This window comes from Rhea americana, unplaced genomic scaffold (assembly GCF_003343005.1).
Source record: "Rhea americana isolate MKP2758 unplaced genomic scaffold, rheAme1 scaffold_35, whole genome shotgun sequence".
In the NCBI taxonomy this organism is placed as follows: domain Eukaryota; kingdom Metazoa; phylum Chordata; class Aves; order Rheiformes; family Rheidae; genus Rhea; species Rhea americana.
Window position 1 is genome coordinate 1,005,336 of NW_028186479.1, and position 144,179 is coordinate 1,149,514.

The window sequence follows — 144,179 nt, forward strand, 5'->3', positions numbered from 1 at the left end:
TCCCCTTAGTGATTTAATCATTCATCTGGTTTGCTGTATAACCAAGACTTTAGATGGTTAATGTTATAGTTATGTGACTCTTTCCAATAATGGACTTATTTCAACATTTACCCAATCTACATCTTTAGGCCTGGTTTCTTAGGTTTAACATCAACTCTGGTAAGTGAAGGAGAATCAATACAACAGAAGAAACTAAAGCCTCACAGTTCTTTCAGTGTTCATTAAAGTAGCCAAAATACACAGAATAAGAGGGATTCAGCTCACACAAGGTACTTACTTACATTTCCAAAAGGTTTTTGAAAGGTGCCTCATTATAAGCACCTTAATGAAACTAAGCTGTCCTAGAAAAAAACGTAAGGTCTTCTCTTGGAGGCTTCCTACTGTAGGATAGAAAACACAAGGTAAGAATACATGGTCAGTTTTCAGAAAAGACAGGACTTTATGCCTAGAATCCCCAAGAGGTCCATCACCGYGGTCAAAAAGTACCTGGAAAAGGAGGTAAATTATAATACTGGCATTAGCCAGGGATTTTTGAGACAGCACAGAAGTTAGAAATCTATCCCAAAGAATCTGCTATGGCAGTCAGGTTTCAGAAGGAGAGAAGAGACAAAAACAAAGTTGAGTTATATTAGGAGGAAAATAACTCCTTGGGAAACCGACATTTGTATTTAAGAAGATATGGCTGCCACAGCAGGAGACAGGAGAAATCAGRAGGAGGAAATCTCTGTCTGTCTCAGGTTCGGTTTTGTCTGAGAATAACCATGGAGAAAGATGTAGATACCAGCAGGAGCATTCACAAGAATTAGACCTGTAAACCACAGGGTTTCTGATTTGAACCCTGTGATTCTKAGGGATTTTTTAGCATATTTTTAGCTCCTGATTTCTGTTTCTTCACCTAACTGTCTAGCCTTGGTTTGGGTTGAAGACTACCTTTTGCTTTTTCAGTAGTCAACCCCTCTGGCTGGGTTCTAGAGGACCTGAGTTAGCCTTTTTGTCTCTTGGCTGCTAGTCAAAGACTGTTTCCTGATTCTTGTATCTTCTCCATCAGCAAATGAGTTAGAATAGAGAAGCAAGGGAAGACCCTTGGAACGGCAGATGTGGAACAACCACCAGCCCAGCAGCTGCAAGAACATCTTATGATCTTTTTGACTGAGGAGTTGTGTGTACTTCTGTGAAAAGGATGATTTTAAGGAGGAATTAAAGACTGTGATGAAGAAGTATGGGGAGGGTTGCCACTGGGGTAGAAAGGTAGAAGTAGATTCTCTGAAAACAAGGAGGARAGTTAGAAGGTACAAAGTCAGATAAATTTAAAGGAACTGTTATATTGGTAGGGAGCTGAGGAATTAAAGGAATTGTGAAGACAATCTGATGAAATTTGCATAACTGCATATTTAAATATATTAAAATTGCTGTGCTTCTGCTGAACTCATCTGCATAATATGGATGGACAACTTAATTCAGGAAAAATTTTTAAAACAAACTGAGGTGTGTTAGATACAATAATTTCCACTAGTAAAAATAGTGCCTGGAAGACTCACCTCTGATGTTTCTTTGATGTTTAAAGCTCTCCAGTAAGATATATTTAGTCTCTCTGCCCTTATGTTGCCATGCAATACTATATTAATTTCCATGCAGTTTTTCTTAGAAGCTGCTGTCAACTTATTTGGTTTGATGGCCATGTTTTCCATTCCTGGTCATGATTAGAAAGATTCTTGAATTTGAAAAATCTGCCCTTACCAATGTTAGCTTTTTCCAATCAGGCAATATTGATTTTCTGTTTTAGAGGGCATGAACGAAAATAAAAATTTTACATAGTATAGCTTGATAAATGGCTTCATGTGCATTCTAACAGAAAACAGGATAAAGATGCTTCTGTTCAGAAGTATCTCAGTTCCCACCGAGGCTCTTCTCTCCATCTCGCTCTGCCTTTTTTTAAGTGACAAGCAATCATTAACCCATTGTGAAGGCATAACATCAAGCAAGAATTCATACATTGATAACTGAAGAAAAATAATTTAGAGGCAGGCTAGAGAGCTAGCTCCATCCRAATCCACCACTTTTGCCAAGGTTTACTTTTGAAAAGGTTTGAAAAGGTTTRCTAACACTTCCAAGAGCAATAAAGAGAAAGCAAAAGCCAAAAACAAAGAGCAAATCTGCRCTGAGAGGAAGGGCAGGAAGAACTGCTGTGGTACCTGTTACATGGCAATGGGAACACAAAGCAGGCAAACAGTAGTCTAATTGGCAACTAGATGTCTAATTACTACCACATTATCAGCAAGGTAGAATGCAAAGGCGAGCCAATTTTGAGCCAAAAGGCCCTGGCTAGCTTCTTAGTGTAAAATAAATTCACAAAACTGGTTAAAAATTGTCATTGTTAAACAGAAGGGAAAGTTCTTTGGGCATGCTGAAGTCCAYCAATGGCACACAACTTGAAACAGCCCTGTCTTATATTCCTCAASGTTGGAAGACTTGGTCTGTGAGAAAGCCCTACAGAGCTGCTGGACCCTCTTGTAAGAGAGCTGAGCATCCAGCTACTTCTGGTAAAAAATGATGGCAAGGTCACTACAACAGACAGTGTTAGAGAGCAAAAGAGAAAAAATGTAGAATAGAAGGGGAGAAATAGAGTGGGATGCTACCAAGAGCCATTGTAGAAAGGAAGAAAAGACGTTATGTTACCACAGCCTGGATTCAGACATATAAACAGCAAATTACTAGTGTATGAATCACCTAGAAGGTAATTCAAGAATTTTAGCCATATGCTGAGAAAACTAAAACCTAAAGTCATATTAGTTCCTGGTTTTGAGATCTCTTAGGAGTTTTGGACTGTTACCAGGGCTGGAAATAAGAAAGCATTTCATACAAGAGTGGGGGAAAAGATTGGGGAAGTTTAGATTCATTCACTTAACAGAAATCTCAAAGCAGTCAAAATATCAGAAAGCCTAAGAAAGGATAAAGTTTAAAACAAAAACACAAACGACTGTCCCTTGTGATTCCCAGCCAGTCAGGCTCCAGCTGAGAAGATCACTTTCTTTTTCAGACAACATTGAGTTCAAAGTTGGTACCTAGGTGGTTGATTGAGCCAATATAGTTTTAGGTTAGAGCCTGAAAACAGAGGAGCAGAGCAACTAACCAGTTCTCTTGATTCTCTGCAAGGCCCTGTGCAGGGCAGGAATCCCTCCATCTGCTCATGTAAATAATGAGTTCTATATCCAAGCCAGTCAATAAACCACATTTTACAAACATTACCACCACTTCGCTTTTATTTCTATCCAGTGTGCCTGTAGTAATTGTCCTTCTGAATGTGTGTTAAATACTTAATTCAACTAGACAGAGGCTGCATAAATGCATGCTGCAAAAGAAGTGTGTTAGAGGACTTCTACATCTTTGCATAAGGTTATGGCAGATGTCTGACTGCAAGAACACAGTTTCTTTAATGTTCAAATTATACTCTCTTAATGCTGCTTATCCTCAGTGCACTGGCTGTAATTTATAAGCTAGAAAGCTAAACATCCAGTTTTTGCATGTTACTATAGGTATTACTGCTCTATTAATATCTAGAAATAAAAAAAAGATCTGAAATACCCTGAAATAAATAAAACTTATTTTCAACACATTTTTCATGAAATATTTCAGGTTAATGGATATGAAATTAAAAGTCTGACTGTCAAAAAGCAAATGACACTGTTTTGGAATCAAAAAGGAAAATAAAGATCTAAATGTGTTTAGAAAACATTGTTCCATTTGCATCTGAGGGACAGAAACAAATTTAAAAGTATTTGTAGAAAGCCAAGACTTTTAAAAAGACATTGTTTCCAGTTCTGCTTTGACAAAAATATTGCCAGTATTAGCAAGAAAAAATAAAATCCAAAACAATTGGAAAGTTAACATTTGTATCCTGAACTTACATTTCTAGATCGAACCCATGACCCTGGCATTATTAGCACCACACTCTAACCAACTGAGCGAAACCTAACCCCGAATCATAGAATTTGTAAGGTTGGAAGGGACCTCTGGAGATCACCTAGTCCAACCCTCAAACGAGTGGAGATGGCATAAATAATATTTCATACCCTACCGAGTGCTAATAAAACTTAGTGATGTCCCAAAATTCAGTCAATAAAACAAAGGACATTTTAGTGAGTATGACTGCCAATAGATTTTTGARTTCATCTCACGGCACTTTGGAACACCTACAGGTTTCTCAATAATTGCGAACAAAGTAAGTATATGTGAATTAGTAACATATCTACAATAGGTAAAAAGTGAACAAATAAACTACATCCCAAACGTTTAAGAAGAAGAATTACACAGAAAAGTGTTCATTRCACAGCCGAGAAATAACCGATCTGAAATAAATGACGGTGTAAGGAACTTGGAGGGGCAAAGTACAGCAAAATGAAGAAGGAMAGGTGAGTCTGTGAGGAGGTCTACAGTGATTGTGAATCTCCAAGATGAGAGATTAAAACTACGTGGACATGCATCATATTTTACCTGCCTACTTCCTGGAACATGTGAAATACAGAGGTTCCCTGAACAGTAAGAGAGAATACTTGACATGAATTGTCTGACCTCTGAGCCCAAGCATACAYAGGGACAGAGATTGTTCAGCTAACATACAATGCATCAATACCGAGAATCAGGGAGTGCTGTGCACCCGTGGATGAAGACAACACGCCTGCGCCCGGTGTACGTAGTATGACACTTTATGGAGAGCACATTTCTGCAGGATTGCCAGATTTGAATGTTCCCAAATGCCCCTAAAGCCATCACTGAAATTCTAAAAATTGCACAAATATTGAGCTGCAAAAGCAGTACAAATGGGAGCAGTACAAATACAGAAGATGTTCTGTACTTACGACAGCATTTCAGTGTCAACATTGAAAATATTGTCAGTAGTATGCAGATATGGCTACCTTGCCATACTTCCTGTGGCACATGAAAAAGTTAGCAAGGACAAAAGGCATTCTTCCAACTGCAATACCACTTTAGCAGCTACAGTCAGTCTCCTTCTCACACCCTCTGAAATATCCCTCTATTTGTAGATTATTTTTAGCTTCATTAAAATATATTATCACTAGTAAAAGACCATATTGGGCCACAATTCTTGATTTTACCTTTTGCAGATTTTTTCTCACAATCCTAACATCCTTTGCAAAAAGGTTTTTTTTAAGAATATACCAAGCTAAAGAATACAAGACAGATTTAACGAACTTTGTAAGCAAGTTCAAATTAWATGGCACATTCCATGACTCATCTAAAGTTTGTTGTTTCAATGGGGCATTGTACTACTTCCCCTTTGACAGTGAATAACTATGAAAGTAAGTCATGGAGTATCTAGTCAGTATCCACTAAAAATTATTACGCAGGTACAGGGTTATGCATTTAGCATTTTCACAATAAAAAAACAAATGCCATAATATCAGCCTGCAGGGCTGGCCCATATTCCTTCACGACTATTGTATATAGGGTGCTTTGTGATTGTAACTGGAAATATTGACATCCACAGCAGTGATTAAAAAAATGATTTTTGCAGACCAGTTATAAGCTTCTGGGTTTTGCAGATCAGCTACAAGCTCATAAAGGAAATTCCATGCCCCCTCATCTGCCACCCCAGTTTTTGTCCTATTTTTCTTATGTTGCTAATGTTGCTACTAGGCCATATGTGCAATCAGCTGTCCCAATGCCAGCCAGGCATGATGGCAAAATACAGCTTTATAGCATTACATTTCTGCTTCTGTGTTTTATTTTTGAAAGAATTTTGATTAACTGTGGCATGAGTAACAGGATTTGAAAGTGAATCAAGCTCTTAGAAACTAAATTTTGTCTCGTCTTCAGGAACACATGGAAAAGCTTCCTTTTCAAACAAGTAAATAGTTACAAGAATATTCTTAGAAGTAAGGTCTCTATTTTGGAGAAGAAAGAGGATGTAATTGTTGAAATACAAAGAATCAAGAGACATTGATCCTGTGGCTTGGAGCAAAATAAGTCCACAAAATTGCAGAAATTCTCAAGAACCGGGTGTTCTTGCCCATGATGTGGGATGTTTCACTCAACGATGTCTGTCATCAAAATCCTGGTCCGTGAGTAAATGAGCTAGACTAGAGCTAGTTCCTCTGTCTCTTTATATAGCCTCTACATCTGTAAAATGAGGATCTTAAGCTTTTCGTTATTTGGATGCTAAGAAGTTTAGTTCATTAGCATTCACAAAGCAGTTTAGACGGAAAGCTGTATAGGAAAGTAAATTACTATTATGCTCTTCCATATGTTACAAAAAGAAAGTTATCTTACCGCATCTTAGCAAAACTGATATTGTTAGGTTCTCTAATGTAATAATGAAAGTTTAAAATATTTATAATGATTCTACTCTTCTTCCCTGCTCCTCCATTTACTTCATCCCAGTTACACACAGTAATTATCTTCACCTCCCTCTACAACTGAATGAAATAAAATTTCCCTAAATACAAAAGAATAATATTAAACACTCAACAAATCCAAAAGCTTTCTATAAACATAAAAATGAATCAAAGCTACAGGATGTTAGTCCCTACCATTAAGGATATTTAAGCCTTAATATTTTACTTGGTAATGAAGCAAACATGTAGAATAATTACTGTCAAGCAATTAACACATTTTAGTGAAGATAAAATGTATCATTTGGTTTAGGAAAAAAAGCTGCATCTGTTAGAGTGATGATTATAGGAATTCAGTCCAAAATTCACTGCGTTTTCCCATACAGATTATGATGAAATATGTTTTAGGACATCCTTTAATATTTTTTAGAAGTTTATTTGAATGTAATGCATTGGGCTCATGTCTTTGAAGCAGTGAAGAGTGAACATTTGCTGTGTGCAGTCTTGATAAATAGGAACAAGAACACAAAGGGCAAACAAGCAGATACCCTGAAAGGGCAGTAACTCCTCTTCTTTAAACAAATGATTCAGCTTGTAGCCAAGGATGTTTGACTGAAGAACTAGGAATATCCCCCAGTTCTTTCTGAGATGTACAAAAGAACAGTGCAGCTAGAGAAAAACACATAACATCAAAGAACAAAACCTTGGAAAATACCCTAAGGAAAAGTATCTCTCTTCCACATATAAATATGCTACCTTCTCCTCATGAGCTGACAAAAACAAAGCAGAAATACATGAAGCAATAGAAACAGAAGTTGAATGATAATGGAAATAAAAGCTTAGATTAACAATAGATTTAAAATCGCAGGTAAAGCTTGGATACTGCAATGGTTGGGCATAGCTTGGATTTAGAGAGTATCCTTTTTCCACTATGCATCTAAGAAAAATGTTTTGATAAGAAATTGCACACGCTTTCCAGACATCCTGCAAAAGGTCTCAGTTTATTTTCAAAATGCCTTTATAGTATCAGTTTCAGCAAAGTGAGACCCCTCTCAGAATATTCACTGGGATATTCTCAGTGTGCTGTGTGTTTGGCCACCACTCTAGCTCTGTACTGCAGCCATYGCTGAGTGCAAAGTCACAAGGTTCAGAAAATGCCCAAAGACAACTAATGCATTTTCATTCTTGGAAAGAATAATAACGTATTTTAAGGAATGCCTTCCTTAAAGTAAATACCTAATGAGTATGGGAACTCCSAAGTATCAACAAAAAAACCTGCAGAGTGGTAGCCTGTTGAGGTGTTCAAACTGTTTCACAATGTACAGTGACTTCATTATGTATTTTGGATTATTATTGTTGTGTTTTGCATTTACTGGACCCTTTCAATTGCTGTCTAATAATTCTGCTCTGACAGTTAAACTCATTTCACCTGGTGAAATCTGATACAAGTGAGTTTCCTATTGGAAAAGAAATCGTACCCACTGATTTCCATGAGCACATCTCCCAGCAGGAAATTCTTTCTGGGAACAGGGCTGTGAGGAGTATGTTCATTGTTGATTACCTTGTTCAGGAACACAGTATTTTTCATTGTCCATTACTCCTGCAGGTCAGGAACACCTATTTCTGTCCATTCCATAATTATTTTTCAGTAAGAGATACTGCTATTAGCACATCATCATTTAACAATGAACTCTCAGGTAAAGCTCTTTCTGAAAAACAGTGGGCAGGTTACTCAARGTAAAGCTCTAATAGACTGCCAGGCTTCTTCATTTATATTGAGAGGGTATTCAAATTGTATGTAAAGGAGCACACGAAATATCTGTCTCACAGAAGGGAAGATGACAAATAGGTCAACATTAATTTAAACCCAAGTGAAGATCTTTAAAAATAGCTGTCTGTAGTTACTGGAGTGCTACACCTCCCTCATTTATTTAATGCTTACTCTCTGCAATATAAATGTAATTACAGAAACGATCCATTCAGCACAGCATAATTTAAGACTAACAGATTGTCTTGTAGAGCTTTACAAAAGTCTCTAGGGTTTATTGGGCTGCTGGTGCTGGCTCCTACAGGTCTTCATAAGAAGACTGTTCATACCAACACTGCTAACAGSTGAAAAATTGGCCAGCTCTATTTCTGCTTGGCACAGTGCTACCTCCAGTTTATTTTCATTGGCTGGATTTGGACCACAAATGAATCACAACAGATACTAAATAAACAACCCTTCAGGCATATGCTGTGTCATTGGCTGTGGGCCAGAGCATCAGACCAACCGTACACTGTGACACATTGTACCAGCATTCATCATCTTTTATAACTCCCRTATTGTGTCATGACCCGCTCTGAGAAAAGGTAAAAAATTAATCACCATGATCAAGTTAAAGAAATATAAACCTTCAATTTCAGATATTGCTAATTAGATCAAATTAACAAAAAATTCTAAATAAATAAATACAATGCATTATTTCAATGACTGTATAAAGAGAGGATTGAATTTATAGAACATATGACAACAATACTGTTGAAGAAACTCAGTTAGGAAGGTACTCTATGGGACAACTCCATCCCTGTGTTGCCTGAGGACTAGTTAGAAGAGACAAAAGAAATGTAAGTAGGCTGCACAGGACAAATCATCTTACATACTACTCTCCAATAATATATCCTTACAGCTGACATGATCTTTTCAGCAGTAATGTCAATAGTCAAACTATTTCTCATGGGGCCCCACTGTCAGGGAACCAAATACAGATAGCYGGAACCCAGCTGTTTAAGGGCACATTTTGCCCAGTTCATGAAGCCAYTCTTCTCTTCCTATCTGCCAGCACTGCAGCTTAGGCTGCACCAAATGCACAGGCAGCAACTCCTAAATATTCAGACCACATCTTTGGAAAAAGGCTCATATTCTGTCCTGTACAATGGAGCTACTGGTTGGATCTTTGCATGATCCAACCATGCTTTTATATAGATAGCAATAATAAGTGTTTATTCTATGCAGAATGAAATATTTATGACTAAAACGATACAGTATAGAGAGGCCTAGTTTGATAGCAGAGGCCTTAAGAAGTGGAGACACAGAATGCAGCACAGAAGAACACAGGCTTGGGACACAGGCATGACACTGGAGATGGCATAGCTATAAACAACTCACCCATGACCAAAGAAATGCACACCTGGAGCTGGTCAAAACTGTTTTTCAGGGTAACAAAGAGAAGATGTAGTGTCTAACACATGTAAAAGGCACTGTACATAGTAAATCCAGATGCAATGAGGAGCTGCAGACCAATGAGTAAAAAGCAAAGGTATGAAAGCATGTTAGCAAATGTGTAAAAATGACACCAAGTGGATCCTAGAGCAAGGAAGAAATCACCATCATTATGAACAACATATTCCTCGTGAGGAGGGACTCCAGATGATGACAATTCACCATAAAACCCCCACCCACACACAAATGAAACCACTGCCCTTAAGACCCTCAAGAGCAGTAAAAGTGTGAGCAAAATCCCAAGAAAAGGGGTAGAAGCTAAAATGTATAACAATTTAAACTGCATTACTATTCTTTCTTTTTTCTGTAATAATTAAATCTACCCTAATGATGATGATTCTTAAGAGTGTTAAGAATTAAGTTACACTAACAAAAAAGTCTTGCCTTTGGTGTATATACAGATAGAAAGAGAGAGAGAGAGAGATGTGTACTTCCTCTTTGCTATAAATAAGATCTTGAGTGTAACAGAGTACCAACCTCATTGCTAAGGCTAATTCCCAACACTTCATACTTGCTTACATTACACGAATGGAGATGGAGGCAGAGGAAACACAATACTGTGGCTGTAAGTCTAAATTTCGAGCAAATCTGAATGAGATCATTTATAGCTTAAGTCASGGATTATGGTTGGTGAAATTAGAAATTTGGTAGTGCTGCTTGGAGAATAAGGAAAGAAAGAAGTTAGGTCAAAATATGATAGTGGAAAATTAGTTAATTGTGGAAACAAACACTTAATATATGTAATACTCTAGTTTGTTAGGAAATTTGTGGATTCAAATGTCAAGTATTTTAAAATGAGTACTTTCCTTGTTTTGATTCTCACCATTTTCTGTCGAGAACAGTTGAACAGAGAGGATTTGTATGATTTAGTGTCCTGCAAGTCAAGAGAAAAAAATGAATTGGAAGACCTTTCTTTTGCAAATGCTTTTGCCTATCTAGACAGATTGAATGATGAAACCTTCAGTTCAGACGTTTTTAAATTCAAGTCAATGGCCTATTCATACAGTCAAAATCAAACATTTTCAGGCAGTTTCCTCTTTCTACCTCTCCTAAAATGCAGTCACTCAAAATTGCCAGTTCTTTCTGAAACCAGGCTAGAATTTCCTACAAATTACATAAAAGCTAAAATGTGTATATTATTCTATTTGAGGAAGTCAATGCTAAAAGCTTTCTTGTTTTTAGCAAGGAACGTTCCTGGCCTTTCTACTTTAATTAACATAATTTCATAAGATTATGAACTATTCATCAGTGGTCTCAATATGAAATATCAAGAATAATGAGGCAGTAATTCTGTCAAATAACTTGTCTGAAAGTTGGAATGACTGTAAGAAATACAGTCTTTAAGTATATCACTCTGTGCCTGTAAACAGGAACTCTCATACAGAATAAGACTGATGGTTTGATCTATGTTCAATATTCAATTATTCAGGCATGTGACAGGGACTGGGAAATGATTCCAACAGCAAAAGACAGGTAAATCAGGCTACAGAATATACAGAAAGAACTTGTAATTAGATGACTGCAGAAGGTCAGTGCAACTAGGAATAATAGAAAATACAATATCACAGGATCTCAGTTACTTTATTGCAGCCAAGCAAACTGAAGGAAAGGTCTTATTAAGCCATAGCTTGGATTAACATACCAGTAATTGAAAGTTTTTGATATGGTATTTTTGTGTATATTACAGCAAAGTTTACAAACACACAAGAAAAAACAATACTCATTTTGAAGGATACCAGTTATGCACTAGACCRGAGCTCAGCATATGCATGTCCTGTTCTGAAGTTTGCTGCAGATTTGCTGAATGATATTGGGCAAATTATTTTTGCTTTCTGTTTCCTTAAATAGACTGTATCTATATTGTCCATATAAACAATAAATTATTCATGGCAGGACTAGCTCTTTCTATTTTTTATACAGTGTCASATGCCATGGGCTTTGGTCTCAGTGGAAGGCATCTATGTATGATTGCCACAAGATTAGTAACAGCTTAGATAATGACACTTCTATGAAAGTTAATTGCCCCACATTTTGTATTTTCAATCTAAAAACAGAAGCCATAGTATTACAGATGCATGGGTTAGAATTTCATGGCATGTATCTAACATGTGCTATTTTAAACACCGATAAGTTATTTAGGTGATATGTGTTTGCAAAACTTYCCAAAGTACTTGCAGCTCATTCCAGTCAGTATTACATCACAAATACAATCTACTACAGAAGTTCTCTAGAGTAAAATATAGTTTAAATCTAGCGATACACACTACTATTTCTTTATTACAAAATGATGCCCAAAGGATATTTGCAAATTCCTATTCATAAGAAATAGTGTAAGAGAATAGATATTGTTGTAGCAGGATTTCACTTGCAAGCCAAAATACACTAACAGTCAGCATTCTTCATATTTGTCCTCACTAAATCATTTATATATTCCCATAGGAAAATCCCCTTTAAAAGAAAACCCTAGCTTTCCAGTTTGCAAGCAATCAATGATTGGTTTCAACACTGTTTAGAGCAACAAAATATATGTACATACTTAGTATTGTTGACTCCTGATGCCATTAGTAGCATGTCTCATAATCTCACAGGGACACCTGGGACAAAGCATACAAATAGCTTGCTGTTTTAAGGCAGGCATTTCCCTCATCATCATACTGACCTGACCAAAGTGTTGCTTTTAAAACCAGTAATAGCACAAGGTAAATGTCCTCTTTTAAGTGCTCTCTGACTGTAAATTAATGCTCCAAAAAGTAAAGAACAAGTGAAAAACATCTCAGCTCTTTTCTGCAGCACTGAGCAAGCCAGTTTGGTTGTAACCCCATAGGAGAAAAAAAATTCCTACGGAACTCCTGAAAAGAAGCAGAAAAGGCTACTGATTCCCTCCTTCGATTTGCCTCGACAGACACAGCTGCACATGCCACCAATCCACCTCCCATCTTCTGTTTATCAGARAGAAGTCTGCTCGCTCTCCTTTGCTGGCCACCAGAGGCAGCCAGTATTCCACCTTTCACATGCACAAAAAGCAGCACTAAATTTGCTTCAAAATTAACAACACTGCAAATATATTAGATAAAAACAGTAAGAATCATTAATTACAATCTATTTCTTAACAAAAATAATACCATCAAATACGAACGAATGCTTTACTATCAGACAAATCCRGACTAAACAATGTTACTTCAAAATATACTTGTAATATATATAATATATATATTTGTAATAAGATCCAAGGCATTTCTAAGGCATTCATTACAGTCTGAAATTTAAAATTGTATGACATTTCTACCAAAAGATATTAAAATGGGTTTCTTTCAGTGATCATTTTACACTATTTTGAATGTAAAATGATTATAAAAATGCATATTCAACTTAAGTCAGGCCAGCATATCAAGATTTAACTTAAATGAAGTCTTTCTGAATAAACAATCAATACAATCAGTGCTACTGGCAGCCATATGTAGTGTGGATTTACTTTACAAGTCATCAGATTTAACCATGCTACATTCCCTTTCTCCACTCTAGAAAAGCCAAACTAAGACATTTAAGACATTTAACTGGAATAGGAGTTAATTTTTAGTGATTACATTACAGGAAATGTATCAGCTACAGTACACAATATTAGTGTGGAAACCATAACCAACACCATCTGCTGGTGGTAGCTTTAGAATCACATGTCTTGGTCAAGCAGGAAGTCTGACATTAATTTTATGTCAAAATATGACAGGGTTTGCTTTGGCTTTCAAAATATACGTACAAAACCAGGTAAAATTATACACTCCTGGTTTTCCACTCTCCAGTAATTATGGATACTTCTATTTGAAGTCTAGAAGGATGTTATGGACACTGCTATTTTAAGCCTAGAACGATGCTGTGGCTATTTTTAGTTTTGCCAGGTATGAAATAACTTTTTGAAGTTGCCCAGGGAAACTGCATTGATTTTYATTTTAGTCCAGTTGCAGCATGTACAGCCTTTAAATATGTCTTTAAAGTAGATGTCATCTGGGAGTCACTGGCTAAAATTACACCTAAAAATGTAATTCAAAATTTGAGCCTATGTTCATTCAGTCTGATTACGGTTTTCTCTCTTGATATCTGAAGGAGACGGCCACCTAACACTTACCAGTGATGGTCACCACATGCCATGGCTGCAACCTTACTACTACTTCAATTATTCCCTGCTTTCTTCTTTCCCAGTACCTGCTGCCATTCTCCTTAAGGATTAGTATTAACCATGGCAGCAGGTATAGAGAAAGAAGAAAGCAATGGATAATTGAAGGCTATGTAGTAGTGGTAATTAGTAGTGAAAAGTCATGTTACTGTGGAAAAACATTATTTTTTCTCCTATGTGTTAACATTCAACAAGGACTGCATATGCTGTTTTCCTCCTTTAGGACACCTGAATTTCTCTCTTCACCATAGAATATACTATGAACCAACTTCACMTTTTTCATCTGATTTTTAAAGCAGTCCTTAATGGGCTTTTGCTGTAACATTGTAGAGAATGCATAGATACTGCCTGATGACTTTCTACACTACATAGAAGAAAAGAGTTGGGTTTTTTTGTTTGGTGTTTTTTTTTTTTTTTTTTTTTTTTGTCTGTTTGTAGTCTGTCCTCAAGATTTTTATCTTTTTTACTGTCTCTTGGGCCATTTTTCACTGCTTCATGATTCTGTATGCTGAAGTCACACATTACATATGAAATAATATTCTTGGACTGTTAGGAAATTAATGCTAGTTAGCTATTCATATGTTACAAACAAACCACTGCAAAAACACACCCCTAGCCTATGAAGAGTACACAGTATAACTCTCTATCAAATTTCTTACGAATAATCTTACGATGACCACAGCATTAACAATTTTCAACAGAGTTAGCAGGGCTATGTCACCAAGTGCAGTCTAGTTATTTTCAACAGTTAGGACTGCCACAGTACCAACTGTAGAGAAACTGTAGAGAAAAGCCTTCGTAAGTATTCTGTACTGAACTGTACACAAAAAGCAGCTTCTCTGCTACCACACTGAGATGTTTTTATCTCCATTTAATCTACAGCAAATAAATATTGAAATTTTCAATTGTAGTGCTTTTAAGTACTACAGTTTCAATTAGCAGCAAAGCACGTATTTAATTTACTCTCTGTTAAACAGTAAATGAGTGTGTATATAAAATGTATACACATGTACATGACACATTTTATATACACATATCTATACAATGTGTGCCTAAAGATAGACTTATAATATACAGACATTCTGAAATAGCTGTTAAAAAAGCTATTTTTAAAATAACAGTSCTGTCAGAAGCTGTGCCAGTTGCAAATTCTGACTATTAATATGTCATATCAGCAGTAGAGAAACTACTTCTAAATATTAAAATCATGCTGATGATGTTTAATCTGTTTCTAATTCTGGTTTAGTGAACCAACATAAATTTGCAGTCCAGTGATATTACAAAGCTCTTTTTCTTCCGATAAATGGGACATAAATGGATATAAAAAAGGCTGTAGGCTTTAAAATATAGTTACAGAAAACCTGACTATGAAATAACTCTTAAAAAAAATACTTTATAAAAATAGAAGATGTGTACTGCTGGGAACTGTTTTCCACCTAATGTACTAAGCTGGAAGCATCTTTCCAAATGTTCCTTGTAAAGTGCTTATGCCTTAAACAAATCTATGCTAACAGTATCATTCTGAAAATATCACACATCAGGTCTCTTGAAGCTGTCCCACATTGGAATTGCTTCTGGATGCTACTGATGAGAAAAGTTTGTCCCTGTGGTAATCAGACAGCATCTGCTGAAGTACAGGAAGTTTGACTTCATTGGGAACAGTTCTGAACAGTTTGTTCATAATTACAAGTTCTTCTCTTTTGTTGGATAGTTCTTTGTTCCCCTTCATAGTAGAGAAACCTAAAAAAAAAAAAAAAAAGTAGTTAGCATTTGTTGGAACTAAAAACCTTCACTAATCACAGTCAGCAGGTCTAGGATCAACTTTTGTGCTATTAGCAGAAAAGCAACCATGCCATCAATATGACGTCCAAGCCAAGCAACCCCAAATATCTATCCAAAGAAGTGTTTCAGTTCAGAGTTTAGAACAGAGTTTGATGCCAAAATCTCTGGGTGAAATTCTATCATTTATGCTATATGCAGGGAATTAGTTTGCCTAATGATCCTCTGACTCAAAATTTATGGACTTGTCTGCACAGCACACAAACAGAATTAGAGCAGCAAAGGTCTCTCACAGCTAATCAATGAGGCCTGAATGCAACATAAAACATTCGTGGGCCAGATTTAACTTACGTTGCTGATGTAACATCTCCAGGGACTTCAGCACAATGGAAAACTAGTTGAAAGGAAGTCTCTAACATCACTTCTTTCTCCTTTGCTAACCCTTCTTTAGATGGCTAGAAAGCTAAAGAGCACAGAAAGTGATCAAGCTGCTTCTATCAGCTTTAAATGTGTGAAGACTACCCCATTAATTATGTTGTATTATWTTATAATTATCTGACAAAAATATGAAGTAAAGACTTCTCATAACGGCTGTGAGAAAGTAAAACAAGTGTTTATTTTTTGTCTCAAAACACCATTACTCTCTATTGCAAGAGTAAGACCTCTTCAAACCTTTTCTCCCTGACATAAATATACACGTATAACACAGATATCCAGAACCTAAGCCCTATCAAACATTTCTCTATATACAAAATACCTTGAGAAGCAGAGCATTATGTTGATTACTGAAGTTTTGAAAGACATGGAAATATTTCAGTAATGAGCAAAGAAAAAGTATCTTACAGTTTTACACACACACATCAACGCATGTATACAGAAATTATTACTAAAGTTGTAAAGCCAAGTATGCATAAGAAAAAGAAGCCAGACCAAAGGCTATCAGTAAACTTTCACTCAGTCCCCTATATGGATAACATAATTCCTGTACCTGTGGGAAAAATAGAATGCARTCACACAAAAATATTTATCACGATACCTAATAGAAGAGTATTTCCTATGTCCTGAATCACAACTTCTGCAAAATAGTTAAAAAATATTTAATATAGAGCTTTGTGCTTGTTATTTCCTATTTTTTACACCATAAGCTAACTCCTCTTCAGAAATTCCATTATGTGACATCACCCACTCAGGTCATCTGCAAGGTTGAAACCATTAGTTGCACTGCACAGACTCTGCCATTTTGATTAATAACTAGCTTCTAGCAGTTATGGTAGCAATCTGTGAGGACCAGCACSAGAGGATGATGAGATACACACTTTGTGGAAAATATAGGGAAGAATATCACACACTCGAGTGCTCCAGCTGTCAGAGGCCCCCCTTCTGTCTGTCCTTTTGGAGCTTGTCTCTTGTTCTACATGCCTATGTCCCAGTCTACAATCTGTCCCACCTGCAACTCAACTTCTTCACCTGGTCAGTCCTAGACAGCTTTTCCTTCTTTCTCCCCATACCAATCTCCCTTCTAGTATTTCCACATTCCTTTTCCTGCTGTTTGGCTCTATATTAGATGCATCTCCTGATCACTTTCTATTTTCTAGCATACCAGTTGCTACTCACAATTTGTTTGCCCAGACCTTACTTTAAGATGATCAGATAGCCTTCCTGTTCTARTATCTAGACTTGACTTCACAATTTGTCTATGTTTTGTCAAGACAAAGTATATTTAAACTTTGATTTTTTAAAAAGATTACAACTTGGTTATATTGGCACAAATTTCTAAGTATGGTAAGAGTCATAAATATAACATAAATATGTTTAATTTCTAAGAATGGTAAAAGTCATATCTATGACAAAAGAGGTACTTCCTTGGTCAAATTTGAAATCCTTGCTCTAAAGAATAGCTTAACAAAGAAAATGTCACCAAATTTTTTTAAGGGCATGTAACATAGGGCACAGCTTCATATTTTTAATAAGCTTCATTCAGGGCTGTAAAGGCTAAAATCTTTCAGCTCCTTCAGTAGCAAAAATTTCTAGAGCTACAGGAACTTGTGGAAAAGGATTGTGGTGTTTTAGAGAAAAAAAACTCCAGTAAGACAAATAGCCATTCCTTATTTTTACATAATTTTCAGATTAACGGTCTTAAGTAAAAGGTTTTAGATTAAATTTCAAAACTGGTGCTGATATTTTGATAAAGTCTAAGAATTACCTTATCTTTATGGAGTGCCATGTCAGACCCATGCAGATTATTTGTAAACAGTTCTGCTGGGAGAAAGGCAGTCTTCATGGAAAAGTGACACAACTGTATTTTGAGGGACATGGTGTCAGTTGTTAGCACTACACTGACATCCTAGAATAGCTCTCCTTGTATCTTGTATCTGCTATATTGAAAACAGCTACATGTGTAACAGTGTGAAACTCCTCCTCTAGCTACAGTCATCAAGGGTATCTTGAGACAGTTTCGGAGAATTTATCTTGATTTTTGAACACTAAGGCCAATCATGTCTTCCATCTGTTAGAAAACTTTCAGATTGTCTTTCATTTAGTCTAAGAAGAAAATCAGCCCCTAAAACTTCTTTCAGTAACATGTTGCTATGAGAACTATCTCTTTCCTCTTAATAGAACTGCCTTAGCTAAACAAAACCAAAAAAAAGCCTCAAACAATAAAAGATTCTCTTCGCAGCAGCTCAGTGTGTCTAGTTCACAGAAGTCATGTAAGGCAGAGTTCTGCTAGCACAAGAATGATTCCAGACTACAGTGAGCTTTGTGAACCACCTCGAGTAGGAATGTGCCTTCCTGTTTGATGTTATTTGACAGACTTCATCTATGCTCTATAAAAAGAAATCTGCCAAGCTGACATGTCATGGACACACAGAAGTCATTCTTGAAGTGAAACTTTTCCTAAACTGGTAGTCAGACCCACTTTAGAACTGGAAGAGCAAGCCAACCTTATCTCAGTCAAACAAATCTGTGATGACAGACGCTTACGCTCAGAGATGGGAACTTCATATAAGAATGTCTGAGAGCTCAGAGCATGTGATCTCTACAAGGGATCAAAGTCATCTGCCTAGTGTTGAAAATAGTCATTTCCACAGTCCAAATGCTCACAGATAGTTTCATAAACATGCACTACTTCTACAGACAATAAGGACTTAMGTCATCTGCACTGTCAAGAGACTATTTGATTTTGTGTATTTATCCCTGAACTGTATCAATGATTCAGGATCCACCAGGCATCCAAAATTTTGTAGCAGGCCAGATACCCCTTCATCTTCTCAATATAAGGACTGAAATGCACCTTTTCACCTACTGCATTTYTAAAGAGGATCTTCAGCAAACTGAGTAATGAGGACTATCAGCGATAGCCCTACCACAGAATCAGTTTATTTTGGTGCTTGCACCAAATGGGTCCCCAGATCACACTGCTCAACATAATCTCATAAATTACAGGTAGGTCTGCATATAAGTCATTTACACCCAGCAGTATGGATGCTAGCCAAATCTAATAATCTGAATGCTGAATAACTCTAGAGAAACAAATAGCTTCTGCTGCAGTTCCTATCATTCAGATTGACAGAAAACAACCTGAAATAAAAATCTTTAATTAGACTGACTTACTAACCACAGAGGAAAAAGTATTTTGTTTTGGTATCATACATCAGAAAAAARGAAAATCCTCTTTCTGTGTTGTTGGACTATTGGCCTAAGGTGACCGGAGCATYCCTGCAACTCTCTAAAGATTCAGTTAGCAGTAATTTTTTCACACTTGACCATCAATTTTTCACATGCACAAGTGCTAATTCTCTAGCATCTAAGACATATATTTCCTCTAGCTTGAGGATGAAGATCTGAGAATGAAGTCTCAAAGCCTCAAACAGTCAAAATCCAAAATCTKTTATCACTCCTGAGCTATATTATCCTTTTCTATATGTCATTATTTCTCTAGAGCTCCACTATAGCATTAACAGTAATGGTACACCCRTCTTCTCTTTTGGATGTCGCTACTACTGATGTGGCTCTAACAACTCCTTGGTAAAATTTATGTCTCTAGCAATCATGAAAAGGTGCAATGTATCTACCACTATATTCAGTGGCAAATTATATCCAGTAAATATCTTTAATCCATCCCTTGGCCACATGTTTCTTTGTCATTGGAATACTCTATATTCATCAATGTGACAGGGGTTAGTCACTGTCTTATCACAGGAGTGAGATGAAATTGCAGCCAGTATCGATTGTTACTCCATGTTTTCCTGTTCCTCCTTTTTCTAATAATTTCTGTAGAATCTGTGATTTGTGAAATATAGGCCTATACTGCCTCTTAGTGGAAGGACAAAAGACGTGGTAAATGCTGGTTTGTGAGAAWAGGACTGCCTATATACAACTGAACCATCAGAACTGCAGCCATAGATGAAGAGAAAAAGGGACTGCTGAGCTTTGTCAGCCTTTTATATTTCTTTGGGGAAAGATATAAACCAATAGATTTCTGGTATGATTCTAGTAAATGTACTGGCCAAAATAATCTTCTTTTGTGTATGAGAGACATGAGAAGTGAGAATCAACATGAACAAACGCTTAGAAGAAATAATCAATTAATTTAAAACACAAGACAACATTAACAGGTAGTGCTGGCAGAACAGAATAACATGTAGCAGAGTTTCTTAAATCATCAAGACATCAAAAAAAGACTCAAAAAATGCACTTAAGATTTCAGTAGCACTGGAGCTGTGTACTTTCACCTACAGGTTAGTTTGGTACATAAAAAAGTTAGCTAACCTAGATAAAAATCCAAATATTTTAATCATATAGTACAATTAAATAGGTAAATTAATGTTGAAGATAATAATGAATAGATAAAATAGTAAGATAAATAGATAAAATAGTAAGAATTTGCAGATAAAAAAAGTAATATGTTTGTTTATATTTTTGAATGATGCACCAGTGGATCATTAGCCCCAACACAAATAAACACTGCCTCAAATAGTCAAAATTCAGAATCTGCTCTGCTATCATTCCTGAGCTATACTATCCTCTTAACATCTTGAGCAATACTTTGATTAGCTAATAATGTGTAACTATCATGAGCACCAGAGTTGACAGTTCTCCTCTTTGTGAAAGAGCTCTTTGTAACTACATGAATGTTTCTCTAATGCTAAAATTCCAATAAAAAARGAAAAGAAGCATTGAACAAAGCTGTGAAAAATACAATAAATGACAACATATTAATTTATGCATTTGATTATGAACACTATTTCTTTTTATTCTTATTTTCACTACTACTGTTCTATGTTCTACAAAACTTGAAACATTTCTCCCATAAACAGATCTCAGGTCACACATGCAATAAAGATTGTCCTTTATGCAGTCAATGTGCTACAGCAGTCAAGTGAACACAACTATTGTCTCTAACCATTGCTATTTTTGTTTAATTGTAACAAATCTTTTTATATAATTGAGTTGCTGCTTGGATTAAGTCTCTTAATGTAATTAATTAAAACAGATTTTTGCATCAATTTGGTATTACTTGTCTACCTCAATATAAAGATGATGATGAGAGTTTGAAATTAGTATTCATTGTGCTCTTCATAAATCGTCTCACAAAAAAAACCCTCCTGTCTCTTGTATGGTATAATATTAAATCAGGATAGGGAAAAAAGGAAAAAAATGGCATGATGGGTGTGAACAATTTTGAAATATTCAGKTTTTTTTTTAATGTGTTTACTAAATGTCTGCATAAATAAGTAATACAATCAGAGCACTGAGTAATTTCAGGGGATTAGTGACAAATGGGCACAAGTTGATTATTCAAGATAAAGCCGAGGGTCATTATCCTCAGCTGGTCATTAATCCCCATGAAATGACTGGTATTGAGATAGTAATTACTATTATAATGAAAATGAAAAAAGAAGCATGACATTTTTCTTATGAAGCTGTCTCTCAGCTTYTAAAGAATTAATGTTTCTCTCGTCACCCAACCAAGTTGCTTGAATCATTTTTAACCCTTTATACAGTGTTCTCATCTTATTACAATTTTCATGCTATCTCCCCACTTAAGATTTGGTGTTCTGTCATAAATACCTGGAATTTTGGACACATGCGCGCACACAAATGTCCCATGTTTTCACATAGGAATCCACAGGAATCCTTTGTTCAAAAACAGAATTCATCTTGTAGCTTTACAACATAAGGAACTAATACCATCAAGTCACACTGTTCAGAAACCATAAAGAAAATGGCCCTAAAACAAGGAAACAGCTTTAAAAACTATGCAACTTTACAAATAAATTTTGCAGTGCTCTGGTGTGTCTTCTGAAGTCTTCTGAGTCTTTGGATTTCACTTTTTCRCACCTCTAGCGGAAGAGCTAGAAACTTGTTAATGGCATGAGGGAAGGCAATTTGTTTTCCCACTAGAAATACTATTATTTTTGTTTCCATTTTGAGAACCTGACACAAGCTGCCTCCTTCCAGCTTCCCATTCTAGAAACTGAAGACCTCGACCCACACTAAAAGTAGTTTAAATCAGCTAAGAAAGTTAAAAATAGGAGTGCTGCTCTGCTACGTCTTCCTAACACAAATAAGATACATATATTTATTACTCCTACACTTTTTTTCCCCAAAGCTTTCTCTGCAAACACTTTTCTAAGAAAGGGATCCCAGCAAAACTACAGGATCTACTGAGTTTCTCCTGGAAAACTAGCAGCTACTTCTGAAATGGTTCACTGTGTATAACACAGAAGAAGTGGATTAAAGTTCATAATAGCTTTAGGTAAAAATGGCTAATAGGATTAACAATCTGCAGGCCACAAACCAACTTCTCTTTGGTAAAATAAAGCCAAATAATAGTGGACACTGATAAGTGGCTTGGACTGCAGCTTGGGAGAGTCATTTGTCCCTCTAGCTTGCTTAAGCTGTTTGGAGAGTTTGAGACAAAGCCTAATGATGCATGTCTGCCAGCCAAATGAATCATTTGATACTGGACAGCTATCAAAATTGAACTGTTCAGTTGTTCGGACAGAATGTGAGAAACAAAAAAAAAATACCTACGTTCTGAAAGCTCTGAATAGCATTGAGCAGAGAATACTTTAGAAGACATGGTAAGTCTTCTGGAAATACAGAAGGATGTTTTTGACAGCCAAGGCCAGTATGGCATGTCAAAACATTTTATGAAAYAGAGAAAAAATGTCTGGAAAAGGAGTAATACAATAGTGACAGGGGAACCAAATTTAATCATGTATCATGTCAGATAATAGGCTGACATGTGAACAGGTGACAGATCAACAACCGGGTTGCTGTATGACTATTCTTTATGTGCCAACTAACGTCAGGACATACTAGAGTGACATACATGCACTGGAGTGGGTCAAAGCCTCTAACAACAGCTGCTACATGCATATTAACAATTGTAAGACAGAAATAGAAAAAAAAATGAAAATTTAGGCAACAGGCTTTGAAAGAGATTTTATTCCATTCCTTTCACCATCTCTAGAGTCAGTTTTGGCTTTACTACAAGTCCCATGAATGAAACACAAATCAGCACTGCCTATGGATAATACTATCAGCACTGCTAAGGAATCAGCATGACTCAGGAGAGTCACAATTTGACTTCCAGTTTGTCTGTGCTTCTGGGAAAATTAATTATATTGYACAGTACACCCACCAATGTGAAGAATGATGTTGAAGATTGCCTGATTTTCTTTAGCTTTTATATATGTGTGGAAATGTATTGACCCAGCTTATTTTTTTCYTCTAGTTTCTTCCTGCAGCATAAACAAAGCACAGAGAAGAAATATCTTATACTACAGTACCCACCTCTGTGGTCATGAAGAATGGTGTCTTGTATCTCCTCTAAAATGAAATTTCCAAAAACATTAAAAGAATCTTTAAGATTCTAAAGAACAACTGCATTCTAGGGAATTCCAGCACAGCAGAAAAATAAGTAGTCATAAACAAGTACAGTCATTAGAAAAAATAGAATATTAATTATTTTAGCGCTGTTTAGTCTCCTGTGCATTCATGTCCCACTCCTGTTACATGTTGAAAGTACTAGCATATTTTACTGTAGTCTTTAAGCACTCTATACATTTCCATTAATAGATATCTTATTTTCATACTAGCGTGTGTAAAAGACTCATGCCCACATTCAGCAAACATCTGCTCAGTTAGAGTTAATCGCAAAAAGATGCTTTTTGCTGGTCTGTATGGGAGTTAAATGCCTCTACAAATCCAACACATTTATACACTTATACTAAGGCCTGCTAGATACTGATGTTAAAAGTGAGAGCTTTTCTTCATAATTTTATCACAAGTGGTGCACTATTTAATATTTTTCCTACAGCTCCCAATCTTGGGAGCATGTGATTAAGATAAAAATTTAAACTATTTGAGAATACTTAGAAACAAAATTGTTAAGACTTTATGGCTGCAAAAGTGATCTCTAAACAAGTGTTTCCTAAAGTTTTAAAGAAAAAAATATATATTTTTTATTTTACTCAAGGAGTGCTGAATGATATTTTTTCAATACTTGCTGCTGCAGTTGAAATAAACTTGTAAGCTAGAATTCYAATTTAATAAGAAGCTTAAGAAAATATTCAGACTAAAAATTGAAACTTCTCACATGACAATCAAAAGTGCCATGCAAAAGAGGTGTATTGAGTTTGCAGAGATGATAGATAACCAGAAAATATCACAGAAGCATCACAAGCTAAGGATTCTTAAAACTTTTTAACATTGGGATTTGGGTTTTTTGTTTCAGAAGAACTAACTGCAGTCTCCCAGTCCTTAATACATTGATTACTGTCAAGGGGAAGAACAGACTTGGTGGAAGTAGCAAACATTTTTGCACTAAAGTAAAACTGTGACGATAAATAACAGACTAGCAGGTAAAAAAAAATGACAAATGCTAAGCTTACATTTTGGCCTATATACTATTTTTTTATATTCAATTTCTTGGATTCCTCAAAGGTTTTCTGTGGAAGAGATTTACCATCTCATCCCAAGGACAAGGCATCTGTCTGGTTTGAAACACTTAAAATTTTTTTTCCTTTTCCCTTTTGTGTTAGCAACCATTTTTTCTGCCTTTTGTGTTGTATTCAAACATTTTACTAAATACATCAGCTTAATCCTTTCAGCCCTGTAACAGCAGAGCATTATAATGTATTTCTATCAAAATGAGTGGGATCACCTTTTGTTCAACTGTGGTCTTATATAGAAAAAATTTGAGGAGATTGCTGCCAAACTTGTCTTACTCTTGCTATATCAGTGAGGAAAGCATGTGGCCAAAACAGCTTAGATTAAATGTGTCCCAAATCAATTTCTTCCAGTCCATGCACCCATGCATTACAATAAAACGTGTATTACACTAAGTTTAAAGTGAAACTGAAATTACTTAAACAGAAAAGTTATGCTTTTTTWTAGCACATCATAATTTAATTGTTCCTTTTTAAATTGAACACTCAGGCTCACCTGTTAGAAGAAAAATTGTAATAACCAGTTTCTTCCAAAACCTCTTCAATTAGAGTCTATAAGTTAAAAGAAATTCACTTCAGTAAAATTACCTTGAGTAACAAAGTAAGATTATCTCTTAAAATACATAAAAATCTTACCTGCAACTGTTCATATGTCATCCCTTCTGCTGTGTCAAAAGTGCCAATAATACCTTAAAGGAAAAGGTAAGTAACATTACACTACTGATTTTTGAGTTTATGCACTCTAATCAGTTTCCTAGTAATTCCACTGCAAACATACTTACAACAGAGATATTTCTTTAATAAGAACATAGTTTTGATTAGCAGCAGTTTTTGATTAGCAGCAGTTTATTGCACTGACCACAATGACCCTTTGTAAAGGTGGTCTTATATRAAGGGTCTTATGCCATGACGTGAATATTTGAGGCATAGGATGTTATATTATGAAAGAGTCAAAACTGATGGAACAGTATTGATTTTTTGAAATATTTAATGAATATGAACATAATAATGCATCACTTTGCTATACTTCTCCACTCACTACTTGTAGTGGAAAGGGCACACAGACAGCAACAAATTGTGAAAACAAAAGCATTCTTTGCTTGTTAACAGATCCAAAACTTACAGTAACTGAGTATTGATCAATTTGCATAGTTGTCTCAGGAAACAAAATAAAGTTCACATTTAAAGTGATTATTAGGGACTCATTCCTTACTAAAATGTCATCCTTGACAGCTGGTATTAATTTCTGTTTTCACAATAAGCTGTGGAAATGATACACCAGTTTCAACCCAAAGCCAGCAAAGTTTTTCACCCTTCTTTCAGTAACCACTGTTTTTAATCTTTCTATGTCCTCTGGCTCATGAATTAGAATGGAAATGACAAAATGCAAGTCAAACATTTCCTTAGGTCYCCTCAATATTCTCTTGCCTTTTTTGCACAAAGAGGCATATTATGGAACAAGTCTTCAACTTAGGAATTGTTGTTCCCCATCTTGGATGCTGCCAGTACTAGTAGGTTTCACTAAAGATGGAGCTCATGATTTKTTACTATACGTATCGCTAGTCTGAAGTATATTCAATTCCATTCATTTTTTAAAAGTATACATACACACATTTCACCAAATAGATTGTGGTGTAGCATATACATTTTGCTTTACAGCTCCCCCTCATGTTTCTGCGCTTAATCTAGATACATAATTAAATCATCCCAGTATAACTAGATTCTAAACATGACAGAAGAACAACATACAGTTTAAATACAGTTTATCTTAAAAATATGTGAAAGGATGGGCAAATCCTAAGCAGGACATTTTCAGTCACAAGCACTCCTATTGATTTTTGTAAGAACTATGTGTTATTTGCATCCTTGAAATTTCTTCGTAAGTCAAAAATATATTGTTTTAAATTAGCAGAATATTCCACCAGTGGTAAACTGCACACCTGACCAGGGAAATAAATAAATAAATAAAAATAACACACAACCTACTGATACTGAAAATCAGTATAGTTAACATAATTTCACTATCTTTAAAACAAGTCCTTAGGGCAGGAATTCCTTCCACTTCAGTACTATGCCCTTACTAGAAAAATATATGCCACTACAAAGGTTTTGTTGCTTTCTTTACCTTTTCTGTCATCATGAACCAATATATTTCTACTTGAAGAGAGAGGTAACACAGGGCAATCGGCTGTGAAGAAGTTGGGCTCAATCAGTTCAGGAGAACCTTGGAGCAGCTGTGGCAGGGAAAAAGGAAAAAAAAAGAGGACTTCTGAAATCCCCACTCTTTGCCAAAAGCTCGAACATCTGTAAGAAGTCTACAGTTTACTATGTTTCCCATCACAATCGGAGGTCAAAGGAGATTTCAGTACATTTTAGATTAAAGAAAAAGTGGTGAACACAATTGTTAGTGTTGCTCCTTCTCTCCAGAGATATTTACTGAGCAAGCTGCCAGCCTGCACTTGGTATAAAGCACAGAGTTCTTTGATCTATTTAAATAAAATGTCATAAGCTATACATTTGTGTGAAGGTAAACAGGGAAGTCTGTTCCCTCCAATCTAGGAGAGAAATAGTCAATGACTTTGGTTTTCAAAACTAGGTCTCAAGTGAAATTGTTAGTCCATATTCAAGTGGTCTAATTTCTTAGCGGGATCCTAGCACTGCTGAAAGCTGAAAGTCTATTCAGCAACTTGGTTACCTGAACAGCTACTTGGTCACTTGATGCTAAACTTTTTAACATCTAGTTTTGAAAATATTCACTGCTACAACTTCGAAATGAAAATATTTTGTAGGTAAGAAAGAAATTCCAGTTACGCATTTCTGCAACATGTTAACACTTTTCATTCAAGGACTTTTGAAGTTGCAGAAGCAGAAGATTATCTGTTGGAATTCCTTTACCCTGCTATTAACCCATGGAAGGATCTTTTTGTCTATTATTCAAATTTAATGTTCTAATTCTATACAGTTAAGAAAAAAATGAAYTTTTTAATCTTCTAAGTGAAAATTGCACAAGCTATTAATGACATTTTCTGGAAGATAATTCCAACGTTAACTTTTTCTCTATTTACGTTCTTCCTATTAGCTCTAAAATATATTCCTATTAGCCAACATAGTTATGATGATGATTTTGGTAAGAATCTGAAAGTGTGCTTAGGTGGAAATACTTACCTGACTCTCACTGACTTAAATTCTGTATCATTTATTTACTGATTTTACGTAATTCCCTATCGTTCTGACATTGCCTTTTTTGTTGCTATTTTTAAATAATTTCTATTAATGATTTCTTTCAAGAAATGCCCAGAACTGCATTCAGCATTTCAAACATCTTCAATTTACTACCAATTACTTTTTAAATGGAGTATTTCTTCTCTTTTCTTCAATCTTAAGTCTGACAGACTTGGAGTTAACACAGTTTTGGAGTTGATAACATTTATAAAGTCATAAATAAATAGGTTCCTTTATTTCTGGGCATTTGTAATATTAGGCTAATTCTTTCATAAGCATTTCTTTTACCTTATTTTGGGGCATCTTCTTCTGGAAACATCCATATCAGTAAACAAATAGAAAACATTTCCTTAGACGTAATGTTATAATTGAAATACAGGAATTGTTTAATGTAAATCCCAGCTTGATTTAYAGACAGCAATTTGGCATGAAACTGATGCCTCAGAGGGAGATTATTAATCTTTAAATATCTTTCAAAGGTACTACCTACATCAACACCAAATAGTCACCTTCCACATTCGTGTCTCAGATAAGCTATTCCATAGCAAGCTATGACTTAGAAGATTCTACATTTCAATGCAAGTTTGGCTAGGCACCAGAGGGACTTGAATTTCCATCTCTTATATCCCAAGTGAATGTTAAAAAACGATCTTCGTTATCAAATTTTGGGTACACTAGTATAGCTAATAACTGCTTTGTCATCAATTCAAAAGTGAATCTAAGCTTCAGCCTCCCACAGTACTCAGATGCTGAGGATGTCATTTTCACATCTTCTGCAGAGTACAGTCCTCTCAGGAGATTTTGAAGAAGGAATATTTAGAAATTCTAATACTAGTCATGAAGAGCTTTTTCTGTGTTGGAAAGTGTCCAACATGTCACTGGAAAAGAGGCATGCATGGTTCTTTAGTCTTGCAATTCTTGCAAATGTGCATTATTTTTAAAGTGATAACATTAAATTGTTGTTGACATGCTATTCAACAATTGGACAAGATAGTCTGCACTCAAAACACTCTGTTCAGCTTAGGTGCTTTCACARTTTGAATACGAAGACATTCCAAATCACAAGAAATATCGGCAAGCTAATTATAAATTAAGAAGAGTTTACATAAATTAGGAAGAGCTTACATAATTTCTATCGGCCTTAACCACAGAAATCAGCCTTTATCACAGAAAGTTACATTTTCCTTCCTCTTTTCTTTCTCTAACTCTGATGAGATGGATTTTGTTTTGCATGTTAGCAGCTAGTTGGGCCTTTCCATTTACAACGTATGTTCTAATGAAAGATGCACTTGAAACAAATCAGTATCAACTGCTTACCTAAGAAGCCTCCATATTTTCCAAATAAATAATTGTCAGAGTATATGCTAAATAGTTGCTTTAAAATTTGGAAGCTTACACTTGTATTTGTGACATTACTATTGATAGGTTAATTCAAATAGAAGAGAGAAAGTTTGCTATTGATAACAACATTGGTGTACTGCACCTTTTTCATTTCTGATTTCAGGTTACAAGGATTGCTGTGCTGACTGAAGAGAGACTTCTTGAATCTCTCGATGACTCTCCTTTTCAAGTTGCATTGCAAGGCTGGAGGAAGCTATATGAGACAGAGAAATTGATGTTATCACTGTGCTGTTACATCTCCTATAACAATCATCTGATCAGCAGTACCATTACTGAAAAAAGTAGTTATACTGCAAAAAATACACATTGATGTTCAATAGYGCAGTGATAAATAACAGTACAAAATCTGTTTTAATGGCATATTATAATAATGCTTGTTAGTTTAACCATTCTGTTACGATTGGCACACCTTATACTTTAGTCCCTCTAGCCATGAAGGTAAAGGTAATTATATTGAGCCTAATATAAGTAAAACTAGATTTGCCTCCCTGACCAAAGTAATCAAGTGCTAATATTTGGGATATTTTTCTAGGGATGAAGCCCAGGAGAAAACAGTAGATCCTGCACAGAAAGTTAGTATACATTTCATGTTTGCTACTTTGAGTTTCTCCAGATGAAATTAATGGAACTACAAGAGCCCAAGCCCTTCACCAATGCATGTAGAAATTAATGTGAATCTTCCTCACGATTTCAGTGAGCTTTCTGAGGACTTCATGTGTATCTTAATGTAACATAGACCAGCTCTTTTAGCAGAAGTTTCCTATGGGAGGTAATCTACATTTTACTTGTTTATAGACCATATAACAAATCTGATTTTGTATATTTTTTCTTCTGTATTTGGGGTTAAAAATACACCTCTCTCTAGTGCACTTAAAAGAAAAAAAGCACATAGTCCACTTCATTGGGTTTTTAAAAACTGTCTACAGGCAGTTCAAAARAGATCTTTGCTGTTTGATATTTTTTAAATCATTTTTATTCTCCAACACTAAAAGTAAGGCTTCCGCTTTTGGTCACTGCAGACATACTGATATTCAGATCTGTCATCATTCCAGTTTGATGATCATTCTATSGTACCTATTACCATTTGGAACAGAGTCTCCTCCTCTATTTCTGTACAGTTGCTTACATCAGTGATTTCCTATAATTTAGAAAACACTTTATAACCACTTCACTGATGTGAATTCACAAAGTGCCACTCCATTGAGCTCAGGAAGCTTTTTGACTGTACAAGAAAGGTTTGGCCATTACTGACTCATATTCAAAACACGGTTGCAGTACACACTGCAGAGAATTTTTCCTTCTGGAAAGAACTACTGTACTTAGACAGCTATGAATTTGGAATAGCAGTACTAGCCTCACAGGAACTGCTCCTGATTTGCCATGGCAAACCTGAGATCAAGATTAAATTATAACCATGAAACACATCAGCARAAAGCTGGTTGCGTACAGCTTTTTGTTACAGATAGGTATTACTGTCTCTTCATGTAGATGCCTTACATACATGTTGCAAGCAAATGTTGAACATTCTTGATCTGTAAGTGCATAAAAAAATTATACCGTAGGAAAAGCTTGCCAGGTAGTCTGTAGACTGTGCCACAGCAATGAACTATGTATGTGGTATTGACAGAGAAGGAATGTAGAAGGAATACTCCAGGATACAGAGGTGGCAAAGGAGAAGGCCCCTGCATGAGAAACTCAGTTGCCTTCAGCACTAGTGTTCAATTTTAGCTTTTGTTTTAATAAAATCAGATGTCAGATCAGTAAAAAAAAAAWAAAAATAAAAAAGTGATGCCAAAGATTTACATAATGCTTTTTAAAAAGCTCTTCTTGCATTATATTCCACAGATCAGGCGGCCTCTTGTTTCCGTGGCAACTGGGTTGGAAAGGCTGCTGGCAGCCAAGAACTGACAGTCAAGAATTCTCTCTTGAAAACTTCAGTTTAGAGTCATCAGCTAAAGTACATAACTGAGAGTTTTAGAAAACAGCTCTGTATTTTAAAAGAATTTTCTACCTTGGGTTTGTAAGAATATAAACAAGTGCCAGAGAAGCATAGAGCACACAGTGGACAAGTACAGGTACAGATGCCAGCTCCTCTGCCTTCCTTTTCTGAAACCAACCTACACAGAAAGTATCCTAGTTGTTACTACTGGCTGAATAGTCAATTTAGGGTAAGTCCTTGAGTTGCTGATAGGTCCTGGGTTTTCCGGTGTCTGTGCTAGGACAGCCGGCTCTAATAAGGGCCCACCTGGGAAAACTGTCTTCACTCTAAGGTGTAAGCTTACTAACAAACAACTTGGACACGAAATAAAAACCTGCTTCATTTCTGTCAGCAGGTCCTCGAACCACTCTGGCAATAAAGTCAGTCAATTCCAGTTATTTTAAATAATGATTTTTTTTCTTTGTCCCTGGTAATTTATTTCCTGTATTACCTGTTTTGGCAAGTCTGACAGCTTCAAAATAACCTACACAAGACATGGCAGATATACAGAAGTTCAGTTGTGCTAATCTATTTTAAAAGACATGATACAAATGGGCCAATCCAAAAGCCCCTGTGGTGATAAAYAGCACTTGCCAAGCACATATTTTTCATTTTGGAAGGTAAGAAGATGTTTCTTTAAAAAATAGCAGATTTTGGCAGTAGCGATGTCAGCCATCTTCCTGGGGAGTAAAAAGTCTTCCGTTACATTTTCAGTTGAGAGTTCAATGCAGATCGATACCAGTTCTATTTTTGCTTTGGAATCAGTATGAAATAACTTTAATTATCTCTCATTGTGAAACATTTTAACTTAATTTATAAATTAGTCTTAACTTTGAAAAACACTTGTACTGAAAGTTCAAAATATTTAAACTAACATACTCAGGATTTGAACTACTGCACTAGAAATCCTAAGAAATTACTACTATTTACTATTAATAGAAAATATTACTTAGAAAATATACAGAAATTACTATTATAGAGGAAAGCATTTTATTAGTTTTCCACATAATACATCTTTTAAAATATTCATACTACTGGCATGACAGAATGTTGTAAAAATAAGTTATTGTACAATCCATTTTTCTGGGGTAAGCAAAAGGATTTTTTCATATGAATTTTTTTCATATTATTGCCATCTTCCACACACTAATATTCAAGGTTAGTCTTTATTTAAATGATGTATTTTTAAAACATCCTGCCATCTGCAAAAATGTCAAGTTCTGTTGTTTTTAAAGAACAGTTACTAAATTAGCAGCGCTTTGCAGTACCATCATTTTGACAGCAGCAAATAACGAAGAGAGAATGTCAGAAGCAACAGTAATGCATACTTGAGTGATGAAGATAATTTTGTGGAGTTGAATAAGAATCTGCTGAACGGGGTCACTGATCTGACGCACCTTCCTTTGTGATACAGCAATTCTTGCCGATGCTGCAGATGACAATACTAAAAACAGGAGAGCTCATTTTGCCTGTATATATTAGTAGTATGCACTGTTTACAAACTGTAGATGAATAATATATTGAATTTTAATGCATGACTTGCTTTCCAATATTTTGGGGAACAAAAAAAGAATAACCTGAAATCTTAAAAGATTAGATAATGTAATTAATACGTTTCAAATGAGAACACCTTTCCTGAGTCATGTACACTAAGTTTCTCTATCAGAGAGAGAAGACCAACTAATGTTTCTTGCTAATCATAAATTTTCCAAAGTTATTCATAGGTAAAACTAAAGATACTAAAGACATGATAGAAAAATAAAGATATGATGAACAGAATTTAAACTGAACATTTTTTTCCACATACATATACATATACATTGTATTGTACATGTACAATACATTTTAAATATTTTATGTTATGAAGTAAATCATCTTTTTACCTTTAGGAATTACAATATAATGTCTTATGTGGACAATCTGGAAAACCTTTTTATCAAAACATATTTTCACTTGCCTTATAATAGCACATGTTACTTTATCATAACTATTTTTTTTTCCTAGCATCTAGCAACAGCATATTTTGAGAGAAAGTTCATGATTTTTTTGCATGGGAAAATTTGTGGTTTCTGCTCTTTGTCAGAAATTCTTCCCTACCAGAGATCATTCTATCTAAAGGATGAAATGTATTATGGAAAGTAAGCAAAGACTTGTTACAACCATTCTCAAGATCTAAATGAAATCACCATAAGTTCATTTAAGAATTTTTAAAGCTTAAAATGAAAGAACGTCAACACTAAGCAAGAGTACTGCTGTGGAAAGGGTGCACACACTCTTCTGTATGTTCTTATCCTCCAAAAAGGAAAGAATATGGGCAACTGCTCTTTATTACAGACTGTATATTGCTTTCACTTGTAAACTCCATAAAAGCAGTACTGTGTTGACCTGTGAATATAAAGGGACAGCTGGTTTTAAAAACTTTTAAATGCAAAGCTAGTTAGATCATGATAGAAAAATGCATGGGATTAAGCAATCCACAAATATGAATATTACGTAYGCATTATATATAATTAAAGTTTTATGTATCTCATGGAATATAAATTTGATCTGTTTCAGGAAAGGGGAAAGACTTGACAAATATAGAAATTAAATATTTTGTTGAGTTTGAAAAGTATTCTGGCTCTCAAAAAAATCTCCAGGCACAGGAATTTTGTAAGCATTATCATTCTATGTAGACTTGTACACTAGACAGCTCAGAAGAGAACGCATTCATTGAATAAGATAAGATCAAGAGGTTGGAGAACTGACAGTAAGAAAATTAAAATGCTTTCAGAAAATAATGTTTCTGTGGGTCACTTCTAATTTTTGTTCTAAAACAGATATTCAAAATAGGTTTTTTTTACTTTTTTAAACAATAGATTTGAAAATTTCCTTTAGCTGTAGTTTAACACCACACACAATAAGTATGCATACATAACTACATACACAGATCACGTCTAAGCTTACATTCTAATGCTTAACTATATAATTGTGTATATAGAAGTGACCTTTGCTAAAAAGCATCAATCATACACTTATCACAATGACACTATATTTTGTGCTACAAACTCTAAAGCAAAAAACAGAGTCAGTTTGGAACTAAAACAAAATTTTTTTAATTTCACTTCATGAAAATTGGTAAGTGTAAATCTAAATCTGTTCCTYTAAAGCTACACTATTATCCTCTGCTTAGGAAATCCATGTGTAGAATGTATAATTTTCATTGATGAAAGTACTGCAAAGGAAGTCATGAATGAATAAAAGTTACATCTTTCAGTAAAATAAATTTAATACCACAAGTTTTACATCTTTTCATGTACTGCTTTGTGTAAAAATCAGATAAAGAAAATACAGTTAAATGAAAATATTTAGTTCTTAGGATGAAGAACTGACAATCAATGTTGAAAKCATAAGTATATTTCCTCCATGGAACTACTCTCTAGGACTTGCCATAGACATCCATTAAATCAGTTATGATCTTGGTCAACAAGACATTTACAAGTCATATGTACTGTTAGTCTCAGAGACTAAATATAAACTTATTAGCAGATTACCACTGCAAAACAGTTAGTGTATCACTAAAGAACACTGGTTAACAAAATTATTTTTCCAAGTTGAGCATTAGGCCTGGAAGCTAAACAAAGAGCTTAGGTCCATGTATTGAACTTCAGATAGCAGTTCTGTATCTCTCTTAAATCCAGTTATCTCAAAACTATGTTTCAGAGGCTAATTTAGATCCATATTCTAAAATTTCCTCCTACAGTAACAACCTGAAGATCATAGAGTCTTATGTGCACAATCACATGCACCCATCCACCTAATTTTTTTTTTTAAGTGATCTGCTAACAACAATGAAAATTCCACTTGGAGGGAGAGTAAATCCAAACTGCAAAACTAATTAGCCTCCAACTGAGCTATTATTATTTTGTCCCATTGAATTTCCCCATTGACTTCCTTAGCAAGAGGTGGAAGACAGAACTTTACAAAGTTGTACTCTGTATCTTGTTAGATAATACCATGATTTTCAGATTGCGAAGAACTACAGCTGGAAGGCTATGAGATTGCTACCCAGTCCTTGACGAATCCTCTGTTTTCTTAATGTGGGCCTCACACATGGGTGGAGGCACTCTCAAGAGCAAATCAAGATGTTGCAAAGCTGAAGAAATAAGAGAGGAGTATATGCAACAGGAAAATAATGTTTAAAAATCTGGAACTAGCTATGTTTATTTTCAGTTAAAGTTAGATTGTTGTAACCACAAAATTACCTGGTCGCAGTCTTGATCTCAGGCCTCCAAAATAATCTCTAGTAAAGCAAAGAAAAAAAAAGTAGCAGTCATTTTAATTGTAGTTTGGCTTCAAAGACTACAGAAGAAGTAAATGTTCCTTAACTCCTTCTCATGTTTCCTCTGAAGCAAGTCTGTCCAAACTCATTACTTTCTGACTGTGCAGTCAGCATCTGCTGTGGCACAGCTCCCATCAATATTTTAAAGGGATTTAAATAAATAAATAAATATATAAACCAACAYATATGAGAAAGCATGTAGTAAGTACTTGTGGTCATCACAACAGGGAGAAGAAAGTCCTAGCTCTAAGGTGAAGAACAGCAGAAACATGTAAGAACAAACTGCACTCGACCATTATTAAGTGCAGACACATTTTCAGTCAGGTACAAACAACGTGGCTAGAAAAATGCAAACATTTTTGGATGAAAAGAATTCTTAAGTTCAAAAGGGATTTTGTAAGCCATCTAAAGACTGCTGACTCTACATATCCAAAATAGCCTGACTTTTACTTAAAAATAAAAGTAAACTTTATTCCTTTCCTTTCTGAATTTTTAGCCTAGAACTGCAAAAAACAGTAGACAGTCTTTTGGTATTTAAAACTCTTATTAATCTACTAGATTACACATTATTTTTCACTGGAACATGTTTAAGTGCATTTCAATTAACCCATTTTATAGAAAGAATAAAGAACAAAGCAATTATTGTCTAGTGGACAAAAATAGGAGAAATAATACAGCAGTAAAACAAAAATAATTATAATAATTAATATTACTATATCACCAGCACAGCAATACCTACACAGCAAAAATATAGGCCTAGATGTTTCAGTATTCTATACTCAACAAAAATAGTGCCCCAACTTGCAGATTTCACTAGCTGAGATAAGCAACAATAAATGGGTACAGACAGGTGAGGAACTGAAAGAACCAGTATGGCTCAATATTATCTCCTGATGTATGGTAGCACCAGCAGTCCTAGCATCTCAACAATTTTTATATATTTTTGAGGCAGTAAGGAAAATAGCAGTTTCAGGAGGGTTATGAAGAAGGATAAGGAGTTAGTTCTGCTGGTGGTTGTGTGAGGGGCAGGGATGTGCTGGCTTCAACTCCTAAGCATTAGGAGGCTGCCATTCAGGMCTATGGCTGGAAAGTGACAGACTGGATAGTGATAAGCCAAGAAGAATTCTGAAAGTAAAATAAAAAATTGTGTTTTAAAGGGCCAGAAAAAGCACAACCAGTAGAAGGGTGCACACAGAAAATAGCAGGTTTGAAGGTAGGTTGCAGAAATGTTCCTTGCAGCAATGTTCTAAATGGGCATTTCAGGAACTAGGATGCATTTATCAAAGCCAGACAAGAAGATGCATACATGATAGCCCTATGAACCTGAGTAAGAGTTTTAACTGTGCATATCGATAGGAAAGGCTATATCCTAGAGATGTCTGCCAGAAAAATTCTGCCACAGTTAGACATATCCTGGATGCAAGGTCTTAAATGTCCAAGTAAAAGCAGATGCTCAGATCTCAAGGTATCTGTCAGGGTAGGTATTATCTTCCACAATGATCAAAACAGGAGACAATGGGTAGGACTTCAGGTACAGGAAATTATGATTTTTGTTTCAGTTGTGTAGAACTCAACTGTACAGTCACTCAGMCATAAGGATATCTTGGAGAGAAAAGTCAAAATTTAATATAGACAGAAGACAACACATCTGGACTACAGAACTAAATTCCTTATTTATCAAAGGTAAATAAGTAGATGAATTTGTACATGTGAAAATAAGAAAAAAAAAAGAATTAGTAATACATACAACATCCAGAGGAAATTAGAAGGACAGATAAACTACTATCCTTCAAAAAGGTGCTTAAGAATAGTTTCTTAAGAAGGAGAATCAGAAAAGGACAAGTGAAAAGACCCTATGATTTCAAGAAGATGAAAATAAACCAAAGGCAAAGTGCATGTGAAGAAAATAAAACACTATCACTTGGAAGAGTTCATTTAAAAGTTTAGTAAGAGTTGTTTCAGATATATTCCTTGAGTAAAAGCTGAATCAAAACAGTGGCTGTGGAGATACAGGGAAATGAGTCAAGGCAGTTAATATAAATACTTTCCTAACTAAGTTACAGGTGAGAGGGAGGAAAAGTCTAATCTGAAGCCAGATGGTACCCAGGGCAATTTTTGTTTTTCACAYGGGAAAGAAAATCAGGAATGAAGATCTAAAGAGAAGAGAGAGTCTATGAATAAGAGTGAGGCCAAAGACAGAAAAAATAATGGGTGGTAAAGAATATGTTAGACACACATCTGAATTCATGACAGAAGAAAAAGGAAAGTACTTTAGAAAATGAGGATCATGATGTCATATTTTATTATGTTTTGTTGTCTTTTCAGAAGAGATGAGCAGGACTTCAGAGTTCCTAAAATAGATATCTATGTTTATGTAGCAGGTCTAGAGCAGCTCAAACAGATAAGATACTATTCTACACTATCAAATATACAAACCTATTTTCCTATGCGAATATAACTGTTTAAAAATGCAAAAATAGAATTAGCYTACTGACTTATGTCAGTTTAATCTTATGTAACAGGGCTCACTTTTAAAACTGTATCAGTTTGACATCCATCCTTAAATTATACATACAAAGCTTCTGCATGAAGACACTCTCAAAGAATATCCTCAAGCAGACTGATTGACAAAGGCTGGGACAAAATGAAGTTTAAAGAGAAGTAAGGATATTCCACAACTGCTTTATGCTAGCAGTCTTGCAACTGTTCCATCCACAGGAATTGACCATAATGATGGTCATTTACAAAATCTATATTAAAATCACAAATCATACATACCTAATCTGAGGCTGTCTTTCAGAAGCACTGAAACTTGGTTTAATTAATTGGCCTGAAACAAAGGTACAAATGTTATAAATCTCTACATAAAAAATATGATATACATACATTCTAGTAATCTCATTTCCCARACATGAAGTCAAAATAACTTTTAAAAAGCCGTAGTAAATAAAAAGTTCTAAATGTGAGCACTCTGAAAGCACATTTGAAAGTAGAGTTGCTCTCTGATGTGTTGGAGATTTGCTTGCATCTTAACTGAAGTCTCAATCATGCATGGAGTTTTATTACATACTTTCGGAATTTCACAGAAACTAACACAATACACTGACCTTATGCCCACAGAAGATGCATCTGGATTAGTATTGAAATAACTACCTCAGTTACTGCTAGAAATGTAACCAGAACAACATTCTCAGCTAGATAAGAAGTCCACACAGAGGACTTTTGCTGCGTGATCTAAACCCTGTTGTCTCACAGCTTTAGGGTCATCATTCAAATTAGCTAGTTATTTAAACTGCTACATATTTAATACCTCCTTCTTAAATAATCTCACTGATTTTAAGACCTAGAAGACAGGTGTATGACCAATTCTTAGTCACACATCCAATCAGCAATAAAACTGAACCTAGGCATTTATGACATTTATCGCATAGCGCCACAAAATGTGAAGAAGGAGTGGTAAAAATGTGAAGAAGTGTCATAAAACATTCCTGTAAAACCATTCTTTCRCCAGTAATTCTTCCTTGTATATGAGACTACCATCTCCTACAAAAGGTATCATACTTTGTGCAATAAGGAATAAATGGATGCTTAAATCAAAAGATATTTCACATAATTGAAGGTCTGAGTAGTAAAACCAGGAAATTCTCCAACAGTTTTCCTATACAACCAATACTTTTTGATACAATACCCAACATCTCTGTCTACATGAAGTGTTTTTCCACCCCAGTAACATCATAAGCATTATCATAAAACAAGACCAGATGCATCTAGTGACTGAAAAACTAGTGAGGAAAAAATGATTATATGCCAGACTTACCCTAATTCTCCCACTGTTGGTATAGTTAAAATAGTTACATTAGTCCTAGAGCAACAGTGGAGGAATTTCAGAGACAACTGAGCCTTCAGAAATGAATATATTTTGGAGAAGGTTAAATCTTTTCTTTGTGTTCAGATATACTTCTAATTGTGCACTGAAATATTGTGCCTATATTTTTTCTACTTTTAAGATATTTTCTGACTTGARTGAAAGAATCCTGAAGAAAGGTGGCATCAACCACATCAGTCACTTAGAAAACTAAAGGAAATGATGTATCTTTTATTTAAGTCAAATCTTTCTGGAAAAAAGAGAGAAAGGAGGAAAAGGAGGGAAAGAGAGAATGAAAGGAAGAGCAAGGGAAAGAGTGGGGGAAAGAGAGAAAGACAGCATGTGAGAGGGAGACTGTGTGAGAGGGAGAGAACAAAGAAATAATGCTTCTCTATTTTATTCTTTGCTAACGTTCTGCTTGGCAAAAAGAAACTTAAGCTCTGTACCCAAAAAGAAGGCTGGATCTTTGATTTATGGACTAACAAACAAGCCAGTTTCTTGTACAAGTAGATACTTCAAAAAACTTTAACATCAAGCTATAGAAGATGTCCACTGTCTATAAAGGAAAAAAAAAAAAAAAAAAAAAAAACTTTTGTATAGAAAAATTATGACTGACTTATCCAAGTGACTTTATCCATACTTGATCCGCTTAGGATGCAGACGCAGTAATACAAATACAGAAGTAGAAGCTCTGGCTGAACCTGAATCATGTTACTTGGGATAAGAACTTCGAGTTACAACCTCAGACACACTGTTATAACAAAGAATACAAAGAATATAATCTGTTTAGGGAATATATAGGAGAAAAAAATCTGTAACCAAAAGCGCTTGGCTAGAGAGAGCTAAGTACAAACAGGGCTGTCTGCTAGAATTTTAAAAACAGCTACTCCCTTTCAAGTATGTATGTACATACTAAATTGGATTGGAAAAACTATAACCTTGGCTGTTTCAAACAAATGGTCTCTCCAGCAGGAAAGGGCTCATATCCAAATTTTCTTGATCTGTTAGAAGATGACTCACCACATTTGACTTGCAAATCTGCTTGCTTATGAGTRTATTTACAACTGCATAATATTTCACACCAGAGTCTGTCTCACCAGTCACTGTATACAGCAGAGATGTAATAAGGGTTATTTTCTGACTCATATGCCAAAATTAGGAAAATACTTATTARTTCTAAAAAAACAGAAATCATGATGCAGAGCTTCACTAAACAATGGCCGACACCCTTTGGTTCCCCTTTTATAGCTTATTATTATGTTAGAGACCCACTGAACAATACAACTGAGACAGGAATCTCTTTATATTAGACACTGTGAAAACACTTCGTAATAATTTCTTTGATAACTAAGCATGAGGATGCTCAGACATTTAAAAATCATTGTAGCAAACAACATGTGTATACACACACACACACAACACTAATGACATTAGTTATAATCATTAGTCTTTATTCTAATCRTACAAAGCCAGACAGACAATAAGAAAGAATACACTGCACAGGTGAGTTAACTAACATTCAGTCATGGAGCATACAGTGTCTCCTGATGGATGTTAACTCCCAGTGTGTTATCTGGACTACATTTCCTTTCACTAYGGTTACTTCCTTTGACATAGATGCGAAGAGCAAAGCAACTTATGTTTCCTACAAATGTCTTGCTAGAGGCAATTTCTCATTTTAAAATAATCTTAAGGAAAATGAAGCATGAGTGATCCACATCTTTTTGGTTGTGTGCCCAACCCTCTTGGAGGGTAAGAGACCAATGCTAAAGCTTTTGATGACCCTCCCTACTCTGAATACCTGTATGAAGACTCTTTAAGGACATTAAAAAAAAAGGTCAAATGAGGCATCAGAAAATTATCTATGCTTGCTACTTTGGTCTTTAATAGCTGATGTAATCATCAACTGATGTAAGCTGATGTAAATAAATTTTAGAGCTTTAACTTCACAACATGCATTGACATCAGTGCAAATYACAGAAATCCATTTTAATACACATCAGTATTTTTCTCTTGCAGGCATCTAATCTTCTGCCTATCTATGTTCACACCATGTAATTTCGAGAAAAGAGCTTATAACATGAAGAACTTGGGAAGATGGATAGTTTTGCTTTGGCTTTTACTCCAGTGGTATCTAAAAAACCTCTGAAAGCCTTCTCAAGTTTAATCAAACTGATAGGAAAATTGAATAAAGATTTGATACTAACAGAAATTTTAAATCAATGTCTCTGAGTGAAATGGAAGCCACGGTAGTGGGATTTTTTTTTTTTTTTTTTTGAATTATAGCTCAAAGATCATGACAGAAGAAAGGTCAAATTGCCTTTATTTATATGAAAGACATCTAGTAAACTGCCCTTAAAATCACTGTAAACTAGAATGGACAACACCAACCATGTTAATAAAGCTGGTTTGCAGAGCAAACAGAATTCAGTTCTTTGCTCATTAGCAATGACCATATATACAGCAACAGAAAATGCAATAAATATAGTTTAAGCTTAAGTGAGGCATCATAAGGAAAGCCAGATCTTAGTAGACTGTATTCTAGCTGATCTCTTTAACAATCAAAGCCTAGTTTCAGAAAATAGAGATCCAGAAGGATGCTGCCACAATCACCTTCTGGCTGCATTAAACTCAAAGTCTCAAGAAAAATCTGGATTTTAGACAAAGGCAGTCTGCAAAGCAAACAAAAAATAYTAAAATCTCTAAAATTCTCCACAGGCAGTTCATTGTGCAAATAATGGGCTTCTTGAGGCAATAATCATATTCARCATGTTCAAGCATTCCTCTAACAATCTGAAGAACCATATATAGCAGAGACAAGAAGCTCTTWCCCTTACTACCTAAGTCTTTCTTACAGCAGCAGTATCTTTCTCAGATCATCAAATCCATCATCAGAATACTGACTGAAAGGTGCTAGCACATAACTTGCAAGATAAAAGGTGGCTGTCTGTAATTAAATGCAAATTTTGAATGAAACTACTCACTCCAGACAGCAAGTAATACATTATCTCATAGTACAGCAAGTGACCTCACAGTAGGTAATCTCCACAGCACAGGAGCTAACTTGTCATGTTGATGCCATGAAGGAATACTTGCTGTTAAACATCTTCCTTTTTCCTTTATTATTTGCTGTCCCCAATTCTGACTCCGAAGCTTAAGGGACAATAAAATTAAGTCCTGCATATGACAGSTCAAAATCCATTTGTTCCACCTTCATCCTCTGTATACCATTCATTAAGCTTTTGATAGTACACATGTATTAGAATGGTTCATGTACCTTGCATTTAAAGCTTTAAAYGTAGGCACTGTACAAAAATACAAATTTATTTTTGTACAAGTATTAACTGAAGCAGTTACATCTAGTCRAGAGGTTGTTAATTAATATCAGTGAGATATCACATGCAGAATCTTGCTCCTGTAGGATTAAGAAAGTCTAGGCTATTTAATATTTTAAGTAAGATAATTTCAAGTAGCATGAACAACTATTCTAGAATTACATAATCCTGCATTTGGCAGTCCTCAGAGTTGTTGAAAGAGTTGTACTTGAAGAACTATATTGGCTAGACTAAGAATCATACTTCTTTTCTTAAAATAGAATTAAAAAGCAYAGGGTATTTAAAATTATTAAAAATATTATGACAATCAGTGGACTATAATGAAGCTAACCGCTACTACACTGTCACATACCTGCATACCACGTTCTGTGCCATTGAACAACAAAGCGTATCACATCTTTTTTTACAAAATACCACCYAAGCTTTAAATATAATATTTTTCTACACTCATAGATCATATTTTCTCTGGARGTGATGTTGTGATAGTAGCATGAATAGACAAGCCCTTTTAAGACCCTGATCAATACACTCATAATTGAAACTCAAATTTTCATGTTAGCTGTTTCCAAAACAATGAGATGAAAGCTGGTCWTATTTTCCCCTGTTATGCTGACATACTCAACAAAACCACAGCTGCTACTTCTTACAGTGTTAGTCATTATTAGCAATGAATGGAGTATAATCCAAGCAATACTCAAGAACCCCTGAACTCATAGTATTTTTTTTATGTTCTCTTTTCTTTTTCCCTGAAGAGAAGAAAAAACAGTTAACATTAATCACAGGTTATACRGAGCACTAACTTCAGCATTACGTAGTAACTATGTGTGATCTATRCATGTATGACAGCACAATTATTTTTTTGGAAAAGCAACATTGTAGTATCTATATAYCAACTAAACAATATGCTGGGAGGAAAATGTGCAACCACTTATGGAAATGCTGATTAAAATTCATGGGATTAATAGGAACTGATTAGATCTTTCTAGTTACAGCATTTTATTAAATCAGTGGAAATCTGGAAATAAAATATTTAACTATTAGCAAAAGATGATTTTTGTTGAGGTCCAAATATTAACAAAGAAAAATGAACAAGGAGGAGATCATTACCAAGAATGCTTTTAGGGTGGAAAATTATTATCCACGTAAATATTTTAATTGTCTCTGTACAATGCTGAACCAGCCCAAAAGAATTTGATTTCTTGAGGAAATGTAATGTTGTATTCTTTAATATAAATACCAAAGTAGAACAGTTCCTCTGTGGGGTGCTGTTCCACAAAGGGCTCTTTCTATATAACCTCCTCCCTGCATCAGACTGTGCTTCATTGTATTCTGAAGCCTTCTCCTCCCACTCTCTCAGCACTTCTCAAGAAAAGTTTGGTAATAATTCAGGGCTGGCTAGTCACAGGTCCTTTGGCCTTCATAATGGTAAGCTATCCATTTACAATTAGTATATGATATTAATGGACTATAAGGAGAAATATTGAATCATTTATTTGCCCTGCACTAATGCCTWGACAGTTCAATCAAAAACAGTCATRCTTCCTCGGCAGCTGGGCCAAAATCTGAAGTAAAGGCAGCTAGCAAACAGCAATACAAACAGATAAAACAGCTATTCTACGTTTTTGGAAGCTTGGGATCTTGTAACGCTAGAATTTGTTGACCTTCAGGCAGCTACATTCCCTTCACCTTTTAAAAGGACCACATGCTTTAGAAAGCATTCACAAATCGTTTGTCAGAACTTCATGGGATGAATAAAAGTCTCAGATTTTGCTTAGCTGTAATATCGGTCTTTTTCTAACACAGAAAGCCCTTAGATTCTCTTCTAATCTAATCAAAAACCCATCCAATTTAACAGACAGATTGCAGCATATCACATTTCAACAAGTAGCTCACAGTGGTTACAGGTATTTCACACCTCTTTGCAATTTTCAGATCTAGAATGTAATCCAAAAAAAACCCAAAATCTATCACTGAACACAGCTGATGCCTTCCTAACTAATTATCATAAATAACTAAAGGCAGATTGAATGCTGCATTTTGTCATACATGCCCTTCCTAATCCAAATCTAATCATTAGGCACTCCTGTTTCATTAAACTCATCTGCACAGCTAAATTTTGCCTCTCCTCAGTTTTTTCATTACACTCTCTTACACAGACCTCCATTTATTCATATGTACAGCACCACTACTCCTGAGACAAAAGTTTTCGCACCGTCCTCTTCCTGTCTCTTCTTAATATCAGTTACCTTATTCCACAAATCCAAAAACATCTTTTTTGTCAAGTTTTCCAGTAACATTCAGGTTGCTCTAGTCCTTGCTTCAAAATACAGGGAAAAGATAAACAAAGAAAATGTGATAAAAAATGCACTATACTGGAAGACTGGTACCATCAAGACACAGTTATTTTAGTTTCCTTTTACTTAGGACCCACAATATATGATAAACTTGCAATTAATCATAATGTATCCTAGTATTTTAGAATAAACAGCTCCTTTATTGTTAAAAATCACTGAACTTCACTTTTAAGGAAACTTACCAAAAGTAGACTCTTTCAAAGGACTTGAACTGGAGTTGCTTGAGTTGTTTGATATATACAGCTCATCATCTAATTCAGAAAACATATCTACACACAAAAATCAAAGCAAAGAAGTTTTTAATCCACTTCTGAGCAGCATAAGAGTACTCATTATGCTTCTTTTGCTAGTGACTACCTTTCTCAGAGTTGCCTAAAGTGTTGTTGTCCTCTGTCAGGACTTCTTCATATGTTCTGTCCTCATCTTTTCCACACACAGATTGACAACTTTCAGCTGGGAGGTCAGTGTTTTCTGAATATCCATGTTTGCAACTAGCTGTTCCACTGCTACTGCTATGAAGACTCAAATTTTCATACTGTTCCTGATGACAAAGAACAAACAGAAAATGTAATCTTTCCATATGCTCTGTTCTTATCCAGCACTCATTAGATAACCTGAAAATTAAAGATTCATTTGTGTATAYACACACACACACATACAGAAATCGACTTTTAGTTCCCAAATAACTATTAGTCATAAACTATGCGGTCTCAGGTCCAGCCACTCATTCTAAATTTAGAGTAAAAACTTTCTGACTCTATCTAAACAAATTATTTCTAGCTTTTACGTAAAAACTTCTTTGTTCTTGATCATCTTTTTCATAATATATACTGAAAATGAAAAAAAAAATAGAACAAATGCCAGACCACACAGCAGTAGTGAACAGCACAAAAATTAAAGACTGGACAAAAACATAATTAAGAGCGACAAGAGTTCTGGACTCCTGTGTTCTTTGTGTTCAAAGTCTACACAACAATCACTATATTAGTAAAATATATGATGTGATGCCAGAGAGATTCTCTGAGGTCGAACTGGCCAAATGCTGACTGGCATTACCAAAACGCAGCTAAGAAAATCAAAACATGGAATATAAATTATTTGGCTGTCTCAAGTGTCTCATTTAAGTGCTGAATCTTGTCTTTAGCAAGCGGCTCTCTAACAAGCATAAAATTCTGCCTCTCTTGCTACTGTTGTTTATAGCTTTTCTAGAAAGAATAAAGATCCCTGATCCTTGTTATGCCTCTATTCTAATGTAACATATTTTGAAGGCAGACTGGTTTTATGATCTCTTAATATATTGTTCCAAAGCGTTTCATATTATTGCTGTTGCATGTAAATAAATCCATTCTGTTTTACTTTATCTTGTCAAAGTAAAGTGTGATAAAAGTGAACAGGAGATAAATTGGACAAATATATCAGATTAATGTTAAAGTAATTTCCAAGGATAACACATTCCAAAATACACAKCCATTTCCATATCCATAGAGACACTTCTTTCAGATAGGCAGAAAGACATATCCTTTGAATAAATACGTTAAACAGTGAAATATGAAAAACATTGCAAACATTTAAACACGAGTTAGACGAATATAACTGATTCATTTAAATTGGGCTCATAGTTGATTCTAAAGTCCAGTACTTTACAAATCTTTTTGGAGGCTTCTTCAGTTGGTCTGACTTATTTCCACATTGTCATAAACAGCCAGTGCCTCAGTTTCCCCAGGGGTAAGACTGTTCACCACCTCTGTTAGAACAAACTCTGCCTTCTAGTGTAAACAAACACAGCTCTATAAGAAATCTAAGACAAAAAAGTCCATGTGCAAAAAACTTCTCATTAAGAGCCAGTTAAACTTTTTTCCCAGGATTCATCCTTCTTTATGGCTGAGTAAATGCATCTGTAGAAACACAGAAATCTGTGTTCCAATCGAAAAGAAAAACCTCTAAGAGCTGAGATGCTTTATCCATATCCTACCTATACACTKTCTCTGTCTCTGTCTTCACTGGTCACCATTATCACTGTAAAATCAGATGTACTTTATTTTTAGATAGGTGAAATCTGTACTGTAAATTGATCTTTTCCATTTCCATCAAGAATCTAATCTTACAAATCAAATCTCGCACTGTTAGAAAATAAAAAGTAGATTCAATTAAAATACAGATACTGATCTTGTGTTTAGATCTGTTTTGCCATATTTCAGTCCAAAGGAATTAATTTTCCTCCAAGAAATACAGAGCTCTATAACGGCATTTGGAAACAGTGTTTAATTAATCTTCTTTATTAGCGACAAGTAATTACAGTATTATACCAGTTAACTGAATTTCTTTTCCCAGAAAATAAATCACAGAATCACACACAGAATCACAGAATGRTTGAGGTTGGAAGGGACCTCTGGAGATCATCTAGTCCAATCTCCCTGCTCAAACAGGGTCAACCTAGAGCACGTTGCACTGGATCACAACCAGACAGATTTTGAGTATCTCCAGAGAAGGAGACTCCACAACCTCTCCGAGCAACCTGCTCCAGTGCTCTGTCACTCTCACAGTAAAGAAGTTCTTCCTTATATTCAAGTGGAACTTGTTGTGTTTCAGTTTGTGCTCATTGCCTTTTGTCCTGTCGCTTGGCACCACCGAAAAGAATCTGGCCCCATCCTCTTGACACTTTCCCTTAAGGTAATTATAGAAAGTGATAAGATCTCCTCTCAGCCTTCTCTCCTCCAGGCTAAGCAGGCCCAGCTCTCACAGCCTTTCCTCACAGGGCAGATGCTCCAGTTCTCTAATCATCTTCATATCCCTAAATTGTAAGTACTTCCACTACTAATAAAGTATTTGGGGAAAAAAAAAATAGAAGATAGCAATGAGTAACAGCTAACATGGATTTGAGAGGAACAAAACATACTAAACCAACTTATTTCCTTCTGTAACACGGTAATAGTTTTTGTGCACTAGGAACAAGTGAATATCATATATATTGGTGTTAGTAATTAGTGATTTTTGAGACTGTTTCCCATGACATCTTATAAGAAAACTTGGGAAAAAGACAATAAAATCATGATACAGTTGGCTGTACAATGGACTGTAAAAATTGCACTCAACTTGATATCTATTTCAAGCCTTTGTTAAACTAAAAATAGGTAGTGAGCACAGTTCTGAAGGATACCTTCTTACCTTGGTTCAAAACTGTTCAATGAATTCCAATGATAATTTACTTAACAGAATAGATGGACTAAGTAARAAGTGCAGCAAAGGGGGCAGGAGACCTGCATGGGTGAGCAAGGAGCTCTTGGTCAAATTCAGACAGAAGAGGAAAATACACAGAATGTGGAAAAGGGGACAGCCTATTTCGGATAATTATAGGAATGYAGTCAGARTATGTAGAGATGCTGCGAGGAAGGCTAAGGCCCAGTTGGAATTGAGTCTGGCAACGGATGTCAAGGACAACAGGAAGGGCTTCTTCAAATACATCAGTTGCAAGAGGAGGACTGGGGAAAATGTGGGCCCACTACTGAATGGGGCGGGGGCCCTGGTGACAAGGGATACAGAGAAGGCAGAATTACTGAATGCCTTCTTTGCTTCAGTCTTCACTGCTAAGGGCAGCCCTCGTGAATCCCAGAGCCTGGAGACAAAGGAGAAAACCTGGAGAAGGGAAGACTTTCCTTTGGTTGAGGAGGATACAGATTAGAGACCTTCTGGGCAGGCTAGACATCCACAAATCCATGGGCCCGGATRGGATGCACCCACAGGTACTGAGGGAGCTGGCGGATGTTGTGGCCAGGCCGCTCTCCATCATCTTTGAAAGGTCCTGGAGAACTGGAGAGGTGCCTGAGGACTGGAAGAAAGCCAGTGTCACTCGTGTCTTCAAAAAGGGCAAGAAGGAGGACCCAGGCAACTATAGGCCGGTCAGCCTCACCTCCATCCCTGGAAAGCTGATGGAACAGCTCATTCTGGAAGTCATCTCCAGACATATGGAGGAAAAGAAAGTGATCAGGAGTAGCCAGCATGGATTCACCAAGGGGAAATCCTGCTTAACCAATCTGATAGCCTTCTAGGATGGAATGACTGGCTGGGTAGATGAGGGGAGAGCACCAGACGTTGTGTGTCTTGACTTCAGCAAGGTCTCCCATGGCATCCTCCTAGATAAGCTCAGGAAGTGTGGGTTAGATGAGTGGACAGTGAGGTGGATTGAGAACTGGCTGAAAGGCAGAGCTCAGAGGGTCGTCATCAGTGGCATGGAGTCTAGTTGGAGGCCTGTAGCTAATGGCGTATCCCAGGGCTCAGTACTGGGTCCCATGCTATTCAGCTTCTTCATCAGCGACCTGGATGAGGGGATGGAGTGCCTCCTCAGCAAGTTTGCTGATRATACCAAGCTGGGAGGAGTGGCTGATACACCTGAGGGCTGTGCTGCCATTCAGAGAGACCTGGACAGGCTGGAGAGCTGGGTGGAGATGAACCTCCTGAGGTTCAACGAGGTCAAGTGCAGAGTCCTGCACCTAGGAAAAAATAACCCTAGGCACCAGTACAAGCTGGGGGCTGACCTGCTGGGGAGCAGCTCTGCAGAGAAGGACCTGGGAGTGCTGGTGGATGACAAGYTGACCATGAGCCAGCAATGTGCCCTTGTGGCCAAGAAGGCCAATGGTCTCCTTGGGTGCATCAGGAAGACTGTTGCCAGCAGGTCGAGGGAGGTGATCCTGCCCCTCTACTCAGCCCTGGGGAGGCCTCATCTCGAGTACTGTGTCCAGTTCTGGGCTCCCCACTACAAGAGAGACATGGAGCTAGTGGAGASAGTCCAGCGTAGGGCTACAAAGATGATTAGAGGGCTGGAGCACCTGCCCTGTGAGGAACGGCTGCGAAAGCTGGGCCTCTTCAGCCTGGGGAGGAGAAGACTGAGGGGAAGATCTTATCAATGTGTAAAAGTATCTGAAGGGAGGGTGCCAAGGGGATGGGGACAAACTCTTTTCAGTTGTCCTGTGTGACAGGACAAGAGACAACGGGCAGAAATTGAACCACAGGAAGTTCCGCCTGAACGTGAGGGGGAATTTCTTCCCTGTGGGAGTGACAGAGCACTGGCACAGGTTGCCCAGAGAGTTTGTGGAGTCTCCTTCTCTGGAGATATTCAAGGCCTGCCTGGATRCAACCCTGTCTAMCATGSTCTAGGTGACCCTGCTGAGCAGGTGGGTTGGACTAGATGATCTCCAGAGGTCCCTTCCAACCTTACCGATGATACCTTATGATTCTATGACTGCTTACTGAATTTGTATATACTGAGACACATGCAAATTGTATATCATATTGCAGTATATGTATCATATACAAAGTTGTGTAAATACAAGTGGTAATTGATTTAGAAAATTGCTATGACAGACTGGAGAAACTGAAAAAAAAAGATGAAGTTTAGCAAGGGAAAAATGTGAATTCCCCTATGAGCAGGGAGGAACAACTGAAGAAATGTGCAGCTCTACAGGAAAAGATATGGGTGGGGGGGGTTGGTGGATCAGAAACAGAACACGGCTTAATGAGACCATGCTGTTATGAAAAGGCCAACACCATACTGGGATATGTGAAAAGGAGAATCATATTTAAGAGCAGTGAAATCCTTCCACTCTGTAGCAACAAGGTTTTTAGTTGGAGTAACTGAGTTCAGTTTTGGACACTACACCTTCAAACAAGAGATAAACCAACTGAAAAGAGACAAGAGGATAGAAATGAGAATAAGCAGAAATCTAAAAGCAAGACTGATGGAATTGGATTATTCAATCCAAAGGAAAAAATGATAGAGGGGACATATAACAAATAAGAGGAAAGAAATAACTGTTATATATTTCCACTGTAGAAAGGACAAAAAGTAACAATTAGTTAACACTTTAGTCACTTGCAGTTAGTCACTGCAACAAGTGAAATTTAAGTTAGTCTTTAAAACCACTCAACAGTAAGGGCTCAACTATTATATTTTTCTGGGATCCTGCAGATGGAAATATGTGTTCTTACTCTGTAGCAGCCTTGTACATGCTCAGTAAATCCAGTATTTTAGGGACATGCTCGACTTAGCACTCTTGATGCAATTGCACAATACTTGTATACAAAGAGTAAATCTGCTACCTTGTAGTGTTGTGTACACCACRTGCACATTCATATGTCTATCTGATATCTCCTGGAAACATCTCATCCATAACATGGCTGTGTCAGGCATACAAAGCTAGACCAACACTTTCTGAAAGCATCAGACGAACTGCAGCTGTAGTATATCACACAGTGCATATGTGCTATGGATATGCCCAGGATTTTAACTTCTCTTCTGATAGTGGTTTAGGTCTGCTCAGAGTTTTCCCCAAAATATTTTTGAATGGAAAAAAAGAGGTCATTCAGACATGTGATAGCTGAAAGTGAAGACAATTTTGCATTTCTGCTGATTTCAAATCGTTCCCTAACTYGGGATAATCTGCCTGGGTATAACAGAGACTTTCTATCACTTGAAATTTTTAAGAATGTGGTCAAATATCTCGCAGGAGTGAGTAGCTATAAAGCTTAGGGATGGACTAGTTAACTTCCGACATCCTTCCTGCCTTATTTGCTGTAATTGTATTAAACTATTCTGATACACTAACAAACTGAAGCAGAGTTAAACAAATAAACGGGTTTGTCCTCAAAAGTTGTTCGTACATTCTCACAGGTAGTAACTTAGCTGTGATGACTAATTTTCTACATTCAGCAATTCTTAAGAAACTAAACCTACAAAATATTTATTGCATAATAATTACTCTCTAAATATTCTACTATGTAACTGAAAAAAATACTGTAAATCTATAAATGTTATTTTATTTTTATCACATCAGCAATAACTTCCAGCATTTAAACTTTAATTCCAATACTTTCTACTTAAATGTCAAAATGGAAAGATATCAGAACAAAATCAATGGATTGAATGGCGGAAAAAAAGAACAACTGGTGCGATGCTAAGCTTTCACGACATTCCTCTRTTCTCATACTCTTTTCAAAACAAATGGGAGTTGTTTGCAGCCGTGCACAGGTAGGCAGTATCACAAAAAGAAATTATTAAAAATAAAAAAGAATTGTATATTCTAACTTAAAATAAAGATTGGACTATATTGTTGTAATATTAATAATGTATTGCATTTTAAGTGATTTAGAAGTGAACATATAGTTCACTTCAATCACTAAAAACAGTAGTTGCTGCATTCATACATAGTTTTTTTTAAGAAAATAGATTTTATGTATTGATTGGCTGAATTGAACAAATATATATCTAAACACAAAGAAAAAAGAAACTAAAATGGACACTACATTAATCTAATTTTTGTGTATGTTTCTGAATTAACAAGAAAAATAAATAGATCATTCCAAACTGAGTTGTTAACTAAGCATTACCTTTGTAATGCAAGTGGTGATTGTGGGGTCAAATTGCCAATACCACAGAAGATTTGGGTACAGAAGAAAATGACTTGGTGAACACAATTAAATCATTCTGTACTCCTTTGCCCTTCAGATAGGTGTAAGCCTGTTCTGTTTTTCTTTTTTGTTTTTTTCCCCCTTCTATAAATTAGAAGAAAGTGATGGCTGCTTTTAATGACAAGAGTTGCCAGTAGCCTGCAGGGTGGATACAAAAGTGGAAATTCTTAGATCATCTGCTTTAATCCTTACCCCTTTGACTACACATCCTGCGATGAATATAAATAAAAGAGTAGGAGGAGAATCATGGTCTGTGCTTACAGGTATTCCTACAAAATTTAACCCAATTATTTGCATTAAGATCTTTGCAATGGTAGGCACATTCAAACAAGACGCAGTACATCTCAGAATTTTAAATACACTGTTCATGTTTCTAAATCAATCCTGAGAAGACATAATACAATTCATTCTTAGTTATCTACASATTAATTATTATTATTATTATTCATACCATGGACAGAAGCGAAAGAACTGCATGAACCATTTCAAGCCTGGCCAGGCTCTTCACTTTAGATACAGTCCTGTATGAAGATTGCTATACTGCTTCTATCATCATTTTCAGTCAATAAATAGACCAGCTGCTTCTGCAAGGGATGCAGCCACGCTTCTCAGTGTAGGCTCTAATGAAGTTAGCTGCAAGTAGAACAGTCAGGGTCTCCTAGCAGTAGGGTCCACCTGAATTGCAACACCTTGATACCTGCMGATCTAGCCCAAGTTTGGGAGAGCCAGTGTTGAGGTGCAGCTAAAAATCMTGTCTAAAAGCAAGATGACTCCTCTTGGCTGCATATGTTATGCCCTCTAGCACTCTAGGTTAGTGGAGGGCTTATCCATTGAGGTGTAAAAACAGGAAAACGCAGAGCAACCTTATGCATGCCAAAGCTAATAACCATTCTTGTGCCTTTGAACATTAGCACAAAGCACTCAGCTCAACTAATGGTAATCTATATAGACCAGCTTAAGCCAAGCACTGCCTATGAGTTCTGACACGCAGTTAATACTGACAAACACTGGATGTGGAGCCACCCAACTAAATTGTGTTATACTGTTCAATAGTTTACCTACTGTTCCATTACTTAAGCATCTTAGTCTTCTATTACTCAGCATAATAGGGAGCTGGATTTAAATATAAAATACGAATTCAGATGATATTATTAATATAAAAAAATGAAAATAAACATAACTTCCAAAAGAATAGAATACTACAAAATCCTGCTATATAGAGAGAATGTGATACAACATGTGCCAAATGCACAAATCAAACTTTAGAAGTAGAGATATAGAGCTACTCTCAGAGATTACTCTAAAACTGGGCAAATATGATAGACTATTTATATGATCAGAATGGCAGGAGGTACAAAGGGTTCAGATTTTGTTATATATTTTTATATATAGACTGTGACTATAAAGTTCACTGTTTTCTGTCCCACATTCAAAGCATGTGGCTAATCTCACTATTCATCATACTGTATTGTTTTAGAGGGCAACTGAACGTTTTAAAGAAAAACATACTTTGCACTACAAACTTGTTTTTGATATATTGACATTTTAAGTTTACAAATCTGACATCTAGAAAAAGCTTTTCCTATTTATATGCCAAGGAGTATGTGAACATACTTGCTTCTATAGGGCTTCTAAGCATTATCCCTAAGGTGAAAAGACTTCAGCATGTATGCAGTAAGTGAATCAATGATGGCTTATAATCAGGTAATCAAATATATCTTTCCATAGTAATAAAAGTGACTTACTTTGAGCTTTTTGTACACAGCCAAAATAATATCTACATTTTTCAAATCTAGATATCACAAACAAAGCATGGAAATCCATGGATCCATTCCAGCAAATGGAATTCATACTTAGTTACCTACTCATACCTTTAAAGTAAAATATTAAAAGGATATTTTCATTATTAGTTAAAACAATTACTGTTTTAGAACTTGGATCTGGCTCGGAACCCACAAGACTCAATCTTGTCACTGGTCTGGTTGGTGATCTTGCACCAACCTTACCTTTTCCCTCTCCACCTTCTTCCACTCACAGCATGAAAATATAATATTGATCACCTTGAAATGAAGATACTATGTATAAGCACTATAATTATTATTTTGTGCTCTACAAACTCTGTGCTATGTCAGCAAACTTTACCTTTCAGGACTGAACACACTAACTCTACTAAACACCATGCTTACATCTGTTTCTGATCTTACAGAAAGAATAATTCCTATGGAAAACAATGAAATAAGAATTTAGGTGAGGAGGTGATAATGATTACTTTTATTGGAATTATTTTCAAGAACAGATACTATGCTATACTTGGCAGGTGAGTTAACAACATTTTCCTGACATTTATACTGACCTGTCCAGTTCATCAGTTTCCACATTGGTCTTGACCTGTTTAAAAGCAGATTCCACTCCGACTCCAAAAGAGTTATGCAATAGTTCTATAAACCAGGACAGAAAGCATGCTCTTTATTTGAGCAACATTTACAACATGACACAACTGGGATGAAAAAGAAGACCATAGTACATCTCAGTAGAGAAAAAATGAGGGATAAGATAGCTAGCTTCAACAGAACTTTCAGCTACATGGCAGAAATGCTGAGCTTTCTGACACCTTGGAAAAATGACAAACTACCTGGCTGTGGAATCACTGAGGGCTTGACTAAGATGAATGARGTTGTCCACACCTCACAGAGCTTTCATTTCAAGAACGGCTGCTTGAAATTTTTAATATTTTTGGTCAGAATATTGTCTTTTTTTCAAAAGTTAAACTTTTCAGAAATAGTTACTCTTCTTATCAGAAATCCTCCATTAAAATTTTCCTGCAATACTGAGAAGAAGGAAACAACATGGCTCCTTCTATTTCTAAGCACTGTAGCGCTCTTCTGAAGTCTAGAAAATCCTAGCCTGATTTCTTATTCTATCTGATTTATAGCCAGAACATGCAATCAGGTCTCCCCTTTCTCCATACAGAGTCACATTCTTTCAACTTTGGTGGTATTCTGGATCTTTCTCAAACTCTCCTGTTGGACCTGCTTCATTCTACATGTATACATAACAAAATATCTGTTGGAATGGAACTAGAATTACAGTATTTCTTCCTTCAGAAGACTAGTCATTATCCYGTAAGATGAGAGGCGTTTTCCCTCACTTTTTGAAAACTTGTGTGTTTTTTAAGTATTTATGCAAAACAGAAGTACATTAACATCAAGGTAGAGCTATCTTGTAAAGGTCTTCTCTTGAAGAGTAATAGCTGCACTGATATCCTAAATCAAGTAGAGTAGCAAAATAAATCAGTTCAGCTTTCCATCCATAGATGTTTTCGCAAAGTTGATCACAGTTATGCATGAGAAKGACTACATCAAGATATGAAAAATAATGTTACACAACCAGCTTTGAAGTGTAGGGTAAGAAAACTCTAAAAATACRTAAAATAACTTTTGATACCATACCTGCTTATTTAAGTCATAATTCTGTTCTGTACCTTACCTCCATCTCAGTACCTCTCATATTTCAAACCACAGCAGCAGTTTACTGAAGTTTTTTTGTAAGTTGTTGGCATGCTTTTTACAAAAAACAAAACAAAATGAAATAGTAATTTGTCATTGYCAGATACCATGCCAAATGTTCTTGGACTACTAGTTTGAAAAACTATGGAAGAAAAGTGATTAATTTCTATAAGCCTTATATCGAGTCAGGCATGTAAAGACAAACAAATGTACTTAAAAAAATCCRCAAGTTTGGAATCAGGTTTCTTTCGATTTTCCATGGTGTCAGAAAAGATCGACAATCTTCTTAGAAGTYCTTCAGTATTTCTCTACTCAGCCCTGATTTAAATAATAATAATAATCAGTCTTTCTAAGAGAGATGCAATAGCTGAACAGACAAGAGTAGCTGTAAAAATTTTTGCTTTCCTTCATAATAATGAAGGAAATTAGCTTTCCTTAAAAATAATTTTCACAGTAAACATTTACTACRAAGAAAAATTGCTCTTCTATTTTCTAAAGTAAAATCTCCAAGATGATATACAAGTTTGCTTAGTTATGTAAAATATCAATGTCCTTCACGAAGACAGTTTGGCTGCTTCATAGCCTGAAGCAAATGAAAAAAATGTAGTACTTCTGCAGAACTGTATCAGACCGTAAGAAAGTCTTAGTAAATACATTATCAGCATCAGTGCTCTTTATCTCCCAACCTGTAATTAAAAGTTGTATTAGTGTAGRTTCCATTTTCTCGGTGCCACTGTTTGTGAGTCATGCACAAGATTAACCATTTGTTCCACTCTAGTCAAGTGTACATTCTCCTATTCACTGACCATTCACAAATATAATTAGGCGTTATCAGAGTCTATCCAAATGGTTAAGTATTTCCACAATAATGCCATTTCCCAATATAGTAGTAGGGATGATAGTAGTTTTTAAGATACTGTTATTTTTCCTGCATGAGCATGTCCACAGAGAATGAATGAATGAATCTCGYATGGATTTGAAATTGTTCTAAGAGGATTTGTCTTCTCATTTTGATTTATTTTCTGCTTTGTTGGACTTTATTTTCCCAAATATGGTACACTGTGATAAGAAAAAAAATGATGTCTAATACATGTACTTACTTGTGATAAAATGGAAAGCTGATGGTGGTAAGTTATTGCATTTTGATTAGCCTCCATGAAGTACCTCTGGGTACGTGTCCTCTCCCGATCCAGTTTCTTCTCCAACATGAGATGGGAGGTGGATAAAATATCCAAATATTTCATCATCAACTCAGATACCAGAGAGCTGACCTCCACTATGTCTGGACGTGCCTCTGCATCAGGAGTTAAGCACCTAGGGAAAGAACCATTCTCTAAYGAAATGCAATTACTTTTTTCTAGAAATTCTTTTACTACTACTGCATTCATCCAATGGCATTTTTCAAGCCATGCTGGTTAGCACTTGGGACAAAACAGAAACTTATCAGGGCAACAATTTTAAGTTCTTACAATGACTCAAAAATTACAAATGAATACACTCTCACAAATGCACAAATACTTTTATGCAAAAAGACTGACAGAGCAACATCTGCTGACTTACAAAAATAGTATTGTCAAGTCTTCATAGTAAGAAATTTATCAAGTAGCATTTTTCCATTCAAGACGACAGTGAATAGAGAACACTAAAAAAACCAGCAGTTGTCACAGTAGTTACTGCAGCAGGTGCACAAAGGGGCCCAGAAACTCTACTCAAGCCTGAGTGGGATGACTCCACACTGCGTGGCCTTGGTGCTGACCCATCAAGAGCAGTCTCCAGCACCAAGTAGAACAACTGCCCTTGGCATATCAGAGGCATCAACCCAGACAGAACTGCTGCTGTGCAGGTCTAGTGTATGCCTGGTGCTAGCGGAGACGGTGGCTCTGGGGGAACTGTGTTCTTCTCCAGGTGCTGAGCCACTAAGCAAAGCAATTACAAAGGAGGTGAACATACTGTCAGGGAAGATGTGCAGGAGACAGGAAAAAGACTTTGCAGTGACAAGAGTACAAACTCACAATGCAAAGAAGGAGGGACATTAGAAATAACTCTCAAAGGAGTAGCAGATACAGGATCCGAAGATAGGGTAGTCTGGATACTTGTGACTTCTGGCAACAGAAGGCTTTTCCTCCACCTGTRGATCTACAATTACAGAACAGGTACAATCACCTAGGAAGAAGTGAGGAGCAGGAAGACCTCACAGAGGATACATATCCACCAAAACCAAATAAATCAATATCCACACCACAAAGAAACAGTAGCTAATAGTCATTGGAGATTCCTTCTTGAAGGGGACAGAGGTACCATCTTGATAATCAGGAAACCTGTTGCTTACTAGGTGCTTGAATCCAGGATGTTAAGAGAGACTGCCAAGGGTCACTTGGCCCTTGGACTACTACCTATTGCTGCACATCTGTATGGGCACCAATGATACTAACTAGGGCTAACTCAGAACATACCAAAAGTGACTAGAGAGCAATGGTTTCAAAGGTAAAGGGCAGGAGGGCAAGATGGTCTTCTTTCCAATAAAGGGGAAAGGTTCATGTTGGGGTGAATGCAACCTGCAGTTCAACACCTGCCTGCATGGCTSGTGTTTCAGTTAGGACTGATTTTCACTACCACAGGACCCTCTTTGAGGAACATGGACTACTGAGCAGGGACAGAATCTATCTGATGAAGTGGGGCAAGAAAATCTTTGTCAAGAGGCTTACTAACCTTATGAAGAGGGTGTTAAAACTAGGTACATCAAGGGAAGATTAGCATAACACAAAGAGAAGTGGAGGTATATGGAGCAGTAAGGTGTTGTCTGTGGGACAATATGATGGAGGAGGCTCTTACACTTTCCTTGTGAAAGTAGTACAAAGTACAACTTGGTTTCCATTTCAAGTGCTTGTACATAAACACACACAGCATGGGAAACAGCAGGAGGAATTAAAAGTCCATGCACAGTTGCAGAGCTATGATCTCACTGGGATTACAGACGTGGTGGGACTTCAAYGCTGCAATAGATGGATACAGGCTTTTTAGGAAAGTCAGGTTGGGAAGGTGAGGAACATGGGTTTCAATCTATGCAAAGAAGTGATTGCACTACACAGAACGTTGCTTGAAACAGGTGATGAGTCAGTCAAGAGCTTAAGGGTAAGTATCAAAGAACTTACAAAGTTGTACTAGGTGCCTGCTATAGATCATCTGAAGAAGTTGATGAAGCCCTTGTCAGACAGCTGGTATAAGCTTCATGGTTGTAAGCACTGCACCTATATAGGGGGCCTATAACAACCCTGACATCTGCTGACAGGGTAAGGCTGAGCACAGGCAATCCAAATTTCCGGAATGCATTGATGACAATTTCTTGGTGCAGGTGATTGAGAAGCCACCTAGCAGAGGCACTCTGCTGAACCTGTTGCTCACAAACAAGGAAGAACTGGACAGGGTTGTGAATGTCAAGGGTAGCTTAAGCTGCAGTGATCATCAGATTGSAGAGTTTAAAATCCTGAGAGGTGTGAGAAAGACAAATAGGAGAATATAACCTAGGACCCCAGGAGAGCACATTTCAGCTTTTTCTGGGTTCTTCTGTGTAGAATCTCATGGAAGATTGTCCTAGAAGGCAAAGGGAAATCCCAAGAGAGTTGGCTGATCTTCAAAAGCAACTGTCTCAAAGCACAAGAGTAGCCCAATACCGCATGCTCAGGAAGTCAAACAGGCATGGTAGAAGACCAGCATGGATGAACAGGGAACACCTTCGCTCATACATAAAAAGGAAGCATACAGAAGGTGGAAGCAGGGGTGGACTACCCAGGAGGAATATACAGACCCCCGGGGTGAAGTTACGAAAGCTTATCTAGGGTTGGATCTAGAAATGGATGTGAAAGGCAGTAACAGGAGCTTCTGTAAGTACTTCAACAAAAGAAAGGATAAGGAAAATGTGCATCTACCGTGCAACCTAGTGACAAGGCACCTGGAAAAGGCTGAGGTACTTGATGCTTTTTTTGCCTCCATTTCCACTGGTAATATTTGGCCTCCAGTGTTTGTGATTCCAGAGCTTCCTTGTAGAATCTGCTGCATGAATTATTACTCACAATAGAGGATGCAGTTAGGAAGCACTTAAGCCAACTGGATATAGACAGGTCCATGAGACCAGATGAGATGCACCTGAGGATGCTGAGAGAATGGACCAGTGCCACTGTCCATCATTTCCAAAAGATTGAGGGATGGGGGAGGTTCCTGAAGACTGGAAAAAGTCAAATATCACATGCATATTGAAGAAGAGCAAGGAGGAGGATTCAGGAAACTGCAGGCTGGTCAGTCTCACATCATCCCCTGGGAAAATAATACAGCAAACTCTTCTGGAAGCCATTTCTAAGCATACGGAGGATAAGAAATTGACTGGGAACAGCCAACATGGATTTTTTAAAAAAGCAAATCACATCTGACTAACCTGATTGCTCTCTACGAGGAGATAACTAGCTCTGTGGACAAGGGGAGAGCAGTGTATGCTGTAGTTACGTTGATTTTCATAAGGCCTTTGAAACAGTCTTCCACGCTATCTTCATGGCCGAAACTGAGAGATATGGACTGGATAAGTGGACTACAAAGTGGGTGAAAAAATWGCTGGAACTCCTAGCTCAAAGGGCTGGGACCATCAGCACAAAGGAATCTGAACATGGCATCCTTCAGGAATTGGTCCTGGGCCAGTGTTTTAACAACTCATCTTTAATAAAGACCTGGATGATCAGACAGAGTGCACTCTTAGCAAGTTTGTGGATGACACAAAACTAGGGGAAAGAGCTGACACACTGGAGGGTTGAGTTGCTATCAAAAGGACCTGGAAGGCTGCAGAAATGGGTTGACAGGAACTAATGAAGTTCAACAAAGGTGAAGTCCTGCCACTGGGGTGGACATTCAAAAGTACTGGCTGGGTACCAGCTGGACAAAAAGGAGGCCTGCAGAAAAAAACCTGGAGTCTTGATGGACAACAAGCTGAACATCAATCAGTAGCATGCCTTTGCAGCAAAGGAAGCTGACTACATACTGGGCCATTTTAGCAAGAGCGTAGCCAGTAAGGTGAGAGAAGTGATTATTCTGCTCTCCATTCAACATTTGTGAGATCATATCTAGAGTAGTTTATCCAGTTTTGGGCTCCAGACTTTTAGAAGGACATTGACATATTTGAGCAAGACCACCAAGATGGCCAGGGTACTGCAGCATGTGACATACAAGCAAAGGCTGAGAACTGGGTTTGTTGAATCATAAGACAAGAAGGCGATGAGGAGATCTTACTGCTGTCTACAACCACTTACTGGGAGGAGGGTATAGAGAAGATGGAGCCAGACTCTTCTCAGAGGTGCACAGTGATAGGGCAAGAGGCAATAGACACAAACTGGAACATGGCAAAGTCCAAGTAGATATAAGATTATTATTTTAGTTATTTATTTTAATCATGAAAGCGGTAAARTATTGGAAGAGGGCCCAAAGAAATTGTGGAATCTCCATCCTTGGATATATTCAGAACTCAGCTAGATAAGGCCCTGAGCAGWCTGGTCTAATTGGATTTGCTTAGAGCAGAGTTTGGACTWGATGACCTCCAGAGGTCCCTTCTAACCTCAATTATTCTATAATTCTGTGGTTCCTGTTTCAGGCACTGTAGGTAGCTGTTTAATAACAATCATAATCATACACATACACTTGACCCAACACCCTTCTCTAAAGGAGGTGTCACAGAATGACTTCATTATTTATAAAACAGTACTTTTTAAATAAATATCGCCATGTAAAGCAGCTGTTCTGAAAATATGTTTTACAGCATTTTAAATTCTTGATTTTGATCTATTTTTATAGCCAATTTCTAAGATCCATTAAGATTCATTTCATTATCATAATTGTGTTAATCTATTTTATTTAAACTTTTATATTTCCTTTAAATAGATGCATTTTTTTGCCCTAAGAAACGTTCCACTTGATTTTKCTTTTCAATTCTTGACTTTAATCCATGAAATTACTCAAAATTTCTAAGAATCATGTGAGCTGTAAAAGATTTCTGATAGGTCCTTAATCCATTTCCCAAGTGTCTAAAAAGTAATGATTTATGACTGAACACTGAATAGAATGATGTTCAATTCTGAATGACTTTGGTGATTATGATTTCAAAATCTTCTGTAGTAGCTTAATCCACTGAAACTAATCTAATATACTGAATGCAAATTTCCAGTTGCAACGTGAAGCTTTTCATGTTTTTTTTTTAATCTTTATGAACAAGAGAAACCAGATGTTTTTTTCTATTTATGGCTTTCCTCTTTGAATAGGCATTGTGCTTCAGTCATCATTCAGAAATGAACTTCTTCATTTTTTCCTTTAATGTTCTTCATTTTGTCTGTCTCCTGAAGCATGAGCCAAAAAATAAACAAAATATTTCAGTTAAGGATTAACCAATAGTAAGAGAAGCAACATTATTTTATGCTTCCCACTGCTACTAAAATGAGCAGTGGGAAGCATTTTCCTATGCGACAGGAAAACTTAATTTTAATTTTTCATGCAGATATCTATCTAATCATCTATTTAAACTATGTTGACCATCTGATAATGATAGAGAGACTTGTAGTGAACCTGTTTAATACAGCAACAATATCTATAATCACAAACAACAATGAATAGAATCATAGAACCATAGAATCGGTAAGGTTGGAAGGGACCTCTGGAGATCATCTAGTCCAACCTCCCTGCTCAGCAGGGTCACCTAGAGCATGTTASACAATAGCTGGCCTTCTACCAATCAAATACTTCATTTTACTGAGTTTATCATCATTATCAAGAATAAAAGGAAGGAAACGATGGGCCAGGAGAAGAAAGGCCAGATCTTTGGCATAAGTTTGTCCAACTTTACTGATAAGGTCAGTTGCAAGTTTGTAAGAGAATGTGATTGATATATATCARTTCTGACATGATGTGATATGAAGCTATTTTCTGGATACATTTGGGGTGACTATATTACTCTTAACTGGTGAGCAGTGAGTGACTAAAGCTGGTTATTCTACCAAGTGCCAGTGAAACAGAATGTGTCATGTATGTTATCAAAATTCTATTTCAGAAATGTTATTTGTAGTGTTTTCCATCTCTTTTTACAAATAGAATCACACTTAGCTAGTTACTAGGTACCTAATGGTAYACAGATGAGAAAGGTACTTATTTTAAAATACTTCAAAATCAACTACAAATACCTGTAAATATTTTAAATGATTAATTTCTGGACCTTTTAAACTTAAATATTAGTTCCACTTGCTTCTATCCTCTCCAGTGACTTTTTTTCACTTTCAAGGTCTTTAAATAAGAGAAAACCTTTTATACAGTAAAAGATAGTACAGAAATGTTATAGTCTTTGCACAGTGAAGTATTTTTTTAAAGATGGAATTCCACATTTGAGTGAGAAAAAAAAAAGATTTTTTTTCTAAGTAGAGTCTTTTTAAAATGGACTAAGTCTCTTTAGAWGTGCATCAACTCACACTYCATAATTTGCCTTACATGTTACATTATCATCAGGAAGAAATGTGTAATCATAGCAAAGAGAAATACATGATGATTGAGCAGAACAAATACAGTCTCATCTTTTTCCCTATCAYTGTGTTACCTCTGCTTTGTTAATATGTTTAGAAGTAGTGAAAAATGTACTTCTAACAATCAATCAAACACACAAAATGATGAAAGTGATCATACAGCGAGCTACAAATAACCTATTGCAACAGAGTTACTTCCTTGACCAAAACTGCACTTGAAAAAGTCTCAAACTGCTGCAATTTCACGAAAATAAATAATTTTATGTGTACTGGATTAACTGTAGCAGTGGTAGTGTTTAACTCTTCAGTGCTATGTATAAAGTTATACTTGTTGGCTAAACATGCTGACTATACTGGCATGTAGCTGCTAGTCTCGTCTATACTAACTGTATGTTATCAGCAAGGTGAGCAGATAGCACTGTTTTCCTTTAAATCAGAAAACATTTCATATTCAGATAAATACTGATGGTTGCTATAGTCAGTAAATTGTCACATTGTTATTACTGGAAACATACATAACAAAACACCTTTTTGGCAAGATGTTGAAATAAGACAAGATGAGTAATTACCTTTTAATGGTAACTGACACTTTTTCAGAGTACAATCCTTCTGGCACAGGTTCATACACAGCCCCTACTATCTGCAAAATTATTAACCTAGAGTTAATCGAAGAAAATATATTTCATTATGAATTTTTAAGTGTCATGTGGTAAGTACTTTTCCTTGGAACAACCTGATAGGCATTAAATCATCAGCTTTACCTTGAAAAGCAACTTATAAAACATCATTTAAAGCAGAACGTCTCTTCTTATTAAGTATCCATATTAACGTACATAATCACTGTGGAACAAGGGCATGCAACATCTGAACAAGGGAAACCTTTATAAAAAGCAATGATTTTTTTTTCCTTGATAATCATGTTCTAAGGTGGGAGTAATAAACAACCCTTTAGCAAATCCAATACTATAGCACATGAAGAAAATTTTTTATATCTAAAACTCCTATCACCAAATGCAATGATAAAAATGTGCTAGTATGAAAAGTAATCATGTAATATTACATACAAGCTATTTTTTGTGATTATGATGACAACATAACAATTCATACAATGATAAATATTTCTGCTCATTCATACATCTGAACCAGGGAGCAGTTTGTGCTTCTGTAATCTTACATACGAATTCTTGCAGATCTAGTGAACACATGCAGAAATAATTGGGTAGGTTGATCTAGCAAATCCAAATACCTTAGTTGCCAAGGAGAGCATATTGGTGCTGTAAAATGGTGGGTTCAGAGTTGCCATCTGATAAAGGATGCATCCTGCAGCCCAGACATCAGCCTTCTCGCCATACGGCTCATTCTTTACAACTTCAGGGCTAAATAAAAAACAATGCAACCCACAAGTGTTTAATTAATTTTCACCTAGAATTAGGCTGAATTTTTTAAAAAATCCAACACTCTAGTTATTCACTACAACTTATATTCAGAACACACTTTCAATAGGTAGCATTTATTTCCTTTACATGGTAAATTCAGTAAGTGGAAGTACCATTAATATCTTTTCCACTTCTGCTACATTTCTCCTTACAATACCGGTGGTTTAGCTGTTTGCTCACTTATCCTTTCCATTCATTTCATATACTTCTTTGGAATTATTGGATACAAACAAGCTAGTGCATTCAGAATTTGCTTTCGAAAATGGTATTTCAATAAAATGGACTTAAGAATGGTTAAATATATCACATCCTCTTGTAATTCAAATATCAGAAAGGTTTCAATCACATTCCTATATTTAGAACACTAAAGGAGATGATTTTGCAGTTAATGTGAACAAAAACCTTTTGCTCACAATACCATTTTACCCTATTAAAACTATTGTCATGCACTCTCTGTGCTGATATCCCTGATATTGCTGCATAGACACTCAACTGCCTAATGACAAATTTAAAAAAATATATTGCAAAGATCCAGTTAAAGCAAATAAAAGAAGGTAGTAATTTCARTTGTGACTCAGTATGAAGCAGATTCCACTTCCTTAATATTCTCAGCACTCTTCATAAATTTGGATGGTAATTATTTATATTAGTAGGGATAGTCTGATGCTGGACTTCAAGTCCTAGCAGTAAGGAAAGGTCATACTACTTGGTGATTTAGTGCATTTAAATAATAAAAAAACGAAGGAAAAAAAAACACTTCACTCCKTTCACCTGTAAAATCAACTTGAAACCATGCTTGCTTGGTCTTTTTTTTGCTTTCAGCTTAGAAATTGGAAGCACAGAATCAACTTTATAACACTGGTAAAAGTGACATTTGGTAAAACATCAAATTTTGGAGCTAAGAGGTAATATATAAATCCAATTACTGATGTGGTCTAGATGAAACATATTGCTACAAGGTACGCTGATATGTACAAAATAAATGCAGAAATTTAAAATAAATGGAATGAGGTCCCCTAGATATACTGTTTTACTGAGGTGMTATTTAAATTAATGGAACAGAAAATTATACTTGAGATCACAGGGTGGGACAATGAAAGAGACTGACAGGTCAGACATTTCTGATAAAATTGATCAAGTAAGATATAGATTTCTGAGTGAAGTCTATTTAGCAATTTCCCTTGAATTTGCTGCTGCTGTTACCATATAGGAAATACAGTATGTTGAACATGAAGTTAAAACRGAATATCATTTCTGTAATTGGACTGCCATTATTCCTCACTGTAACACTAATTCATTTGAGAACTTTGTGGAAATTTCATTTTTACGTATTAAATGTATCTATTAGTATGGCAATTTAACATAYAGATGGTAAGCTCAGTAAGGCAAAAGCTCCCTTCTTAGTATAAGTTCTCAGTATACTGATACTCCATAAAAATTGATCTATGATTTGAGTTTTACAAYCTTTCTTTCAAGTAACCATTTTCATGGATAAACAGTTATAAAGTTACAAATTACTATTTTTAGATGATTAAATAATAGGAAACCACAAGCTGAGATTACTCAAGCCAAATTGATGGAACTCTGCTAAAAGCAGTAAAGCTGCATAAGAGTCACTGAAAGAATAAGCTGAAGACMACAGAGGTACAGAGAAACAGATGCAACCATGACCTGGCCTGCAGGATCTTGCATTACTGATGATGATGATGATGGAGTGAGCCTAACCTGATACTCAGAACAAACAGCAATCCATTGGGCTGATGGCTGGAAATGACRTATTTGTTACTCCAGTGATTTGGAAAACACAGAAAAAACATGGCACTGACAGGATTTTTAAGGGTTATATTTTTAGCAAGGTTTCATACAAATGCATAGTAGCTTAAATTAATGAAGTAATTTGGTCTACTTGTTCTTGGCGAAAGTCTTGTTCTAAACACAAATCTAATCCATTTTATCAAAAGGAGTCCTTCCAGCAGAGTACTACCTGATCTTTTCTTCCAGAATAAGCGTCCTTAGTCAGAAGTCAGTCTCTGATATTTAGACCATTAGGATGAGTCCTGCCTCATGCTTAAGAAGTACTGTATGTTAATGAAGCAATATTTATCTTGGGTAACTGCAACTGTCTTACAAAGAATCTAAAATATTACCCTTAGATGACACTATGTTTTCATGGCTAACGCATTGTGCAGTTTACATTTTTAAATAGAATTTCTGAATATTATTTATTTACTCCAAAAAATGAAGTAGTGAAATCCCTCATCTTGTCCTAAAGGCATGCCTGACCATCTGCTAGTTAGAAATGTGGGTGGGGTACAGTACTTGTTGACTAGCAAAACAGTTTTGCWATTGAGTTGCATCTTTTGGCTCCACATTGTTGAGGGATGCCAGAGAAAGTACCCAGTTTTGTTCCTGTACACTGCTGCCCACAGAACAGCAGGGTTGTGGGAGTATATACAGTCTGTCTAATTCAGTTGACAACTGAGCATAAATTGTCACTGTCTATTGCAGCCAGAAAGAATGAGTAAAAGCAAACCTTGAATTTTATTCCATAAAATGCTACAAAATCAGTCTTAGCAACAACTACAGAAATGTAACTTATGGAGGTAGTGCTGGTATGACTGCTTTTTGGCTTATTTGTAAAGGCAGGCTTCTTCCCTTACTTCTTAGATTAAGAGATCTGGATTGGGTGAAATAAACTAGCAGCACCGATTAAATTTCTAGCAAACAGATGTCCACATCATAAAAAGCTTTCAGTATAAAGGTAAAATACATAGAAGAAGAAACTCTAAGAGCTGATAAATAATTCCTTTTCCATTGCTCCCATGGTTAATCAAACTGCTGAGAAGCAGCAATGCAGATGTTATATTCTGCGATATTGACAGTCTTGGATATTAAAAGAGGCACCAGCTATATGTGGGAGGGAGGAGGGGGAGGTTGTTCTGTTTTGCAAATAATCATTCAGCTCTTTCAGTTAATGTATTCAAGATTATGACTGCATTTTTTTCTAAGTTTATAAATCACTACTCATTTCCAAATTACATATTCAAGCTGAAAAAGCTTACATCAGCAGCATTATGTTAACTAAGGAGGGTCCTTCACTGAACAAACATCCATAGCAAAAGCAAGGCTAAATACTTCTAAGTGAAAGACACAGAAATATATCCACAGCATCATTCTGCAAATGCTCAGTATCCTTGAACAGACTGTTTTAAGTGTTTCTCAGAAAGCTCTTGCTCACCATATTAGCATTGCTTTTTTTTACTGAATAACAAATAGTCTTCTATGCCAACAGCCTTAGAATTGTCTTGCGTTTGAATTAGCYATTGATTAATCCAAAGTATCTGCCTTTTCTTCTGAACTAATTTTGTAAAATTAAAGGGCTATTTTTAATAGAGTAAGTAACTTCCCCAAGTACATTTAAAAAAAAAATCAGGAAAAAAAAATCAAACCTTGTCAATACGTGTGCTACCTGTAAAACAGTACTATGTTACCAAATCATCTCTAAATGGCCTTGGAGACATTTTGAGCAACTGAGCATTCATTTATAATTTTGTTCGTTGATGCTATTTTGTCATGGTATTTAAGAATACTTTAAACTGGGTTTAGGTACAGGTAGCCTGTCCAAATTTGGATTCCACTAAATTGGTACTATCACACTCCCATATGAAAGATCACCATCCTCACAGGATTATTTCATGTTCACATTAGCTATTAGTGGATGAATGTGCTGCATACGATGGAAGATGTCCTGCATCTTGGTAGGGCAAGAGGGAAGGTCAGGAGACAAAGTTTTAAAAAACAGCATTAATTTTCCAGAGCTTCTAAAGCTTATAGAAATGCTGTCAATGCTGTCTGATTGACTTCACATGGGGCACAATTAATGAGTATTTCCTATGCTGCAGAGCACTTCAATAAAGCTCTTTTGAGTTTTCTTAGTATAGTGTTCACTGGTCAATCCAAATGCTTACAGGCATAAGAACAGGCTGGTGCATGCCATCCTACAGTATGAGGAGTATCTTCAAATGGACATGATTTTAACTAGATAGTTATGGGTTAATTAAAATAGGAGTGATTTTCTAAACTAACTTCTAGAAGAGGAGTTAGCTCTATTAAAAGTAAAGAAGTAAGAAGTAAACACAACCAAACAAGATTATAAACAAATGACAGTTAGTTATTGCTTATATGTTTTTCATTTCTCAGACTAATTATTTACAGCTTGATGGAGATTTTTGCAGCTGGTGGTGCATCTACCATGCATAGAAACCATATCTGGTTCAGCAAGCTAACTTAGCTGAAAACAGTTAGAGGCTAGAATATCAAATATGCTTATTCTTTCCTTGCTTCTCTTTAGACAGCCAATTACTGCCACTGTTGGAGACAGGAGAGTAGGAGAGATTGCCTTTCAGTCTGATCTAGGATAATCATTCCTCTGCRTGTGCGTGTACGCACATATGTTTATAACAGGTACCTGATTTTATTTTCATGCATTTCCATCAGGTCCAAAGTAAAATCAGCAACTTCCAAAAATATTAAAATTAACATAGCTGAGACTTTCCATGGATATTATGCCATAGCGCACAGTTATTAAAATGCACAGAACTTCATAGACTTGTACTTCAAGCAGAAAATATGCATTATTCAATGAGCACAAATGGTAAAACAGTTGTGAGGGAAGTTGAGAGCCTATGGTAGATTCTTACAGACAAGTTTGTCATACACTGATCTTTTTTTTTTTTTTTTTTGGTCCCCCAAAAAGGAAGAACTCTTTGCCATTTCCATTAAATTTAGCTATGAAGGTACCTTTATTAAAAAACTTATAAGATAATAACAGTGGACAGCATTTTTAGGTGACATTAGTTGCTCACAGAATTCATCACAGCAAAGTAGAGGAAGGGATTTACACAATCTCTCCACACACACTCTGCCCACAAAGTTTCCTCACTCATATTATTTAACCTTTGCATTCTTGGGCCTCTCATTTTGTTCAGCTCCAAATGTTACAGAAATTTACCATCATCTGATCTCTGATGTTGTACTAATTCCCTTCTAAGAACAAGGTCAAACTCAAGATACCAGTTCTGATATTGAAACTTTTCATCCAGGACTGGGTTAAGCTACTGGAACAGTCTGCCTCATGATCACCTATAACTGCCACAATTCACCATAAAAGAAATGACACAGTCATTCTCAGATGTTAATCTTATGCGAGAAAGATGAAGCTTTCAGAAAAACTGTCCTAGAAATCAATAGCTCACAGGAAAGATAGTAGTGAACAAGAACATCAATATTTTCATAGAGATCTGCAATACTCACTGCTTAGTGCTTTCAACAAAATAATACAGAACCCAAACCCTGGTGATAAGAGAGAAAATAATCATTTTGGGTCATGTTTCACTATTTTGGGAATCATTAATGGTGCAACAGAAGACTCACAGAGCTGTGTTTTAGTTTAGTAATGGAATTTCAATAGTCTTAAAATTTGTGCTGGCTCTCAGCACAGACAGATTTTACCATCATGTGAAATTGTATCACTGTCATCACCCATAACCATCAAAGACCAAGTGTTAACACAAGAACCTAAACAAACATTCTAAAGATCTTTTTCCAGGCAAAATATTTCTATATTCTTTTGAAGTCTGACAAGTTTGGGTTAGTAAAGTCCTAGACAACAGTAAATAAGCAGCATCTAGTGACCCCCCCTCCTCCCCCCCCAAAAAAAAAAGAAGGGAATGTGTACACCAGTTTAGTTTTCACCTGTTGCAGCTTAAATTTTGGCTTGACTAAGCATGTACTCAATAGATCTTAGCATAACTTCTATGTTGCTTTGTCTTACCAGTACACTAGCAATCTGTAGAGAAGGAGTGACCTACTTTTTTAATTTCTGTGTTCCAAAAGCACAATGGGGATGAAGCAAACCACATTTCCAGTCTTGAGTCATATAAACAGAAACAGTTAACAGARAAACAGTTAACTGTTTTCAATTTCTATCATAAAATCATAGAACAATTCAGTTTGGAGATCTCTAGTTCAACCTCTGCTCAAAGCAGAATCAGCTAYGAGATTAGACCAGATTTACAGAGATTTATCTAGTCAGGTCTTGAAAACCTGCAGAGGTGAAGACTGCTCAAGTTTTCTGGACAGCCCATTTCTATACTTSACTGTCTTAATGGTGAAAATTCTTTTTTTCCTAATATCAAGTTAGAAGCTCCGTTGTCTCAATGAAGGTCTATCTTCTATTCAGAGCCARGTCTAGACCACTAAATTCAGACCAAAGACTGAAAAGGATCAAGGGTCTGCTTGTGTTACAGCACCTTTTCTAAGTTTATATGAACCAAATGGCCCATTTCCACTCACATGACAGACTTTGCATTTTACTAAATTGCAGTAGGATACTTTGTGGGTGGTTAGAGCATTATTTAAAACAAAACAAAACAAAATCCTACTCTATAATCAGTTCCCTGTTTGAATCACAGAATGAAGAAGTATTAAAAAGTGGAAAAAAATATATCATCTCACCATTAGCATCACCCCAAAACAGAAAATAGGAAAGACAGAAAAGCAGTTGCTGCTTGTCACATTTTTCTTCTCTGGATAGTTTGTGGCAAGCTACTAATACCCATTTGGTATTAGAGCTTCATAATTACCACTAAAAGCAGTGGAAGAGGAGGAATAGGAGCCACAAAACTGACAATTTGAATGAAGAGGTTCTGTGAACATTGCTGAAAGCTCTTTGCGTTTCTCACCTACAAAAAGAATTCACTACAAGCCTTTTGGGGATATTCTGCCTATCCCTCGAGCGATGAAGCTGGAATAGGATTTTCCATGATTAGTTAGAAACATAACCTCCACAGTTTTCTATTTTGAAATGTATTGCCAAGGATTTTCATAATGTAATTTATTACATAGTCTACTAACTTGTATTTATCTTCCTCATTACAAATTATGCTAAATATTTCTTTTTATAAAAAATTTTATATAAAATTTTGWCTTCACAAAACAAATCCTTTCAAATACCCTCTGCAATCTATAAAAAATATCTAAAAAAAATAATTCCCACTGATTTTTAAAATGTACAGGGTTGGAATGAGTTTATTATCTTTAGTCTGCAATTTTACAGTGATATAAATCCTCTTGCCATGAGGTAGAGAATGTAATTTTATAATGGTTGAAGTCAGCTGAGGGAGGTAACTTTCCCATATACAATAGCTTCCATCAGTATAATCTCCGGCACAGAAAGTTCCTGTCCATCCATACAATTTAGTGTATGAAAAGCAAAAAAATCATCTGAAGTCAATAAGTAACAGGCCATTAATTAACTGTAGGATATATATGGACTATCTGACAATACTTCCCTTAATTTTTACTAAAATTTTCCCCCAAAAAAGCCTGTTTTGATATGGAAAGAAACTTAACACAAATGGTAATAAAGCTGAGTAGTCTGTCACAAATTTAAATGTTAATGAGCATTGAGAAATGTGTAAAAAACAAGAACCCAGTAAAAAYAGATTAATAACCAACACCACTGTTATCTCCTCACAGCTACACTGCCATTGATCAATAATTTAGAGAAATCACAAACTTACTGGATTCTTTCAGCACATATTCAGTGTTGGCCTATCAGGAACAGAAGCAGGTGTTTTGCACTCCAGCTTTTGTTTTTTTAATTTTACATTTTTGGAAATAAAGATACAGACACTGAGTTAATATTCAGCAAGCAATTTGTATTTGCTTCAGTTCATAAAACATTAAGCTGGTATTATACGTTATTGCTTAGAGATGCCACATATATCAGCTGGAAAATAACTTATGAGCTTTAACAACGTAATTAGTGTTCTAGAACACTATGAAAAATGTCTGCAATTCACTTCTAATACACCAATATCACATGTTAGTACAAATCAACTGACACTTAAAAAAAGTTTATTCTACCATTCTTTACTTTTATTAATTTAAAAAAAAAGACATTTTCATATCAGAATTACTGACATCCATGCCAAAAGCAGGTTCCGCGGTACCTACTTATGTACTTATGTAGAAGAAGGTACTTCTTCTGATCCATAAGTGCAATGAGTCATCCCTATGGACTCGTTTACCCAGCAGAATGTAGAGCACATAATAAGCTGGGAAGGCCAAATAGCTTCATATGTATTAAGTTGTTCAGGCTGTAATTTAAAAAATATTGTAAACCCAGACAAGAAATAGTTCTGCTTTTCTGCTGCTCTCAACCACTTTTTTGCCACTCCTGCCTATCCTGTAGTGGCAGCACAAGTATTTCTACAGCTGCATAATGAGTCAGATGAAAGACCTGATTCACCTGAAAAATAACCCGAATTATTTTTCAGCTGGAGCAGTTCTCCAATCTAGTTCATCATCATGTGTTTATACAAATTCTTGTGTTGGCCCAAGAGTGGCATGGCTGATTCTCCTCCTCCTCCTGTTATTTTTCCACTTTGATCATTTCACTGACACATTTGATATCATGGCATTAAAAACAAGTGCTACTGGCACAAAGTGGGGAGGTTTCTCTAGGGAACAGAGATACTAACTAACTGCCAAAAGGCTGGCCTTTTAGACATAAAAGCAGCCTCCACCAAAACATAATTTTCAACTTTACTCTTAGTTCATAATACTCAAATGAAATTTTTTTAATCTTTTGCTAGGTAAGCAAGAACCATTCGGTCAATCAAAATATAACTAAATTTAGGAAATAAAAGCTTCAGGATATCTATTCTCAGTGCTTTTTTTTCTGAATAGAAAACCTATACAAAAAGCTGCTGAAAAGACTGCAGAAAAATTTTATTGCAAGCACTTCTGGGTTCAAAAGACTTGTGAGGTGCATTCAACTACCATGTGTCCTCCCATGTCCTCCCATCTTTGAACTCTGTACTTTTACTTCAAATGTGCACATCTCTGGCAGTTAGAAGAGGTCATGTATTTATCCAGTAGGCACTTCCCATTCGTGGAACATTTACATTTTCCCTGCTTTTGCACACATTAATCTTTAGTGCTAATTAAAATAAGGACTTTTTGAATCTCATGGAGCAGTATAAARTAAATGCTTAACTGTGTAAGTAGCTTTTCAAAAATGTAACTTTAAAACTGACAAACTTCACTGACGTTCACCAACCTTGCTATCCAAGACACATCAATACCAGAATATTCTCACACTTGAATACATAGAAAAAAGAATATACGCCAAAAATTTGTGTGTTTGCCAGAATACTACTGGACAATTTCAAAGTATTCTGCTTAAGTATCAGTTCTAGCAGGTGGAACAAAATAGCTGCCAAAAATTTTACAATGTTAAGGGTTATTTGCACTTGAAAGCATGGAGGACATCAACAAGACAACTTTGTTTAAATATGGTTATGCCAGAGAGTGTTGCTAGCTGGATAACCCAATCTATGCTTAATTTGGCAATGGAGAATATAGAAATAAACTGAGCAAACAAGACAGTACTTGCCTCGTTATCTAAACTGAACTAACTTCTCTACAAATACATGTTTTCTCACTGTTACTTATATATGCATACATATATATATGTATATATACAAATACACATACATGGTCCTACTGAAAAATATGTTGTGGACCTCTAAAGTCAGTGCGTAAAACTACTTCACATTTTCATGCTTTTTCTTTTTAAAAACTTGTTTCAAGAATAATTTAATGAGCCTTGCAGGTTCYACTAGAAAAGGCGATGTTTATAGTAAACTTTTTGTTGTTTCCAGTATCTCACTGTACTGAAGAATGCCATCAAGTATCACATTTCACATTGTAAGTAAAATGCAATAATTACCTAATTAAGCTAAAAATCTAATGTGCATAGCTGTTCCAACTCATTTTATTCTTCTGAATTCAAGATTATCATATTCATCTCTGAGTAATTTTAAGGACAAATCAAAGCATCATCAATACCTAGTTTAGTGGTCCAGTATTACATATAGAGCCTCTGAGAAGCCAAAAAAAAAAAAACAGAAAAACATGTTAAAGTTCTAATTTACACCTATTATTCCTTCAGACACATCATGGAACAAAGTCTAAAACAACAACAGAGAGTATAAGCCAGATTCTTAAATTTACTAAATAAACTTTCCCTTCAATGTGATTTTTGATTAACATTATTTAAGGCAAACATCACTGCATGGTCCACACACCTAGTGTTCTTATACAAAAATAAATAAATAAATAAATAGTAGATTGTCAAGCTGCCAATTTTTAAAGAAATGCTGTAGATAAATTATATCTGTTAGGTTGTAGCAAAGTGCTATCCTTCTACATAAAAATTGAAGCATTCATATTCTAAAGGTATTCCTAATATGCATCTGACAGACACTTTTAAGAACATATTCCTTTTAACTAGAACTGTTTTCCAGTGAATTACAACTGCAATTTCCTACAAAGTGTTTTGAGGATTTGCCTTAAATCTGTAACTGTACAAATAGCTCAACAAAGGAAAAAGGTTTTTTCCTTTAATCTATGGAAAAGAAATCTGAACACTTGAAAAAATGATAAGATTTTGCTTACTGCATTACATGTCCTTCAAAATAAACTTAATTCAATGCCTTTGTGCAAATAACCAATCTTATCAAAAAATAATATGAATATTTAAAATTGACAGGGCGATGCGGAAAAATAATTTTCTGTAAGAAGACCACAAACAGCAGCAAATCCCATTCTTTAATAACTCTAAAATAACCCTAAATCTCGAACTGAGATTCATATAAACCGTTAATTTCACCTAACTTTAAACTTCTACAAATTAGATCTAAGCTAAGGTAGTGCTCCAGCTCCCTCTATGGCAAATGGAAAGACACATATCAGGAAGGTGATTCACCTCATTCTAGAATAGTTGTTGTTCTAGTGAGATAGATGGGATGAAATTTCCTACTAAAGTGTCTATTTTTTTCCATCACATTCTGTAGTGATCCAGCTGCTTTGCCTGAATAAGATGCCTAATTTTCAAATGCCTGCATTTAAGCAAGATGAATTCCAGCTACACAAGAGACTTCTTCCTGACTGGATTAGATGAGTTTGCAAGAATTTGCTGGAATCTAATATATAAGATAATTAACTTCTTTCTACTTAGCAATTATGGTCAGTTTAGATTAAAAAGTATAAAAACTAACCTCTGTGTTTTCACACTCTTACTGAGAAAACTTGTTCTATGACTTTGTAAATTTACTTGTAAACTATTTGGAGTAAAACAACTCTTCTCTTCCTAGGAACTAGAGAGGAAGGAAAAAAATCTGCATCAACTAGCCCATGTTACTTTCAGTGTGGCTTTCTTTCAGCCCTAGATTTTTGTGCCTTCTGACCTGTCTAGTATTAAGTACGTGTTATGGTGGGGATTTAAAATTTCAATTGAAATATTTTTTCCAGAGATAAATACAGAGATCTTTATGTTTTCTAACTTTTGTTTCACAACATCCAGTCTTATTCCAATGTGCAATGCTAAGTAGTATCAGATGTGGCCTTAAATAGGTAACAAATGTCTCTTCATATTTGAAATGTAGCCAACGTTATTTAGCCAAATTGTATAAAAGTTAGTCACTTCTAACGAGTGACCTTTCTTCTTTCAACAAGTCAGTCTAGTCTGTCAACTACTTTTAATGCTCTTCCTTGAAGATCATCCAGTTTATATTTTTAATAATGGTATGTCCATAATGAAACATAACGTTCTATAAAGAGTTGCACTGTTGCATTGAGAGACATAATATTATCTGCCTGTCTTCAGCTATACTGTCTCTGAGGATTTAACCTCAAACTGCATTAGACTTCTTGCTGACACATCTTATTATAAACCTTTGCTTAAACTACAAATGCACTTACACAATTACGTTCCATTGCTATGCGCCATTTTCAGAGTGGAGACTTGATTTAATTGTCCTGTAACATATCCTCTTATGGAAATATCGTATTAATATACTGAAAGAATTATTCAACTTCTGTTACCCTTCTAGGCAAGCCTCACACTGAACAGTACTGTCAGATGACAACATGTATGGTGGCTTATTTGGAAGGTAACATTTTATCTCAGCTCAGACTTTTTTCTCACTGAGAGGAATAACCTAGGTCTCTACTCACTTTCCATTACCAAATTTCCTCAAACATTTAAATGACCCTCAGACTTAGTTAAAATTGGTGAAATAGTTCAAAGGTTATTTGTGGAGAAGGAAATAACAAGGAAAACTGGTAATAGGCACGATTATATAGCATTGTAAAGCAGCCTAAAAAATAAGTACTTATGAAAGTAGAACATACTCCCTCATCTTTCATTACCCTTCCCAACAGGAAAAGGCTTTAAATAAGTGAAATATTATCATATCTGTCAGCAGAATGAACAACAACAACAACAACAATAATAATAATAATAAACTATGATAGGATTCTCTATTCCATCTCAACTTCAAAATTTATTTCATTTTCCAAAGTTTTTCTAAAAATTTCTGTATATACAATTCCAAAATAATTATCATAATCATGACTCATGACTCAGCTATCATATATTTAGATCTCTTGTTCTGCTGTTCATATGACCCCTTCATAAGCCAGAATTTTCTTTTTTGTGACGCGAAGAAACGGCAGGTATACATGAGAAAAAACATCATTCTCTATGCCCACGTATGATTTGCCACCTGTTCTGGGAGGGCCTTCAAGATAGCTGGTTAGTAAAGACTTTGACACCATTAATTTGGGTCAGATTGTTTTTGGTGTCTTATGGGCGAGGAAAAGACTTCAGAACTCATCATCATTACCTTAAAGCAGTCAGTTCCTCAATTTTTAATGTATTAAATGTAAACACATCTATTTAATATATTTTTATTCCAAATGTACACACTGCTGGACTTCTTAAGTCAAGAACATAACCAATTAAAAGGAATTGAATCACTTTAATATTAGAATTATGTATTAGTATGAAGCAGAACAGAAAATCATCACAATTACAAAGCATAGTTGTGTAAGTACCTCTTTAAACATATAATACTGCTATTACTTCACAATGGCACAGTTCTTAAACTGCATTAGCAAACTGATTCATTATTTGCTCTTACTAATCAACCATGAATACAAAAATGTTTAGTATATAGTGATGTATTTTTCCTAGCATCTGAACCACTCTTCATAATGCTGTATATCCAAATCTAAAAAATATGCAGACTCTGCTTATTTTGACATTTATTATTTTGTTTCTGTACTGTGTTATCTGCTTCAAGAAGGATAGGTTGTTTCAAACTACTCATAACTATTACCCTTGCAATTCAGAAGCAGCCAATTTCTGCCTCTCTAGAATGACAATGCTGTCTGTCAACTCTCTTTCCCCTTTCCTTTCTTTTCTGCAGGAACTAATATTGGTTGCTCTTGCTACATAGCCATTCCTATCATTTTGATTGTTTCATAGCCCTTCACTTTTACTATAAATCATCAAAGAAATCTAGTTCAAGCACCGATTGAATCTTTAGGCTCTAACTTCTGTTCCTGGCTTATGTGAAAGAACTCAGTCAGTTCACCTCATTCTTTATGAATAAGTTTCCATATCAAAAAGCCTAGTTTTCCATATCAAAAAGCAGTACTAACCAGGTACCTTGAAGGAAGTATTCACTTCTTCTACCTCTTTGCAAAGGCTTTTTAACATTCATAAATGATCATGGTACTGGAAAAAAATTAAATATTTTATCCTGTCATTTTACATATGACTGAAGTATACATTTTTAATACAAAGACATCAGTTCCCTATCCTTGGTTTCTCTTCTGGTAGCAGACAGGCAATGACCACTGCTTTGCCTGTGGAACAGAAGAGGAACTGACAAGTAATGCCCTAAAAGACCAGTTGCAGAGCAAATGCAACAAGTACGTGAAATTTCATCCCAATGCCTACTTCTAAATAACTGGATAAAGAGGTAGAAAACAACCCAAGTCCTAGTTCTGATGTATTTGTATGTATGAAGACAGGCTATGCTAATAATAAGTGTGGTAGAATCATTTTTTTTTAAAAAAAAAAAAAAAAGGTAGTACATTTAAATCTACAAGAAGCCTCCACATGTATTGTTCAAGTAAGAATTTCCTATAACATGTGAAAAGTGGATCAGTTACATTTGGCACTAAATCTAACAGGAGAGAAAARAAGAGAATGCAATTAGGATGAGAAAATTACACTACACTTAACTACCCAGACTATCACAAATGGGTTGAGCTATGCTTCAGGAGTGTTTTGGGAAACAGAGTAGTATTTAAATTGCCTCACTTCCGCTCACTAAGAGGCAACATGAACACGTCTTCAAGGTTCGGATCTGAGTATTCAACACATTACAAGGACTCTCTTGAAGTCATTTTAGATTTAGTGATTTCCATGGAGTAAGTGTCAAATCATTATCATTCTGGTACTAGGAAATCAAAATTAAAAGTTTCAAAAGCGACAACATGAAGTCTGAATTCCTGATTCTTCCTCATAATTCAGCAGAACTACTAGTAACTCCACTGATAGTTCTGAACCTTTAATAACTTATTACAAGCCTGCAAGCCAAGATCTCAAAAGAGATGCAGAGAAAAGGCCACTTCAAGATGAGTATTTCAAATACAGACCTGATCCCCCAAATTAGGAATTCTGGCAGGTATACAATTACCACATGTGGTCACCACAGCAAAAAAGAAATTCAAAGACGACTGAAATCAGAAAAGGCTTTTAAATTTCTGAGGAGTAGCAGCTGATACACCAGAGGGCTGCGCGGTCATTCAGAGGGATCTTGACAGGTTGGAGAGATGGGCAGAGGGGAACCTCATGAAGTTCAATAAAAGGAAGTGCAGTGTCCTGTATGTTAGGGAGGAATAACCCCATGCCCCACTACAGGCTGGGGGCTGACATGCTGGAAAGCAGCTCTTCAGAGAAGAACCTGGGTGTCCTGATGGAAAACAAGTTAACCATGAGCCAGCAATGTGCCCCTGTGGCCAAAAAGGCCAGTAGCATCCTGGGCTGCATTAGGAAGAGAAGAACCTGGAACATGTCAGTGCAGGAACGAGGAATGTTTGGATCTACATGGCCCCAGCTGAAGTTACTGTAAAAGTATTTCTTTAACAAATATCGCATCCAAGCAGATTTTGAATATCTCCAAGGAGGGAGACTCCTACTGGGTAATCTGTTCCAGTGCTCTGTCACCCTCACAGTAAAGAAATTTTTCCTAGTGTTCAGAAGGAAATTCCTGAGTTTCAGTTTGTGACTCTTGCCTCTTGTCCTATCATTGAGCACCACTGAAAAGAGTCTGCCCCATCCTCTCTATGCCCTCCCTTTAGATACTTATACATATTGAAAAGATCTCCCCTCGGTCTTCTCTTCTCGAGGCTAAAGAGGCCCAGTTCTCGCAGCCGTTCCTCATAGGAAAGATACTCCAGTCCCCGAATCATCTTAGTAGCCTTCCACTGGACTTTATCCAGTAGCTCCATGTCTCTCTTGTATTGGGGAGCCCAGAACTGGACACAGTACTCGAGATACAGCCTCACCAGGGCTGAGCAGAGGGGCAGGATCACCTCCCTCAACCTGCTGGCAATGCTCTTCCTAATGCAGGACACTATTGGCCTTCTAGGCCACAGGGGCACAATGCTGGCTCGTGGTCAACTTTTTGTCCACCAGGACTCCCACAATACAGCRATCTCTAATAATAGGCATGGTTGTTATTTATACATCATGAAACACACAAATCTTAATACTGTTCTACTTCTATCTGAAATAATCTAACATGCATAATTATATGCACCATTTCCATTTTGAGGTGAACCTTTTGGACAGAAAACGCTTTCTATTTCATTCTCTTGAGAGACAAAATGCAAGCCTGTAGTCCTCTTCTTAAGGCTGAGGTAGCTGTATCAGTATTGCAATTTAACATTTCAGCTTGACTACAGATCAGATGCCAAAGGACATTTAGCTCATTTAGTAGACTGAATAATGTATCAACTAAGGCAAAATTTTAAATTTATCATTCATACATTTATTAAGATTAAATTAAAAAAGTGTGCTATGCTTTCCCATCTTTGAAAACTTCGAACAACAGAAAATAATTTTCTAGTTTTATCATTAAGACCAAATACCCACTGATTCTAAACAAATTCACTAGCACCAATTTCAAATATTTTTCAGAATGTAAATTGCTCGTATATATAATGTAACTGACCACTTAATTCACAATTAAATTAACAGTCATTAAAAATCAAATTATATTGTTTACATATATCTTTTTATAGCTTGAAAATGGTTTTCTTGTTTGTTTGTTTGTTTKTTTTATCTTTAAGGGTATGGGTAGATGAGTAAGTTACTCCAGAACAGGAAATGTTTCATTTTTGCATCAACGTACTTGTACAATAACTGTCCATGCACAAAAAGAAGGGGCTACTGCAGAACAGGCAGGGAAGCAATTACTGCAGAGCAGTTGTGTGTAACTTGCACTTTGTACCGTACTGTATTGTAATACGTCTGTCTGTTCTAAGAAAATAACCATGAAGATGGAAGCCAGTGCATTTAAATGTTGCATTTTACTCTTACCAGGAATACAAAATGGTTCCAACAACAGATGCGAGTTTACTGTTTTCTTGCTTTTGCTTTGCGAGACCAAAGTCAGCTTAAAAAAAAAAGAAAGAAAGAAAGAAAGAAAATTTACATGTCAATAACTACCCTGACAATTAAATAACCGAAAATTAATGATGGTTCACAACAGTTGAAAAGCAATTCTTTTTTGATCTTTTACACTTTGCAGTAAAGCCTATCTGCTTATTTCCATATTAATCAATGGCATATGTTTTAATCAGGCCTGCCAGATTTAAAAATATTATAAACACACATCTGGTGTTTTTAATCCAAATTATATGACCAATTGCAGATTTCTATTAATATTTCCCAATCAACTGCATGACAGTGTAAGTATCCACAAGCAGTGATCTAATGCCCAAATTAATGGAAAAATAATTATTTGGCTTTATTTCAAACTATGATAAACAGTTGGGAAGGATGAATTTCTCAGAAATTTAGTTTGGAGGAGTATGGGAGGTCTGTGCAATTATAAAGCTAAATCTTTCACATAATTAAGTCACATATATTTACAGCATATTTTTTTCATCTAACCTTCATGAAAGCAATTCCAAGTTCCATAGACCAATATTGTACTCTTGTACAATATTGCAGTACAATGCAACAGTGCAGCTAAGACACGTTGCACTTCACTAAATCCAAAAGCAGAGAGCAAGACAAAAATCAGTGTATTCACTTAAAGGTCTGCTAATAAAATATTGCATTTTAATACTATTTAAGAAATGGTAAGATTTGAGTAGTTTAAAATATTTCAAGGCTCCTGTTCTATGTGGATCTAGAGAGTATCCTAACTACTGCTAGACAAGCAGAAGAGCACTCATCAGAGCATTTTTATCCCAATTATTTTTACAGTGAGATAGTAACAGACTGTATGAAGTTTAGTTAAAAATGTTTCTACTCAAAGAAGTTGTGGATCAGAAGAAAACATAGGTAAGAAAAATTAGTTTCTGTTCGCTCTTGCTCAGTGTGAGATTCAAAGGTGTGGAAAGCTGTAGATCTCTTATTCAGAAAAGGTTTTTGATAAGAAAGCCAAATCGGGATACCCTGGTCACAGATCATTTTTCTTTGAACAAAATGTTCAAAGGACTGTAGTCCTTCTTTGTAGTGTTGTATTGCTTTTACTGCCGTAGTGCTTGGAAAGTGAAGGTAGAAAGAATGCTAAATTAACAGGATGCATGAGAAGTCTCCTTTTTGCCCTTGACACTCCTCAGGCAGTTCACCCTAGAGGATATTAATCACAATAGGACCAGAGATTTTTGCAATGTTTATACTTTCCTTAATTTGAGTGAATCCTTTTAACTTCCCTCCTTTTGAAGTCTTCACATAACTAACATTCTACAAAGAAAGAGTATTAAGAATTCATAAATTCATTTCCAGGTGCTTGAAAGATTTAGGGATGGATGTCCCAATTGTAGAGGAAATTCTAACTTTAAAATTTTAACACTACCTTAGTGCTTATTCATCTGGGGAAAAAAAGAAAGCAAAGGAAAAAAAACAGCAAGATAGACTAATCATCTTCTCTTCTTTGTAGGCTCAGGTCTCCAGAAATGGAAGGAAAAGACCTGTTTCATAGACTGTAATCTTTTCCAAATTCTGCTGAACAGTTTTGACATCACTGAGAAGCTCCTAGATACATCTGGTGCTACAAGAGCTAAGAAATGTAAAGCATATCACAATTAGCTTTATATTAAACAAACACTTTTTCTAAGTTTTTTCAACCCCATAACACAGAACTAAAGAGAAACTGGCAAATACTGAACTGCAGAGAGACTAGTGACATTGCTTCTTTTACTCTACTTAGGCATTTTTCTGCAGCTTTTAAGTTGGTCTATATCTTCTTTTAAGACTCCAGGATTCCTCACTTGGTACTTGATGCTAAAAGTTGCTGTGATAACAAACAAATGAAATCATTTTTGAGAACTGCCAGATCTCTGCCTCCCATACTCTTAAGTGAAAATATGATTAAAGTAGTTAGAAGAATCCCTATTACTCAGCATTCCTTGTTTTTTGTTTTGGTTTTTGGTTTTTTGTTTTTTGTTTTTTTCTGTGAACTGAGGCTTGATTAGTGAGGACTGATTGTGACAACTCACATCAGGGAATTTCTTGAGGTAGCTTCACATTACTGCATGTCTTCTTAATCCCTGATTTTAGAAGCTGGTAGGGAATTACAAAAGCAATATTACTCTATATTTACTCAATTTCTTATGAGCTTAAGCATCAGCTGTAACTACAGAGAGTAAAGTGAGCTACATGAATCTTTGATGTGACCTAGTGATTCTTATGTYACGGTCTTACTGGTCACTCCTGATATTCAGAGCCTTGTTTATCAGGGCATTATTCAGGAAATTATTCTTCCTAAACCATCTTGATTTACTACAGTTGATTCATCCAGTGGTACATCAAGCACTACGACAAAGTTCTTAAGAACAGGGAAAGGTTTTCCTCAGAAGCTGGATCTACCCTCTAAAATTCATACATATTCAAGACGCATCTGATCAGAAATCGCACCAATCTCAGAATGAAATTACGCAACCTAAACGATCCAAATGTTTTCCTACAGCTTCCATTCCCACTTGYACAGAGAAAGAACCTACCAATTAACAAAAGTGATATAAGAACTAGCTGGAAGGAACTTTATTAACACTGCCAATACAATGATAAATACTAGTAGGCTAAAGAGAAGTGACCAGAGAAAAATAGAAAAGGAAAGCTCCCACAGAATCATGCTGAGAATGCCAGTGAAAGCTTTGTGAATGAGACTGTATGAAACAAAACAAAGGGTAGCAAGAGCAAAGGCAAAGAGATAAGACAAAACAGGAGAGAGGGAGAGGGCAGGTAGGCTGTCCAGCCACTACCTACAYGAGGAAACAGAAGTCCATGGTGCATCAGTTCATCCAAAATGGAAATCATAAGCCCATTTAGTGATTCACAGTGAGGTTTTGTGAGAAAGATGAGCTAGTAGATCTCTGTCACCAAAAAAGGCAGTCATGCCCCTCTCTTCCACTGCCTCTGGAAACCATATAGACTGGTACTTATGTCTCAATCAAAGCTTTCTCCCTTTTGCTAGATTAGTTTTTTTCTGTTTTAATCTAGTCCCAAAACTGATGTTGCAGTTCTAAACCACTAAATTGTCTACCAATTCATAGGATTCTTTTTGCCTCCTGTAGTCTTGCAATGCAAGACTCTCTCTAGGCATTGGCATTAGACACTCTCATTCCCAGAGAAAACAACAAAACCCCTCATTTTCACTGTTATATTGTTCCATTTCCATGAAAAGAAAAAAAAATACTCTTTTTAGATCAAAAACAAAACAAACAATGGTTAGTTTACAGTACAGCTGAAGGGGAAAGAAAAAGAACAATTCCTGTGAGGAAGTAATCTTGGACTTTTAATGTTATCAGTAGAAAGATCCATCTACTTGCTTCCTGTTCAAACAGGAAAAACTATCTATTTCTGCAAGATGATGGTTACTTAATCTGTAGGTGTGATTTTGGAAAACTAGTAGTTTTTCTGCTTTCAAATACCACTTTGAATCTTTCTGGAACATGTGAATTACATGCATTACAACTTATTGTACCATCCTAATACACGATAATTTCCAAGCAGAGTAGAACACTAGGTACATCAATCTAGCAATCAAGCTTTATAAAATAAAATTTCTATAGTAATAGTTTTGGTGCTTTGTGTACCATGCAGCCTGAATTGCTGCAATTTCTTTATAGCTAATTTCTTTAATGTTTGGAAGCATAGCATCCTTCATTGAAAAATTGAGATATTTTTAAGTCCATTGAAAAAAAAATAGAAAACAAAACAAACTTTCACCATTAGACAGATTTTAAACATTGTGATTAGACATGTAATGTCACCAATAATGACTTACCAATACAGTCATTTCTCCTTCAAACTATTATTATATTTGACTAGATTTTATACTGACACTCTAAACATTAGAAGTTTTTTCTATTTTTCTTCTTTATTAACATGCATATCAGGAATCAAGAAAACTAAGTGCTATTTTAATTTTTTTAATTCATTAAAATAGTGGAGCAATCATGCAATGGAGAGTGTTMAAATAGAAAGAAAAACTAACACAGACATGCAATCACAATCCTTTAGATTTTGAAACAACCTTCCTCACTCATTTTCACTTGTTTACATTGTGTTTAGTAGAGTAAGTGAAAATGAAGTCTTCCAATTAAGACTGTTTCAGAAAACAGAACATCCTTGGGAATAAGACATGAAGGGGAGAGAGAATTATGGAAAAAATGAGTAGGCTGCCTTGACTAATATCTTACTCTCTTACAGAATAATCTCTTCATAATAGCTGAATAAGAAAACACTCTAATTCTTAGTAGTCTCTAAATGTGCATTTTGGTTACATATAATTTTTTTTAATTGATAGAATTTAGTTTTTCATTTGCCATGCTTTACCTGAAGATTTCATCTACTAGACTGATCTTCTAGAATAAAGACAAGAGGAAAATCATGTGTCCAGGTGCTGCATCTTAATAATATTAATGGCATATTTGCACATTTGTTGTCTTAATTTACATTTGAACCATATTTGGAAGCATCATGAATAAAAAAAAAAAAAAAAAAAAAAAAAAAAAAAAAAAAAAAAAAAAAAAAAAAAAAAAAAAAAAAAAAAAAAAGGAATATTTGATATTCAAGGAATATCAAATTCACTATATATGTATCAAATACAGTATATATGAGAATATTTGGGTCAGATTTTTATTGTGTCCTCATCAAACAGGATGCCCTGAAAGGCTCAGAATGAGACAGGTTATCTTGGCTTCTTTTCAGTAGATTTGCAACTGTAATCAAGAAAGTTTATCAGCAACTAAGCRAAAGGGATTACATATTTGATGTTTTTGAATGTTGCAGCAATACTACTGCTAATAACATTTTCCTGTTTTGACACAAAATATAGAACAAGCATTTCTAGAATTTGTAGAAAAGTACAAACTATGTCCTAATCGGTATTGTATTAAAGGGACAAACAAGGTTTTATTATTAGTGTATTGATCCGTTCTTATATTACTAGCCATTTTCAATTATTAGTCAGTTATTCAAGCCCTATTATCTTAAAATATATTATTATTTTTCATCTCATCTTTCTTCAAAGACCTGAGCAAGTGGCAGACTTCAATTTTTAATAACTTAAAACATGTAATGATATATTTCTTTAATAAAATTCGTAAGTCATCATCATATTTATGACTATTCCACTCCTATGAAATTTATCAAGACTAGTGCTTGCTAGCATGAATAGTACCATTAAATTAAATGGGATTCATCACACTAGTATATCCTATGCTTAATAGGAATTACTGGCAAGAGTAGACCCTGTAAACAGCTAAGTATAACTATTTCAAATTTAAGCTTCTGTGTTGCAATCACCTGGAAAAGAAAGACAGAACATTTTATTACCTATAAAAGCATATCCTAAAATCCAGTTTATCTGTAACTTTAATCAACAGCTTAACAYACTTATCCTGCTCTTTTCCATCAACAGTACAGGAACAGAATCCTTTTCTCATCATTCCCAAATACACCCTCCTAGCCAACCTATCATTTCCTTGCAGGGTACTAATATCAATGCTTCTTAAACTCACCATAAAATTTGTCAGTTTTGTGAAGTTTGCAAAATTTGCACTAGGAACATTAGCATTGTTCCACATTTAGAACCGCAATTTGTGTAGAAAAACATGATTGTACAATTAAGCTATCAATAGTGTCCAGAATGTTTGATTCACTGTACGAGATTAAACAAAACAATGGAAAATTCCAGTCAGTCTCTTGTGAAAGTTTTGAAGATTAGGTACTACAAGCATTTCCTTGAATCTTTGTATCAAGAGTAGTGATCCTGAGACTGAAGACTGGTTATGTGAGCTCAAAAAACTAGCATTGTTCTAAGTGACACTACAGAGTAATGATTAAGAGACAACAGACACTGGTTATATCATTAGACCTCATAGCCACCACTTCTCTTGGTTTGGCACAGAGCAAGGAGCAACAAGTCTTTTAAAAAGCACACCCAACAACCAAATATTCTGAATTACAGAATTAAGGTGTAGTTTTCCTGAAGTATGTGCCAATACTTTCAAGTCTCATTTGCTTTACTTCATGACTGCCTGCTACAATTAGAAGTATATCAGAGAGGTGCTATATAATAATCCTAGGTTTCAGCTGCCTACAGATCCCATCTCTTGCTATTGTATCATATGCATTAAACCATAAACAGAGCACGCCGATATCCGATCTGAAAAAGCAATTCTACACRGTCGCCTTTGACCATCAAGATCTATACCTTGTTGAAACTAGATGACACTAAGGAAAAATGTTGATGTACAGAGTCTTCTGTTTTGCCCTACAAACAGATGCACCTATGGAACTTTAGATAGAATTATTCTGTGTTAGAAACAACATAAAACTGCAGTAAGATAKAGCTGCAATAACAGATACATATTTTAAATTCAGAGAACTATTATTTCTCAATGTCTCATAAAGAGTTGGGCAGATTAAACTGAGAGCCACAGATAATATGGCTTCAAAAAATCTCTAAAACCCTACACAAAACAGGYTCAAGTTGTGCCTGAAATTCTACTATAAATATTGTTTATTATAAATTATAAATCATACATTCAAGCTGACCAGAGACAATTTCAGTAACACCTTTCCACCAATTTAGAACAAGACATTTTATGAAATTACAGGTTAGCATGATTTAACATTCATACTTTGGTAGTATTCACAGGTCAACCAGTTACGTCTAAATACTGTACCAGTATATAACAGATGGCAGTTCTGGTCCTCTCCCTATGAAATGTGTCAACAAAACAAACGAGYGGGCTKGGGAGTTGCAGAGACTATATAACARGAACATGCTTACAGTTCTCTAYAGTCAGAAACAGAGATCTTATATCACCATTAATCTGGCTAGGATCAAATTGCAAATGTCTGTTTTCCTTTTTGCTAATGTGTGACTTAAAAGAGCCTGTAAAAGCTTGGGGCAAGGCAGATTCAGTTGCCACAGCCAAAAGATATAATGGCAAACAGAGAAATTTATATAATTGACACATGAAAATGAAGCTAGTTATTGGCCTTAGGACTTCTGTTAGTATCTTCTGTAAGTTAAAAAAAAAAAATAGACAAAGATCTTGACAAGAATAGTGTCTAATCACATTCAGGATTAAAAAAAAAAAGAATACACTGTGAATCCTACTATTACCTCAGATTTTTTTTTTTTTTTTTTTTTTTTTTTTTTTTTTTTTTTTGCAGTAAAAGCTACAGCAGGCATATCCAGAGACCATCTCCAGAAAATGTTCTTCATAGATTTCTTTCACATTGTGCTAGGCTGGACACAGAGTTATCTGTCCGTACGAATTCTTGTTTTCAGCTAGCTTTCACATTAGGCCCCTGCCTATAAAGTTCAGCTGGAATTGCTCTACAAGGGCCTTCTTTATATGTAGCAATTTCTCCGTGACTTCAGGACACCTAAGCACAATTCTGATTTTTTTTTTCCTGTGCTAACAGCAAGGTAGAAACATCTCCCATTCTAAACATTCATTTCCTCTTCAATAAACATTCCTCACTTTTTCTTTAAGTCTAATCTACAGAAGTCCCAAGCCTGGGCCATTGCAGCTCTGTACTTGAAAAATTTCCATTACAGAGGAATAAACTGATTTTATTATATTGTCAGTCTGCAGATTCTCCCAACAAAAGTTTAGCAAGAGTACTATTTCCAGAAGGACTGACARAGAAGAGAAAAAAAAGAGAAAGATTATACTCATACAAACTTCCAAGCTTTTCTTCCCCTGAAGCAAAATCATTTGGACTATCAGAGGCCATTTCTTAATCACACAGCCACACAACACTGTTTCACTGGTAGCCCCACAAAAGCATCAGTCCAGTTAGAGATAATTTGTGCACCATTTGGGGACTTGAAAGACTCCATAAAATTGAAGTATATCTCTTTACAGTGACTGTGCACAGAATTACAACTCCAAATAGATTTGTGGAGCAGAACCTTTTATTTTATAAACTTGAAAGGTTAAATTCACTACAGAGCCAAGATTTAAGATTTCTTAATATTCGAGCAAATCAGGGTGACTAAACACAGAACTACAGTTCTGAGTAGACCTGTGGAGCAGAACCCTTTATTTTGTAAAACTTGAAAGACTAAATYCRCTACAGAGCCAAGATTTARTATTTCTTAATATTTGGGCATATGCGCTCACCTTCATCAGACCTTTTATACAAAACTTCATCTGAAACTCCTTGAGCTTGTCAAATGGTCAATGATTTCTCAACCTTCTCCTTAAATACTGTGAGATCTAATTCTCAACACTGTAACAATCCAATCTTTGGTATGGATTGATTGTATGAAGTAGGCATGGTTGGTATGCACCAGCACAGTATATATTAACTACAATTAGAAAGAATAAATATTATTTCTGCTTTCATTAAGGTCATAAAATAACAAGGCTTGGTAAAATTCAGACATAATAGATAAAAGATCTTCAACTCTTTCTGAATATTCTTTATATTTTTCCATGTAGTACTAATTAAAGTACGAAATAAAATAACTATCTGTATAAATGCCACAATAGCTTCTAACCAATCACTGTAGAAATGATGGAAGCAAGTTTCAGTYCTTCTAATTTTCCTAAACATCTGTAAACCTTTGACAAAAATATAATATTTTTCAATGACAGTTTAGATAAGTAAATTGGACCAAAGCCAAAGGTGCAAAATCAAGACAAGACTGCCCCTCAGTGGCAGTATGTTGGTATAAAATACAACTATAAACATTCTGAGCGTTAAATTTTACCATTCAGGGATAAATGCTCATTAAATCAGCTAATTAACAGCTGCCAAATACATTGGTCTAGTATAACAAAGTGTTTTGTGGTTGGGTGAGTGCATATGTCTACATTTCCCTTTTATTTTTTAAAGATGAGAGGCTGCAATGTTCAAATTGTTTATTTTGTTCTGTGTTATAAGCAATAAGAAAGGATGTAGTAGTTGTTTGCAGAAATTAAAAACAACAGTCTCTGAATTGCCTGTTAGGTTTGCTGCATATTCCAGACTGTACTAATTCATTCAAAGAGGATACAAAGAAGGTAAAATTTTGCCATACGTCAGAGTACTGCTCACACACACACACACACACACAGCTTTCCAATTCTATCCTGAAACACTGCCTGGACTCGCCCCTCCTCAGCATGGTGGAGATTATAGAAATATACAGCAAGGACATTCATAGGATTAAAGAAATAGCCCCCACCTTAAGTGAGCACTGAGAAGAAGCGATGGGTACTTAAAATTCCATGTTGTGACTGGATTAGAACAGATGCCCATTTCATTTTGTATGTTCATTAGCATTTACTTAAACATGGTACCTAATCTGGTTATCTCAGTATTCCTGTTGATTTAAATATAATCAAGCCTTGAAGCGTTCCTATAGCTTTATTTCTTTTAGAGCTAAATTATTTCTGTAGTCATAGTTAATATCCTTAGCTGCAAAAAATATAGTCATGGATGATGATAGCTGGTGGCAATGATCACTAAATCTGCATTAACAGTTGTTTTACAGAACAATATAATCATGAAATGATTCACTAGCTTGCAAGCACGATGGCCAATGCATGGAAGTCTGAAACCTTCTGCAAGTTACAGCAGAGAAGTTCTACTCAGTTATATGACGGGAAATTCTCCCCAGGTAAAGGAGTTCTACTTACTAATTGTAACTTTGTCTTTATCCCCCAGCATGATATTGTTTGGAGTGAGATCTCGATGAACAATCCTTTTCTCTTTATGCAAATAACGAAGAGCTAGGCAAAGCTTAAAAAGAAAAAAAAGCCTTACAAAGATTCTTTACTGCAACCTAAATAAAGACAAATAAAATTATGTRCTTATCTTGTATTATTGACATAATAAGCATTACTTTGTCATTTATTATTAGCCTGAGAAACATAAATGGCACTACTAATTACATGTAGGAAGGTCTCAATGAAAAAAAACACTGATCCTTACTTGGATAAATATATTCCATATTCTTTCTTCTGTAAACTGCTGTTGCTTTTCCTTTAAAGAATGAAAGTGTTCTCCCAGTGGCACCCCTTCTATAAGTTCCATAACTATGTATAACCTGTCATCTACATAAAAGAAAATGAAATTACAGTAAAATATATTTATACAGATGATGTTTGGAAATAGAATATTTGAGGTTAAATATATAAAAATAGTTATTATTTTTTACTTTTTAAAATTTATTTGTACATACAAATACATTTTAATCCTAGATCCATTCTTTGTTTTTCCAATTTTTCCTCAATACTCATTTCTATGATGGCAACTATAAGGAACTCACTGTCTCATAACTACTCCTCGGGCAGGCGTAGGCAGCTTATACTATATTAAAAAGACAACATGGCTGAGCAACCTGTATCATTCAATCTAGCAGCATGYTCAGCATTCCAGTTGCGCATTTTGGATCCTTAACACTACAGGATAAGGACCATACTTGMTACATGCTTACCTTGCATCTCATTTTACTGATACAGAATTATCAGCATTTCTCATCCTTTTTTTTCAGCTTTTAAGCAATATAAGCATGTCTGAACTGTAACAGYTCTCTAAGAAAATATTAGCACAAATTAAATGCACCCCTTCCCATTGTAGTACTTTCATTATATATTTCTATTTCTTCACTATGTACAATGTGGTAATTCTCTACATTTATACTTACTTTCTAAGAAGGTTTTATGATAGCGCACAATATTTGGATGATAAAGCTACAACAAGGAAAGAAATTTAGATGTTTAGGATAGTCTGACTTATGGCACAATATTTTTAAGTTTAGTTATGCACTGGAAGGAAGAAAACAGTGATGATGAAACAATAGTTTTAGATTACTTTAAATTCCAACCAAAAACAGAAGTTCAAAACATTGACCACTATTTCTATTTACTCAGCATTTAAAASTGGATTATGCCATTCTATTAAATAYGCACACTATTGTGTACCAATGGAATTTCTTCATCCTGTTTGCACWGCACACAGGTAATAAGAATTCCACAAAGTTGCCTATGAACTGCAGTGCAATAGACCTTTCCCTGCTACCTCAAAAATAAAGAAGAGTTGCAAATTACTAGAGCAGGTAGAAGAAAAAACAGCATGGCTGCTATCCACCCTCTCTTAATAGCCTGAAAAGTCTGAAGACAACATCAAAGTATTGGCTTTCATAGCCTAAACCCCCTAAATCTGATTGATCTTTTCCTTTTTTTTTTTTCTTCTTTTTATATATATAGATTACCAATTATACCAATGACTATTTTCTTACTCTACTTTAAACCCAGGTATAATGAACTGGAATAAAGACCCATTAATTTTCTATTGTCATCTCAATTTAGTGAATTCTTAAAAAAAAAAAAAAAAAAAAAAAAAAAAAAAAAAAACTTCCTGTAGAAAAAGTCAAAATCTTCAGTAACAAATATGCACGCTACTGCTAATATGACAGTGTGAATTTAATGCAAAATTGACAGCTTTCAGACACAAAGGGCCAATACTGTACTGATCAAACAAAAACACTAACAAACAGTAGCTGGAAGCTGTTATATAAGAGCTCACCAACAATAATGCTAACAAGAGAACATCCATACATGAAACTGGAGTCCACGTGACATACCTGCTCTTTAATGATGGTTAATTCAGAGACAATGTTCTTTACATTACTGTCTCTGTCTTTTTTGTCCTTTCCAAATGCTGGATTGTGTAAATTGACTTCTTTCATTGCTAGAAGATTYTGTCCACTATGCTTTCTAACCTAAAAAGAAGATAAAAACCCTGTAAACTAATATAGGATGAGGACAGAAAGGATATTATCATGGTTAGCAGATTAGTTATCTGAGTCCAAGTCTGCTTCACAAAAATTAATTTTGTCTTTTTTCCTGTGTGATGTGATTAGTCATAAGAACTGGAGYCCCACAATACAGTACTCTGCTGAACTTACTGCTTTTTTAAAAAGTGTTTTAAGGAACATTATCAGCCCCCAGTGTTGGTTTTCAGATAAAACATGTTTGAACTTCGACGGTTCTACAGAGATTTGTTAAACTTTCTGTCTATTGCAAGTAATTAAAAGAAAGTAAAAGTAGCATTCAGTATATCTAAGAGAGATACTAGTCAATTTTACACATACAGAGATGTCAAAAATCACAGTAAATGCTAAGAAAAAAGAAATGTAGAACTGTAAGCAAAAAGCCCAGATATGAAAAAGGTTTTTCAGTATCTGCATTCCCTGGATGAAATTCAAAGGAAGCTAGTTAGTACCCAAAATAGGTATTAGACCCTCCTCCTGAAGCTTCCCCCAAAATCTGTGGTTAACATCAAAAGGGAAGTTTACCTTATACACACTTCCAAAAGCTCCACTGCCGAGGTGTTCCAAAATTGCATAATTGCCTATATGTTTTGTAGGTGCCTTATTCTGATTGATGTTCTCAATGCTTTCAGCAATTTGCTTCAATTCAGCATCCTGGTTATAAATTAAATGATAAATACAAATATAAAATATTTTATGCATTTCCTGTGCTAAGAATGGGCAAAGAATATATCTGCTTAACTCTATRAAACTTTTTACTTACCTTTAATAAATTTAGCTTTGATACTAGCTCTTCATAAGCAGTGATATCACGAACATAATGTCCAATATTAATGAAGATTTCAAACAAGTCTGTAGGGAAAAGTCTACAAAGATTTAACATTTGATATATTTTAGAAACACTGTTCACAAAAGATTAATAGTTTTTTTAACAGCAGAGACTTTTTAATGTTTATTATTACTTCTTACTTTATAAACCTAAACCTTTTAAACCTTCTATATAAACTTCTAAATAACTACTTATTCTTGACTAATCTATTCAGATCTTAACTCTCTAGCACTGTACTTTATACATAGGAATTAAAGCAGCTTTCAAAAGATAAAATTCAGCCTCAGTGCACTGGGTGTTAATGTAAGTGCCAGTTGTCTAAACAAGGGCTCGGTCAATGAATCTCCTGAACATAATGATATCCTACACTATTTTATACTGAGCTTTTAATCATTTTCATTTTTTCCCCATTGTATTTTATTCTGTGCTTGTAGGCATTTTATCCAAGATCCTTCTTGTATTAATTGATATGGTTAGTACCTGCCTGCATTCAAAGAATTATTACACCCATCTTAATTTTTTTTTTTTTTTTTTTTAATCACAGAAGGCTTCTAGACTAAAAGATATGAATATGACTGAGGGCAGTAGAAAGGCTTCATATATAACACTTAACAGACACAATATTTGGTTAGCAACAAGTTTAATTGCAGGAATAACTTTCTTTTTGAAGTTATAGTAGGAATGGAAATAYTGTTTTCATTAAGGCAGTTGAAAAAAACTGAAAGACAGCAAAGCAGGCATTCAGATTCTAAAGCTTGATAAAAGCCCTGAACACTCATTGCAAGTTGGGGCCTTTCCACTAGAAAAAGTTCACAAATTCCACTTTTAAAAAAGTAAGACAAAAGATACATTTAGAATTCTAGCAATTTATGATGCAGAATAAATGATTAGAGAAATACTGACAATCAGAACTCATAGGTAGTATGATTGCTATCCAATTCCACAAATCAAAGTACCAGGTTATACACAGCTTTTGTATTCTATCTGATAAAATTTTGTCATCGTTCTAGCAAAAATGGGTAACTGATGAGAGATATTTTCTCCTTATTGATCCAAATCTTTCAGGAATACTCCTAAGTATCTCTGCTTGATGTAYAGTCACTCCTATGTGAAGGAGTGGTGGGTGAGCAGAGAAAAAATGTACTGCTCCCAGTTACTTGCTAAATCCAGGCCTGTAACTCACACCTGGTACTGTTTTACTAATCTTCAGGATGAAAGTATGGTTTCTCTCCAACAGTCCTAAATCTTCCCTCAACATATTTTACACTTTGATTCATGGGATAGGAAGGAGCCTCTGTAGACCTAGGTCTTTTAGTATGTATACAACAGAAGTCCTCATGTTGAATGTCTAAATCTTGTAGACTTGCGTAGATGCGATATAGAAAGGGCTATTTCTGGCTGTTGACAGGACAGAAGTTACCTGTTACTTATTCTTTTTGATGAAAATAAATGCAGACATTTAAAAATCATGTTCTTCTGATTGGAATGATGATTTGTAAGCCTTCCTAAAGGAGTTCTACAAAATAYTTTGTTAACATACCTTCTAAAGAGATGTCTATTTCTTTCCATACTGAAGAGGAATCTCAAGGCTCTGAAAGCATAGCACTACAGTAGGGAAAAATATATGTTAATGACAAATTTATATACAAATGAAAAGGCTGCTGATAAAACAAAAAAAAAAAAAGTTCCCAACACATCTGTAAACTTTGTATTTAAATGAGTCAGTAGATTACCTTGTAAACCTCATAATTAATCTTGAGAAAGTAAAAATATATGATGCTATACTTTAACTACATGTCATTTGCTTAAGCGCCTGCTGTATTTCAAGAATAGGCAGCCTCACTTGGAAAAAAATGTGGGCAACTACAGCTAGAGTATACTGCTAGAAGCTGAGGAGCATCTTGTCTTGCCTCTTTTCACTTGCAGATAGCTCAAGACTTGAGACTTGCTCGGTCCTCCATTACTGAAACAGGGTAAGTGTAACCAGTGGGTTTGTAATGATGCAGTAGAAACTGCACTTCGGCTTTTTTTTCTTTTTTTTTCCTGAAAAATGCAGTGTAGGGCACTAGAATTTCCAACAGGAGGAAAATATTTTTTTAAAAAAAAGGGGGGGGGGAAATGGGATAGAGAAGGTACCACTGATCTGGGATTTTTTTTGTTATCTCAGTCATAAAAATTCTTCTAGTTTACTGAAATATACCTCAGCTTCTATATGTTCACTACAGAAGAAAATTTAATTTTAAAATAGCCACCAGCAGGCAGTTAATATCTAYGCTTTTATGTAACTCATCTTGAATTCTCTCTACAGAGAGTCATTTACTTATCTACTATACACTATGGCTGACCAATAAAAGATAACAATATGAAGCACGCCAAAGAGAAACAAGTTACCGATATCTGAAACAGTACAAATAATATCTGCCTTTAATATTATTTAAGTTTACTTTATTACATCAGTGACTGTCAAAATCCATTTCAAAAATCCCTATTTAGACAACCATAACTGTGATCTAGTAATAGTAATAGTCGGAGAATTGGTCCTCACGTCAAAAATATCTTTTTCAACAYGTGAAAAATGCATTAAATGAAGAAAACCAAGGTCAAATACTCTTCTTGAAGGAAGCAGAATACTTGAAATGTTACAGGAAAGGAATGGATTTTTAATGCTGCCAAGAAGCTCTCTCTCTTACAGAACAATGTTGTTAGTCCAAARCAGACACTTCAACAAAGCGGAAACAGGGTTTGCTTCTAACTTTCCACTGAATCACAGTCACAACAGCTTAGCTGTACAGAATAACGTGGCCAGGTTTGGTCATAGTTGTTACCTTCAAAGTTTTTTCTTTTTAGAGACTGTACATAGTTCTTAATGTAAGAGACCACCCGTGAAGGGACAACATAGATTAACAATGAGACAAGTGACTATCTTAAATGGAAATAATAACCATCTCTCTCACACTAGCGCTATGATGTTAAATATTAACATCTGTGATATGCTTTAGTCAAGGCATGATGATCTTACATATGATATGTAYGCAGAACAAGTAACTGGTACCACAGCTACACTGGAAGTAATGGAGCAAGATCACTAAGGTAGGATGGTAGAGAGAAACTGAAAATTTAATTGTTTAAAACAGAAAATGGAGTAGGAAAGAAACTGGGCTAGAATTGTCAGAATTTTAAGAAAAATGTCTATGAAATTCATAAAGGGTATTCCAATAGCTATAACTGTACTGGACAGCAGTACAGTGATAAAGGCAATAGCAGCATGAGARGCTGAATAAGGTTTCATAAAAGGTATTTCTTACTCTTTGCCTACATAGAATTTAGTTTTCGTATGTCACCATTAAGTTCATTATTAATCCAAATAACTTCATATTTAAACCAACTGCAAGTGCCTAATATCTGCGGCAAGTCATTTCCTATCATACACTGCTAAAATCTAAAAACCTGGSTTGGCATAAATTAAGCTCTTTATAATTGTATGATGCAACTGTATTAAGCATATGCTCCAGTTTACTAAACTTCACACTAGTTTCAYATAACCTCTAAAAAATATTTATATATCCCACCCTTCCAGTTTTTCCCCCAAATAATGTTACATACAGTTCTATAATGATTTAACTGAAATGCTATGAAAAACCTAGTTGCAGGAAAAAGGTATGTACAGCACTGAATCTGTTCTCCAAGCCTGATCTAGAGGAATTGCTATGAGAAAGACAGCACCAAAACAAATTCTTCCCTCCATCCCTACCCAGGACATGTCTACCTSGTTAGACAACTGAGTAACTATGTAACCCCATTAGTGTAGTGATAACAAAAATCTGCTGAGAGGCAGTAGCATGCAGCTGACTGCAGTCATCTGTGATAAGGGCCTTACACTTGCTCACAGAAAGGCAACCAGGGCAGCAGCTGTGTCACAGATGCCCCTGAATCACAGATCACTACTTCTCTAGAGCTTAGAGAAATGGCCAATGCCATTTCACAGAGGCTAGAGAAAAGCTATCGGATAATTCATAACTATTGATAATTTTCATCTTAAGTTGACTCCTCAGTTGAGTCACAATTGAACTTTAGTTCCTGAACCACTTGTTACTCCTGGATTCCCCTTCCCTTCATCCAAGTGAGTGGCTTATTGCACTTTAAAATAATATTTAAAATCATAAAAAAATCTCAGGAACTGTTTGGGCTATCAGTATGCAATGATATTAAAGGAAGTTACCTGTAATAAATTAGCTTTCTCAATACTACTTTCTTTGTTCGGTAAAGTCAGCTTTGCTATTGTATATATTCCATTTGCCTAAAAGGGAAACAGAGAAGGGTCAACAATAATATCACTCCTTTGCACAGAAAGCACAGATAAAAACTAATGTTACCTCAAATAAATCAGAAGCTAACACCAATTTAGAAGTTCACAACCTTCTACTGAATGCCTAAATTCTAAGCTGGCGTGACTTAAACATACATGAGAGTGAAATCATCATTACATTTAAACTGATCCAGCAAAGACAGATAATAAAGCAATGCTGAGATCTTTAGAAGTGAAGGAGATTGCAGCAACATATCTCCCATCACCACATGGACATTTTGGATTATCAGGAACCAAAAATTCAGACACAATAATTATTACAAATTGGAGAGACACCAAAATAATAACTTGAGGAGTATTTATCTGCCTTCAGCATGATTTTGCAAAAAACACACTGTATTTCAGCTTCCATTTTCTTGTAACCATGCTTGTATTCTCAACTAATACACTATATCCTTCATATTGGTGGATTCACCGGTGGATTAAGTTGCAGTACTGCTCTGTTATCTGACAAGCTCCCTGTTAGAGAGCACTCTAGCAAAATTGAAGACGGTATGCATCTGCTATGCAGATGCTTTAGTTCAGTTCCTGACACACTTGCTTAAACTGTTCATTAAAGTAGAAAGTAAGGTTTTAGACTGTGAAGTAGAGTCATTGAGTTATTAACACATGTTCTTGCTTGCAGCCTACTACTCAAGTTTTCATTTCTGATGAAGGCACAGGATGTACAGGTAAAAGGCAGCTACAGCAAAAAGCAAATAGTTCTCAGCTGCCTGAACCAAGAGTCCTTGGCCACTGAGTGAGAGAAAACTTTAGAGAAACTTAGCTTGACTTTCTCTGTAAGCTTCAACATACAAATTAAAGAGCTGCCACTCTTCTTCCTCTATCTGATAGGTTAAAAATAGGCTGGTAAAAATAGTCCTAAGTGAGTCCCTTAATCTTTTTCACTAGGCAGCTCTCAAAAAGTCACATTAGCAGAATGAAAGAGGAGGACTGGAAATGAAACAGACTGTTGTGGGGTGGAACTGCTGTTGAAATAAATGTWCTTGAAGTTATGTCCCTATTCTACATTAAAATCAGCTTTTAATTCCTTAATTTCCCAAGAGTTGTACTGTTTTCAAAATATATCCAATTTTTAAAAGTGATATTTTATTTTGATAAAATCAAACAGTTCAGATAAAAARTTGTCTAAATTGATATGATTTATTGACAATTCTAGTGCTTAAACTACACAAATAAGTTTTCTAGACTTACTTCTACTCTTTTCCTCTTGACCGGTACTTTTGAAATATACATGAACTTCTTTGCCTATCACATGTAAGACCGTTTTCTCAATTCCTTTTCAGAACACCTCTAGCTGGGTTTTAAGCTAACACATGGATTATGAATCTTGACCTAACATTTAGAGTAAGAGCTTGGCTATGGATTTTATCTGGTGTTAGTGTCCTCAATACCTATGTCTTCAGCTATGCATGGAATCTGTACCAGGGATTTTTAAGAAACATTTTCAGTACCATTGATTTTAGCCAATTTAAATACTAAATTTTATAATGTGCTTTAGAGTAAAACTTCTGGAGGTGGAATGCCAGGACATTATCTCGGAAATATTATATCCTGAGGAAAGGATGGAAATTGTTTGCCTGACATTCTAACATTAAGCTGCCCAAAGTCTGTTTTAATTAACTTTGTAAAACTCAAAATGTGTGTTTTTCAGTAAATTCCAYGGTTACTCTGATTTACTATTCTATTTTTTGCAAAAGTATGGCAAGAGATTTCAATCAAAATAAAATGTGTCCGAGTAAAGCTGTTTATACTCTATAATAACTAGACACATATGTTGATATCTGTGGGTATAAGTGTGCATGTGTGTACAAAGAGACACAGATTAGTTATATAAAGGCATACTTTCCAATCCCTTTGAAATGCATTTTGTTTGTTAATTAAGTGATGCTGACCCACAACAACAAATAATTCAAATCCTTAAAATATAGTTTGCTTCCTTGCTCAAGGAAACAATCAAGATATGGTAAAATTATAAACTCTAACGCTTTACTTAATTGAATAAAGTCTTCTTACCTGTACTACTTGGGAAGCATTAGTATCATTGAGCACCAGCTCAGTAATTGCAGCACAACAAGCTAGAATTAAAAAGATCAGATGTAACTTACACAACCAGATTCATAAAGATATTCAGATGGMTAAAAACACAAACAAGTACTCAGTCAAATTTACAAAAGACCTTCATAGGTTCAGTGTTTATGCTCCACTGTCTTATGTAGGGATCCTTCAAGAAAACAGTTAGAAGTAACCCAGATATATACTCCATGGGGTCAATGTCTTTGAAAGGGGACCCTTTTGTAAGAGGTCTTCATGAATTTACAATCTATTAATCCTATTCATTTCACCAGCTCATCAGATATAACACTAAGGATAGTGTATTCAAAAACAGATTGTTACATATTATGTTATAATTTTCAGGGAGATATTGCAAAGGCTAATATAGTCCCAGTAAGGATCATTTGCATGGTCCTTCTACAGTGACTAGGAACACAGTCCTCCAGAAGGCATTTTAGAATGGCAAAGACAACTTTATTGTAAAACATGCTCTAAAAGAGAATCTCTCCACAACTAGTGAAGGATCTTAGCCTGACTGATCTCATCTAAAGATAGCCTTTGAAATAACACTTTGAAAGAGTTCCACTATAATCAATTCATGAGTGATCTAGCACAGTAAATCTTTATAGAGGGAACAATACAACTTAATACAAATAATCTCAGGCTAAAACCAAAATTTAAAAGGAAAAAATAGTTGAGATGYTTTGCAAGCAGAAGAAATGTATGATTCCCCCCTACTAAATACTTTACCCTTTGTTTCTTTCTAAAAAAAAAAAGTGTGCTTTCTGAAAATAAGTACTGGTATTACACATCTAGAAATAAACAGCTGACTTGATGCTCTCACTCTCCAAAACAGGTTTAAGTGGTTATTAGTTCAATTCTGAAATATTTTGAATCCCTTCGTGCAGCGGCAAGTGAACACATAACCAAGGATTAGGCCTTATAAACCTACCTGCCTTAAGGGACAAAGTATTTTCTTGTATCTCATTAGGACTCAAATCCTCTGACAAATGAAGATGTTGGATTCTCCCTGCTGCATTTGCACTAGATAAACTTCCAATTGAAGAGCGATCAGAAACAAAATTTCTCTCACTAGGAGTGGGGAGAAAAAGAAAAAAGTCAATCTAAAAATTGGCTTAATGTGTCTTTGTTAACCAATTCTTACATTCTAAAAATTTGCATCCTTATCTTTTCACTAGATTAGGTAATATACTTTGAAAAAAGCGGACAAACTTTTAAGCAGAAAGTCCCTTTACCATGTTCATCAATCATATCCACAATTCTAGCTCACCAAATAGGTGTCAGATTAATAGGGAAACTAAGTGGACAGCAATGGCCTTTCTAATGTATTCAAGAGTTTGTTTATGCACTGAAAATATGAAAACTGCAATAAGAGAACAATGAAATAAGCATAACTGGAAAAAAAAACTTCCTATTCATTATGTTTTGAATAGCTTTTTAATTTCTGCAGACATCACATACAGCAGAACAAAGAAAGAAGCTATTTGATAAAATATGGCTTGGTCAGAGGTACCTTAATATATGAAAYAGTCTCATAAAATTGCAAGAATGTTGAACATGGAAAACTTACCCCTGTAATATATGAAGGAGCTGCTTGATTCCGCCCCAGATTCGGATTTCCACACTAGTCTCAGGGTCTTCACAAACYTGTACCAGAATCCAAACTATACTCCATAGAAGCTTGACATGATCAGAATGGAGCAAACTGAGCAGGACTGGAACTCCTTCRTACATTTTTACTTGCTCTTTGACTTGTGACTCTGCACAGAGGAGTCGTAACAACTCTGCTGTGAGCCTGAAAAATCAGCAAGAAATTTTAACAGCAGCTCCTTCATTCATTTGAATTACCAGWTACCACAGTTACCAAAGGGGAGAAAAACACGGTAAATGTTTGAGAAAGAACAGAGACCTCCTATAAAAAAGAAAAAAGATTAAAGAAAACTGTTTAAAGTCACTGTAAACTGCTTAAACAGCTGGGAGTAGGGGAAAAGGAAGGTCTAAATTTTCACACGAGATGAAATTATGTTTACTATTGAGTATGAATGTCAGCGTATGCAGGCAAACATACAGAGCTAGGATGAAGGAAATCAGATGGACTGCAGCAATCCATYTTACCTCTTTTCTCGACAATGAATAACCAGTACCACTGCATGAACTTGTAAAGTCCATCTGTGTAATCAGAATAACTGCACAAACAATCTAGATTCTTCCCCAGTATGGCATGAATATTATATTTACAAAAGAGATTTGGTATATCACAAAAAAAGTTCACAGAAAATTTTTATTAACTCCTCTCTCTATAATTAGGGTGGCTGTACCAGAGAAACTATGGTTAGAGAACTCCACTCTTATTTGGGAGTGGAGTATGTTTGATGAAACACACGAAAATGAAAAATCCAATCTGAACTTTTATTCTTAACCAGCATTGAATTCACCAGCTTCTTCCTTATGTTCAAATTCCGATTTTTATAACAACATTATAGTTTTAAATGCAATCTAAATAATTTCAAAAGCAGAAGCTAAATAAAATCTTTTGCCATTTTTAATTGCTTTATCTCTAATCATATGTAAAATAAGTAAGCAAAGAAGAAATAAAAATACTGTCTAAAAATTTTAAATGGATAAGTGAAATACCATTAAGTTCGAGAGTCTGTCAGAGTTCCACGTGCTTGTCATATAACCGATCAGCTCCACTGGGAGCAAAGAGGAGAAGCACCAAGAAAAGCAAATGCCATCATTGTAAGGTACCTTTACAATCTATTTGAACTGTAGGCCATCAACAGGAAGAAAGGACATAGCCTACTGGAAAAATTTTGCTCTATCAATATCTGACTGAAAATACATAGTTTCAGAACTTTACCTTGAATAAAATGGCACGTTATTTAATTCCTAATAATCATGTCTTTAMATAGAAAAGTCAAAAAAATTTTAATACAATTAATCTATAAGCAAAGTCTCACCTTTTAGAAAGTAAATCGTATTCATGTAATATCACCAGCAAGTTCTCAACAATGATGAGCTCACTTATCTTCTCCCTACATTCTGGACTACAAATTGATTATTCCTGGCATTTATATCAAATTATAGGAAAAAACATATTGTTCTTTAGCCTCCCTCCTTATGCATTGGTTTGACCAATTATTTTTTCTCAAGACTTTAGTAATAATATTATATTGAGCACACAAACATTTAAAACCATAATTATATGTTTGGTCAAGAACTGCCACGGCTTCAATTTTCAGTTTTCCCAGTACAGAAGAGTAGATGTGTTAAAGTAAAGAAAAAAATGTATTTACTTTATTTGACATTAGAAAATAAGAAATTAAGCAAATGATTTTTTTTGTTTTATAATCAAACATAATTTGCACAAATATTTTAATGTATTCCAGATACCTTCTTGCCCAGTCCAAATGTAAAAAAAAAAATTCTATAAATTAAATATTAAATTAAACATAAGTTAAAAATTTAGGTATAACATAATTCAAATTAATCCTGATATTTTTAAAAAAAATGAAATAGAACTAAAAAATTGAGAAAACAGAAATTTTGGATAACTCTCAGGAAGTAAATTCCTCTTCATTCAAGTAGTTGCATCAATTCTCTTCAGTTTTATGGTTTTCCTTATAATTTTTCACTTAAAAGATAAAATTGTTATACAAGTCTGGAATGCAGTAGAAAAATAATGTAAAACAAGCAGCATTTCTTCTATAAACCCTATAAGAATGAAAAATGTTGTATCTTCCTTTTCCTCCCCACACCAGAACCAAATAATATGATGCATATTTAAAACAGCCATTAGTGAAGAGAGGATACATACGTATGTATTTGAATGTATGCATTTGTTATTTACTACACTGAACAAACTTCCTGCTGGTTATTATGAGGCACTGTCATATTCAGTTCAGGACATAAGATTTTTATACGCAGAGAAGTAAGAAAAAAAAAAAAAAAGAAAGAAAGACAGAAGTCTGCATAGGGATTACAAAAAGAGATTTGCAAAATTCTTCACACGGGTATGAAGGCTGCTGCAAGGACCTAAATCCATGCTTGGTAGCTTGTAAAGGCTTTTTAACTTCTCGTTCTTATTGCTTCAATGTAAATTTAAGCACACATCATAGACTTCTGCAGAACAAGGCTTCATTTTGAAAATAAATGTCTTCCCCATAAACAGCAGTTTTAATATCGTACCAAGATATAACATTAAAATGCTTATTGTGAACCAAACCACATTAAATTGAACCTACCTTTCTGCCAGGCTAGTCAGAGCAAGGAGGGCCCCCAAAAGCACATTGCCATCTCTGGCAGCTAACAAATTTACTAAAGTCTAGAAAATGAAACATAGCAGAAGGTAAGAGAAAACCATGTAATTTATTTTCATTTATGTCTCAAACAAATCTAGTTATTTTTATCGAAAAGTCAGCAATTTTCAAAATAAAGACTTTGAATTCTCACAAAATACACTAGAAGTATTAGATACACTTAAAGTACACTTTAAGTCACTTAAAGATACACATAAAATCTTAGAATATTCTTAGTCTTCGGACAAGCAAGGATCTTCCTTTTCAAACTGCAATTAGCATCTCTCATGGCTGTTAAAGCAACTGCCCAACTTAAGGTACCATTTTAAAATCTGTTCTGGTGTGGGACACTKTAGAACTCTAAATCAAGACTCCTTCATATAAAAAGTTAATTTTCAGTTTACATTTAAACTATATGTAATTTGAAGTTCTGCATGTATTCTGATAATGATTTAGATCACAAACGAGCACTCAGATGTCTACATTCTCTAAAAGTTTATCTTCAAATGCTACCTGATCACAATTGCCTATGTTTTACTGCATTATAATGGAATCGCAAAGCACTACTGTTCTTGATCTCAACTATTKCTCAATTTGGCCACATACCATCCTTTAAACATGTTAAGTGTACATCCTTACACTCATGGTAACCTCTAGCAAGGTTGACACTGTTCTATTTAGACACAAAATGTTGTATAAGTGAATAATCACAGAATATATTTCCTAACAATTTACATTATAGTAATATGTAGTTTAGCATAGTGTAAACATGACTATTGTTTTTATAGGAAAAAGTTTAGCCTAAACACTTAAGACTTAATTATCTCAAAAAGCCAATAACCATGCATCAAAGCAATTAACTCACATACATGAAATAACTTTTATGATAGTAATCTACACTAATAAAACCTAAAACTGACATTATCTTACTTTACAACAAGTTTGACAAAGTAAGGAATATAGTCCCAGACAGATCAAATTTGAAAAGCATAAATCATTCAGTTAATTAGCTAATCGGTTATAACTAGCAATTTTATAAGGCACTTACTTTATGTGCTTCACTCACTATAACCCATTTTCTTTGATCTCTAACGGCAGCAAGCTTTTGAAAAATATCTATGGAACACAAAGAAATCACATAAATTTGGTCTTCATCATCAGTTAATATTTTTCATTTTACTAATCAAATAATTAAAAAATGGATAAGTTCTTTRACATGGCTGGTTCACTTTACTGTTATTTTAATGTATAAAAAGGTATCAATTTCTTAAGAGGAAATATTACATATGCACAAAAACAAGATGTGCTATTCCACAGTCATTTCAATTACCTTTACACCTTTATTCAATGATGCTTACACTGAATCTAGTAATACCTTACTTCTGACCATCTCAAGTATTTTAAACATTTTTTAAGCCTCACACACAATCTTTGCCTTCTTTCACTACAAAGTTGTAAGTGCATGTGTAAGATAACAGCTGTAACACTTACATGTCATGTTGACCAATTTGTCCACATTATGCTGCTCTTCTCCATGATCAAGATAGCCATTTGCTACTGTTTCCATATACTATAGGTAGGAAAATAAAATAAAGAATACTCTTAGAAAAAAAAGTTTTAATTCATAAATCTAATTGTTATGCACATAAATAGCCTGTAGGTGGTGCATCTGCTTCACAATACAGTTTACTCAGCTCTTCCTGAAACAGTGCTGGCTAGATTCATTATATATAGAATCCCAAAACCTAGAGCAAGACAAAGACTGAAACTGCAGTCCACAAAAAACTCTGCTCAACATCGCAAGCCACCTCCCTGATGCTACAAAATTTCCCTGAATGTCTAAATTTCTCCATTTTTGTGTCAGAAAATCCTCCCAAACTGCCTAGGCTGCACAATATTGTGACTATATCCTTCTCAAACTTGACTAGGATGCAAAAACTCTTTAAGAATGTTCAGATGAGACCTAATGGGCATTCTCAGAACATGACTGGCAATTACAGTCTAAAGGAAAWTACAGACTAAAGGAAAAAAAAAGGTACCTCTCCAGCATCATGCACAGTTTGGCTGTGTAACTCCTTGCCAAGGTACAGACGGCATTCAGAAGTGCAAGAATTCCAACTGGAAAAATTCCACAGGAGGAAAATCCACTGAAGACTACCAAATACAAAGACCTTAACTGCAGGTTCAAAATTCCGTTCCTTGCAAGTTCCTGGAGCCCAAAGGAGTTTTCTGGGGAGTTATCACTTCAGGCTTCTGCTCTCATATTTTTCCTTAAGTATCTACTATTGGCTGCTGTTGGCAACAGCTAGATGGATCTTCAGTTCAAATCAAAATTGTGTTATATTCTCAAGTATGCTTAGTACACAACTGATAGACTCAGATTCTACTTAAGCTGCAACTGCAGGTACTTTTCTTTTTAAACATAGCCAGCAGGCAGGAAATGGTGGCCAATACTTTTTAATAACCCTAATATCTAACTGAGCAAACATACTTATCCAGGAAATGGGAATTATCACATGGATATAATGTTTGTTAGTACCCAAGATCTTGGTTAGATTCTCAGTATCATTTACACATTAGTCTCATACAGTTGGTGGGGTTTTGAAATCTCCTGAATACTGTGTACAGAATCTACAGCAGGTTGAAGCAATGACATAGAGAGACTAGAACTATTGTAGTAGGACAAAATTTGAACAGAAAACTTACATGAGAACACTACTACGCAAAGTAATACTGGTGGCAATAATTTTATTAGTACTTTCTATCAAAATAACCCAGAACACTTTAAAATGAAGATAATTGTATATGAAACCATGATGCCAAAATGATGTTTCCTGTGCTGTATAGAATAGTCTAAMAAAGGACTTTAGATTGAGATACTAAGATTAGGTAAGAAAACTTAGATGAACAATCCACACTAAAATTACTGCCACTCTTCAATTTTCTGAGACAATATTGAAATAATAATAATAATAACAATAATGAAAGTCTTGGCCTTAACATTTTTCAAAGTGCATTTCAGAGTGCCTAAGCCCATTTAGCACTTCATTTTATCTCATTTGAAAGATTAAAAAAAAAATCCCCAAAAGTTCAGAAATCATTAAAATTACTTCTGATGATTTTTGAAATCTCTATGCTAGCAACACATATACAGTAAAAATGATGATCAACTTTATGATTTGGGTTCATGATGCAAAGGACTGCATTTGCATATGTTGCCAATGCCAGTAGGCCATTGTACTATGCACTGTGCAACTCCCTCAAAAGGCATAGTTAAGCATCAAATGACATAGGATTGGAATACAGCAAACAATTTATGTGGGAACCACATCCATTAGAAGAAAACAATCTTTAACTCCTGCAGCCCTACGGAAGTTCCAACTGGTGACTGTCAGACCAAAAGAACTCAGAACACACTATGAGTTCCCTGAAGTACTAGGGATGTGATCGATATTAATGAATGATGATCACATTCTAGAAAGATACATTTGTTCTTCCAAATTCTAATTTGTCTAGAAGGAAAACTACCAATGTTTAGTCTCAGTCTCAAACATATTCAAGTGATGTTGTATCATGCCATCAAACGGACAACTCCTACTCACTGAAGACAGATATTAAAAACCCAAGAGTAAAGTAACATTAACACAGGGCAATAACAATAGAGTAGTCAATCAATAATGTTTCATAATGCAAAGGTGCTGTGGTTCCCACATTTCAAGCTGTTAAACCATTCTATCACTATGCTTTTTTCCCTTGACGAGTCATCTGGTGAAGTTCAAGGGSACATCACTCATCTTTCCTTCAAAAGTCTACAGTTTCTTTTCTTTTGACTGAACCAAACATGTTGACCTTTCCTAACCCTTTTTCCACTTCAGCAGACATCTGTTAATCCTCCTAACTAAAAGCCATGGGTTAAATGCTGCTAGATTACATAGAAAGTTGCTTTGTTCACTAGTGAAGAAACACACTAACTGCCTATGTGCAAACAGAATATACTCCTTTCCATAAACCAAGACTACAWGTACACCACTTTTTACATGCAACATAATGGGCAAAAGTACTAAGGGAAATTTTACCTGAGCTAGACTTTCAATTCCACCCAAGCTGTGAAGCATTTCCTGAAAGAAAATAAACATATGAACAAGTTAAGTGACTCAAAAATACAGAAAACACAAGAATGAGATAACATTTGATCATAAATGCCCTATTTGTTATGAGTATTGAGAAATCTTAACTCCAGTTGTCAAAGTCAATGGATTCTGGAGATGCTTAGCACCTTCAAATTTAGAAYTACTTATATTTAAGTAGTTATACAAAAACTGTGAAATTTTAAGGTTTAGAAATTGGAATAGCAATATAAGCTTCAGAACACCTGGAAAAGAAATTCATGAAGATAAATATCTTACTAGATGTTTGAGGCTTCATCTTATGAATAACAACTACAGTAGCCAAAATACAGTTAAAAACTATATTTTGTAGTTCAAAGCATAAGACTGCCAGGAAGAATAGGCAGTTTTCAKTTTTCCTCAATTAATATATTATTTACATATTTATACCAAGACCTGAAGTCAAGTAAGGAATCTACAGACCATAGTAATGACCAAGCTGTCTGTTACAGAGATTCACAGGTTCTTTGCTAGGGTTAGCAACAACAGATACTACATAATAAATACCAGAAATTCAGTAAATTATCCAAGAACAGCAGAAGTTCACTCTTAGAATCTGTTTGCTTACAGATCATTTGTATCTTCACAGGGAGAAATATAGGTACAGACACATAATAAATATGCATCTGTAAGAATGCAGACATTTTTATTCACATGCCCCTACACAATTATCTGCATGCTGCTTATATGCATTCTCTTGTCTAAAGAGGAAAAAATGTTTTGATATACTGACCCGATAGCATGGATCCCTTATTAGTAATCTCAGGCAGATTAATACTCTCAGAAAATGGATGGATGGAGCTTGACTAACCCACTCCCTGTAGCAGAAATATCCAAAACATACAAACTAAATATAACAAACAAGTGTAAGAAATGCTTACAGAAGCCATTTCAATTTAGGGATCAATTTACTAGAAAACTAATAACTTACACCAGCTATCCAACATACTATACTACAGAATTCTATACTACACAACTTTAAACTGCATTTACATTCAAACATAGTAACAATTCTAAATAAATTGATTTTGTTATATGAATACTACCAGCCATCACTTATTATCAGTGAAGTGATCCAGGAAAACTCATTCCCATCTCTAAGCACAAACTGATCATGCTTTGTCAGAAATTTAGTTTAAGTCAAGCATCAAGGCCCAAAGGCTGGAAACAGAGAAAGTATACACCAAATTTCTTTGCACAAATTATACTTACATAAAAATATAATAAAACCACGTAAGTGTGGCAGACGTAAGAATAGATAGATTTGAAGTAAATTTTTAAATGACCATGATGTACTTTGTTTTTACAATACACCATTACTACTGTAACATTATTAGTCTTATTATGCCAAAGACTAGTAATATTGCTATTACTATATGTAGTAATATTACTATTACTATATTACTATTACTAGTCTTTGGAATAACTTACTATTTTGTTTAAGTGTTTTTGATACGGGATTATATTTTCAATTAGAACTTCCTCCTTTATGTTTCTGCATACAAAGCCAGGCAAAAAACACAACCCAGATTTGCACATAACGTCAAGGACAGCAGTCCTGCAGAAATACTAGTAATGGCATTGCTAATTCCATTGTCTTTGAAAGGTATATAGCCCCATTTCCTCATTTACACAAACCTAACATTGGACACCTTTTTGGTTTGTTTTAATTGAGACAAGAGACTCTGTATTGGGCAAGCTTCCAAGGAAAGGAAGAACTCTGTGTGATGTGGCAGTTCTCTTCCCTTGCTATCATTTGCAGTTGGGAATGATGCCAATGGCTAAAAATATTTTGATAAAAATAAATGTTGTGCAAATAGATACTAGCAAAATCTCAGCCCTTCTAATGTCAATATTCTGCCAGAAGTAATGTTATTTTTTACCATGTTTCCACACTTGGCCCCTTCAGGAAAGTGCTTAGCTTTCACGGAGAGTAAACAGCAACCACATACTGGTAAACCATGTACTAGACAAAAATTTGCAGGTGAGATCAGAAATGATCTTCATCTCACTTTGAACAGTGGTTCTATAAAGTTATTTTTTCAGAAGGCCTTGGTTCTTGACCAAAGTTAGTTTCTTTAGTGGTTCAATCCATCTGCCACATTTTTGAGTGGGGATAGTAATTCTCTGAGTCCACTTAATATTTGAGAGCATCTGCTACTATAGTTACATTTACATTACTTGTTACTAGAGACTCTAGTATATGTTCAACATACACCAGAAGGAGTTTTTCTGCCTGCTTAGTTACACTGCTTTTCCAAACAACTTAAGCTAAGCTCATGAAAGCTTTCTTCTCAATAGAACTGTCTTCAGCCAGGTCTTCTGCCAACACAGTAATGTCAGTAAGTGGGTGTGAATTTTTTGTACCCCAACCAAACATAGTTATGTCAGCAAAAGTATGTAATGCAGACGAAGATGACAGCTTTTAAGGCTCTGATAAAATGCAACGGCAGTAGTTCCAAAGAGAGGGTAACACCACAGCTGTAGTAATATATTTACAAAGGGCAACTAAATCACCTCTGTAACTGCACTTGTGTTATGGGTTTTACAGGTCTATTAATATATGCTTGTCTCATTAATCTTATCTGGGTGCTTTTATTTACAATACAAGAGGCTGATTTTATTATATCATCATCATCAAAGGGCATGGAAGGAAAAAAAAACAAAAAATGAGTTAGGTATGTCACAACATATAAATAGATTTTGGAAAGAGACAATGTAAGTTATTCTTAAATTTTTATTCTTAAATTCTTAAATGAAGCTGAGCCACTGACATCTCTCTAGTGGTACTGAGATGAAGAACTTGCAAAAAAGAGGTTCCAAATTTTCAAATTATTTCTCTTGATGAAAAATACAACACACCTCAATGGTATATATTAGTCTAAAAAATAGTCTAAAAAAGCCTTTTCTTTCCCAGAAGAGCAAGGCACCAAAAGAGGCCTTTTGCTGCCGGTCTATTTTTTTGAAGCTCTTGCATTTATTTCTTACTCTATCAAATGTTATGAGAACAGCATAAGAAAGGGGTTTTCCTTTCTATTCCTGCTATATGGACACATACAAATAAATAAGAACAGCGGCATAAGCTCATCTGAACTGCATGAAAGCCATTGACCTTTCTATATATTGGCAGCAGTCCATAAAATAAGAACAAGTATCAATCAAATAAGAACAAAATTAATTAGAAAAACAACCCATAAATTACAGTTACCAGATTTGGACAGATGATCATGGGAAACATAGATGTTAGAATTTTGGTCATACAGATTTAGTCAAAGATACCCAATCTTTCCTCCCACCAACCAAGTATTCAGTTTTCAAAACTAGTATCTAAAAGATTGTTTAAAAGGCTAAAACCGAGATGTGAAGCTAGTAGTTTCCACTTAAACGTCTGCTGTTGAAAAATATATGCCAGGTCATATCCATGCATACTAGTTCTTTGCTTAACTCAAGGAAAAGTGATCTCTCTCTCTTAAATATAAATGTGTGCAGTATCCTTACCTGCAGGTAAGTCTGTTCTTAACTAAAGTTGTAAAGATCTCTTGAAAAAGCTTATGTTTGGGATGTTTGCTAAAACTTCTCTCATTTTTGTAGATCAGGCTAATGAAAAAAGTTAAAAAAAAAAAAAAAGAAAAAGGCTGTATTGGTAATTATCTTGCAACAAGATAATTAAATTTAGATTACCAAAACTTAGTATTAGCAAGAAATAGTAGGAAATATCATACAAGCAGTTGTAATGGAATAAGATAATTTCAGATTTCCAGATACTAATAGTATGGAAAAAGAGTCTTTTCTCATGYATAATTTGGGACTATTATAACAGTATAGCCTGGGTAATAGTCCAGACTTTCCAAATAAAGATACCATTACTTTATTTAAATCAAACATAATAAATCTCAACAGCCCGCTATATGGAATGGGAGCATAAGACTGAAACCTACAAAAGCAAGAATGTATACAGTTAGGTTTAGAAAGCTAAAAGTATATAATTCATATTTTAGACAGTAGGTTAAGATGGAAGTACAAGTAACAGAGAAAAGTACAAATACAAATGCTTTCAACACCTCAACAAAATCATATAAAGATGTTCAGATACACAACACTGTGTCATCATAATAGCTTTTTTTTTTTTTTTTTTTTTTTTACCTGAAGTTTTCAAGTTCAACAGATTCAGTTGATCCTTGCCACTGAATATGGGTTTTTTGTCCATTACTCTTGACGACATACTGCTGAGATTTTGTCATGCTGGTTTGGCCACTTTCAAAATTAATAGCTGGAAGCTTAAGAGAAAAGGGAGAGTATCTGTAAGGCAAATACAGTATTTCAACAGTTCTGTAAGAGTGTAAACAAGCAAAACATATGTTTTCTCAAGTTCTCGAACTACAGAAACTGTTAAACTTTGGATCTATAATTGCCATTATAAAACATATATATGTATGTGTGTGTGTGTATATACATATATGTATATATGTACATATATGTATATACACACACACATTACATAATACAAAAAAGAAGTGCAGGAGAACTGATGCAAAACAATGCTGTATATCAAGCTATATAAAGTGTCAAAACAGTATCTCTTAAAATTATAACAACAAAGCTCAATAGACTCTGCAACATGCATTCTTATYATCAATGTTTCTTATCAGTTTCATTTTTACAGTTGCATAGCCTTCATATTTTTCTTAAGTTGCAGAACTCAGATATTTCAGCTTGATACAGCAATTCCATGCCTCCATCCAGGAAGTGAGGTGCGTAATTTCTATACCCCATGGAGGATTCCTTAAGTCATTTTTTCCAGTTTCTTACAGAATAGAAATGGAAAAATTGTTTGGCATTCAAAGGACTGAAACCTCTCACCATCTGTTGCTTTTCTTTCCTTCGAATGACAAACACAGGATTCACTAAGGGCACTGAGGTGGAGATTTTACTACGATCCTCACAAGTTTCATCATACACTGAAATTTATCCACTAAAGGTTTTGAGCTGTAGCGATATTCTCCAACGACAAATTGTTTACAGTGAAAACGTTGATTTTTGCTTTTATATTCTTTACTACTTTTCATCATGTTGTAACTAATAAATTTTCAAGACTGTTTTCTCATGATATTGTGTAGAGTGCAGATGAAGATAAAACTGTTAGACTACATGACTGTGTGTGACAATATCTGTAAAAAATATGCCAAAGATACTGACATAACAAAGCAATATTTTCCYATTTAAATAAAAATTACAGCAGATTAGGATGAGTTTGGTCTCTTACTTCATTCTTCCACTCTTTCTGAACATGATTTGTCCCACTGCTCTAAGACTGCCAAAAAAATAAGAATGCCACATTTCACTGCACAAGATTTTACTAAWAGATTTAATTAAATGTAACAGAACACAATGTCATAACTATCTGCAACAGACTATAATCATCATTATTTATAATTACACRGTTGTATATCATGTTTAATAGTGGTTATTGAAAAATACCTGTTGTTTGCTTGACTGAACATTTAAGAGAGACTGAAGTCTTTTAAGAACAGAATAATCCCTAGGACAAAACGTAAGAACATGAGTACATATATTAATAGTTACATRAAAGCAAATTTTTTTTGTAAGAAAAAAAGATGATCAACAAGCTACCAAGCTATTGAGAAAAAATGAAGTTTTCTGATGTTGCCTAGGGTCCCCATTTTTTATAGAGAAGAATTTATAGCTTCTCCAGAATGCCTTAAATCAACAAAGGTGTAAATAAACTTTGTGACCAGAGTAACAGTTGTCATGTTTACACTGCATTTCCAATTAAAGCATTCAGCTTTGGCAGCTTGTGCAAATACCACACGGGTCCTGCTGAAGTTCAAACAAAGTAAAACATCAGATACTATACCTAGTAGAGATCTCATGAGGCTTTTTGTCCGTTGCTTTTTCTGTGCTCTTCAACTTTTTGTCCTGATCAGGCATTGTGTATCACCATCATCATCATGAGGCTAAACAAACCTTTCCTTAAAAATAAARTAATAGGATTCTATTACTATGGCAAAATGCAACAAATGCTTACAGAAACAACTGAAACTACTTCAGAAAGAAAAAATGAATCTACTATTTGGTCAGCATGAAACTCTAGGCACTAAGTGATAGCATCCTTTAGAATTCTAGCTATGAACAAGTAAAGTAATTAATCTTAAAAACACAAGTCCTCACTTCCTAAAACATTTTTAGTGAGGATAAATATTACCAGCTGTCATGCTATGGCATTTTTCGGGATTCTTCTTATTCCAGCGTATTATTACAATCATTTCTTACTGTGKAATGGCTATTTATGCTACAGCAGGCTGACATCAGGGTTGGATCATACAAGGTATAGTCCAGACAACAGAGAAGATAATTGCTTTTTTATAATCTAAATAAAGAAGACAGATAAAAGATAGAAAAAGGAGGTGTCTGACAAATAAATGAGATGCATTCATTATGCAAACTCCCAAAGAACCACAGAAATTTTCAGTAGAGTTTAGAATCTGGATCTTCTGAATTTCAGCTGAATGCCTGATACCAATAGTGCCCAAGCTTTTCTTACCAAATGCAATGCATGTCCATTATTTCCATAAAAGAGCAAAGCTGTATGAAAAAATAGTAGTACAAGAGCAGAGCCTCACCAAACTCACTACTGCATATTACATCCACTGCATATAAACTTTCAGCCTATTTGTCTATTTGCACACTTGCAGTAGGTCTGATTTTCTACAAAAGCCCCTAGCTTGCCACCATTAGAGCAACCATGCTGATGCAGAATCTGCTCCACAGGGAGAAGGGAGCATGCTGGAGCTGAAGAATTATCCCAGAAAACTGCATAGAACTGCATATTGCTGGAGCACCCCTGCTTTAAAAAACAAGGATATAATACCACCATCCATTCCTCCCTTTGTTTTATTCTTCACTAAATGTAAATAGTTCAGATGTTCCATTGACATCTCTTTAATAAGACTTTCCTATGAAACCTGACAGCCTCCTCTCCTCCCCATTTTTCTGTGCAATATAGAGTTGTTCTGCTATTAATCTTTTATTCCATCTTACCACACAGGCAGAGAAGAAGAAAACAAGGCAGGAAACAAAAGCATCTTTACCTACTAGAAACTGCTGCTTCTATATTGAAAAATCACAGTTATTTTCTGAATTGTGCATATTCACCTCAGATGCAGAACTACCCAAAATACAACTGCTGTCAGGATGTGTTATCTCACTCTGGGAAGTGAGGTGGCCTGTAAAGCCAATTCATCTGTTTCTGTTCTTCTGAACTAGTGCTACCAGTCACTCCATAGAAAATGATTGACCTGGATCAAATTTCTGAATTCAGATTAAACCGAATTAATTTAATTAATTTTCTATGCTTCAAAAGTAGTAAAAATTAAGTGAAGTCCTATACATTTTAAAGTATATTTAAGAATTCTTTAAGAATTTAGGAGTAAGAACTTCCATGTACAAATTTAGTGATATTTGCATTTTGTATCAAGCCTTCAGCACCTAAATCAACATGGCATAACATTAMGGCTGACACAATACAATCTTCACTTCACATTTACACACTTAAGAAATATTGTGTAATTCATAAACTAGCAACTTTCTCACAAGTACATGTTTAAAGAACCGACTTCAAATAATTGGTTAAAGAATGAACCAAACAAAGCACACACAAAAGAACTTGCCCATGAGTAAATACAGTTAAATCTTAAAAGTTCCAAGCATCCATTTTAAAAGYTTTTCTTGGATTAAATCTCTTGGATTAAACCATAAAGATCAATWGCATGACTCCTCATACGGTCAGAATTTCATCCTGAAACGTTAGGTCTTTGTGATTATGTGGGAAAACTTACAACTACAGAACACCCTCAACTTTGCGTCAGAGCTACAACTCCAATGATTTTGCTGTTTCCCATACCTTAGTAAAGTCGAAAAAGAATAACAGATGACTAATATTTTAAATGTTCACTGCTATTACAAATCCAAATGTCCATTTACAAAATCAAACTTGACAACCATCAAGCCAAATACCCTTCACTGTTGTCTGAGAACGAAGGGCCACCTACAAGAACTGATTCCTGAAGTTGCCTCTCTAATTCCTTGAGGCTGTTAAGCCAACACAGGTCAATAAGCACCACAACACAGAGAGGCCTGCTCTGGTCACTTACCAGCCCTCCAAAATCTCTTTATTATGCCAGCACAGCACCACCACAGGTGCACAGTCAGATGGACTAGAACTCTGATTTAGGTACAAATAATCTTTGCTGCTTTAACCCTTATCACCGTATAGCTTTTCTCCATGTCTTTTTGCTGGCACAAAGGCAGGGACAATACGAGAAAAGGAGCATTCACCTACGTGGCTAAAAGTGTTTGCGCCCTTCAGCTTTAGTACAGAGACAAACCAAAGTAATAGCTAGTGGCTGGTTAAAGTGGCAGTCCCGTTCACTCTCACTTTCCAACCTCAGCCTCTCCTCTCCACTTCCTTATCTGACCCAGTCTGATCTAAGTCAGTTTAGGAAGCTAAACAAGCAGAAAAACATATACCTTGCTCTTCACACAGCTAGTTTTCTGCCACTGTTAACTCTGGACTGATGAATATCTCTGCTGACAAGGCAGGGGGCAGGGACACACAGCTGTAAAAAGAGGGGAGAAGAGCAGAAAAACCTTTCATCAGTAGCCAGTCATTAAAAGAGGCAACTCTATCAGCACCACACCCTGAGCAAGGGGTAACCTAAAGGAAACAACCCCTCATTTTCCTTGTAGCAGACATAAGTCTGACAGAAATAGATACGAAATATTTCCTTACCCACTCTCACAGTTACTTTCTTGAAATCACCAATCCTGAAGTTCCCACCCTCATGTTTCTTCCTCAGTTGTACTAGCAGGAATTTCCACAGAGCCAGGCTATTATTTATCCTCCTAACTATCCCACAGCTATTAAGCCAGCYCCATAACCAATATATATAAAACAAACCAAAGAGCACTGATACTTGACTAAGGTAGTGCAAGAAAAAGATTGAACTCAGACAATTCATTAAAAAAAAACAGAAATACATTTAGGAAAAAATGCTTACAGAATAGAGGCTTTTTCAGTTCATGAAATGAGGGCAATATTCATTAATTCATTTTAGCTAGTGATAATTAAATGTAATTAATTTAATTAATATGTTAATTCAATTACGTAAGAAGTGAGATGTATTCTGATGTGTTGGTTAGAAGTGTTCCAAGAACCCTGTCAGAAATGGAAGAATTCACATGATGAGAACAGGAGACGCAGGAATTACCACACTAGATTTGATCTGTGGCCCAGTCTAGTATCTCTCTGAGATGACATAAGTATATAAAGTTTCAGAAGGTGAAAACAAACCCMAAAATAAACAAAACCACAAAGACACAATGGAGGATAATCTACCTCCATAAACTACAATATAACAGATAACAACTGTCCTAAACAGAAAAAAAAGAAGCTATCCTACATTCCTTATAACTTTTGCTAACAACAACTATTGGATACGAATAATAGATATGAACAACTTTGTAAGCCAACTAAATGTCTGGTTTATCTTCAGTTCCTTTCTTAATTATTCCAGTGGCTGAGTTCCATTATCTAATACACAGCAGAGTAACTGGCTTAAGCTGGATAAAGAAGTAGCAGATATCTTTGCTTTAATAAGTCTTTTGATGCTGTTGCCAGACAGGAATGTATCTAGTATCATACATTAGATGTGAGATCAGATGAAAAATCACTCCTTAAAAGAGCAAATATCTATTATTGTCAAAATGGAAAAAAACCCACTTCAAATAGGGTCAAATGATGGCAAAGCAAGCATCAAAGATGATTAAAAGCTTTCTAAATTCACTTCTTCTCTAGTTAGATGAAACCAAAGCCCTTTGGAACTGCTTCTTCTATAATTCTCAGAGAGCAAGGCAGACAGAAGGCCAGCCACTGGCCAGCATGTGACTAGAAAATTCTGAACTCGTACAGACAACATTTGAAGAACATTTCTTAGATGGTTTGTATCAATATGGAAATTGTGCATTTGCTATACACACAAACTTCCATGTGCATRTATCTACCTCTCAAATTATACTTTGTTTAATCACTTCTCTGAAGGCTCTCTAATGATTAACACAGATCCAGCATGGGGCTCCTATTCCCCCAACAAATCAAAATATTCAAACCACTGCTGTTTTTTGTTTTCCCTCTACTACCTCCGTAATTCCAGTGGAACCATAAATGGCTAGACCCAGTCTCAAATCCCTGGAGGCAAGCAATGTAGATCTCTGGGCTCTTTTTCCAGCTCATAACTTACATTGCAGATTCTGCCTAAGTCCACCCTGTTAAATTGCAATTCACAGATGTGGAAAGAAAGAGGATTTCTGAAGTTTATATAGCAGATCTGTATCAAGGCAAGGATAAGTAGCAGCTCTAAGAAATCTCTCTCTGCCCTAGCTAGTAGGCAGATGGTTTTAGGGAATTGTATTAGTATGACTTAGAGCTTCTGCAAATCACAACAGATTGTTTAATGTCTTCTGAATGTTCAGAGCTGGTTAAGGTGCAGGGCCAGGAAAGACGTCATTAGAAGGAATGTGGGAGGCAAAGGGCCAAAGTAATTCTTATTTTAAGAGACATTACCTATAGTCTGCTAGGTCAGACTGAGGACTGAGACGTAATCTGTGCTGGCAGATGGCATCCAGCACAAACTGGACTTCATTTAGCAGKACAGAGATTCCCTGGAGTTTTCAAAGGTTATTCATGACTAAGTGAGCCTGCCACAGCTCTTGATTTTCCAAACTGTTTTATACCAAGATGTGTGTTTACACATACTCCCAAATACTCATATTCTCTCTCGATTTTTTTAAATAAACACATTTTAAAGTTTGCAGTGTTTATGTGGTACCTTCCAATAGCTTAATTTTACCACGGTTGGCATACCTGTCCATCTCATAACCCCACGACCCAGCTAGGAAACACAGGGGAGAAGGCAGCCTAGCTGGGTTGCTTCCTCCGTCGCTTTCCCACGTCAGCCCTCGCCTCTCCCTGCCTGGGGACTCCTGACGGCTGCCGGCCGCGGGAAGCGGGCGAGAAGCGGCTCGCCCAGCGCGGGCTCCTCTCAGGGGCGAGGGCCTGCGCCGCCCGGCGCGGCYCTCAGCGCAGGGACAGCCCCGGCGGCCGCCACAAGGGGGGCCCCGGCCGCTCGCTTCGCCCCACTCACGGCGCGGCCCGCGAATCCCCCGGCGCGGCCTCCACTCCTCGTCCGGCTGCGGCGGCGCCACGAACGCACCGCAGCCAATCGTATCGCCCCTTTTAGAGACAGCTGGGCTCGCCACCCAATCGCGAGCTCCCGTGCGCCGCGGCGCGCCCGCACTCTGGCGACCGGTAACGCCGCGTGCGTTGCCATGGGCGCGGGAACGCTCCGCAGCGCCCCGCCCCCCGCCCGCGGCTCTGCGCGCAGCCACGTCCCGCCCCGCGCCGGGCACCCGGCCCGGGGGCGCCGTCCGTCGGCTGGGAGAAACGAACAGAAAGAGCCCCACGCACTACAGTTCAGATTTTTATTACTTGTATGGACTCCCGGAAACATTACAAAAGATAATTTTCCTTCTGCCAATAATTAAAACACTTAACAAAAGGCTGGATCTTTCACATTGAAGACAAGTCTGAGATCTGTGGTTTCTGTATAAACTGAATATTAATTCTGCATTTGGAATAAAGTTTTAATTTACTTTGGATTGTGTTGTAACGTAAGAAAACATCATTGTAATTAGAAAAGCAGTAATAAAACATTCAAACCGTACAATGTAATCATTTCAAATAATCAATATTAAAATCAAAATTGTGGTTCAGCTAAAGATGCGGAACACTGGAAGACACGTTTGCACAGAAGTGCATCAGCAACAACAAAAAAAACCCTACAAACAATGTGTCTTCTCTTGCCAATAAAGCATTATTTAGAAAAGTCTTTATTTTCAACTCATTATTCCAAATCAGTGTCAACAGGTACTAAATTCAATACGAAAGCGTCTTTAGATTAAGTTCAATTCCAACTAAAATTTTCTACAGTTTATGATTTCACTAAAAAAGTTACAAAATAAAATAGATTTAAAATTACTAAGCATTTTGCTTTATAGTACTACTTTTACACTGACTCAAAGCTGTGTGCATCTAGTCTTAAATTTGCTGTAAAATAAATTACTGTTGGTATAAACAAAATATTTCACACATTTGTACTGTACTTCATAGTGAATTTGACCTAGATGAGTAATTAAAACATTACTGATCAAAGAAAAAAAAATCTAAAAATCGTGTGATGTTCATCTAACAGACTACATTTGTGAACTGAAAATCATGAACCATTTAACCTTATGATTTATATAACATGTACAAAATAACCCCTTTAAAATGGAGCAGGCTCTCTTACATTACACCTATTCATTAGACATAYATTTTACAGCATGTTGAACCTGCCTTTGCAAAGGGTACAAATTAGTAAGCTAAAGAGAGACGTAGGTGAAGCAAATGAAAAGTTACAGGAGAACTTTGATTAAACATAGACGAAAACGGCCAATACATTTAGCTGGAAATCCCCACTAGGGCACTGAATTCTACCTTATTAAGTATTATAACGATAAATTTGGCAATTTAGAACATTTCACTAAGTCATACAAGATATTGGAATACAGMTGCAAATTTAAAGTAGGAAGAAAATATAATTAACTTGGGCATACGTAAACAGGATAAAGTGTCATTGTAATACATACGAAAAATACTAAGAATGAGTTTTGTAGAACAATTTAAACATGAGACTGCATTTTAAGTGAAATATTTTCAAAGATAATTTAAATGGAGTGGTCAAAATTAAGACTTACACTTCATGTAAACATTCATCTTTATAAATAAAGGGAAGGTGAGGGAAAAGGCAGGGAGAGAGGGGAAGGAGAGGAGAGGAGAGGAGAGAAGGGAGGAAAAAGGAGAGGAGAAAAACAACTTCCTGAGGCGGCTCTGCAGCCAGATACACAGTAGCACTAAGCTCCATTCTGGGAAACCAAGGCATCTAACAAAAGTGCAGGGCTGTTTATTTTCCTCTAACTGTTGGAATAGAAATATATTGGCTTAATTTTTATAGGGCCTAACCCCTGGGTTAAAATCAGTGCACAGCAACTACCACTGCTCTTTTGTGCCCATTAAGGCAAAATGTTTATCTAGATACAGTAAACTACATCCTCAGTTGTTTTACTTTATTACTATGCATGATTTTAAAGCATAGGAGGAGTAAAATGAGCAGCAAATCACTCAACCATGGACTACCGCTCGTTTTTTATGCACTTAATACAAGGTCTTATTCTATTTAGGGGGACGGGGGTGCAAGTATAGCATGCTACTAACCAACAGCAATAAAACTGAGGGACACTGTAAACTGCTTTGCAAGTCATTGTATTTCTAGCACCGATAAAACTACGTACACAATTACAATTAAAGAAATACTGTGATTAGACTAGGTGTAGGGAGAGGGAGAGGGTATTTTTCTTTTTACAAACTTTTCTAGAGAAATACCCACTTCCTGTAATATTGCCCAAAATTTAATCTGTCAGAAGTGGAAGCCAAATCAAAGTGTGGAACATCAGGGAAGCTTGATTTCTGGCATTGCAGAGTTTAAAAAAACTATGAGGCTTGTAACAACTGCTTGGGTCTTCAGAAAATGTTGTAGGGCTGTGAACATTAAGTACATATATATTATTGCAAGACAGATATGAAAGTAATGCATTGATTATTATTATGGATAATGCTGTGTAAACTGCAGAAATATTATTTTCATCCTTGGATTCAGTAAGAGCTACTTAGTAGTCAACAACAGACTGCAGATGTGATGCTGCAGATGGGTWTTTTTTTTTTTTTTTTAATAATGCAAGTTTTAGGAAACTATCACAGTATCACTGCATCTCAGTTTAACTAGTGGCGAAAAGTGGCTATTTTATGAAAAAGCACGTATTCAAGCTAAGGCACAAGCTACACTGATATCTAAGAACAAAGAAATGCTTACACAGCATTATTCAAATCGGTAATGCAGACCTCACTTGCAATTTTTCCCTGACCTGAGCCTCTGTTACAACAGTTTGGATAGCACTATTCATATTGCTCTAAACCTACTTTCAGTAAATTATCTTCTCAGAATTCACCAAAAAAAGTAAAACATTATTCCATTATGTTTTGATCAAAGGAAATGGTAGCAGTCTATGTAACTTAAATGCTACTTCTAATATTTCCATGTATTCCCACTGATTGCTATATGTTTGTAGCATGAATTACCTTCTCTCCAAATGACACTTGGCTGAAAAGCATCAAAACTCCACCTCAGGTGGTATTTTCAGATGAACTCTGCCCTCCTCCAAAATCTTTTCAAGATTGAGAATTTTACCATGTTGTTCATGGTAAAACCCTCCACTTCGCTGAAAGAAAAATTAATCTAACAGTATCTTCCATTTTTAAGTGAGCATGGATCATGATTAAAGCCAGAAAGGGCTAGCAGAAGTTCAGATTGTAGAGATCATTTCAGGAATTAAAGMCAAAAAACTAAGGTGTAAGGCAAAAAATACCAATAATGAAAACTGCAGCAGGTAAGTGAACAAGACTGATTTTTACATAGAAGTTCTTTCAAATATTAGAATGCTAACATTAGAACTTGCAGGTGGTGTAATACAAACGCACGCACTGATTGCATTTTCATTAAACAATTTAAGTGAGCCCCCCAAAAATCCCATTTACTTTAATAAATCAATATTTATTTTTTCAATTTGTCTTACATGATAAAAATTTACGCTAATTAAAATAAATAGAATGTTTAAAAATAGGTTGGTGTGCTATCATATATGCCCTTTACAATGGAGAGGATCAGAACTGTAAACACAAAGCAATTTGTAATCCATAAAACAATACTGGTCATAAACCTGTTACAGAATTATAACCAACTACAGCTAATCTAATCAAATACACAGTAAGTTTAAAAATGAATTAAGTGAGAAAAATGTTTTGAGGAGGACATGAAATACTCGAAAGTTTCAGTTTACAGCTGAGCAAATCAAACTTTCAAAGGCAATGCAAAACGTAAATAAAACCAGGAAGAAAATAATTCAAGACAACTAGTGTAGTATGTATAAATTTCTATATACCGAATTTCTGCCTGTAAATCCAATTCATGTTGTTTAAACATGGAGTTTCCAGAATGCCAAATACTGACTTGGGGCTGTAACTACAGTTACTGCACCTGTACTACTGCTCGGTGATAATGAGGAAAAAAAAAGAGTGGACTTAAAAANAAAAAAAAAAAAAAAAAAAAAAAAAAAGTAACAGAACAGGATATTTAAAATCATGAGTGGATTAAAAAAAGTATCAGAACAAGATACTTTATATATAGTCTAAGGATTAATCACCTGACTTAGAGCTCTAGGCCACTTCTATGTGAGTGACAGAATCCAAAAAAATATTAGCATGTAGTGGAGACATAAAACAGTAGTTCATGTTAACAGCACATCAATATTCATTCCATGAATTCACAAAAAAACGTGTTTACCCTGCAAAAAACACGCAGTAACTGTCTGCATGGAAAATAAACTTCTGTAACACACGTTATAAACACAGAGGTATTGCAAAATTCTAAGCAACATGGATCAGTTATCAGCAGCAAAAGCTGATTTAACTTTTTATGCACATAATGATTATTGAAAAGAATAAGCATTCATTACAATCTTCCTATTTAAAAATGAAAATAAAATTTCCAATAAAATAAATATCTGAAGTGTGATTACCACTCATCTTTTTGTAAGAAAATCTTCTCCTTATGTAAGCATATCTACAGTGCCCTAAACAATGGTAGAATTAAATATGTGTTACTCAGACTCGGAAATCACACTTCAGTGGTATGATAGCCTAAAGCTTTTTTATATATATACACCTATATATGTATATATAATAGGTATATATATATATTTTTGCGTACACACACATACATATACACACACACACACACAGAGAGAAACACACAAAATTCCCCTTGGTTCAGTTCTATAAAGATGTTTCAGCATCCACATATTTCACAACAGGTGCATCTTCCATATTTATTTTCACACTTTCCGGCTTCTCAGGGCTGTTGAAAGCAAAGATGAACATTTAAGGTTTGGTTCACTTTAATGAAGGTTAATTTTGAAACATTTTATACTTAATGGTCAATATTCAAAGTATTTATGTAAGGATACTTTTATGATTACATATTTCTGTTACATTCTACAGTGTTAAATACTATTCACCTACTTAGGGATACACACACACACACACACACACACTCAACAATGGCTTATGCAAGGAGACACAGGAATATCCCAAGGTAGCTACAGAAAAGTAGAAGAGAAATTGGAATGTCTTAAGAGGTAAGATTTCTCGGCAGGCATTTTAGAAGACATGTCTGTGGAGCTTTTCTTAAAAGAAAAAATGTATTAGGAATCCATGTAAAAAATATCCTGGCATTCTGTAAAAGATGTGTTGTAGACTGTCTACAGAGACCAGGCATACTTGCAAAACGTGACAAATGGAAGAGGGGGAAACAAAAAGTTGTCTAGGTAAGATGGGAAAAAACAACAAAGAACAAAATACAGAAGTGGTTAAGACTGTTAAGGAGTAATGCCAACTCATGTGATATAGTGTCTGAAATTCCAGAAAACATTGTTTGCTTCAAACAACATCCTATTTGAAATCTATGAATCTGAAGATAGCAGTGACTACAGAATCTTCCTGCAGCATCAAACTCATACCCACACTAACAAGTGAAGATTGTTACACAGAAAAACCTTAACAGAACCGAGATGAAAAATTCTACTGGGGAATGCTTTTGATTGAGAACTGGTGACATCTTTAAGTCTCACCAGTGGATCACAAAAAACATGACACATTAGACTTCTGACCAGTTCATTTGTGCTGCATATAATTCTACACTAACTTAATCTACTCAAAAAACATGAAAGCGCAAGATGAAGTTGCACAAACTTCTAAATGTCTGGAAATTAAATCTAAAAATTTGACTTCACCTAGGAAGGACATCATAGGTCTGTATTTCTTCAAGCCATACACACACAGTAACTATCAGATATTGTACAAAAAGCCTCCAGAAACTCTGTAACAGGCTTCTCAAACAAATATGAATGAGAATAAGCAAATAAAATACACAAATGCACACAAGCTGTTATCAAGCCTCCTGAGAGACRAGTTCACATGGTACTCAAGGCTGTGTGTGTGTGGGGGGGGGGTTTATTTATTTAAAAAGTTCAAGATAGTACAATCTGAAGGTTCACTGAAGTGTTTCACTGTGCCTATATGAATTACTCTTTTCAGCTCTTCCTATGACAGTACTTGAAGTCCTCTTCACGTCCCCTACTTCACTCTTGTTTACCTACTATCTGGACAAAATAAAACACATTTCCATGCCTAGTTTGGAGATATGCACATGCTGAATAAACAGGTGGTATACAAGTGCTAAGCAGCCAGTCACCAACACTGCTTCCATGAAGCCAGCTAAATAATACCTAAAAGCTTGGACAATTTCAGATGCAACTCCCTCACTCCCACTTCTCTTCCACTGAGGTTTAAATTTACGCAAATTTAACAACTTAAATGGACAACTTAAGTCTCTCTAAAAAATGTCCTCCTCTAACAGACTTAACTGAAAGGGACCAACTAAAAAGACGATGATTCAGGTACAAACAGGAGGATCGCTAAGCTTCATTTTCCTGGACAACCAGGTCAATTCTCCTCCTCTTCCCCCTGAAAACACTACTAAGTAATCACTAGTTGGACTATTGCAGCAGTCCACAGACAGAGGTCCCTGCAAAATACAAATCTTCAGGAAGCTGGGGACTTCACATATGAATGTTCAGGATTTGTTTTGCTCCCTTTGATAGATTCAGCTAGACAGCTAAGAAGCTAGGACAGAATAACACGATGATTCACTGAATGAAGAATTTCTGAGAAAAAGGCTGACAGCTATCATAGATAATGGCCAGCTGCAGGAAAAGTTTATAGCTCCAAAGGCTCTTAACTTGTCCAACACTTCATGCAAGTGTTTTTCATTTCCAGGAAAGATAATATTCAAGTCAGGTTTAATTTTGAAGGTTTAGAAATCAGCTGGGGTTGGGGGGAGGGGCAGATCCTTAGGAAAACAAAGCAGCAGTGAAATTCCCATTGGCATTTCTAATATTCAGGATCAAACAGTTCCCATGCTTATAAACATTTTAGTAAAGCTTTTAGAAACACTAAACCTATCAGAGTGGCATGCAACTGTATTAAGCAAATAAATAATAACTTTAAATAATAAGAATTCCCTGCAGATGATGTTTAAAACTTCATGATAAAGAAAAATGAAGTTTAAATGCAAGATCCTTGAAAGTAAAATATCAATACAAGTTTACCAACTATGTACGATCACTGAGATACATTTCAAGAAAAATGAGCACAACTATCATTTGCTAAAAACAAAACTGTCGTTAGAAGATGTGTGAGTAATTATAGCTACCTCAGGTTAGCTCTGGTTACTTTGGCATTCTCAGTACTCATGGCAAGAGCCTTCCACTGTGCAGTTTTGGCCATTTCGTCTGATATGTTTACAACTGAAGGATCAACACTAAAGAACAAACATACTTTCTGGTTAGTATTCAATACTTTGCAATAGCATTATATTTTTTATCACTCATTGTTTACATCAGTTGTGCCTTCTTTTAACATTTACGCAGCCACAAGTTGAATTCACCTCTTAAAGATACTTAAACAAAAAWTTTAACACTTAACTCACTAGCACTGTCTTCATAACATAGCATCTTAGAACAGTTTTCCATGTAGGTATCATAAAGACACTGAATGAACGAGATTTGAGTATCTCATTTCCAAATTATCCTGCAACTTAAAATTGAGTGTTCCAGAGTTACAAAATGAATCGTATTATTCTGCTAAGGTTTTCATAAATCACAATTACATTAAGCTGTTTCCAGAAAACAATCAAGGGGAAAAGAACGGATAGTTAATAAAAATTTTGAAACTGGTAACTGAATTAAGATTAACGGGTAATAAAAATACAGAAATCTCTATTTCTAGATATATTTCAAGGTTTTTCTATAGAGCCTTGCCAGCAAATTTTGAGCCCCTCCTCCTCACAGAGCCCTGCAGAAGCAAGCTTATCCTCACAGATTGTAAGCTTTCAGAAAGTATTACCCACTTTGCCCTCCGTATCTCTGTATGTAGACCAGCCTTAATGCGCTCATTGTAGACAGGCTTTCTGTCCTGCTCCACACTTAGGCTTACTAAATCCCCTCTCCATTGTGCAATCACTGTGTAAGAACTATTAGACAGTGTAGCCCAGTTCTCTGCCACTTTCTGTTTTGGGGAACCATTTGTGTTATAAATAACAGAAATGTTTCAAAGCCATTTTTATAAGGAATCCCACAAAATGCAAGACAGTATAATATATGGTAAATACACATGTATAAATACAGTTGATGAAATCATAGTTCTACTGGGAGAACAATTAGTCACTCTAAAGCAGGGTTAAACTTGCTCTTATAGTAGATGACAGAACTCAGCTAGAAAAATCTAACCCTGAAGTCTGCTTATTCCCAACTCAGATCAAAGCAGATCTAATACTCCTCTTGATCTATACAAAAGTCATTCTTTTACCTAGGAAAACTTACTGTTAGAGGCACAAAAAAAGGTGACAAGCTATTCATCTGTCACATCTCCCAGGGCATACTGAACACCAGAATACCTGAAAACTAAGCTTAATACTTCTTTAGTAGGAAAACACATACAGAGACAAAATACCSTCTAGCCTTGGAGAAATATTCTATCATGGTAATTCCAGCACTTCCTTAGCTGCTGCTGAACTAGTACAGCAAAGCAGAGAAATCAGGGTAAAAAGGTTTCTCTGCAAGAGAAATGATAACCCCGTCCTCACTTTCAGAAAGTAAGTTCAAGTAAAAAAAGTCATCTGTTAACAAAATTGGTTTAGATTACATGGAAATTATGGACTTTAGTTGCTCTGACTTAGATAAGCCGAAGAATTGCACTCTCAGAGTCGATTTTAAAAATCCAAGTGGCTGGTAAAAACATGGCTCAACTGATGCTATTCAACCAATGTTGTTTAAAATCCAGCACTTCATGCACAGTAACACACAAGTATTCCATGAAAACTGACCAAAGCAGCTTCTTCACCTTGAGTACAGCTGGTCGAAATTGAGTCATCTGATCTGTTCAAGATGGTCATGTAAATTTATAATTAAGATGCAGTTTTAGAAAACACCACCACATACAAATGCTAGCACAGTACAATGAGAGATATCGTCAACTCTTTCTAATCATAGCTGAGTTACAAGCTTGGATGAAAGTTAATTCAACTCATACATGACCCATTTAATATAAAGCAAATTATGGCATGTCGTACAAAAACTCCTCTTAAAAGACCAACATGTTATTATACCTGTATTTTAGAGTTTTTACAGGAAAATCCAAGACATTGGCTTCTTCATATCGAAGGTGTACACTTTCGCTGTCCCCTGTCTGAAGCATTCTTTCTGCTTCCTGAAAATCCCAAATACAAAGTTTATAAAATTAATCATGCCCCAGAAATCAGCTTTTCCATAAAATTTATACAAGCTCTATTAAGAGTCAGCTAGCAGTTGACTTTAACTGTGTTTGTATGCACTGCAACAACAAAAGGGCCTTTACATAGTAAACAGTTTTATCATTAGTCTCAGCAGAGTCAAGATCTCTGCTCTACTTCATTGCTTTTCTCTCCTACCCATATATGCCTTCTAAACTAATTAAAAACTCAAAAATAAACTTAAAAAGTGTGAAAAAAGTTTGACTTTCCACTTTGCCTGCTAATTTTAATCACAAATAAGAGTCATAACTTAAAATAGTATCACTGAAACGGCGTATTTTCCTCCTCTTAAATGCCAGTAATGGTTACTCTAGAGCAGTAAATCTCATCAGTAAAGAATTTCAAAGTGTTTATTACATTTCAGTATAAAGTCATATTCTTGTGCCACTTAAAATTCTTTTAATTTCATGCTGTTGAGTATTTTGTAGTATTTACAATATACTTAGTTTGACCTTTTTTGTGGGAAAAAAAAAAAACAAAACAAAGCAAAGCAAAACACTTACTGCTTTTTCCTTTTTCTTCTTGTCATCTTCTTTTTTCTTTTTACTTTCTGGCATAAGATCATCAAGCCAGCTAAGCTCTCTTTTGGTGAAACACAAATCCATGAGCTTGCGAATGAACACTAATGCTAGAACCTTAAGGGAACCATAAACGGAATTTATGTTAAACTATTTAAATGAATAAACATGCACACACATTTTCAATTTATTCAGTATCTTTAACTAAAGACCTTTCTTGTAGTACCAGTTTTATCTTACTACACAGTTAAATCATTTTCGGTTTCTGTAGCTATTCACAACCAAATTGCTTACTTTCAGGGAACGAAAAGCCTTTGTGTTTCAAAAGTGAACAGCTTATTGCAGAAGTTCTCCTTTCTTTCTCAATCCCTTTCCTAAGGTAGCAAATATGTTCTGAAAATATCTCAGATGATGCATATGCTCTTCAAAAATGCATAACTTACCATCATAGGGAAAACAACAGCAGCTGCAGAGGCTTTAATCACCCACAACAAAACTAGACAAGTGAGCTGAATAACTGTAAAGATATGGACCTTCCACAGTGGCACATAACGTAGATATATCAGGTCAGGTTGATGTTTGGCAGGCATTCCAAACAGCTTTATACGGTCAAAAAACTGCGTGAAAAACAAAATCACCCTTCAGTTAATGATCTCTCCTCCCCTTGAAGGCAAGAAAAACATTTTGGGGAGATACCAGCAGCAGATATTAATCCCAACTAAAACTCTAATGAAGGACATTGAAAATGTAGGGAGGCRCAGGAAGGAAGCAGTGTTAAGTGGCTGTAATTCTAACATCACTTCTTCAACGTTTGAGAATACTTCAGAGATTTGCTGCTCAGCTAAACTACTGTAATAATAAACACAAAAGAACTAAGAACTGAAAGCACAGTATGGCAAGAACAAACATCTGAATATGACACTAAGAAATGATTTTACATCCTACTCTGACAGTATGAGCTAAATTACAAGCTCATGTAAAATAATGTGTTGAATGTGAATCAAAAGTTTCCCTTTMTCTTAGTGTTATGCAAAAGCAAACTGTTCAATAAAAATAATTTTACCTGAATGCCTTTTAATGAAGATACTCCCATGTAAAGAAAGACACCATACAAAACTGGCATTGGAATAAACTGTGGAGGAAAAAACCACACAATCACTTCTAGAATCAATACGGTATATAATATGTAAAGCAAATGAACTAAAATATTTTTGTTGTAGCTTTATTTTAACTGATATCAGTAAAAGCTGAGGCCCTTTATCTAGAGAATAAATGCAGCACTGAACAGCAAAAACATAGGGAGCTGGGGTAGGACCTACATCCCTCCCCGTGACCTATTAAGTTATCATCATGATTAAAATGTAATTCAGTCTTGACTGCCCATTCACTAGGTTTTCTAGATTGCAACCAAGATTTCTATTAATGCTAAATGTGCTAGTTTATGTGGCTTTCTCCTAGAAATTGGATTATCAACTTCATGAAACTACAATATAAAGATTACTTTTGATCAGTGTATCTGGCATTTCCAGAGCAAATGAAACAAAAAGAAACCACATCTACTGAGCTATGAAATTCTGCCAATTATTCAAGGCTAAATTTTGCTCCAGTAAGAACATCAATTTAAATTTTACTAAGATAATGAGGTTGTCCATTGATTTCAGTGATACTTGCATCAAGCCTTTGCATGCAAAGCTGACTTTGCTCCTGAATTCAAGTTCTAAATATATAAAGGACAAGATATAATTGGAAATCTTAAGAAAAACTGCTGTAATCAAGCCTGAACAAAGGCTTTTACTGCAACTTAACTAACCTGGAATAAAATTATGCCTTAGGCATTCACTATTATGTGTGTGTGCGCATGTGTACATACGCATACACACACACACATATAAAAACGTGTGTATGTGTATATATACACAATATAAATAAAATATATAAAACCAACGTCTTCACTACGAGCTATATAATTTGACACATTTAGCTTTTCATTAGCATCAACTTTACTGCATTATATCAGCACATATCCATACATGGAACAAAACCACAGCACCCTAGAGATGCAAGATTTTCTTCACCTTTCTTCCTTCTTTTGAACAATGTTAGCTATTCACATTGAAAAAGGAAAATATTTCATAAAGAAAGAATACTCAATAATACCATTTCTATTGGTTCCCTAAGAAATGAATGTAATAGCTTCCAGGAATCAACTGTTAAAATGTGAAAGAAGCATTAGACTTCAGAACCTTTCCTTCACCTTTCATTTTTAAGCAACAATAACTCTGCATTCCCGGGTTTGCTTCTGATTGGGTCCATTACACTGCTTAGCTCCTGGTAGCTTTTCTAAGAGAGATCATCCAGCCTAAATATTTATAACTTCTATTGCCTTATTGTTCAGACCTTTACATCCTTTAACATACATAAATGTCCAACTACGAAGAACTTAAAATACGTAGGTCTAATTACTAATTTAAAGGTAGTTGTTTCATAGAGCTATTCCTTCCTATTGCCTAAACTCTAATGTCCATTAGAAGCTACCTTTTTGTAAAAGGACTTGTGACTTATCTTAAAAGCCCTATTACAAAATTCTTTAAAGGTACTAGTAATTATGCATTCTAAGTTGTATCTGCTATTTTGGCAATGAAGAGACAGTATTTTCCATTTCCCATTTTAACTATATGGAGTTTGCAGAGCAAAGCAGAAGTGAGATTGATTTTACTCAAATCTGAGCAAAAAACCAACTAAACTGGTGGATTTTATTTCAGTAAAATCTTCTGAAAGGCATTATGGATATACATTTACAAAGCATAAGCAGAGGCCCTAATTTGACTTGCAGAATCTCTGTTACGTGTAACGTTGTGCAAGATAAGCCTGAACTTTAAATCTCAAAGTGAGTTTACAGAGCTAGTAGATACAAGAATTAGAAGTGAATAACATCATTTCTGACGCTCACTTTAACTATTTTTTGTTTTTATTTTGCTACTATATATTACTTCCATTTGCATAACTTCATAGCTTTACCACAGTCCTGTTCTCTCTCAGTATATGCACCCACACTAAAACTACTACAACTATATAAGCTAACATGAACTTGGGAAACTAAAAATTGCTAACAAGAAAAATCAAGTAAAATGGATAAAGATTGCTTTCTTCACTATTCACTACATACCTAGCTTATTCAGATTTAATATTGCTTCCATCATTTCTTTTCAATTAACATTTGCTGATAAAAAGGCAATTTGAGAATGAGTCTGCGAGTATTTTACTTAATGTATTAGAGTTCGCTAACATTATGAAATACTAAAACATAATATCAAAATAAAAAGCGCAAAGCAAGCGTAAATATTTTTGCAAAAACTCTTTTACCTTTAACACAGAGGTCATGAACACTGACAGCCCCATCAGGACAAAAATCATCAATCCTGTCACTCTCTGCTCACGGATTCCCAAAAATTTTGGTTGCTCTCCTGGGGCAGAGCATTCGGACTCTACTTTCAGGCTGTTAACATGACTTATAGACAGGACAGTTGCAGCAACAAACCACGGTAAGCCCATGATGGAACATATGCCCAACATAACACCAACCATAAGCAGATCAAGATGATAACCACAGCCTTTCTGTAAAATTAAGCAAAGTAGTAACTCGCTTTATGAACTTTTACACAATGAAATATGTATCACTTAGTAGGTAAATATCACGATTAAAAAAGCTGGAGATTTTGAGAGTGTCCACAAAATAACATCTGTTATTTATTAGTAAATAAGGGTATCTATTTAGTGGCCATTTGTAATGTTTCACAGACTTACAGAATTAATCTAACTTAAAACTGACTTACTCAAGATTAGTTTAGAGCTTTTTATAAAATGAACAGAATTACCTTCAGCTTATGCTCTTTTCTGTTTATAATAACAGCTGTTATTTGTTGATCCATGAAAATGAGAATGGTACAGAGTAAAGCAGGAACAGCAGCTATCAAGAGCGTCCACCAAGGATTGCCTCCAAGAGGATCTATGAACCACCCTCGGTCTTTTCGAGTAGGCTGAAAAACAAACATCAAAAATAAGAATGAATTCACAAAAATAAAAGGGAGATTTTATTGCTACAGATGTTAGCTACAATGAACAGATCCACCCAGTTCAGATTACCAAAACTTTTCCTTTGAGAATCTCTTAATTAAGTGTTCTTAAAAATGGCTTTGCCCAAAAGACTGATTAGCTGTTTGATGTGAATGTGATGTTCATGGGGAAAAGATTATCAGTCCATGCCATTCCTTGATTTTGCACATCCCCACAAAGAAATACCTCCTWTTCAGTCATATTAGAATATAAAGCAATCTTCTGTCAGATGAGATGTGCACTCAAAATAAATAGGGAAGTTACTTCAGTATCTACATTGTAAGTCAAAAAAAAAAGTATTTTTGTTTCTATGCAACTCCACTATTCTATTGTCTATGAAATTTCAAGTATTTAAAAATTTAATTTTTTTTAAAGTCTTTATTTCTTACTTCAAACTTCTCTGGAACATGAAGCTTCGGAGACGGTACTCCTACAAGATAGTCAATCAAAACCATGATTACTATGGTCAGAAATACTGCAAAGTCACTGATGGTAGAACGTACCTATAAAGAAAAGACCTTTGTTAAYACTTGTTTTTCATCATTATAATTTACATATAGTGAAAGAAGTTTTCTCCACTATAAACAGTATTTAAAGTCTATTTATATTATACACTAGACCACTGAACATTATGTTTTCTCACTTTATTTTTAAAAATTTAAACTACCTGCCAGCAAAGCTTARACTTGCAGAGTATTTTGAACTACTGTTCACCTAATAGTCTCATTCAAAGTGATCTCTACGAGAAGCAAATTACTTCAAATTAATTCCTTCATCTTCATTTATTTGGTTGTCTTAGCTATACTGGGAGGCTGCGCCATCACAGCTGGTCTCTTGTAGCTTAATTCAGTGCTACCATTTTCCTTTCGTTTGATGTTTAATTGATATGAGGGGTATACTGTGCAACAGATWCAGATTATGGAAGGTGACTCTAAGAAATATTTCGAACATGTTGTGGGTATAGCTTTACGTTCAGAGATGATTTTCCACTTTATTTTGGCTAGCAGAAATAGTGTAAATCAATTCAAGGACCATCATTTTATGAGCCCCTATAAGGAAAAGTAATTCCTTGAGAAACAGTGCAGAACCAATCAGACATTACCAGTCTGGAGAAAGCAGTCAGCATTTTGTACTAGTAGTAGGTGAGGAACACTGTGGGAATACAGTCATTCCAGATTATACTTGACAATATCCCATATAGAAAAATAGATATGCTGAGGTGTCTCAATATTTGGAACATCTCATTAGAACTATAGGAAAGAAGATGGTAAGCACTGAATTTTCAGCAGCCAATTTCATTACTCTAATGCCTGATTTTTCACAGTCATTCACTAATTTTTTGTTTTAAATTTCTTTTCATGTCTTAAAAAGAAATGTGGTCATACTCATAATACAAAATTTTGAGAGAGAATAAAAAAATTCCATGTACACAAAAAAGTTTATCTCAAAAGAACAATTACCTCTAGTYAGAATTACCTTAGTTGGGAAATAGCGTTTGGTCTTGAATTGCTTAAGAAAAGAGGAGAGGAAAAATGTTGTAAAGAACAATATGACAGACCAGAAGAGAACATCTGGAATATATGGTCCATGATGACCACAAGCTGATCCATGAAACACACCATGAAATTCCAAACATTCCTGCAAGGAGAAAAACCTCATTAAACTTCTAGTCTTTGAAATAGATTCAAGCAACCTAGCTTGTAATGTTTCAGTATAAATCACATCTGAAAAATATTTAAGTGCCAAAGATCTGTGTGCTGTTGGTTCCAAAAGAATCACAACAGCCACCACTGATAGTTCAGGACCCCAAAATGTTAGCAGGTGCCCCAACAGGGAGCAACTTGCTTATATTCACCTGATTTGTCTTATTTCTCAAAGCATAACAACATTGAATGTTGTAAATAAAGTCAAAGACTAAGTCCAGGAAAATTACACCATCCAACATTAACTCTCAAGATGATGAAGATAAAAACGAGCTCTCCCCAGTTTCTCTCACCTCTTTATTCTTGGTTTTGCTTTGTGTTGATACAGATGATGAAGAAACAGATTCTTACAAGGTAAGATTAACCCAACAGAATGGTAAGAAATTAATTGCTAGAGAAGTAGTAAARCATTCTAAATATCAAATCTGAATGAAAAAAAAAAACCCAGCTCAATGAAGTGCAAAGCAAAGAATTAAAGCAGACACTTAAGAGTACAAAGGAAGAACAAGCCAATAAATCAAAGAATTAGAAAGAGTATATCCACAGCCTCGGTCTTTAAACAGACTAATTAATCAAAAATTTACTGTATGAAAAAAAATCTCCCATTAAACAATCAACTTTGATTCTAAACACCACCAAATCTTGGACCACCTCTATCTCTCTAAGAGAATGAAAAGTTATATAGATGTTATACGCAAGTGAGAAAAAGTTCATGASAAACTGTCCTCCTGAGTGAGTATGGTAGACTAGGAAACATCAGTGGGACATAAACACTAAAGGAGCTAAAGAGAGAGAGAAAGAGACGGAGAGAGAGAACTATAAAATGTAAAATTTTACTGTGTAAATTGCTGTGTAAAAACACTTCTTGCTTTCCATGACTACAGATACCTAGAGTCTTTGACGCAAGAGGAGCCCATACACATATATCTTATTGCCATTTTAAATATCCTAAGATATCAAAAAAATCCATGTGAAGCTGGCAGATGCAATACAATCTACAGTAGATYCAAATCCTTCAAGATGCAGGTGCAGATCAGATGGGACATGCCAGGGCATTCAAAGGCCTGTAAATGTCTGCATTTAGGCAACTGAATTCCATCCAAGAACAACCAATCAGCAAAAAAAATGTTTCTTTCTGAAGGTCTTCAGCGCTACTTCCACGTGATAGCATTCCTCCTTTCCATTTACCCACAAAAATCAGGCTTTTTTTGTGAAATTTCCAGTACAGAAAGTAACATTTTAGGGTCTATTCTTTGAATAACACTCTCTTTCTTTTAATCTTCAGTTTTCCAACCCATTTTTTTCTTCCAATCAATTTTATATAGGCAGTTTCTCTCCTTCTCTTGTAATTTTATACTAATATCTAACATGAAACATGTCTGCAACCACACTTCTAACTTTAGATTCCATCTCTGCATCTTAAAAATATTTTACCCTTTCTTTTCAGCAAATTGAAGGAAGCAATCCCCCATTTATTCAGCTCAATATATTCATCTGCAGTTCAAAGACAACTGTTCCATCTGCCAGGATTAAAGYGGTTATCTCAAACAGCTATTTATGATATTAGTGTTCACTGACACGGACTCACTCATTGAATGTCCAATGATTGCAATTCTTCCAGCTTAACACATTGTGGGAGAAACAGAAGTGTTCAAAATAGAGTTTCAAAGAAATCAGCTGATGTTCAAATTGAGAAAGAACTTAATAATTAAAAAGACAAGACTGGTATTGTACAAGTTTGGGAGCTGTATTTTTTTTGGGGGGGGTGTTAACGCATTTTTTAAAGCTTTTAGATACTTACAGAAACTGTAAGGTTACTCCATGCTATAGTTCCCACAGACTTATTCATACTCTCCCACATCAGTAACGTTTCATTGCTAGGATTCTGAGGCTGAGAACACATGCACCTGAAAAAAAAAAGTAAATTCAGAACTTCATAAGGAGTGAAGTCCATTCTTGAACAAGTTCGCATTTAAGCACATAAAAGAATGTGCTGATGTGAAGTAATTTTTTTAAAACTTTAAAAGTTTAATGCAACATTCCATGAAATAAAAAGAGTAAATAGCCCTTCCTTATACGAAAGGAAATAGGATTTTAGAAAAAAAATAAAAAAGAAAAAGAAATCACTAGAAAGAATTACTGAACATAATATGGGATAAAAGCGGATTAAAGAAAATTGAGAGGAAAGTGTGCAAGGAACTTAGATTAAGACATACCAATTTTTATTTAAATGCATAGCATCATTAAATTGGAAAAAAGTAAGGAAGAACATTATAACAAATTCAAGTAGTGTGTCTGAAATTTGAGAAGGATGCTTCTCCCTTGTCTTTTTGCTCTTTAATTGGCTTGACGTAGTCAATTTCAGTTTCCCTACTCAGTCAGCTTTGAGTGCCATCAAAATCTACAGAAATACTAACAAAAAGCAGAAAATCTCCTATAAAAAGTTTTAAGACACTGTTATTTAGAATATTATAGACTACTTCATCAGAAAACAGTAATTTAAACTGTTTTAAACGATAGATTTTCACATATTCAGGAAGATACTGTCATTGTAGTACAAGTAAAAATCTTTTAAGGTCACAAACTTGAATTTTATTTAAAAATAAATAAATAAAAGGCTGAAATATACTGCATTAYTTGTTAAGATTTTTACATCATTGGACTACACCACCACAAGTATTTTTCTATGACTGTATACAAATTAAGATTTTAAGATTACAACAGCATACCATCCCATAATGAGTCAAAATTCATCTAGTCCCACCCATTTTACATCAAAATAAGCATGGAATAGAAAGATCTGAACTATCGTATTTAAAAATTTAGTGTAGACGACCCCATTTCAACAGTCGCTTTTCAAACAAGACATGTTGCTAGCCTCTACAAGTTTATGGATCTTCTGCTTCAYAGAATTTCAGTAGAGATAGACATTGATTTTATATTTGGCATGCCTTCTGATCTACATGTAACCAAAACTGGTCAGACTAAATTAAGACAACATTTGAGTATGTAGTAGGCTAACTGAAATTGTAAAAGCAAATATGTCTAAGATTTAAAATAATATGTCTAAGATTTAAAATAACAATAAAAAAATCTACATTTCAAAGTGTACCTACTACAATGGTTCTCAGACTTTCTGAGCTGCAGAACCCTTTGCGTCAGATAGGCTGACTCAAGTACACCTCGGTAAAAAGCGAACACGTTAAAAACTCTTTTAGTAGGATATTGTTTTCAAGTAAAGCTATTTGAGTACCCCAAACTGTAAGCTTAACATGTAAGTATTTATATAAAGGAAAAGAATCAGATAATAAAGCAAGAAATCAGATGAAAATCCTTTTTCCAGGAGATTCACCGATATTGAAAAACAGAAAGAAAACTGTGAAAGAGTAAACTTGCATGCTGATAGCATGAAGGGAGAGAAGAAAAAAGTATTAGAGAATAATGGCCAAAAAGTATCTAGATGTGCAAAGCACACTGCTGAGGGGATGTAAAAATATAAAATATCAAGTTTAGAAAGTATATATTCTCTCTTTATATTTTAATTCTAAAATAACTGCAAAAAGAATTAGGAAAAGATTGAAAAGCAATTATTCCTCTTATTCACAGAGGAATGAAAAGCAATACTCTGTAAAATCTAGCTGCAGACAAAGAATAACTTGAGAATCCTCAGAAAAGGAAGGGGTTACAGTAATAGGTATGATGGGGGGGGGAGAAGCATCTTTAATCATTGGACCAATGCAGTAACAAGAACCAGCTGCAGAAAGAGAGCTGACAGACAAATCTCTAAACAAACATAATAAGGATTAAGAATATCAGCAAGTAGGTAGTTGGAAATCCAAGGGAGAAAAAAAAAAAAAGAAAAAACAGGAAACGGAGTTGTATTTGAGATCGTCTTCTGGCTCTTTTAGCTGAAGATGTTTGTTCACTTCATTCCCCAAAGCAGGGGTGGGTAACACAACAAACAGGAATAATTTTGAAAGGTCAGATCTTCTACACTTTCCTGATAGAAAAAAAATGCAGAACAAAAACAAYAACAAAGCTGACTGGCACAATCAGACAAGTCTAACTTCTCAAAAAGCTGAACCAAGGAGCTCAAAAAGCTGTCTTACCTTTCCTTCTCTACCCATGAACCTGCCTACACTAGCATGGCAGAACACAACTGGGAGGCAGTAGATGGGGGGGTGACCTACACCCACACACTGGAAAGTTTCTGCCAGATGATTTTAACTTGCTCAAGGAAGAGTCGAATGAGCCCCACAGCCAACAAAACAAAGACAAACAGCCAAGAGAAGGGAGAAGGGGGAAATTGGAAAGAGTTAGTGCAAGTGCACTCCCATGGCCCACTCCTGGCAAAACACAGCTTAGACATTTTCCATCTTAATTATTACAACAGGAAAGTGAGTGCAAAAATACCATGTATGAATGGACTACAAAAAGCAGTTTGACAGATCATTTGCTCCATACTGATCATGTTGAAGAGGAAGATGACAATCATCAGCTGGATTAAACACTGAACAAGAGAACATCACAAACTTTTGAAAAAAAGAAGAGACCACTCTGAAAGAAAGTATAAAAGCAGCATAAAARTTTGTAATAATAAGGAGAAACCTTCAAGTGGCAACAGCAGTAGGCAAAACCTGGCTTGACACTGCTGGAAGTCATCCTGCTCTGTCTCCACCAGACAACGCAGGCATCCCATGGGACACTGAGCAGCCTGTCCTCTAGTTAGGGACTGACAGTTTTGGGTGCAACAAGCAAGGACCCCCACCTGATGTGTGTGAATGGGACCTCATGGGGGGCCTTCTCACCAGCAGGTAACTTAGATTGTAGGTAGCAGCACAGGTACACATAAAGCTGGAAAGGAGCAGGAAAGGAGCACAAGTAGAAGAAACCGTACTACTCAAAGATGGTATGTGCCTGTAACTCACACATCTGGGATGGGGGTATGGGTGTGTGTGAAATTAGAACTTTGGGGGATTAGTTACAGAAAGGTTTTTTAAAATATAAGTGCTCACTAACATTTCATAAGTGTCTGGCATTGTGTTTTATTCGTTGTATCCCTGATCTTAAGTGTATAGTCATTGGCTGACAGTTCACTAAGTATTACTAAAAATCAATGTCTTTCATCCTGATTGGGTTTAAACTATATGAACTGAGCAGTTTTTCCCTGCAACATTTTATCAAGATCTTACATTCCTTAAATAAAATAAAGTTATTTTAGTATTGATAGTTTTATCAGCTAATTACTGATAAGTAGAATCATTAGTTCTACTGAGACAGGATAGAGGAGAAAATGTGACTATTTTATGTTCTGTTGCTCTCCTCTCTCTTATGAAAAATAAGAAGTCAATTATTTTTCCCCCTACTTACAGTAGAAAGGAATGCTGCTTAAAGATGTTAACTTCTCCTTCCTAGTCCACAAAAGTTGCAGAAACTCTCATTACCCAAACTCCTCTTATCTCAGGCCATGCCCCAGCAACCTGGGAATAATCCTCACCCGAGCAGGAGAAGCCGTCCTAGTTCCTAAATGCTAAAATAGGATTGCTGTCCAGCTAACAGAACAGCTTTGGCTTTTAACCAAACTTTTAATCAAAGTTTAATCAGACAGAATGGGCAGTTGCCACTCATCTCTTGCAACCATTCAAAGCTATCATTTAAAATTCAATTCTATTTCAACACAAATAGAATTTTTCTGACATTTCTCAAGCCCATAACCACCCCCAGCCTTCCTCTTGCCCTTCTAGGAAGAGGCACACACTGTAGTTTGATAAATGGTATGTTGCTATAATACAAAAAGTTTCCTTATATTTTTTTTCTTTTTACTAATGGATAGAAACTCGATACTTACGAATATAAAGTCAGTTTATCCAAATCATTGTGCATATTGAAGGCATACACTTCTCCCAAATGAAAAAGCTTTTCCAATGCCTCATAAATAAATATGATACATATAAGTGCTGCAAAAGCTTCTTCAGTAAAGCGAGTGATGTAACACACAAGGCTGCTGGCATCTGTTGCTACAAGTACTATGCATAAAAACGCGGTCCACAGACCAATGCTAGTTCGCAGGGAGAGGTAGGAAAGCTCATAGTCTCTATGTAAAAAGAGAAACAAACATTTAAGTGAGCCTAAAATCATCTGTATCATGTCTACTTGAAAACAGATACTGAGGCCAAGACCTATACTTCATCATTTCTTTCATCCTGAAGTGCAGATACAAAGGAAGTARGAACTTCTCTATCAGAATCTTCCACCACAAGCAGATAGCCTTGTAAGGTATTTGTAGAATTCGGGATGCAGTTACCTAGCTTGGGAGGTACTACAGGGACATTCTTTCCAGGACTATCTAGATCAGTTTTCCTGGATGGTAAGACTAATCCCTGCAGAATTAAAGCTGACACTCACACATAGTCAGAACATTTTGAGTTAGATCCTGACTACTTCTTAACCATTGATTTTCTTATTAAAGCCCATTCGTGCCTCAAGCTATGGCTAAGCCACAGGCATACCACAATTTCTTGTCATTCCCTTTGCATCTTCATGGACTCTCACTTTTAACAGATGTCTGCTTTATAGAAGTATTTCAACAAATTGGAAATTTAGAATAAGTTGGAAATTTAGAAAGTGCATCAAGTTAACACAAATGTCACTTACCTGCAAAATTTAAATAATATTTTTTCAAATACTAGAACTGGTCCGGTGCTTCCCAAAATAGTAAGAGGTTGCCCAGCAAAGAGAGAATAGGCAATCCCAGTTAATGAGGCTCCAAATAGAGACTCTATTGCACTCTGTTTAAGGGAAAAGAAACCACTGTAACTATGCTGCCTTCCAGGTTAGCATTTAACACCACATCTGCATAAACAGTTTTAAGATGCATTCACTTAGAAACAAAACAAGATGTAAAAACATCAAAACTGGTATTATTTGAGACACAAGAATAATCTAACACATATAACACACTTTTGCAGTAACAATACCATGGATAAAAGATTTGGAAAGCTTCACTCCTGAGAAACATAAAGCTATTCAAAAGTTCGAGAACAAGTTACTAGAGTTCTGCTAACTACGGAGGAAAATCATAGCAACAGTTATTAAAGATAAAAAAAAAATCTACTCAATATGTGGTTTAAGGAAATGAAAATAAAATTATCTGTTTCTGTAAACAAAAAAAAAAGCTCTATACTGCAACATACCTGTACCAAAACATGATACAGTGTGCTGTACCAAACCTGAATCAGTCAGCCAAGTATTACAAAAGAAAAAAGAACTGATGGGTGAAGGGATGCGAGAGGGGAGATGCAAATTACTGAACAGTATCTGTTTATGTATACATGACACCATAAATAGATGAACAGTAAACTAAYGTCCCACCTGGTAATGCATTTCTTTTCATTGCAGAAAGATACTTTTTTCAGCTCTTGAATAACATGTTTTACTATAATATTCTCCATTAAAAAAGAAAACTTACAATCTACCTCAGAAAAGAGAGGCAGGGCTTTCTAAAATGATGCTAAATCTACTTTAATAGTTAACTACATCACTTAAAATTGTGAGATGTCATGAATTATAGTGTGCCTGAGGATATTTTTGAAAATATTTGCTATTTGGCAATAATGCAAGCCTGGGAAAACAAAAATTATGCAATGTTCCAGTTCAGGAAAGCTTCTAAAATGGGACAAAATGCTTTACTGAGCTGGGGTCGCTAAAAATAAAAACACCAGTTCTTTGTTCATTATACTAGAAAAAAAATATTGCAAACCTAGTCTCTTTTTCAGCTGTTACCTTTGAACTAGTGTTTTTGCTTAGTCAATGCATTAACCTTGGGGCTCTCAATCAGGATGGCAGGGACAGGGAGTGCTGTGGAGGTGATGACCTCTGGGAATACGAGGAAAAGGTCTGAACACAAACTGTGTACCTTACAAAGTCAGCTACTGTGCTTGAACATGTGTGTGCAGTTACTAAATTTTATATTCAAATGATGCACACCAAGTATCTGAAGGCAGGACCAAACCCGCAAACAATCC

General features: G+C 35.4%; 2 protein-coding genes across 5 annotated transcripts in view; both read right to left on the minus strand.

The window, feature by feature from the left end:
• Positions 1-25,011: 25,011 nt before the first annotated feature.
• On the minus strand, positions 25,012-117,715 carry NEK10 (NIMA related kinase 10). The gene is given in 37 exon segments (XM_085311754.1): positions 25,012-25,071; positions 25,156-25,208; positions 26,645-26,753; positions 29,225-29,335; positions 32,449-32,549; positions 34,909-34,916; positions 35,084-35,255; positions 35,365-35,402; positions 38,220-38,271; positions 45,178-45,264; positions 45,353-45,536; positions 57,063-57,276; positions 64,070-64,140; positions 64,747-64,876; positions 81,468-81,543; positions 91,256-91,358; positions 91,551-91,672; positions 92,266-92,311; positions 93,205-93,342; positions 93,919-94,047; positions 94,157-94,259; positions 95,763-95,827; positions 98,442-98,519; positions 100,605-100,666; positions 101,596-101,735; positions 102,235-102,459; positions 103,625-103,711; positions 104,909-104,988; positions 106,011-106,078; positions 106,454-106,532; positions 109,039-109,080; positions 109,862-109,946; positions 112,627-112,725; positions 113,272-113,405; positions 114,607-114,667; positions 115,004-115,118; positions 117,676-117,715. Coding segments are annotated over 36 exon segments (3,486 nt in total). The 5' UTR covers positions 115,078-115,118; positions 117,676-117,715.
• A 2,955-nt stretch (positions 117,716-120,670) lies between these two features.
• The window catches only part of SLC4A7 (solute carrier family 4 member 7), a 72,395-nt gene continuing 48,886 nt past the window's right edge, over positions 120,671-144,179 (minus strand). For 3 of the 4 annotated variants that reach the window (XM_085311781.1, XM_085311779.1, XM_085311782.1), the window contains 13 exons: positions 142,810-142,943; positions 142,004-142,249; positions 137,957-138,062; positions 135,929-136,090; positions 134,842-134,955; positions 134,215-134,376; positions 133,703-133,954; positions 131,403-131,471; positions 130,783-130,956; positions 130,325-130,456; positions 129,639-129,739; positions 127,686-127,793; positions 120,671-125,270 (listed from right to left, as the gene is read on the minus strand). In XM_085311781.1, coding sequence (XP_085167907.1) covers positions 125,189-125,270; positions 127,686-127,793; positions 129,639-129,739; positions 130,325-130,456; positions 130,783-130,956; positions 131,403-131,471; positions 133,703-133,954; positions 134,215-134,376; positions 134,842-134,955; positions 135,929-136,090; positions 137,957-138,062; positions 142,004-142,249; positions 142,810-142,943 — 1,842 coding nt within the window. In that variant the 3' untranslated portion in view covers positions 120,671-125,188. Of the gene's footprint in view, positions 125,271-127,685; positions 127,794-129,356; positions 129,409-129,638; positions 129,740-130,324; positions 130,457-130,782; positions 130,957-131,402; positions 131,472-133,702; positions 133,955-134,214; positions 134,377-134,841; positions 134,956-135,928; positions 136,091-137,956; positions 138,063-142,003; positions 142,250-142,809; positions 142,944-144,179 lie in introns of all 4 variants that reach the window. The other variant, XM_085311780.1, reaches the window with a different exon arrangement.